The 109,027-nt window shown below is 35.0% G+C and overlaps 1 protein-coding gene across 2 annotated transcripts; it reads left to right on the forward strand.

The window, feature by feature from the left end:
• The first annotated feature begins 1,257 nt into the window (after window positions 1–1,257).
• On the forward strand, window positions 1,258–94,228 carry LOC150102226 (uncharacterized). Of its 2 annotated transcripts, none has more exons than XR_016548943.1 (9): window positions 1,258–1,392; window positions 20,483–20,591; window positions 32,266–32,343; window positions 39,747–40,732; window positions 63,043–63,398; window positions 70,794–70,856; window positions 81,821–81,903; window positions 84,626–84,671; window positions 93,107–93,186. XR_016548943.1 is itself a non-coding variant. In XM_090399393.1 (9 exons), exons 2-9 carry the CDS (start codon window positions 20,489–20,491, stop codon window positions 93,271–93,273), a joined length of 1,878 nt encoding a protein of 625 aa, XP_090255519.1. In that variant the 5' UTR covers window positions 1,258–1,392; window positions 20,483–20,488; the 3' UTR covers window positions 93,274–94,228. The 2 variants fall into 2 exon arrangements, 1 of the variants encoding a protein (XP_090255519.1); XM_090399393.1 differs by having other exon boundaries at window positions 70,794–70,852; window positions 93,107–94,228.
• Window positions 94,229–109,027: the final 14,799 nt, after the last annotated feature.

A 109,027-nucleotide genomic window follows, 5' to 3' on the forward strand; every position in this document is an offset into this window, starting at 1 on the left:
AGTGTTAAAATTCGTTAACGTGTTAAAACTAAGATATACTTTACGTATATGTATATATATATATGTATATATATATGTATGTATATATATAGTGAATTCTGTTATGGCAGTTTCACATATTATTGGAATTCGGTTGAAAAGAGTTAGCATTTCAACTGAATTGTCAGCTTGATTTTCGCGCGATTTCAGAAAAATATATAAATACTGAATTTAACTCACAACACATTTTGTCCAAGTATTACTTAGCACTTCTGAAGATATATTGAGCCTTGGTTGAAGGAAGAAAACCTTCAACAATAAAAATCAATAAACAACAAGCAATTGGTTGAAATATGGTCATGTGGACAACACATGCTCACTTCAAATCTGACAAAACAACAAAGGAAGGTGGAAGCAATAAAACCATATTGTTTTTCACTTCACCCCCCTCTTTTATTACTCATCGTTCTGCCGCTACAATTTAAAATAGTGGCAGAATGTTCATGGAATGAACATTTTGCCGCTATTTTTTTTTTAAATATTAATTTTATTTCAATAATTTTTACTTACTTATTCAATTTTAATTTGTTTTGTTTGGATAATTAAAAGATATAGATTTATTTGGTTAATTTAAGCCTGTGGACCACCTGTCCCATCGTCGCGGATCACAGGTTGAGAAACAGTGTTATAGGGTTCTCTCACCTTATGTGACCCCTAATTCATAAGTAGTATAGAAATAGAAGACATGACACAACATAAATTAAAAAAATGAATTTTAATTAGGAAAAGTATTTTGGAAAATTTTCTAGTGTTTTTTAACTTTTTCTTTTGGGGGGGTTCAGGGCCCCTTGTCCTCCTCCCTGGGTGCGCTACTGCCTATACGTCATTTTGACTTTTTGTAGTACTTTTGGTGTGTATTGAGAGGGGCGGCAAACTCAGGCGACAAAAGCTCTAGCTAAGCGACTGCCTGGAAGTCTCTCTTAATAATATGTTAAACAGAACTGAAGAGAAAGAACGGCTCCTGCGTGATTCCCCAGGTTACTGATACTGTACTGTGGATTATCCCTATTCGTGTGATATATATTTTAATAATATGTTGTTCTTTAGTAATAATGCTGATATTACTACATTTAGACGACGAGTGCAATAATATCATATTAATCCCCTCGGTTTGGAACAATATCTTAGAAACGATAATCCACTAGAGGGAGTCCTTCACTTTTAGACAGGAAAGTTTAAATTGTAAAATGTTATGAAAATTGTAGCGTTTCGAATTTTGTTCACCCAAGTGTTATGTATTGAAATCTTTTACCTGTTCTCTGTACAGTAGTATTATCCAATAACAATTTTATCATTAAGAAAACATGTTATTATTATAGAATTGCGTGAACAGTTGAACCTTATCATCTAAAAGTAGGTTCTTGTTTACAGGTCCTTTGATTATTTTTGCAAGTAGTATTAATAGGAAGCTTCGTGTCCAAAGATTCATGGCATTATATTTGAATTTCTTCTTTTTGTTGTGAGTGGTGCAAGTAAATTGTATTTGAAGAGGATAAAGCAACCTTTATTGTTAATATGTCTTGAACTGATTAATAGTAATCAGTTTTCCAATGACATTAATTCAACCTCAACGGCGTTGGTTTATATGCAGAGGAGGGTATTTTTGACTGGCATTTTTATGGCTAACATTTGATCAGATCAAACATTAGTTGCCATTTGTATTAAAGGGATAAAAATCCTATGTTGTTATATAGCTAGTAAGTGAAACTCAAGATCGATAACTACGATCTATGAGTTTCAATGCCGAAAAACTATAGGCGAAGGCAATTCGAAGCAAAGGTGGAGCAAGATCCCTCACTATTCTTGATATTCTCTCATAATGTAAAACACAGCTCCTAGGAGATGTAATACTGTCATTACATTATGAGGAGAGGTCACTACCCAGACCGGTTTCAACCTTTTTTGAGGTCTAATCAGTGAGTAGGTAGACCTGGAAGATATCAAAGCTTAGTGGCTTTTCATTTTAATTACAAAATATAAGCACACCTTTATGGCATTCTTATAGTGAAGGTATGTAAGTTCTTTTCACTAAGCTTTGATATCTTCCAGGTCTACCTACTCACTGATGAGACCTCAAAAAAGGTTGAAACCGATCTGGGTAGTGACCTCTCCTCATAATGTAATGACAGTATTACATCTCCTAGGAGCTGTGTTTTACGTTATGAGAGAATATCAAGAATAGTGAGGGAGCTTGCTCCACCTTTGCTTCAAATTGCCTTCGCCGATAGTTTTTCGGCATTGAAACTCATAGATCATAGTTATCGATCTTGAGTTTCACTTACTAGCTATATAACAACATAGGATTTTTATCCCTTTAATATCTATTAAGTTGCCAGAAAACTAGCCATTTGGCTTTTTATTTTAATTGCCATTTGTATTATTAACTGGATATCTTCATGGAATCTAAGACTGATTGCAGGAAGCCCTTACTAACCATATTTGTAGTATACATATATCTTTGTGATCAGTCTTCTGATCCCATGGAGATACCTATATAATACTAACAATACCATCTACAATCTGTCAAAAAACTCATTCTCGCCAAAACCCTCATTTTTAACAGAATACCCATTGTATTTCTTCTTAAACTGATTCGCTGAAAAAGCATCAATAACCACCTTAGGCAACCCATTATTCACCCTCATAACAAAAAAAATCTAATCTTTACATCTTTACTAACTATACCTTTACTGAGCTTCCAGTAATGATGACTTCTCCCCTCTTGTCATATACTGAAAAATTTTCCCCACGTCTATTCTATAAAACCCCTTTATAGGGGTATATGCATATCCCTCCTATTATCAGTCAGTTTTTAGTTACTCCCAGACTTTCAGTCTGCCATCATATGAAGTAGACCTGAAACCATTTTGGTGACCCACATTCCCAAGACACCCAGGCATCAAATGCGAGCAGATAGTCTGGACATGGATATATCAAAGCCTTAGTAATTCAACAATTTCTTCTGCTTCTGTCACTTTTCTACCATCAGCACTGAGCAAAGTTATCTTTCCATAATCATTCTTTCACTTACTTACTTGCTATGTAGCAAAAAAAAAAAATCCAAAAAACTTTTGGATTTACTTTGGACTGCTTAGCCAATTTTCTCTCAAAATCTGATTTAGCCTTCCCTACCATAATAGTTACCTTTTCTTGTGCTTTATATTTCTCATGAGCATACCGATCACTTTTTTTTTGTTTATATTCCTTCCACAATTCTTTTTTTTTTTTTTTACACCTCCTGCTTCATATTATTACTCATCTACTTAATCCCTGCTCGGTTTATCCTCCTGAACCTGGGTATGCACTCTGGGTATATACCGCCTCACTCAAACAATCCTTGACTGCTTCCCATGCACTAATGACATTCATTCCATGTAGTTTCTAATGCTATGGCACTACTCCAAGTTGCCTCCAGCTTTGTAGTTCCACATAAACCATTTCTTGAATGAAATTTCCACACCTCAAGCAACCTCCCAGTACAAGATTGCATGGTCATTTTCCCCAATCGGAGGTAAAATTGTTACTGTAGTTATAGATAAATCTTCTGATTCTGTTACCAGATCCAATACTCTCAAACCCCTGGTGCCTCCATAACATACTGTTTCAGGTAATTATCCCTTAGTAACTATAAATTCCATTATGCCACATGCTTTTTCCTTCTTCCAATCTATATCCTCATAGTTGAAGTCTCCTTTGATAATTGCTCAGCCACTCGTTGTGCTAATCTGCTGATGCATGTTGTCCACATCTTCTGGACCTTTGCCTTATTTCCTCTATATTCTCTGAAAATACAATATTCGTTATTCTATCCCAGTAAATACATCATTCCCTGACAACCAGGTCTCGCCGATGCCAATAACTTTTTTTTTTTGGCCAAGTTGAGCCGACCAGTGCCAAAAACTTCTCTCCTTTATGTTTGATACTTCGGGCATTTCACCATCCCCTTGGGTCCACACTTATCATTACACAATGTCATTACCTTCCCATTCAGATTTGAAATCTGGGAAACTGTACCCAACTCTTCATAATCATCTCCGCACATCATATACTCATCTATCCCAGAACTAGTGCTCATCTCCCCCATACAACAAGGTTTATACAGACACTCCCATACAAGAGTAGTTTGGCACTATAACAGTGCCAAGTGGGACAGCCTCCACAACTTCTATGCCGCATTCCCATGGTTGGACTATTGCTTCCGGCCTTCCAACCCAAACATATTCACCGAGCTTATTACCAAAGTAATCCTCATCGGCATGAATATGTGCATTCCACACAACACTCTGAACTGCATTCCCTAACGAAACCCTGGTTCTCCAAAAGATGTGCCAAGGCTGTAGAGATGAAACACCAGACATACCACAACTGGCTGAAATCAAGAATCTCATCCTCCTTCAAAGCTTACACCGAAGCCCGTAATAGATGCAAAAACACAATCAACGCTTCCAAAACAGAGTTCGAAAGAGCAAACAGCAGGAAACTAGCAGCCTGTCCAAACGGCAGCCGAGCCTTTTGGTCTCTTGCCAAAGCAATTGGCCGTAACTTCTGTCCAACACTATTCCTGCTCCTATTACACCTTGATGGCTCTACTGCCTCATCACCCACAGAAAAAGCCAATCTTCTGGCCTCATACTTTGCTTCAAATGCATGCATAACTGACGATGGTAAATGTCCCCCAACCATTCTAGACACCCAACATACAATGCCCCCTATATCCTTTTGCCAGGATGAAATCAGAAAAATACTGTCCCAATTAGACACAAAAAAGTCTCCTAGCCCCGATGACATCCCCCCCCCCAATTATTCTGAAAAATTGTGCTCCAGAACTGATCCCTATCCTATGTCACCTATATATACTCTCCTACTCCACTGGAATCTATCCCACAAACTGGAAATTGGCCTATATTCAGCCCATTCCCAAGAAGGGTGACAAGTCACTGCCATCCAATTACTGCCCTATCTCGCTTATCTTAGTCTTGTCAAAGGTAATGGAAAAAATCATCAATTCCCACCTCCTACACTATCTTGAAGACACTCACCAAATAAATGACTGCCAGCATGGATTCCGCCACTGCCGATCAACAGGAGATCTACTCGCATACGTCACCCATCTCTGGACAAATGCTATGGAGAGGTTTGGCGAATCTCAAGTGGTTGCAGTAGATATCTCCAAAGCCTTTGACCGGGTCTGGCACAAAGGCCTACTAGGCAAACTACCATCATTCGGTCTGACCCAGGACTTTTGTAGGTGGATCGCCAGTTTTCTGTCTGGACGCACGCTGTGTGTGTGATGGTGGATGGCTCCCTATCTTCGCACCACTCAATTAATGCTGGGGTCCCACAAGGTTCTGTCCTCTCACCAACCCTGTTTCTGCTATACATTAACGACCTACTGCAATTGACCTCCAACCCAATACACAGTTTTGCAGATGGCAGCATACTACACTCCTCATTTGCATTTGATAAGCCTTACCCCACACAACTCACCTCATCCTACAGAACATCAACCACCACCACCCTCAACTCTGATCTCCAAGCCATCCTACAATGGGGTTCAGATAACCTCATAAATTTCAATGCCAACAAAACCCAGTTCTGTACTATTTCCCATAAAAAAGAACAACTTTTTCCCAGTATCCTTTTCGACGATACCCAAATTTCCAGACAGCCTGAGATCTCGCTCCTCGGAATTACCCTCACATCAAACCTCTCCTGGCAAACATATCTCAAACATTGCACTCTCAGCCTCAAAAAAACTAGGATTTCTCTTCCGCTCAAGACGTTACTTCACCCCTGAACAGCTACTAACATTATACAAGTCACAAATCCACCCAACTATTGAATACTGCTCCCACATATGGGGTGGGGCCCCTAAAAGCTCTCTCAAAATGCTCGACTCAATACAAAGGAGGGCAGTTAGACTTATCAATGATCCATCCCTTACCAACTCTCTCCCCCACTTTCACACAGACGTTTGGTCTCTGCAGTAAGTATATTCTACAAATATTTCCATGGGAAATGCTCATCCGAAATAACATCAATAATTCCCCCGCTCAGTATTAAGCTCACTGGAACATGTGCAGTTGCTGCACATCATCCCTTCACAGTGCACCTAGAAACAAACAGAACAAATTTTTTTCCTCTTCCTTCATCCCTGCAACTGCTGCACTGCAGAACAGTCTACCACATGCTGTGTTTCCCAATGAATACAATTTAAAGTTATTCAAATCAAATGTAAACAAATTCCTCCTTTCCCAACCCACCACCCATACACAGTACTAATGTACTATAGGTTGACCAATCAACCTCCTGTGTATGGGCCCAACATAGAAAAAAAAAAAAAAATAATAATAAAAACTATTTCCTCACAGTCATTCCTGCACTCACACTCATTTGTCCCAGCGTGGCTAAACATATATGGTACTTCAAACTCTCACTGAACAACACTAAATATCTGCCCTGAATGATAACCTATAACATAGATGACGAACCTATGGCATGCCCCCGAGAAGTTTGCTGGCATGTCAACGATTTACAGGTGATATCCTTTTATATGCTTATAAATTATTCAACTTTTTTTTTTTAATTGTTACAATACATACAAGTTAAATTTTGTTATACACCAGAGAGCAGCTATGAAGATGTGCATATGATTGGTGGTATTAACAAACGGTTGTGCAACCCAAAGACAACCAACAATTTTTGAGTTGAAATGCTAATTCTCTTCAACCGAATTCCATAACATGTGAAACTGTCATAACAACATTCACTATATATTTCTTAGTTTTAACACATTCACGACGGAGTGTTGTTTATCATTCTGACGGAACCTCTCTTTATCAGTGGACTCAACTCACACAAAGTTTCAACCTCGGGTTGAATTTTATTGCTGCTTGTTTGCATTTGAGCTGGCACAGGACCTCACACATTATATGCCATATAATGTCACATGCATTATATGGCATATTTCAATTCGTGCTAGAATTTTATTTGAAGTTAGCCTTTGTGAGCTGTCATAATGACATCGAGTATTTCAAATGCAATAAATCAAACACTTCTTTCATGTAATTGAAAAATTGGACAAGTGTTTTTAGTTAGATACTCTGTTTCCAGTGCAACATATTGTTTTGCTTGAGTCTATGCAGCATAGTTTCTGTGAGAGGGGACATATAATTCATTAGTTAGCGCAGTTTTTATTCCAGCTGTTTCTAATTGCACTATTTGTTGAGAAATATATTGCACAGAAAAAGCCTCTGTACCTTAATCAGGGATACAATAAAACTACTTGTTTTTCTTGCATCTGCAGTACAATGGCTGTTGGGGAAGGCGTGTTGTTAACCACACGGAGCAAGTGAACATGTTTAAAAATTTTTCGTGTGCGAGGCATATGCAACAGTTTTTAATGTCTTTTTTTGTCAAGTAAACTCAGGGGTACCAGTGCTATGAGGGGGAGAGTTATTTTCGAGTGAATATGGTAAGCGTTTCCCCGACAAGTTGACATTCTTCTGCTGCTTCCCTTGCTCAGCTAACTTCGATGATGAGTTTACAATGCATAAATATTTTTCTCACTAGTTTTTTTTTTTTTTTCCAAACCAACATAAAGAAAATCAATTTAATAATACAATAATCTATTTTACACTGAATAACATTATAAATTTATATATAAATAAATATTATAAATAAAATAAAATATAATTTATAAAATAATATTATAAATAAATGTATATGTTATAAATAATAAATTAAGTTAGATTAATTTTCTATTAATTTTTCCCCTATTAAAAACTGTCCGGCATGTCAGCAAATAGATTGGTAAATTTTTGGCACGTGCCGGCACGTCAGCAACTCAATTTGTAAATTTTTGGCACGCACACGTAAAACGGTTCGCCACCGCTGACCTATAACATGCTGTTAAATACACTATTAATATCAGCCTCACACCAAACAGCTTCAAAATCTTAAGATGTTCTACTACTTTTCACTTCCACTTTTAGAGGACAGTTCCTCTGTTATCATTAATACCCCCCCACCTCTTTTTCACCTTCTGTGCTCTTGGAAAATTCTATATCCCATCATATCTGTTCCTCACAGTAGTACGTGATCCTCAGACAACCAGGCTTTATTTATACCAATTATCTTTGGGCATACTGAACTCTATCAGTACCACAAACTTAGCCCCATTATTTCTGATGGTCCTTTAGCCACCGTAGTGCACCTCCTCCACTCAGACCACTCCCATTCTCCTGTCCTTACTCTTGTTTTCATTCATATTGCTCTTATCCTCACCCTTATACATTCCATCAATCTGCACTGAATTGGAACTTTTTTGGAACTCTCCACTTTTGTATAAATCTTCCTGTCCATTCATGCCCTGCTTCTCAATCTCTTTCTGTCTCACTCTGATCCTTAGTCATACTAACTTTATCTAGATTCTGTGCTCCTAGCAAACAACAGTTGGTCTAGATGTCCAACACGAAATCTATTTAAATGTATTCCATCTTCCCTTCACATTCACTCCATACAAAACCTGCATACCCACACACATTGCTTGTCACAACTTTGCCATTTATTATCTCTGCTCTACTTCCCAATTCACCAATATTATACCTCAATAACATGCAAACCACTTTCCCAACAAGCTATTATCACAATAAATGTGATAATAAATTCACTTTCACAATAAATTCCTCTGATCCCTTTTAACATTCCTTTTCTCGCCATTCAAATCATTTCCCCACAACTGTTACTAATTCTGATGACTATGCAGATCATCAGATGTTTACATCAGTGCACTACCTGGAAAGCTTGTGCACCCTGTTATTCACCATACCTCTAATGATTGAATCTCCACATAATACCACCCTGTCATCTGTCGATACTTACCACTTCCTATGTTTCTTTCTCATTCTATAACTTCTTTCTCATTCACATTGGTGTCACTTCTTTGGATGTTCACTTTCATCCTCCATATACACTCAGGTCTCTCTTTATGCATATCTTTTTTATGCGGATTTGAAGTTATGCGGTGCATAACTTCAAGATACGAGACCTTTCGACACTTCTGCTCGTGTCAACAGAAGGAGTATCCATTCCGATATTAGGGTAATCCAGCATTTCCCAAACTTTTTCTACGACGAACACTTTCACAAATCCTGAAAATTTCACGGAACACCTTGGTTATTTAGCAATGTATTAATTAATAATTAATTGTTAATTTAGCTGATTTTTTATTATTCATTAATAATTGATCATTAATTATTAATTAAACATCAATTAAACATAAACATCATTAAATTGATTTGTGCTGATTTTCATTGATATATCCCATTCTGATAACCAGAAATTTATAATATTATTATGAGTACTTACGAGTGAATGCAGACTTTTTCTCCTCTGTGCTGATAGTTTTTACCTCCTTTTGTACATCCTGGAGATCGCTTTGTAGGCTGGAGGTGGATGAATAATAATAAAAATAAGAATAATAAAAATCTGTTGCATCACAAACACCTTCAATAAGAGATTTCTTAACACCAAAATTAAACAAAGTCCCTTGTCTCTTATTCATATCAAAATTTAATTCTGTAGGCCTATTACTTTTAAAAAATCACGGCACTACGGTTTCGAAAAGCACTTTCACCCTACAATACAAACTTGTGAAGAAAATATTCAGAAAAACCTGTCCCCCTCACTGCAAATATAATTCGAGAAGGTCTTGAAGTGTGCAATAAATTGAAAAATCATTTTCTTGTTAATGACACAAATTCTGAACGAGACTTTAAGTTTCAACGTGAGCTGAAGAACTGTATGTTTGGATATCGCGAGCTGTATAAAAAATTAGTGAAATCATCATCGCAAAGTTTAATCACTGATTACATTGTCAGAAGAAAAAAAATCAGCACAGAACGAGGGTGAAGCTGATTCTGTTTGTGAAGAACCATTGCCTTTACCATACAGATCTGATACGCTGACTATCTCTTCTGGTGATGAAAGTGATTTTGCACTAGTTCGCAAACGTTGCCAAATATTGTCTAATAGCGACGATAATTCTGATGACAAAATGTAAAAAAAAAAAAAAAAATTGTCACTTTTCAATAAAATTAAATGAATAAAGCTTTAAAACAAACTTAGGCATTCTTATTTTCCTGAATTTTCGTAAACTTTTTTTATGCGATTTTAGGTTTATTTAAATTCATTGCTTCGGTTTTATGCAGTTTTAGAAAATTATGAAACGTATCCCTAATTTTTCAACGTAAGTTAGGCCTCTTTTGTGTGATTTTTTATGTGCAGTTTTCTGTGCAACGTATCTACCGCATAAAAAGAGACCCGACTGTATTTAGCTTCATGCTTCATTTTCATCATCTCTTTTCTAAGCTCTTCCACTTGGATTCCATTATCATCACCAGCATTTTCATTTTCTGATTATGTCTAGTGACAGTATTCTCATTTTTGGAACTCTCCAGTCTGTTATTGCACTTCTCACATACTCTGATACTTTTTAATTTCATTCTACCTAGTTCATATCACATTTTTTGAAACATACACACTTTCTCTTTTTTTTTTTAAAGCATTGTAACATTTACATGTAAAACATCCATAGGAAGCAACATCAAAATAATGCAGAAAACATAGAAAGAGAGAAAGAAGTAAATGAAACAAATCAAGAGGGTTTTGAAGAAAAATTTCAATCGGAGGCTGTACTTACCAGCAAGCAATCTATCTCTTATCCTACCGATGAAGAAGGGGGCCAATTAGTATTAATGAACATTTCATCAAGTATATTTTAATAAATATGCCTCAGAATGTTGGTAAAATCAAAAATTTAAAAAGAATACATAGAATGCAATAGAATATATGTCAGAAATGTAAATGAATCACATTTTTACTGTAAAAAGGGGAATGGGAGAAAGGAGAGTGGCTAATTTTTTTCAGAAACCAGCAAAGCAATTTACTGCTTTGTTTGTAAATTGTTTTTTACAATTTACAAACAACTTTGTTTTCTAAGTCAAATAATACGTTAAAGAAGGGTTTTAACGACTGGAGAAATATAACACAAACCTTATGTGATCACGAGCATTCTACTGAGCATATATGAGCAATGTGTACATATTGCAAAAGAAAATCAAGTTCTGTAAATAGTCACATTGATGAAACAAATACAATCTGAAGAAAATTACTGGAGAGAGAGGTTTTAAAAATAATAATAGCTACCATTAAGTTACTGAATAAACTAGGGCTATCATTTCGAGGCAATATGAATGATATTTTTTTCTGATTTTTGGGGAAATTATTTATCGTGTTTACATTATATAGGTGAATTTGATGATTTTTTTAAAACATCATATGAAAATGTACACCAGCTGTGGTTCTGCCAGATCAAATGATCTTTATTACCACACTTGTGTTGAATTCATAGCGTTATTAGCTAATAAAACAGAAAGAGAAATATTATTAGCTAATAAAGTAGAAAGAGAAATATTAATAACAGAAATTAAGGAAGCTGCTTATTTTGCAATAATACTCGTTGAATGCCAGACATTGCCCATAATGACCAACTAGTTATTATATTTAGGTACGTTATCACAAATTCTGACATTGGAGAAACATTTATTGGGTTCATCAGTATTACACAACATAATTCCTTATATTTAGAAGAGGAAGTATTAAAAAGTTAGAATAATTATCTTTGGAGATAAAAATGTGCAGAGGGCAAAGCTATGATAACGCTGCCAATATGAAAGGTGTCTATACAGGTTTATTAGCTAGGCTGAAAACAGATAGTTCCTCTGCACATTATATACCATGCTCTAGTCATTCCTTAAATTTAATTGGCAACTATGCCATGGAGTTTTGCCCGGAAGCAGTGCAATATTTTTGTTTTATTCAAAATATATATAATAACTTTTCATCTTCGACAAGATGGGGGTATACTCTTTAAACATCTAGAAAAAAAATCTTTAATAGTTAAATGACTAAGTGAAACGAGGTAGTCTGCAAGAGCTGGCATTGAAACGTGGATATAAACAAATTAAAAAGACATTAACTATCCATTTCTCCTCATGAAAAACCTATTTCTAAATATTAGACATCTCATCATTGGCTGAACATATTGACAATACAGAACCAGCAATTTTAATAGTTGTGTGGGACAAAATTTTACAACAAATAAATGCTACTAGTAAATCTCTACAACAGGGAACTGAAACGCAGCAAAGGGCCAGTCAATTAGATGTGTATCTGACATGGGCCGTATTCAGTATTATTCTGTGAACCAAAACATAAACTAAAAACACACTATCATATTACAATGGTAACCTTTAACTTATTGACGTTGTATCGCGTGACTTAAAATGGCTGTGTGACAAGTAACTTCCATTCAGTGTTACCAACGTTCGATGATAGAAACATGGTACAAAGAATAGTAGTAATAAGTTTTACTTTTGTTTCAAGCTGTCATAAAACATTTAGGAGTTTGAATTTTTTCATTTTAATTCCTGCAGGATGTTAGAAACATTGATTTTTTTGAAAAGAAATCATTAAGGTTGCGTGCCAGATACGAAGCCTCCGTGGGCTGTATACATGTTCTCTGTCAGGTTGGCAGGAAAAAGACCCAGAGGAAGACCAAGATATAGGTGGATTGATATGGCAAAAAGTGCCTTAGAAGATAGAAACATAAGACCTAACGATGTTGGAGCCTTGACAGGAATTTATTAACATATGAGACAAAATTTAAAGATGAGAAGGAAAGAGTGAAAAAAAAAAAAAGAAAAAAAAAGTGTGACGAAGTTTCCCATAACGATAAGATTATATTACATGGGAAAGAAAATTTCATTGTTAATACTTTTAATGTCATTTCGATAAGCTAATTTGGAAATTAATGAATGAACAAAAAGCTGTTTGGACATATTAGATATGTTTGACATTTTTTTTGAAGAAAGATATAGATCAAGACAAGTACGAGACTAGTATTAACAATATTTTACAAACTTATCGGACTGATATTGACTCAGAAAAATTTATTGATGAAAGTAAGCAATTTTTAATAATGATGAAGGAAGAAAATTCTTCAATTAAAAATATGCACAAATTTATAAATGATGGGTTAAGGTCTACTTTTCCGAACATAGAAACAATTTTAAAAATATATTTGTGCCTGAATGCAAGTGCTGAACACTCATTTTCAGTGTTGAAACAAATAAAAAAATTATTTAAGAAGCAACTTGCTTCTTAAATAATTTTTTACAACCAAATTTTTAATTTTATGCAACCAAAATAAAACAAGTGACCTGTCGTTATTATGCATTGAATCAGATGTAATGTACTATTAATTGTGATGACATTATAGATATATTTGCTAAAATCAAAACCAGAATAAAAAAACTTTTAGCTATTATATTTTTAAAAAAATTTAAACTTGAATGATTTATTTTTATACTTTTTTAAAATTCAAATATATGTATACCAATGTTGTGTTATTTTTATTTTATTAAAATGAGTTATTATGGAAATATCGACTTTTATTTTCAATAAACTAAAAAAAAATGCATATGAATTTGATCAATTGAAATAGACTTGTTCTTTTGAGGCCTCATAATGATGTTTTGCTTAGAACCTCCAAAAGTATAAATGCGACCCTGCCGTTCGTAAAATAAATGAATAAAAAATATTACACTCCTCTAAACAGGTCACTTACCAGGAATCAGAAGACGGATTATTAACACAGTCACTTGGAATGTCTGGGAGCTACTAATGGGTAATCTTGCTGTCTATAGAGAGAGATGCAAAATCGACATCCTAGGAATTATAGAGACCAGATGGAATTTCAGAAGGCAGGATGCTGAGGAGAGAGCAGGCAAAATCTCTTCTTGGTTATAAGTCCATAAACGACAGGATATTTTTTTTTTATTAGACTGAAGACTCATCCTACTAGTGTGTCAGTTGTCATGGTCTATGCAAATATATCTAATTAAGTCTAAGAGTTGGGAGTTTATGAAAACCTACAGACTGTTTTGGACTGCTTGCCAAGGAGAAATGTTTTCCATTGTAGGAGATTTTGATGCAAAAGTATAGCAGTATGGTATCAAGAGTATAACAGTCAGGCCTGATTGTAGTTGGTTTGGTCTTGGACAATGTAATGCCCATGTTAAAGACAGTTGGAATTGTCCTTGCTGATTAGTTTTTGCTAATACCTGCTTCCAGGAGCACTATTGACTTCCTATAGTTGGATATCAAACATAGGTCAAGGCATCAGATTGAATATACCCTACTCCAGCATTTGGATGACAAGCATCTTTGATATGCATACTTGTTTGTGCTGGAGCATACTGTGGTACATATACAAACCATCAGCTAGTAAGAGCCGAAGTAAGACTGAGACCTCATCCTTCGAGGTGAGTCCCTTCCTACTACACTAGATATCAGTAATCCCCAAAGAAGTTGGATGTTCTTTTGGAGACTAACAAGTAAGAAACATTTAGGCCTGATTAAAAGACTGAGAGATCCAGAAATCTTAGAATGTCCCTTCCTACTACACTAGATATCAGTAATCCCCAAAGAAGTTGGATGTTCTTTTGGAGACTAACAAGTAAGAAACATTTAGGCCTGATTAAAAGACTGAGAGATCCAGAAATCTTAGAATCATCAAGATAAGGTGGAGAGCAACAATTATAAATAATAAGTTAGCAAAAATATGTGCAGAGAAAGGAGTGCAGTTTTTTAATGTGTGGAATGAGTTGGAAGGAAGAAGTGAACTGTATAAGAGTGATGAACAGCATTTCAATGGTTTTGGTGTGAGTAATTTGGAGAGACAGCTGCTGGAGGGTAGAGAAGTGAATATAGAGAATGAATCTGAGCCAGTAAGAAACAATGTGAGAGAGTAAGGAAGGAAGGAGAGATTGAAGTGGTGCTTATGAATGAAGAAATGGGTAACATGAGTGTAGAGAATGAAAAAACAAGTGTGCAAGACAAACAGGGAAATGGGGAGACTCAGTATGGACAGGGGAATACAGCATGAGGCAGGTTGATGGTCCAAGAGGATGTGAATGGGTGTGTAGACAGAAAAAAAAAAAAAAGGAAGGGGATGATCTGGGATAAAGGAAAAACAGCTGGATTTGAAGAAGGTTCTGAAACGAGTAAGGAGAAATGCTCAAAGAAAGCATGGAGAAGTCGCATCTAATAAGTGTTATCAGTGAAACTTGTTATAGATACAGGAATGAGCTGTTATATTTGTATAAAAATGTCAGAAGAATCAGAAACAAGGGAAGTGAAATGATTACATTGAGTTTATTCACTCAAAAATTGTTGGAATAAGTGAGATATGGTTGGATGAGGATGACATCCTGGCAAGAGTAGAGATGGAAGGGTATGATGTATCGTTATTAGCACTCCACCTCCCTTTTAACCTGTGGGTTAAAAGGGAGGTGGAGTGCTACTGATGATGGAAAAAAGTTATGTCCATACATGGTAGAAGGCTTAAGTGCTGGGAGGACATCATGTTGGAGATTTAATGGAATATTTACAGCACTAAGAAAGGATTAAAATTAATGCTTTCAATATTTCGTTTCAGTCATTGAGACATCTTCAGGGATTACAAATAACTCTTGTAACACACACACACACACACACACACACACACACACACACACACACACACACACACACACACACACACACACACACACACACACACACACACAGAGAGAGAGAGAGAGAGAGAAAAGAATATGTTTGTAGGCAGCCTAGGATGTAAAGTGGGACCTCTGACAATTATTGTTTCCCAAATTTTGGAAACTTTGATGCATCTGTATTTATTTGAATTCAATTGATTTCTGAGTGCCAACACAGATTCTAAAAACAATTTTTCCTTTTTTGAATTTACTATGGTGGAGCATGGTGGTTTTCTTCCAAGAGATCTTGTGGGTTGTATCCAATACATAGTCTGCAAAGCCAGATTGATCATAGTCGTGATTGCAGATGTATGATTTGTGTTCTTCTAAGTGGATGGTCGCTGATCTACTTGTCTGCCCAAAGTAAGCCAGCTTGTAGGAACAGGGTATTTTATATACTCCAGGCACTAAGAGAGGAGGGAGCTGATCTCTGGTAGAATAGATAAGGGTAGAAAGTTTCTGGTGGGCTTAAAAGCTGTGTAGAGGTTGTACTTTTTCAAAGACTTGGCTATTTTTTCTGATGTGCCACTGATGTAGGAAATGGTGATGGCATTTCTGAAATCCTTCTCAAGCGATGGCCGAGGAATAGGGGAGGAACTGATTATTTTTTAAATTCTGTAATCACTGTAGCCATTGGAAAGGGAGGTGTTGTGTATATGGTTGAGTTCGGTTGAAAGAGAAGTTCCACTGGAACAAAGATTATGGGCTCTATCAGAGTTTTAATAATTCCATATTGTTGAAATGGGTGGTGGGGGAAAGTTTGTGAATGTATCTGCCTATGTGATTGGGTTTTCTACAGTGAAGGAAAGCTTACCATTAGGAAGGTGTGTTACTTGAAGTGTCTAGGAAGGGTAAACCGTTATTTTCCTTTTCCATCGTAAACTTGATTCTTGGATGTAGACTATTGAGGTGACTGAGGAAGGAGTCTAATGTATCTGGGCCATGAGACCAAATAGAGAACAAATCATCTCATTTTTCAAAATTTTCCAGGTAAAAATTGGCAAGAGGAGGTGAGAGTGGAGAACCCATAGCGGTTCCCTCTATCTGTTTGTAAATTTTGTTCTTCCAAGAAAAATAACCAGAATTCACGTCAAAGGAAACGAGATCTAAGATATCAGAAGGAAAAACGTTTTTTAAGAATGTTATGGTGTCATTTAAGGGAATATTGGTAAGCAGTGAGGTAATGTCAAAACTTACCAATGTATCTGTATTATTTAAAGATAGATTTTCAGTCAAGGTTTTAAAATAGAGTTTTTTATATAGCATGTGGTAAGCCAGTGAAGGGGGATGGTAAGAGAGTTAGCCAGCTATTTTGACAATTTGTAGCATGGAACGTCAATGGCATCTACTATAGGTCTTAAGGGGAATTATGTTTGTGATTTTAGGTAAACCATATATCTGGGGAGGAAGGGGGATGAGAACCAAAGAGTTTCAGTTTTTTTGTAATGTCTGGTGACCAGGAAGATACTTTTTTTAAGTAATTTTTTTAACTTGCATTTTTGTGGAATTGTGAGCTAGTGGGATGTAGGAAACATGATCTCAGAGAATAATGTCCATTTTTCAATTATATTCCATGGCATTAAGGATGACTGGGGCATTGCCCTTATCTGCTGTGGTGGTGATGACAATACTTTTTTCTTTCCATAACTTTCTGAGAGCAGCAAGTTGACCAGAAGATGAATTACTTTTTGGATGGGATGACTGGGAGAGGATATTGGCAACATCAAGTCTAATGTTGTTGGCTATTTCCTGATCTTAGAGACAGATTCCATGTTCTATGTTATATATTATGTCTAGCAGTGGCACTTATTTTGATGCAATGGCAAAATTGTGGCCAAGGGTTAGGGTGCTGATGGCATCTTTGTTGAGGCTTTTTGGAGATAGATTCACTATTTATGGAGCAGTCGAATTTGCAGTTGTGATTTAGATTTACACAGAATGTTATACTTTTTGATGTGCTTATTTTTAATTTTTTGGAATTCCAAATTTAGAATTATGATTTCTGTCTCCTGAGCTTCTCATAATCATAAGATTATGAGAAGCTCAGGAGATCACTTGCAGCTGTGGCATGGAATGAGAAGTAGGGTGGAAAGGATATCACTGCTGCTTGGGTGATATTCAAGAACTATCTAGTAGAAGCAATGTCTAAATGTATTCCAAAGGTCAGAAGGTTAAATAAGGTAGGTGTGAAATAGATGAATGAAGAGATTAAGCATGCAATACAAAGAAAAAATGCATTATTCAGGCAACATAAGAGGAGTGGTAATAATCAATTCCATGAGGAATACAAACAACAGGAAAGCTGGGTGACTTGGTTGGTAAGAGTAACAAAGGTTCAGTATGAGCAGCAGTTAGTTAATGAAGCCAAAAAAAATCCTAGAGTGCTTTTGATATATAGTCAGCAAAAAAAGAGAAAAGAACGATTATGGTAGAATGGCATTGATTGGAGAAAATGATATTAGGACAACTGCTGTGGAGGATATAGTTGAGATATTTAATGAGCAGTTTGAAAAGGCCTTTCATCCTTGTGAATGTGACATCATGGAGAGTTTGAAAGCAGTGGATGATGATGAGGAGAGACTGAATGAGGAGGAGGTATATAGGAAATTGATCAAACTTGATATTAATAAGGCTATGGGACTTTATGATATATCACTGCATATATTGAAGGAAGTTGACATCCACCATGACATATGTATTTGTCATATTTGATATGAGTTTTATATTGGGTCAAGTTGCAAAGGAGTGGAAGAAAGGTAAGATTGCACCACTTCATAAAGGAGGTGACAGAATAATTCAGATAACAAATTATAGGCCAATCTGTGTGTCAGGTGTTGTTGTTGTTTAAAAGGCTGGTGAGAATCCAGATCCCGAATTTGGTTGACAACAATGGTATTCTCTTTGATGGACAACATAGATTTGCTAAAGGGAGGTCATGTTTTAGTAATCTACTTATTACAATAAGGTGACAGTAGCATTGGACATGGGAGATGGATATACAATAGTATACTTAGATTTTGCAAAGACTTTTGGTAGATTATCACATAAGTTGATAGTCAAACTAGAACAGGGTGGGGGGGGAGCAATATCCCAGAAGTGGAAAGTCACTAGTGGTTTCTCTCAGTGGTCTGTTTTAGGGCCATTGCTGTTTAACCTCTATGTTAATGATATTGGGGAAGATTTGAATGGGGATATACAGCTGATTGCTGATGATGCAAAGTTGGGACGAACTGTGAGGAATAGAGTAGATGCTGTGGCCTTACAAGATGACTTGAATAGACCAAGTGAGTGGGCATGGGAGTAGAGATACCAATTCAGTGTTGCAAAATGTAAGTTTTTTAAAATTTGGAAAACAAAGATGGGATGTAGAATTTACTCTTATTGGGGATATATATTGTTAGAGTTGAAGGAAATAAGAGATGATGGATAAGGATCTAAAATTTAGAGGTGAATTCATTGTGAGGATAACACAATGAATTCTGGCAGTGACACGGGCACTGATTTGTAGAATAAAGGAGATTCTGATTCCATTGTATAAGGCTCTGATTAGGTCACATATGGACCACTTTTTTATACTGGACTACAGATTTGGCTACCTTGTTTTCAAAAGGACGAAGAGATGTTGGAGAGGGTCCAGAGGCGATTGACCAAAATAGTTTTTGATCTCTGGAATGTTGAATATGAGGAAAGGTTGAGACGATGCAGAACAACCCCTATAACAACAATCCATTACCAACAAGAGTTGGTAAGGGGTTGTTATAGAATTAATGTTGAAGAGGTTTTCATAAAAAGGTTGGAGATTGGGAGAGAACAAGAGGTCATCCCTGGAAGCTGTATAAGGAAGGTGTGAGCAATTGAGTGAGAAGCGGGTTTTTTTGCATGGAGAGTTGTGAATGATTGGAATGTATTGCCTAAGAATGATTGCCTGAGCCTGGTGTCTGTAGAGAATTTGAATGTGTGTAAGGCATGGTACGAGCTGTGTGTATGGCAAAAGGGACCTCCTTGATTAGTCTGTTACTCCATGGGTTTTAGGATGATGATAATAATAATCAGGAGCTTAAACTAGCAACAACTGAAAGACTTAATATGTGTTCACATTTTTTAACTTTGTTACTGTTTCTGTCCCTTTTTTTATTTATCATGATTGAAGTTGTAAAAATAGCACATGAATGCCTTACATATATAGGTATTTGTTAGTCATTTGGTTGTGTTGTTATTTAATAATACTAAAATTTAATGTTCATGCTTAAATTAAATCTTAAGTAAATCTGCAACAATCAATGGAAAATCTTTTTAAATCATGACCTAATGGTATGCTTTCTTTATATGTTACTTATATGATAAATTATGAATATTCATTCATAGTGAAGAATTTATGGAGACACAACATATGAATATTCATGATTATTGCTGAGCAGATGTGTGGCATTCTAATTTACAACTCTTACTTGCTGGGAGAATTGTAATGAAAAAAAAATTATCTGGCTTATCATGGTTGAAAGAAACCCCTCACCCCCCCCCAAAAAAGAAATTATTTTAGAAATGGAACCCATGTTAATTTCCACAATTTATAAATTTTTTGGATCTTTGTGGTGTATAGGCAGACTGTCCTTGTGAATTATATATATACACACACACACATATACATACACTTTATTTGATTTATTTATTTTTTATTTCAGTGAAAATGTAAGTAAAATAATTTTTTATATTCAAATATCAATACCAGCAAACATTTCTGGGCTTATGTTTTTTTTTCTTTTTTCCTCATGTTAATAAAGCTAGCAATGGAAAAACAGGAAGCCTTTACTGATGATGAAATATATGAGGAACTGAAAAAAATGGGATGTGAAGGCATTTCAGAAAGTGAATTTAATAAGATAAAAGCAGGTATGCAAAACTTATCAAAATAACAGATTATCTGAATATAAATGTTTCTAAATCCCTTCAAATCAGTTAAACATTTATTTCCCTACACCTTCATAAGCCCAGCCCATGATGGATCAAAAATTTGTATGGGTGACCTTCTTAAAGGAATGTAATAGCATCAGGTTTAATTTTTGTTTCATAGTACATCATCAGGTTTTTCATGTGAAGATGAGACAATCTCACAGGGTTCTCATTCTTCCAAACTATTGGAATAAAGGATAACCATAGTATTCAGTCAGATCTGGCTTTGGGAGCCTGCATTCCCCCCCCTCTCTATATAATACCTGTGTACTTTTATTCTTCCTCTTTTTTTTCCTTATTGCAAATGTAACAAAAAACAGAACATCAGGTTATGTGGTTGTTGAAGAATGCACCAACAAGTTTGAGAAGTTATTGTTTTCCCCTTTATAAGGTCACATCTGGACTACTGCACTTGATGAAGTGGCCACTTTATTAGGAACATCATTTAATAATGAGTGGGGGACCCTCCCTTCTTTTGCATTAAGAACAGTGTATTCTCTGTGGCACTAATTCAACTAAGTGTCTAAAAAAAGGTTCCTCTGGGATCATTGTTCATGCTGTCACAATGGTACCTGGTTTCTACCTTTGTTGCCCATCTCTTATTGTGCACTCTTTCTGTATGATTTTTCCATTATTCTTTCTGTTTTTGGATCTAATCATTTATTGACTGTAATTTACAATTTTATCTGATTTATAAGTTTTTGACATTTTTTGTAAATTGTTACATTAATAATAATATTATGTTGGAGGTTTAATGGATTTTTTACAACACTTAAAAAGAATTAAAATAGAATTTAATACTTCCTATATTTCGTCCTAGTCACTAGGACATCTACGAGGATTACAAAAACAATTAATGTAACATACACACAAAAACTTACAACACTAAGCCCAACCACGTGGGTGACACTAAAGTCCTATCTAGGTGGAGCGCCCTCTAAGGGCGGTAGTAGGTGGCCTGGAATGTAAGGTGGGACCTCTGGTGATGAGTGTTTCCCAAATCTTAGGAAGCTTAATGCAACCGTATTTATTATTACTATTACTATTATTACTATTATTACGGGCAACTCCAGGGAGTCATTGGACTCATCGAGGGAGGCCCCAAATCATATTCATCACAACTATTTGACATTCATACAGTATCTATCATACCTCGCCTTAAACTCATTCACTGTCACAGCATCCACCACAGACTCAGGGAGCGCATTCCACTCATTCACTACTCTAAAAGTAAAGAACCCAGCTCTAACACCTTTACTAACCACACTTTTGCCCAGTTTCCATGGATGTCCCCTAGTCCTCCCACAACCAGCCCTGTTCTCAAAAATATCTTCTGAATTAATTTTATAGAAACCCTTCAGTAATTTGAATGTCTCAATCACATCTCCCCTCCTCCGCCTATCAACCAATTTTTGCAACCCACAAATCCTCAACCTGTTCTCATACGGTTCATTCCACAGACCTGCTATCATCTTGGTCACTCGCCTCTGGATCCTCTCCACCTCCTCCCCATCAAGAAGAAACCTAGGTGACCAAATCTGAGCACAGTAGTCTAGATGGGGTCTTATCAAGGCTCGATACAGAGGAACAATAACCTGCTTGTCTCTGCTTGTCATCGTATTCTTCAGCAACCAAGTGATTTGATGAGCTGTTTTGGTCACTTTTGCAATGTGTCCCCTAAATTTCAATTCCTTATCTACCAACACTCCTAAATCTCGTGCCTCATCAATTTCCTGGAGCACGGTTCCACCAATGCAGTAAACTGCCGCCAATCTTTTCACCCCAAAATGCATAACCTTACATTTTGCCACATTAAACTGACATCCATTCTCCTTAACCCAGACCTCCAATCTATCCAAATCATCCTGCAAAATTTTGACGTCATCTGCATTCACTATTGCCCTACCCAACTTCGCATCATCCGCAAACAAATGAACTGTTCCTCTCAGATCATTTCCTATATCATTTATGAACAAATTAAACAGCAGTGGTCCAAGAACAGATTCTTGTGGCACACCACTAGTCACAGGCCGTCTTGTGGACTCTACTCCCGAGTAAACCACTCTCTGATATCTCTCCGTCAACCACCCTCCTATCCATCTCACCAACCCTATGTCCATTCCCATATGCTGCAATTTACTGATTAGAATTCCATGTGGAATCCTGTCAAAGGCCTTGGCAAGGTCCAGTAGAATCACCGTAAACCCATTACCCTTATCCAGTTCAGCCGTCACTGTGTTATAATACGTGAGCAAGTTACTGAGGCATGACCTACCCTTCACAAAACCATGCTGTCCCCGATACAGTATCCCATTTTCTTCTATCCAATCTTGCATTTTCCTCTTGACTATTTTCTCTAAGACCTTGACAATGATTCCTGATATGCTAATTGGTCGGTAATTTACTACAGCAGTCTTGGAACCACCTTTATGCAGTGGAACTATTTTCCCCTCTTTCCACCCGCTCGGGACTAACCCAGACCCGAGACTCAAATTAAACAAAATGGTCAAGGGTACTGACAATTCTTTAGCTGCTTCTCGTACAACACGAGCTGGTATACGATCCAATCCCACAGATGTATTGACATTGAGGTTATGCAATAGACTACTCACCTCCACTTCATTAGAATTCCATGTGGAATCCTGTCAAAGGCCTTGGCAAGGTCCAATTTATTAAGATTTGGTTGGTTTCTGAGAGCTGCTGCTGCTTCTAAGAAAAGTCTCTCTTTCTTGAATTTGCTGTGGTGGAGCATGGTGGTTTTCTTCCATGATACTCTGTGGGTGGTGTCCAAAACATGGTCAGCCAAGCCTGAATGGCCATAGTTGTGTTTAACGATGTACGATTTGTGTTCCTCCAGGCGGATGGATGCTGATCTGCCTGTCTGTCCAAAGTACGCAAGCTTACAGGAACAGGGTACTTTGTAAACTCCAGGCAGAGAGAGAGGAGGGAGCTGATCTTTCGTAGAACGGATAAGGGTAGCAAGTTTGCAGTAGGGCTTATATGCTGTGTGTAGGTTATACTTTTTTAGTATCTTGGCTATTTTTTCCGAAGTACCACGGATGTAGGGTATGGTGATGGCATTTTTAAAATCTTGTTGACGAGAGGAATGGGGGAGGAATTGATTATTTTTTTTGATACTGTGTTTGCTGTAGCCATTGGAGAGGAAAGTTCTGTGTATGTGGTTAAGCTCAGTAGTGAGGGCGGTTCCACTGGAACAAAGATTGTGGGCTCTCTTGGTAAGAGTTTTAATGATGCCATATTGTTGCGAGGGGTGGTGGTGGGAGAGTTTGTGAATGTATCTGCCTGTGTGTGTGGGTTTTCTGTATACAGTGAAGGCAAGTGTATCATTAGGCAGGCGTGTGACTAAGGTGTCTAGGAAGGGTAAACAATTGTTATTTTCCTTTTCCATAGTAAACTGGATTCTTGGATGTAGGCTATTGAGATGACTGAGGAAGGAGTCTAACGTGTCTGGGCCATGGGGCCAAATAGAGAACACATCATCTACATAACTTAGCCAGATAGAAGGTTTGAGTGGGGCTGAGTCTATGGCTTGTTTTTCAAAATCTTCCATATAGAAATTAGCAAGGGGGGGTGAGAGTTTAATATAATTTAATATAAGACATACTCTTGTATGTCTTATATTAAATGTCAATATAAGACATACAAGAGTGATACCGAACTGCGTTAAAATGAAGATCAATTTCCATTCCAAAAAAGCACTCCGTATATATAAACGTGCCAGCCTGGCATTACTACGCGAGCAAATCACCTCCAAACCTCCAACATAATGTCCTCACAGCACTTAAGCCTCTACACAAGAATTAATAATAATAATAATAAATTTAATGTTTTCATCTCAGTAATTTCATTGCTTTGCCTAATTTTTGTAGTTGCTGCATATGTTTCTGCTCCATATGCAGAAACTATATGAGTACTGGTCTGATTACTCCATTATAGATTCTTATTTTCTTTCTATGCTTATGTTTTTATTCTTCCAGATTTGGCTGTTGAGTTATCCAGATATTCTACTAGCTTTTATTGCTTGTTCTTGTACTTCATTTTGTGGGATGTCATAATTGTTTGGTTCTAAATATTTCATTTTATTTATTCAGTTATTTTCCCTTTAATTTCTAATTTGCATTTTATGAGTTCCCTGGCAGCTGTCATTTTTTTAGTTTTTTCTGTCAGAATCTTCATATTTTCCTTTTCTGCTGCATTATTGAATTTGGCTCTAGCTACCATCTTATTCCTTGAAAGTTTTTTGGTTTTTTTTTTCTTCCAGAAGTTGGAAATATTTATGACAAAACCAGATGTATGCTACTCTAAAAAAATGCTGAAAAATTCATTTTCCTATATCATAATTTATCATGAATTCATTTTGATTATTAAATCCATAATTATTCTCTCTATTTCACAATTTAAAATAAATCTTGTTAATATTTTTGTTATTTGAAGAAATAAGTGCAATATTTTGTTCTGATTTTTATGCTGTACTGTTTTTAAATAGAATGTTTTCTATGAAATTAAATGATAGTTTTATTATATTGAAATGGAGGATATTATGGATCCTTCTATAATATGATTATGAAAAACTTTCAACATCTTTCTCTAAATCCAGAATAATTTAATAAAAGGGTGGCACACCGTTTTGCAACTCTTATAGGTAGAGATGACCTTGCTAATGCTTCTGCCTGGTGTCTCCACTTGGGCCTGGCTCCCACTGAAGAGACCTCAATAAAGGTCGAAACTAGTCTGGGTAGTGGCCCTTCCCTTAATGCATAATATTATACATATCCGCAAGGAGATGTGTTTTGCATTATTATACATATCTGCAAGGAGACATGTTTTGCATTAGGGAGATACTGAGATAGGAGTGATGTTAGCTTACTCCACCTTTGCAACGAGTTGCCCAATGTTGTACCACCTTACCCCAGTCCTGAAGATACTTTCAGGCGCAAACTTTGTTTGCTCACACTTGGATAAAAGATTAAACTAAATTTATTATTACCTTCTATAATTTATAGCCAAATATAGAAAGAAAATGAAGTGTCGAAAATTTACTAGTGAGTAAATTAGACCAGAATCAGAATTACTTTGGCTGCACTATTTAAACACCACAAACTCTACTCACAATCCATATATTTGCTTTTTATTAATACTTTGAGTAAGTTTCACTAGCCTGAAACACCAGGCTTCAAACTAAGTTTTTTAAAAAAAATTACAAGCAGAAGTAAAGACAAAAGCTCATTCAGTGCTGTAACTAAACTATGTCAGAAAGTTAATTTATCGTAAGTGGTGAATGCTCTAGTTGGGTGCATAATAAAATATTAAACTAAAGATCAAATGTTTATATTTATCTTACATAAGGGCATGAGGAGCAGATTTTTTGCATGGAGAGTGGTGAGTGATTGGAATGCATTGCTTGAGTGTGTTGTAATGTGCAGACTGTGAATGTATTTAAGGCATGGTATGATGAACTGTGTATAAAAGTGGGACCCCTCTGGCAATGAGTCACTGTCTCCATGGAAGTATGATGATGATAATAATATATAAATATTCTTAATTTTTCATTTTTAATTTGTAATCTGCATTTTTCCATTTTGTTTATTTTTTTATTTCATCCATCACTAATTTAAATAAGGTGGGACTTAATGAATCACCTTGTCTAATTCCTTTGCTTATTTTAATTTCTTCAGTCTCTATCCTTGTTCTGTATTTATAAAACTGTTTATATATATGTTCTTAATTAGTTCTGAAATTTGCTTTGGTATTTTTCTCATTTTTAATGTGTTATTATGTCTTTTAACTGTATTTTCTCATATGCTTTTGTTAAGTCAATAAACCTCATATATAGAGTCTTTCTTTTAAGGTTACACGGTGATCAGCACTCATATTTGTAAATTTAGGGACACAAAAACACACGTGTTGAACAGATTATTTTATTAATTACTAATAAAATTTTCATTTTATTAGTAATTAATAAAATAATCGTTCAACACGTGTTTTTACATGTGTTTTTGTGTCCCTAAATTTACAAATATGAGACTCATATAAAGAGGTTTATTATATTCTGTTTATTTCCCTGTTATTTGCTTTAATATAAATATTGAATCTATTGAACTATTTTTTTTCTAAATCCTTGTTGCTCATCAGATAATTCAGTTAAATTATTTATTATATTTCCAATTATTTTTGTGCATACTTTTGATGTCATGCAGATCAGATTTATTCCTTTGTAGTTCTCTGGATTTGTCCTGTCTCCAGTTTTTAAAGATCGGTTGTTAAGCTCTTCCACCAGTCATTTGACATAATTCTTTTACTAATTGTTTCCCTCCATATTTTAATAGTTCATTTTGTATTTTATCTATGCCAGCTATTTTCTGTGTTTAAGTTCAAACACAGAAAAATAATTTGTTCATTTATACAACTCAATATTTGTTAGCTTTATACTTTCATTTAGTTCTTTCTTTTGAGTTTGTATTATTCTCCAGATTCTTCTTTGAGTACCAGAGTACCATAAAAATCATGTTCTGATTCTTTGGATTAGTTATTACAGTATTCCTATTTAAATTTTCTTATCTCACTGTTTCCTTTTTTTTTTTTAATTAAATCATTAAATTTTCGTTAAATCGAGGTATTTGATTTGTTTTATAGAAATCTGTGAAATGCAGTTTTATTTTCTTTCTCTAAACTTTATTATTATTATTTTCTTGTCCTCTATGGATTCTCAACATCCACAGAGAGTGGTTCATCATCCTCTCAGGCAATGCATGGAATGCTTTGCCTGAGAGGATGGTGAACCACTCCATGTAAAAAAAAAAATTACTTCTTATCCTTTTACTCATCACCTCCTTTTGCAACTTCCAGTGATGGACTTGTTCCTTTCTCTCATTCTACCATATGAAAAATCTCCTCAGTGTTAATATGATAATAACCCTTCAACAGCTTTAATGTGTCAATCATATCTGCCCCCTCCCCATTTGCCTTCTGTCTGCAGTCTACATGCCCTCAGTCTATTCTTATAATCAATGTTGTACAGCCCTGAGATAATTTTTATCCTTCCCCCCCCCATTTGCCTTCTGTCTACAGTCTACATGCCCTCAGTCTATTCTCATAATCAATGTTGTACAGCCCTGAGATAATTTTTATCCATTTTGTACTCTCTCCTAGGTTACTTTATTCTCTTTAAATCTCACTTACCAGATCTGAGCACAGAAATCCAGATATGGTCTGATCAAAGCTTTATACAATGGAACCAGCACACTTTTGATCAATGTTCTCCTTAATATTGTCACAATTCTCTGAGATATCTTCACAACCTTTGCAATATGTCCCCAGAACTTTCAATCTCTATCCACAGTCATCCCAAGATCCCTTACTTCCTCCACTTCTTTCAGTGTAACTCCACCAAGAGTGAGTATGAAGCATCCCCTCTCTCTATCCCAAATTTTAAGACCTTACATTTAGTTTCATTAAACTGACATCTCCATGCCTTTGCCCACCCTTTCAGCTTATTCAAATCTTCTTGAAGAGCCAAAAAATTGGTACTATTACTAATAATCCTCCCAAGCTTCATGTCATCTGCAAACAACTTAACATGTCCCTGTAGTCCTGTGGTAATATCATTGACATAAAAATTGAACAGCAATGGTCTCAGGATTGAACCCTTTGGAACTCCACTTGTAGCCTTCTTACTCTCTGATACTACTCCTCCATATGCAATTTGCTTATATCTATCAGAGAGCTAATCACCATTACAATCCACTAACCTGATATCCAAACCCATATGATTCAACTTAAAAATCAACTTGTCATATGGCACCCTTTCAAATGCCTTGGGGGAAAAAAAAAAAAAAGATAGTGTATGCCTTATCTTCATCCACTGCTCTTGTTATGCTATTGTAGAAGTAACCAGATTACTAAAACAAGAGCACCCTTTAACAAATCTATGCTGGCCTGCATAAATAATATTACCTTAATTTACCTAATTCTGTGTATGAGTTCTTACCAATTTCTCCAAAATCTTAACTACTACAGAAGAAATACAAAGAAGCCTATAGTTTGATACCTCTGTTCTACCATCACTCTTATGCAATCTTATCCTCCTTTCACTCTCTAGGAACCTGTCCCATTGAAAGATTTTCAAGTTCATTTCAAATTAACAGCAATTCCAGTTCACATTCCCTTAAAACACATGAAATTACATCTAGTCCCCCCCCCCCTGAATTATTGACATTTAGTGTACTCAATATTTGGAATACATCCTCTGTATTCACTTCTCACACTTCACCACTCATATAGGAACAAAGCCTGTAGTACCAAGATGGAACACTAATAAAGTGATCATTAAATAGCTCAACTATGGTCACCCAATTCTTATGTCCATCCTGCAAGATTCACTATCATTATTCCTCCTACTCACCACATACCGAAAAAACTCCTTGGGATTTTCCTTGGATTTGCAGTACTAGTCTCCTCTCATATTCTAATTTTTCTCTCCTTACAATACTACTCGCTTTCCTAGCCTGAGCCTTATATTCCTCATGCAACTGTTCTCCACCTCTCTCTTTATATGCCTTCCATAATCTTTTTTTTTCTGGAGTTCCCTTTTTATTCTTTTTGTCATGCATTTGACTCCAAATTGTTGTATCTTCTTCACTCGAGATTCTCTACCCCGAGAGTGCACAATCTCTTATCATCAGTAACACTTCACCACATTTATCTTCCCTATCCTGCTGAAATATGCTATATCCTCGATTTCTGTTCCTGTTAGAACATCCACTTCAGTTAACCAAGTTTTACTGATACCAACACCCTTTGGAAATGCTAAGTCAATCAATGTCACAAACTCATTCTCTTTATTTCTAATGCTTCTAACATTTGTATACAAAAAAAAAAATAACAATGTATTGCCAGCCTTATTGTAGCCTTTATTACTCCACCTGGCTCTGTAATATAGTGTATGCCCCCTCTTAAGTTACTATCCCCACGAGACCATCCCTGCAACATTTCACCTGTGCAGTTCTAGTTTCTCTGTCCTGACACACTTACTTGCCCAGAAAACAACAGTCTCTCCAAATATCTGTTTCACCCTTCTGCATTCAGATGCAATCTTTCTGTAGCATACATCTCCCTTCTATCCTCAAACATACTCCATGCATCCACATATTCCAGACCCTTTTTCCTGCACATTCTCGCTATCATTTCATTCATCATCACTGCTCTTCTCCTCCACTCCACATCATCATACCAGGGCAACATGTTCACTGTCTTTCCTCTGACACATTTCTGCTACATTATGTCTAACATCAACCTCAAATCTTGTACTACACAATTCACACTACCTCTCAGGTCATTCATCCCAACAATTACTATCATTTCTTCGAATCGTCAAATCTCCATACATGACACTCCGAATAAATTCATTCATCCTCCTCTCACTGGCATCTCTGACTCTTACAGCTTGCAGTCCTTCTCCTACTTTCTTTCTCCCTCTCACTCTTCTGTCCCCTACTTCCACACTCTCTCATCTTTCTGCAATTTCCCCTCTTTCACTATCTCTCCCAATCTCTCACCTTCCTCTCTCCCTTGCTCTCTGATGCTGTTCTATTACATCTTACAACTTTTTCTCTCCTCTTTAAACCGTGGAAACCATCTTGGATTAGTTTTTGTATTAATTTTTTTTCTCCTAATGCTTCCTTTTCTGTTTCATGTACAGTGTCTTTAAAGACTGGACTGTCCATTTTTCTTCTAGTTTTACTGATACTAACAACCTTTGGAAAGGCTAAGTCAGTCAATGTTACAAACTCATTCCCTTTATTCTTAATGCTTCTACCATTTGTATACAAAAAAAAAACCCAATGTATTTGCCAGCCTTATTATCAGTTTATCTGACAATCTTTTCTGCTATAGGTGTCTTATAGAATTACTTCATCCTGGAGTAATTCTACCCTGTAATTTGTTCTTCTCAGTATGTTGTGTTTTGTTTTATTCTTTGATGTTTTTGATAGTTTTATTTCCAAGAACTAGCTTATGGTTGTTTCCTATACCTGCTAATGCTAGAATGCTTACATAATTTTTTCTGGCATGATTTCTCTATCATTTATAATGTAATCAGTTACAATTTTTTTTACCCTCTTGTATTCTCCCATGTTATTTTATGATTAAAATATGTATTATTTATTCTTAATTCATTATTTATACAAAACTAGCAGTTTTTTTTTCCATTTTCATTGATTATTTCTTCATTAAAATTTCATATACCTGGAATAGCCTTGTTTGCCAGTTCTTGCATTCAAATCTCTAATTATTATTATATCTTCCTTTCGATTTATTTTGTCTATTACATTTTGAAGATATTCAAAAAAATTCTTCTGGTTTTGGTTTCTTTCTTCCAGACTGTATACACCAATAACATTTAAGAATTTTTTCCATGTCTTCAGCTTTAAATGTAGTATTCTGATTAATATATAATTGTATTCTTTTACTTGTTCTCTAATATCTTTATGATATTAGAGAACAATGTAGTTCTCTAATGTAAAATATGTAGTTTTCAGTGTACTTTATACCTATGTCTTTTTGCTTTGTCTCTGATACTGCACAAATTTTAATGTTATGATTTTCAAATTTTTCAATTAATTCTTCTTCTTTTCCTGTCAGGGATCATCCATCCAGATGCCAATTCTTGGTTTTTCCTCTTTTAGTTTTGCTTTCCTTATTACATTCCAGGACAGTTCCAGTATAACCATCTGGTCTTTTAAAACTTTGGTTCCTTTGAGCAGTTGGATTTAATGTTCTCTGGAAAGCTGCTGACCCAACCAGAAAACAAACACTATTTTCCTTTATCAATAGGCTTGGTGATAGGAGGTATTAGCTTGAGTATATTGATGTAGCCTTCATACCTAGGGTGACCCTTCTGGAAGTATATACTTGTAGTATGCTTCACCTACATCACCCATCCACATCACGATGAGGTGTAGGTAGGATTTGTGGAGGAGCAGCTATTCAGTTAAATACTCCAGCACACATTTACTGTATTTAGGAGTACATAAAGTAAGGAGCTGAGTTGAACACCTTTAATTTTGATATCAGGTTAATACCACTTGTTTTATAATATGATCCAATCTTATACCTGATTTTACATCCAGTTATTTTCCTTTATCAATGTTAATTCTTCCTGCTGACTTATAACTTAAATGTACTTTCTGTTTTTAAGGTAAGGCTTAAAAACTCACTATACAAACTTGTCAAGAGCAGGCTTTTACAAATGTCTGTTCCTTATGCAAGATCTGAACCTCACATCTTCTGCACTAAATAAGTAGTGCCTACCATCTGAGCTATAGAGGTAGGCTTTGTGTTTGCTCTGTATGATGTCTCAGTTACTTGATACTTCTGTATTGTTTTGAATAGCTTTTCTCATAGAACCTTGGTGTATGCCTTATCCATGTCTGTAAAGCTTAAATCATTTTTATATTCTCATGATTTTAACTAGGTTACAAAACTCTTTTGATAGTTCCTGATTTGTATATGTTGCTGTTAATAATTTTGGTGTTTCCATTAATATAAAGTTGCTTAGGCATATTTACAAAATGTCTGTCTGATTTATATTTTACAGATCTTCAGAAACTTATGGTGCACCATCGTTCCTATGAGGAGTCCAGTAAACACACAGTGGTACCTCACATTATCAGGGGTAGGTTGAGTATAGTTTTTCCTTAGCTACAATTTCTGTATATTAAATAAAGAAATTCTCTAACACTATTCAATCTAGCTTAAGAAAAATGTATTAGAGAAACTAAAAGATAACACAAGTAGAACAATAATATTAGGATACGCAGATGATATCTGCTTAGTTGGAATGAAATGCTGAAGACATTAGAATAACATTACATTCAAAAAACTCAAAACTTCTGTTGAAAATCTAGGATTACAAGTCAGTTAGGATAAAAATGAATATTTAAAAAAGTATGTAGAAACAACAACCAAGGAAAAAATAACAAGTTTATCATTGATAATCTGAAATTTAAAAATGCCTTCTTTCAAATGCCTCGGAACATTGATTACTCAAGATAATAAAATTAGTAGAGAAATGCAAACTATAATGCATGCCTCCAATAGATCTTATCATTCACTACATCATTTATTTTCTTCCACAATTCTCAAGGAAAATTAAAATAGAAATATATAACACAATAATTAGACCTGTTGTTTCATGTAGAGCAGAAATCCAGAGTATAAAGATCAAGATGCAAATGCTTTGCAGATCCTTAAATATAAAAATCTTAAGAAATGCTATCTTAGAAAAGTCTTTCTACCTAGAAGAGATAACACAACAAGTGAATGGAGTAAACATCAAGAACTATACAAACTCTATAGATCCCCACTACTAACTGATGAAATCAGAGCTTGAAAATAGATGGCTTGAACATTTGAAAGAAGGAGAGAGAAGGGAATGGACAAACAATTGTTTAAGGTGAGGCTGGAAAGAGACCTAAAGAAAGACCAAGGTAGCATTAAGAAGATAACATCTAAAAAAGACAGCTGAGATGGGAATGCTGGACTGAACTGGAAAAGAAGTTGATATGTGCAGCAAAGTACCTATGTTCAGTAAGTTAGAGAAGAGGAAGAACACTCTTTTTTATTCTCCAGAGAGAAAAGATACACTCAGCCTCGACCATAGAAGGCAACACTATCAGCAAGAGATTTCTTTTCTAAGTTGGTACATCTCTCATAAGCATCCATGTGAAATTGCAAATCATTCTATCAAGTAGTTTGTTTTATACAGCTGTCTGAAGCAAAAGTGTTGTGTGTATTTACTTGAAATGGATAAAATTGAGTATTGTGTGGTTATAAAATTCTTTGTAAAAGAAAGTTTAATGCCAAAAGAAATTCATTTGAAGTTAAAGTTCATAAAGGTTTATGGGCACTCTGATCCTTCGTTTTTGACAATTAAGAAATGGACTGCCAAGTTTAAACGTGGCCATACCAGCCTTGAAGATGATCCACATGAAGGACATCCAAAAAGTGTAACAACACCAGAAATCATTGATCAAGTGCACGATATGATATTGGATGACCGGCAAGTCAAAGTGTGTGAAATTTGAGACTATAGGCATTTCAATGGACAGCAGATCAAGAATGCACTTGCATGAAAATCTCTGAACAGTGCTTGGAGTGTTTTAACAAGAATAAAACTGATTTTGTGTGTCGATTTATTACTATGGATGAGACTTAGATTCACCATTACACACCAGAATCCAAACAGCAGTCAAAACAGTGGGCAGAAGCCGGTTGTTCAGCGCCAAAGAAGACAAAGTCTATTCCATCAGCAGGAAAGGTCATGACATCGGTGTTTTGGGATGTTAAAGTCGTTTTGTTTATTAATTATCTTGAAAAGAGAAACAATAACCGGGGAATATTATTCCGATCTTTTAACCAGACTAGACGAAAAAATTCGTGAAAAAAAATCATCTTTCATCAGGACAGTACACCTGCCCACAAAAGTGTTTTGGCAATGGAAAAATTAAGGGATGTGCACTATGAATTGTTGGAACATTCACGCTGTTCCCCAGATTTGGCTCCCTCTGACTTCTATCTCTTCCCAAAACAAAAACAAAATAAATTTTCCTTGCTGGTCAGCGTTTTTCTTCTAATGAAGAGGTGATTGCAGCTATTGAGGAGTATTTTCAGATCTTACTGAGAACCATTGCAGGGATGGGATAATGGCACTGGAGCATCACTGGAATAAATGTATTAGTCTTAAGGGCGATTATGTTGAAAAATATAATAATTTTGAAATTATAAATTTGTTTTTTCATTGTTAGGCCGAGAACTTTTCAGACCATCCTCGTATAACTCTTAGTCCTAATTTTTGAAAGTTAACAGCAGCTCATTTCATCCTTTAGTTATCAGCAGTAGTTGAGTTCACGTCTATCATGTATTAGTAAACTTAACAAATGACATGAGTATGGCAGACAACAACAATCTGATGTTCCTAAACATAACACCAAATAAAATTTAAGATGCCAAGAATTTATATTCTTGTTTAATCTCTTATCCAAGCGTAACATTAAAAACATTCTAACATGTAAATCTTTAATGTCACTAAGCTTTAATCTTTAATGTATCTTTTATATTTATCCCATATAATTTATACCATAAACTTACATTACATCTTTAATGTAAATATAGCACATCCTATTTTGGAGTTTTAAGGAACTGTATTTGAACAAAATGCTGATGTATCAACCAAATTGATACATCAGAGGATTTATCCACAACCAAGGTGGCTATGGATAAATGGTTTAATTTGCCTCTACTTTGCCGCTGCTATTTGGCAAAAGTGATTATGCAGCCTTGATCTGGGAGGTGGCTAAATGTGGAGTTTTCAGTTAAGAAGAGGTATAAATGAAATTACTGAGCTGATAATTACAACAAACTGAGACGACTGCATGGAGCAATGTTATGGCATAAGAAACTGCTAGAAAGGATGCTATTAATGCATGGGAAGATTTACTAAATATGCTTAAAAAAAAGGGAAAAAAATTAGTTTACTTTGTTTTCAAAAGGCTGTCTAATCGGAAGGGATGAAAATAACAGAATGGGAACAGTTTTGCATCGTGCCTCCAATAAATCAGGGTGGTAGTCTCATACTGGATGATGAAATTCATCTACCAGCCTAATTCATGTTGCAACATGTTATATGATCAAAAACAGTAACCATTTTTGATTAACATATTCTTTGAACATTGAAGTGGCCAGTTTTTCTTTTCTTTCACTTGACACTCCCTCAGAGTGCTGATGGTGCTAATAATGCTATATTTTTATAGTATTTCCACACTACTACCCAGCATAAAAATACTGGATGGTAGTGTGACCTTTGTATGTAGCTATCTTTTCAGGTTTATTTTGTCTCTGTATGTATGCTGCAAATGCTAAATTAAAAATTCCAAGAAATTATATTCTTGTTTAATTCTTTATTCAAGTGTAAGCAAACAAAGTTTGGGCATAAAGTTCCTCTACAACTAGCCTACTTTTATATAGAGGCTAATGACTACATTAATTGCCTTAGTATGCTAATAATGCTATCTTTTGATACTCAGTGGTAGTGTGACCTTGTATATAGGTATCTTTGTGGGTTTATTTTGTCTCTTTGTATACTGCAAATGCTAAATTAAAGATTGGTCCTTTCCATAATGCATAGCATTATACCAAAAAGGATGTGTGCTATGCATTATGGAATACTAAGGCAATTAATATGAAGTCATTAGTTTCCTATAAACAAGTAGCCTATTTGCAAAGAAACCTCACATGCAAACTTTGTTTGCTTACACTTGGATAAAAGATTAAACAAGAATATAATTTCTTGACTCTTTTAATTAAATTTATAACCAAGTGAAAAAACTTTTTACAAATGCTAGTTTTCTAAGGTTTGAGATGGAAATGAATATATATCCAAATGAAAATGCTCTATTGTGTATTTCAAATGTGGTACAGAATTTTCATATTTTAAATATAATATCAATAATATGGTTTTTGTGTATTATACTTGACAAGAAATTATATTGTTTTAATCCTTTACCAAAGCATAAATAAAAGTTTGCATGTGAAAGTATTTCGCAATTGGTCTGCTCTTATATCCAGGCTGTTAACTTCATATCATTTGCCCTAGTATCCCATAATGCATAAACATTATAGGAAGGGCCACTACCCAGACTGGTAGTGGCCCTTCCCACTACCAGTCTGGGTAGTGGAAAGGGTCAAAACAAGGTCACACTGGTTTTGACCTTTATTGAAGATTTAACATTTGATGCCAGAAGGAAGATACAAATGTTAATATGGTGATTATACCAATTTACTATTGAATATAGAAAATATATGACTTCTGTATTGATTTAATGTCTGTCTGGCTCCCACTGGTGAGACCTCAATAAAAGTCAGACTGGTCTTGGGTGGTGGTCCTTACCATAATGTTTTTGCATTATGAAGTACTGAAGCAGTTGATGAGAAGTAAGCAGCCTCTATACATAAGTGGCCAGTTGTCAGATACATCACACACAAACTTTGTTTGCTTATGTTTAGATAAAGGATTAAAGAAAAATATAATTTATCAAGTATAACATATTTATAAAACATTCTACAATTTGGTTTTGTCTCGAGGTATATTTGTGAATAGGTTAACTTATTTACACAGTTTGTGTGTAAACTTATGATGTACTTTTTGTGAACTTCATCTTAGGGATAAGTATCTAGATAAGTTAAATGTCAGGAAATAACTAGCATCCATGACTGATCATATACTGCTAATTTGTGAAGTGGAATTTTAGGTATCCCATAGGATGTTTCGTGTTAACCATATGTCTTCAAAACACACACAAACTGGGTTTAACTGGTCGGAGGTTTTTTTATTGTAAAGTAATAGCCTACTAGTTTCACCAACTTGACTATTTTCTTCATCTGGGCATACAAGGTGACAAAGCAGCTTAAAAAAAGATCAACAATAAGCTAAGATATCAGGTTAAAACATAAACAGATGTTAAATATTATCTAAATTCAAATGAAACGTTTATGTTTTAACCTGATATCCTTAGCTTGTTGTTGATCTTTTTTTAAGCTGCTTTGTCACCTTGTATGCCCAGATGATGCCAACAGTCAAATTGGCAAAACTAGTAGGCTATTACTTTACAATAAAAAAACCTCTGACCAGTTAAACCCAGTTTATATGTGTTTTGTATATAATCAGTGGTCGAAAAGAACATTACAATGAACAGATGTCTTCAAGTTAGCTAACAATCATATGAAGAGGTCCTTGATAAGATTTTTCGTTTTGTTTTGTGTTTATCAGGTCAACACTATCATTTTTTTTGCAGTAGATCTTCCATTTTGGTCATGTGAGCATTTTTTTTTAAAGTTACCATGATGTATCAGAAACAGTACAGATCTTGAAACAGTATAAAAATTGCTTTTGCTCCTGAAAACAAAGTTTTAGAGATCATGAAGCAACCTCATTCGTTATCAAAGAAAACTGCAATTAACATGGTATATTTCACATGATCTGCATAATAAATTATGCAGATCATGCTTCTTAGGAGACATCTGTGTAATGGGAAAGCAATGTTATTTAGCACTGAATCAAAATGCCTTGAGTATCACATAATGACTATTTATGGAAGTTCTAAGAGGCATCAGAAATTGTTTGTTCACTTATTCATTGCAGTTTGTTTATTTATTCTTATGGCAAAAGGAATACATAACAGCTACAGGTCAATGTCCAATCTGGAAAACCAATCCAAGGCCTCATCTGTCACCTTGTGGATGTCCTGTAGACCACCACCGTGAAATTGGCGCCTTGGGCAATCGTTCACAATATGAGTAATCATCTGAGCTACAGGAGAACAATCACAATAAGGGTGGTCTAACAGCCCCCATTTATGTAGTAGGTAGCCACATCTGCCGTGGTTAGTTCTGATCCTGTTGATCGATGACCAAATCTTCCTAGGAAGAGCAAAACCAGGCTGCAGAACACAGGGATCTTCTACCAGGAAGCCGTTTGTTGGGAGATTGTTGGACCAGTATTCTCTCCACATGTCAGGTGTTGATGGCAGGGCAGCTGAAGAGAGTTCGTCCATGGACCAGAAAGGCTTTCTAGATTTTAGGTGAAGACTAGGTGGATTTATGAGAGTCTGGTGCAGGGGCAGGAGTGGGTTGCTTGTTGCTTTATTAAATTCTTTAATCGAGGCTTGTCTTCTCCGTATGTTTGGAGCAATGTTAGATAGGACAGGCAGCCAGGAGAGAGGTAGGGTGCTTCTCAGTGTCCCGCTAATTGTGTGCATGGTAGAGTTTAGCTCGGTGTCTATAATGTTAGTGTGTGTGCACTTCTTTTCCAGACAGGGGCACAATATTCTGCTGCACAGAATGCAAGGGCTAGTGCAGATGACCTTAAGACTTCTGCACCGCAACCCCAAGTTGTTCCAGCAAGCCTTGAAATGATATTGTTTCTCATTTTAATTTTGTTGGACAGGTTGGTGATGTGTCTTTTGTATGTTAGGCTTCTGTTCAGGCTCACTCCAGGGTATTTCTGGTGAGGCTCGTGTTCTACCATTTTTCCACAGAAAGAAAGGTTGAGATGTCGATTCGCCTCTGCATTGTTCAGGTGAAATACTGTGGACACAGTTTTTGTTTGATTCGGCTTCAAGTACCACTGCTTGAAGTACTCTTCCAGGATGTTCAGGTCTGCATTCAAGGTTGATTCCAGGCTAGCAAAGGAGGTAGATCGATGTAGGAAGGCTAGGTCATCAGCGTCCCTATACTTGCTTGAGCTGGTGTGTGGTAAGTCGTACACGTAGATGTTAAAAAGTAAAGGGATAACACAGAGCCCTGAGGTAGACCGTTGTGAAGGAATTTGGGTCTGCTCTTTTTTCTGCCAATATGACCCGGATCTTTCTGTCGGAGAGAATGGATTCAAAATGCTGGAAAGTTTTTTTTGCACCATGTAATATTTCATAGCTTTAGGAGGCCACCTGATCCAGACTGTGTCATAAGCTGATGTTAGGTCAATGAAAGTGGCTCCAGATTTAAGTTTCTTCTGGAAGCCTGCTTCAATCTGTGTTGTCAGGGCCAGGACCTGGTCACAGCAACTTCTTCCTGGCTTGAAGCCAGCTTGTTCAATCGGGAGTGCTCTTTCGATGAGTGGTGAAATTCTTTTAAGGAGAATTTTTTCAAAGGGCTTGCAGTAAGAACTGGATTTTAATACTCGGCCATCTATGGTTTGCTCTGATAAAGTAGTTTGCTTTTGGAAAGATAGGATTTAAAAGGCAATCAATCTGCTGGATCACTAAGAACACCAACATTTAATATTAATATGAAAACTAATTATTGTTTTACTGGAATTCATTTGCATTGACATTCACACTTCAGTCAGATGTTCATGATATCAAATGAGTCCTGAACACGCACATCTTGTGCATTCAACAAACTGCATTATCTTAATTCTTTCAGTGGTGTTCATGAATAAATATGAATGATTAATTTTTTGTAGCAATCTCCCTCCTAGTTTTTACATTTTTATTTCTTATGTATGATTTGTTTTTCTTTCAGATGCTCATGATATAAGAGGCAATAATAGAGTGCCAAGTCCAACAGAATTTTCTTCTTTTATTCCATGTGCATATTCCTCTGTAAAGTCCACGGAAGAATCTGCTACATATGGAAGTGATGGCAGTAGTGTGGGTCTAACACAGGATGAGTTTAATGTTGCTGCCACCTCTTCTAGAGTTCATTTTACAGCTGCATCTTCTACTTCCCCTCCAGTAAGAGACAAGTCTGCAAGTTTAACTCAGAATGTTATTCCTGATTTATCAGGAATTCGTCTTACTACCATGCCATCACATATTTCTTCTTCAATGAGAAATAAGTCTACTGGAAAATCTCACTATGTTGCTACCACTTCATCTGGAGTTCATTTTGCAGCTTCACCTTCAAATACTTCCTTTACATTAAGAAATAAATTTGTGAATATGATGCAAAATATTACCCCTGATTCATCCAGAATTCATTTTACACCCTTAACTCCACATACTGCTACACCATCATTGGTAGAAGATCGTGTCACTCCTACATCTTCACCAGAACTTAATTTTAAAACTTTAACTCGAGATACTCTCATTTCATCATCATCAGGAATTAATTTTACTGCATTGAGTCCACATACTGCATCTTCACCATCACTTTCAGATTATCCATCCATACCCCAACATGTCATGTCTGGTTCATCAAAAGCTGATTTTACACCCTTAACTCCTCACACTGCCTCTTCATCTGTAGCAGATAATTTTGCATCGTTACCTCAGAACTCACTTTCTTCATCAAAATTGGAGTTTAAAGCTTTGTCTCCTCATACTGCCTCTCCATCATCCTCAATAGCAGAAGATAATTTGACTGCACTGGAGCCAGAAGCATTTTCATCAAAAACAGCCAATTTTACAGCTCTAACACCACACAGTATATCTTCATTATCGTCATCAACACGGTGGAGTCAGATTACTGCAGGACAACCAATTATCATCTGTCGTTCTCCATTAAAAGTGAATATTTTTCTTTATGAATCATATGTATATAATTTAATTATGGATAGTGGCTGGGTAAATGAATGTCAGTTGAATCTGCAGCTTTGATCTTCATGGGAAGAATTTGGTTATAGCTTTTGGAAAAATAAGGCAGAACTCCTTTACTCAGCCATTGTCTATAATTGTTACTATCAAACCTTTTTATCATTCTAAGATGCTTATGCATAAATATTTACTGAAAAAAAAAAAACTCAAAGATTTCACACTTGACAAATAGCTAAATGTTAGGTTGATTTCAAGATTGTATATGTTTTAATGAATGAAAAAGCCCCCATAAAATTCTTTAAGCTGTTTAAAACACTAGATTTCTATGGTATAAATGGAACATTATACAGTGCTGAGAGAAATAGTTTGTACTTAAAGTTTTCATTTAAAGTTAAAGGATGTACAGGAAGATGTAAAATCAGGATGCACGTTTTCCTCATTGTTATTCATATATGTGAATCACAGTAAGAGGATACTTTGCTATCTGGCCTCATTCTGAAAATGAAATAACCACCTTCTTGCAACAGATCAAAGCTTGTATCTGATTTGAAATTTAATTCACTATGAAATTCACAGATGAAGGGATAACTCTGTGCTGTTCATTAAATAATTACATGTTAAGTACAGTTAAATATTTAACTGACTAAGGTTAATTATATTACAAATATTTCAGTGCACATTTTGAACCATCCTCAGTAGTATATTACAGTGGGAAATTCAAAAATCAAATCAACAATGTAAAGTGCATGGAGAATGGAATCTTTCTGTCTGCAGTTGTGAGACACTCAGGTGAAAAATATAAACATCTGTTCAAAAAGGTTCATAAATTTTCAGAATGATTAAATTAAATCAGAATGATTGCCTCTTAATTCTGAGAGCTTGGGGATTCTCACCCTTAGCATATATAAAACATGACTTATCTGTTTAAATAGTACCCTTCTAGTTTAATACCTGCTTTTACTCTTACAAAGTAAATACAACAATCAATTTTCTGTCTCATTTAAAATGCTTATTTGTTTGTGATAGACATGGCAATGTTTCCATGAGTACATTTCATTTTGAATAGTATCAATAGTGAGATGTGGACTACTACTACATGTGCTTTATGCCCTTATGCATGATCTTTTACCAAAAATATAAAATATATATATATTTTTTTTAGTATGGTGCTTGTCCAAAAGTTTAAATGTATAAAAAAAAATAGCAAAGAATGTTATGTGTACATAACATTCGAAATTGTCACTTATTTTATGGATTTTGTGGATTCAAAAGAATATTTGTGGTATAAACTGAATGCTTTCAGATACAGAATACATAGATGTAGGTGGTACCATTGGTGGTACATCTATTTTGATCTGGAGGATGCAATATCATTGAAGCATTATTTCTATTTTAATCATGAACAAATGAAACTATTTTATTTTATATGAAGATAAAAGATGCAGTCCAGAAAGATTTTGGGAATTTTCTGGTGGGTGCTTAGCTACTTATATAAATGTGAGCATTTGGAAAAACTTTAGCACATTGGTGCCATATATTGGCATTTGGAAGAAGAGACACAGTTTGCATGACAGCTAGCAGTCAAACTTGTTGCATTGGCAATAAAAGTCTTGGACTATTTTTAGATTCTTTAGTTAGTCATCACATTCATATGATATGTATCCTCAAGAGGGATGTAAAGGACTATTATAGTGATAATGTAAACTTCTCATCTGTTATTAACTTCCTATTGATAATTTTCATTCAAATTTGTTGTATCTGTTCAGAACGCTGATATTTTTGGATCTGTTAAGCTACTTATAACTGCATCAATCCACCTAGATTGGTTTTGGTCTTCCTCTGGATCTTTTTTTTCGTGCAATCCTAGTATCAGATACCTTGTTTTGCTAATCTTTCCTCTTATTCTGTTTAAGTGACTGAGTAACCTGAGATTAGTTCTGTTCAAACATTCCTGAAATGCTAATAATGTCGGATTCCTTCCTAATATCTTCATTTTTAACATGATTCTACCATTGAGGCCATCTGATTACTCTCCTGATTTTTTAAGAACTCTGTTTGTGATCTCTAGTTGAACTAGATCAATTTCTGAACCCAGCTCTCAGATCCATAAGTTAAAATTGGTTTGGATTGTTATTCCATATATTCTGTTGTCTCCCCAACATACTAGCTTTGTTTATTCTGTTACATTTTATTTGGCATTTTTACTAAAAAATTGTGCCTAAATAGTTGAAATGGTTTTCTTGTTCTTTAGGTTCTCCATTGAGAATACAGTTGAAGTTTTCTGTGTTCCTCCCTATTTTCATAGTCTTTGTCTTCTTTATTGCTAATTTTCATGCCACATTTGTTACAGCAGTTATTCAGTATATCAGTATAAAGTAAAGAGCTAAATTGAATATATAAATGATGTATAATTGTGCAGATAGTATTGCACCTTTGTCTTACACCTGATTTTCATCAACCTATTATCTTGTATTTTCTTCAGTTCTAACTACTAACTTAAAACTTAAATTTACCATTTCATGTCCATTTTTTTAGTCTAAAAACTCATTCCATTTCTGCTCAAGGTAATACTTTATGCTTTTAGCTGCCAACTATATAAATCCAGAATCCTCCCAAACTTATATTGTTCTCATGTACATTGTTTAAGAATTGTTGTAACTTCAATAATTCTTGAGAAGAGAGGATTTTGATTTGGCAATTTATCATATTCATAAACTTCTCTAACTGAGACTAATTGCCAATTTTTTTTAACAGGTGCTCCTTGGATGTTTTCACTGAAAAGGCATCAGTCATTCCTCTACTTTCCACCAATCCCATAATAATACAAGCAGCAGTTGTCTAACAATAGGCCAACTGCTAACTCACAAAACTTTTATTCCATTTACCTGTATTCTCTACAACAACCTTACTCAGCTTACACACATGGCGTGCACACGCACCATGTGTGTGTGTGCACACGCACGCACACCAAGGACTACACCTTCCACCCATCCAAATGTAATAACAGATTCCTTTTCTGCTCATGCAACCAGTGTGTTGGGTTCTACAACCACTGCTGTGTGTGGTTTAATATATATTTATGTACACAACTGTCTTGCTTTAATGTATCTTCCAAGGATGAAACTTTGTTGTAAAGAAGAGGTTTCATGGATAACTGAAACGAACACATGCATTATATAAAGAAATAACAATGGATAGCTCACGTAAGATATTGTATAATATAGAATTTTCACCCACATATGAAGAGCTGTATATTTAGAATCAAGGCACAAGCAAACATATCAAGTGAAGGCAAAATGCTTGATTTGTTCAGCACTATGTGATCTGAACTTAAGTCCTGTGTAAAACTGAAGTTCTCTAAATAATCCTGTTGACTGCTTCATTTTGTTTAAAAGTTTGTGTTGTGTTGGCTGTACCATTTTGTTAAATTAATGTGTGTCTGATTTTCTGCACTTATACCACATAGGTTATTCATAAGGTTAGGTTCATACTAAAGTATGATTTAAAAATTTCTGATTTCTTTCTAATATATTCACCTACCTTAAACAATTCTAGTTTTCTCCAAACTCGTGTGTCATATTCACTTATTGTTATCTCTAAAATAAGACAGGAGAATTGTAATACAAAAGAAACATTGTTTAATTAAATAAGTATACAAATACAATTATTTACATAAAAAATACAATAACAAACAAAGGAAACAAATTCCTTTATTAATCCTCTCTAGGATTAAATAAAGGAATGTAGTGACAAGCTAAAAATTAAACAATTTTTAGCTTGTCACTACACTAAGTAAACAAAAAAAAAAAAAAAAAAGAAACAAATTCCTTTCTAATCCTCTGTAGGATTAACCAACCAAATAAGGAATCTTATTGGAAACGATTGCCTCACTCTGCTCAAAGTTAACACTCTGCAAATAAAGAATCTCATCCTACCTCTGTAGCTTTAGTATAAATAATTCTTACTCTAAGAATACTTAGAGTAAACTTTGTTTTACAGTTCTATAAACAAGACTTCATTACATGAATTCAGTTTCTTGTCTGAATAATAGTTCTCTTCTCTTCTTGTCTTCAGTAATTCTGTAATACACACACTATCAACACTATTTAGAAGAAAAACATAATCTTCTACTTGAAATAAAATGGTCTCTTTGTTTTATCGGTTGACAGCAACAAACACAGAATTATATAGACAAATTTAGTGCTCGTGCTTTTTAGAATTAATGCAAATAATGCAATATCTGATATTGCATTATTTAAGTAATGTTTAATTGCTATTCTGCAATCTTGTACCAACAACGCCTGTGATACTTAGGTGAAAATTTGATGCTAATGAAGTTATTTATGTGACTTTTCTTCCGGTTTTATAATTCTTTTCAGTATTCTCTATTTAGCCATATGGGTCTGACACATTACTCTTTCTTCCTCCATTTCAACAGCCAGTACCCCAGAATCCAGTTCAGTATAGAAAAAGAAAGTAGTAATAGCCTCCTTTTCTAGATACTCTAATCACAGATCTTCCTAATGCACCCTTTTTTTCTCAGTTTACAGAAGACCCATCCACACTTAGTAGATACATAAACTTTCCCAAGCATTTAAACAATACTTAAATGATGCAATATCAGAGTGTGTCCCAAGAGTTTGAAGAATAAATACGGTAGAGGTATATAAGAAAGATTCTGTAATTGGACCACATGGTTATTGCAATAAATAACAATAAAAAACAACCCGACAAGTTTCATAAGTTTAGTGTTGACTGACATCTTCAGGGGTCAAAAGTAACTAAAGTCAAAACACACGAAATGAGAAATTACTCAAAATAGTTCATTCTATGCAGTTGTCTAACTGTTCATTAAATTGAATATCCGAATATAGATTCGGTGCAATGCTAAGTTTGAACAATGCTGGATGCTGTCACGTTGTGTTGTTCATGTTCACATTGTCTGAGGTCTGACTTGGGTATATTTTTTATCCATGCTGACCAAACTTAGTGTAGAATTAGGCCTTTGTTGAATTTAAAGAAGCATGTTTGTAGCTTCTTTAAATTTCCTTATGAAACATTTTTCAATGTAAGACATGTTTGTTTTTTGCCAGAGTACATTATGGCCAGTGGAAGTTGTATGGTATGCTAAGCCTGATTTGTTTTCTCTTCTTTTTTGCACGTCTTTTTGGTGTTCGTTCATGCGAATTTCCCCTGATCTTCCCGTCTGGCCTACATAGCAGATGCCACAGGAACAATGAATATTATATACACTTGGTTTTTTTAAAGGATGATGTGGGGGATGTAGAGATCTTGAAATTTTTTCCAATGGTAGAAAAGCCACTTTGATGTTATGTTTGTTTAGTAATTTGGCCATTTTGTCTGTAACATTCTTGATGTATGGAAGCGTGATTGCGTTCTTGAAATCTTGCTTTTGTGAGATGATTGTAGGAGGTGTGTTCAGGATTTTTTTGATAGTCTTCGGTTCATAACCATTTTTTTGAGGATCTGTGTTAAATGTTGAATTTTTTCATTTCTTTGTTTTTCTGTGCTTGAAATATTATAAGCTCTGTCCCTCAAGGTTTTAATTAAACCTATCTTTTGCAAGGGGTGGTGATGTGAGGCCACATTAAGAAATCTTCCTGTGCTGGTGGGTTTTCTATAGATGGAGAAGGATAATTTATTATCTTTTTCATTGATTTGTATTAGGATATCAAGAAAGGGAAGTTTTTTATGCTCTTCTTGTTCCAAAGTAAATTTTATGTTATTGTGTATATTATTCAGGTAATCTTTGAAAGCAGTTAGTTCCTCTGTTGTTCCTGGCCATATGATGAAAATATTGTCTACATAGCGTAGCCAGATTTTCAGTTTTTTATGATAATTGTTTAAAGTATTATTTTCAAAATGTTCCATATATAGATTAGCTAAAGCCGGGGAGAGGGGTGAGCTCATAGCCAGTCTTTCTTTTTGTTCCCAAAATTTATTTTGATACATGAAAAAAGAGCTCACAATAAAGCCAATGATCTAATTAAAAAGATACCCAATTGGACTGAAGAACTAAAAAGAACTCTACAATCCAAACACCCACTGGTTCCAAGAATATATGGTGTTCCAAAAATACACAAGATAGGTATTCCTTTTAAGACTGATAGTGGATGGAAGAGACTCTCCTACCTCCAGTCTGGCAAAACACCTCACCAGCATGATCTTATCACACATAGGAAAAACAACATCTTTCATTAAGAACAGTACACATTTTATTGAGAAGATAAAGGACATATGCATAGGACCTTCAGACATCTTAGCAAGTTTGGATGTAATCAACCCGTTTACAAAAATTCCTAGAAATGAAACAGTGAATCTCCTTGAAGACCTTTTCCCTCCAGACATCGTAGAACTTTATAAACATTGCATAAAAAACACTTTTTTCATGTATCAAAATAAATTTTGGGAACAAAAAGAAGGACTGGCTATGGGCTCCCCCTCTCCCCGGCTTTAGCTATTTCTGATGACGGAAATAATTTATATTCTCAATACAGAATCAAAATTGCTTTAAAAAGATTACTCAATTTATAAAACCTGCTGCTTCTCTGTGTGAGTTGTAGTAGTGGGAGTGGTAGATTTCTATGCGCTCCAGAGTAATGCATCATCGAGAGTCACTTGCTCTGCTCTGGTTACAGTGATCAGTTTCAGAGACTCAGTTTCACAGAGTCAAACTGAGTTATAGATTTTTGACAGTGATATTGTTGCAGTTTGTGTCCCCTGGTCAGTTACTTCAGCCTTTGTGTACTATGAGTAAGAAATGTAAGATCTGTGAAGAAAACAGGTCATTTCAGGAGACATGGGAAAATGAATTTCTGTTTATAAACAATAATGACAACAAACCACAGTGCCTTGTGTGTTTGCAAGTATTCTGTACACAAGGAATATAACCTCAAACACCAATACACACAGCACCATGCCGCTAAATACCAAGAATACGTTGGAGAAGTATGTACTAAAATTGTACGTAATTTGAAGAGAAAGGTTATTGCTCAGCAATCTATTTTTACTAAACCAACATCAGTACAAAAAAAGCTCACTCTTGGCATCGTTTGTTGTAAGTGCAGAGATAGCAAAAGCAAAAAAATCATTATCTGATGATGAATTTGTAAAACACTGTTCTGTGAAAATGGCACGTGCATTTGAGGAAAATAAAATTGCCAGTGACTTTGAAAGCGTCCCAGCAATATTTAATTAAATTTAATTTAACAACTTGTATTTAAATCAATCAGGTATTTTATATTGTTCTCCTAGGTAGTAAAATGATTTAACAAATATACTAATTCAATACATATAACTATTGCCTTGAAAAAAATGCAGAGTTTATTTTTATTTAAGTTATGTCTAAAAGTGCAGCCCGTGACGCTACCACTTATCAAATATTGGCCCTCGTATTGAATGAAGTTGGCCACGCCTGCTATATGTGGAACATTTTGAAAATAATGCTTTAAACAATTATCATAAAAAACCGAAAATCTGGCTACGCTATGTAGACTATATTTTCATCATATGGCCAGGAACAACAGAGGAACTAACTGCTTTCAAAGATTACCTGAATAATATACACAATAACATAAAATTTACTTTGGAACAAGAAGAGCATAAAAAACTTCCCTTTCTTGATATCCTAATACAAATCAATGAAAAAGATAATAAATTATCCTTCTCCATCTATAGAAAACCCACCAACACAGGAAGATTTCTTAATGCGGCCTCACACCACCACCCCTCGCAAAAGATAGGTTTAATTAAAACCTTGAGGGACAGAGCTTATAATATTTCAAGCACAGAAAAACAAAGAAATGAAAAAATTCAACATTTAACACAGATCCTCAAAAAAATGGTTATGAACCGAAGACTATCAAAAAATCCTGAACACACCTCCTACAATCATCTCACGAAAGCAAGATTTCAAGAGTGCAATCACGCTTCCATACATCAAGAATGTTACAGACAAAATGGCCAAATTACTAAACAAACATAACATCAAAGTGGCTTTTCTACCATTGGAAAAAATTTCAAGATCTCTACATCCCCCACATCATCCTTTAAAAAAAACAGGTGTATATAATATTCATTGTTCCTGTGGCATCTGCTATGTAGGCCAGACGGGAAGATCAGGGGAAATTCGCGTGAACGAACACCAAAAAGATGTGCAAAAAAGAAGAGAAAACAAATCAGGCTTAGCATACCATACAACTTCCACTGGCCATAATGTACTCTGGCAAAAAACAAACATGTCTTACATTGAAAAAAATTGTTCCATAAGGAAATTTAAAAAAGCTACAAACATGCTTAGTCCAATGCAATGCAACAAAAACCAGGGCCTTATTCTACACCAAGTTTGGTCAGCATTGATAAAAAAATATACCCATCCTTTAGTCCAAGTCAGACCTCGGACAATGTGAACGTGAACAACACAACTTGACAAGCATCCAGCATTGTTCAAACTTAGCATTGCACTGAATCTATATTCGGATATTCAATTTAATGAACAGTTAGACAACTGCATAGAATGAACTGTTTTGAGTAATTTCTCATTTCATGTGTTTTAACTTTTAGTTATCTTTGACCCCTGAAGATGTAAGTTATATGACTTACGAAACTTGTCGGGTTGTTTTTTATTGTTATTTATCGTAATAAACATGTGGTCCAATTACTGGAATCTTTCTTATGAACTGATAAAGCACAGAAACTTTCGCATACAAAGGGTAGAAGTAGTCAAATCAATGTGTAATCTTATTAAGTAAGAGATTCATAAGAAAAGGACGATGTGGAAGGAATACCGTGTGCATAAGGATGATGCCTGTTATGAAAATTATAAGCAGCAGGCTAGAATAGTCGCAACTGTTGTACGGAAAGCAAAGTATGAGTATGAAAAGAAACTGGCTCTGTGTGCTAAAGACAACCCACAAGAATTTTATCAATATGCTGCAAGTAAAAGAAAGAATGATTATGAAAGAATAACTCTTCTAAATGCAGATGGCATCAGGGTTACATATGCAGAAGAGGTTTTCAACTAATGAGTGCCCATTTTGTTAAAAGCTATCAACCTGATGTACATGACATTGAGCTCACTGCTACCTTTTCACTGAATGAAGAAATTCAGATGTATGAGGATGTAGTATTAGAGATGTTACAGAAACTAAATAAGAATTCAGCAATAGGGACTGATGGGATATCAGCACGTGTGCTAAATGAGTGTTCAGCTGAACTGGCCATTCCTTTTTTGATATGAGGCTGTTTAATATGAGTCTCAGAACAGGAAACATTCTGTAGGAATGGAAGGAATGTATGGTAATCCATTGCATAAGAGTGGTGCAAAGACTGATCTATCCATCTATTGACCAATTAGTATCTCAGGACTGGTGGTGAAGATTTTGGAAAAGTTGGTCAGGGTTTGCATTCAGAAATGGGTTGATAGTGAATCTCTACTTTGCTATGAGTAACATGGTTTTACTAAGAGAAGATCATGTTTTAGCAACTTGCTCATATAATGGTAACGTTGTCATATTCTATGACAACGTTACCATTAAATTAAACTAGACAACAAGAATGGATACATCATATTCTATGACAACGTTACCATTAAATTAAACTAGACAACAAGAATGGATACATCATGACACTTTTGGATTTTGCTAAGGCTTTTGACAGAATACTGCATGGTAGACTGTTGCATAAATTGTAGAATATGGGTTTGGATTATAGAATATTAGCATTGATAAGAGAATGGCTGACTGACAGATATTAAAAAGTGGTATACGGGGATGTGAGTCTGCAAGATTTAAGGCTGGTCCCATTATCAAGGTACTTTAATCGGGTCAGCACCCGCAGAACACAAGAGATGGACATCACTGTTGCACTGTTCTGTAGATGGTGCTCCTTTAAAAGAGTCATATCTGGTGCCTTCCCAGCATGATTTGGTAAGGGATGACACCAGACTCCTCCCTGGGTTCAAGTATATTGGCCTTATCAGGACGAGGAACAATGTGCTGCCTACTCGAGTCCGCACAGCTCGATGGGGTAGTGATGACTCCAACTGTAGGGCTGGCTGCCACTAGAGTGAGACATTGTCTCATATAGTCCAGTATTGCTTCCACACTACTGAATGCTGTGGTCTCCATTCTGAACAACTGCTTCAAGAACAAAGGTTGGGAGACTGCGGTGGAACCACATTATAGGACCTCCGCGGGTTTGCGTAAGCCAGACTTAGTGATTAAAAGAGATGGTGACGTTTGGGTAGTTGAAGCCCAGGTGGTGGGAACAGGACACCCACTAGCCTATAGCTATAATAATAAAGTAAATTATTATAAAAATAACCAAGATTTAGTTAGTAAGATATGGGAGGAGCATGGGACAACTCCGAGGTTTACCAGAGCACCATCTCTTTACATGGCGCATGGAGTGCAGATAGTTATAAGGACTTAAAACAGCTTGGGCTTACACAAAAGGATATAAAAGTTCTTTCCTTGAGGGCCCTACATACACTGGTGGCATGGTGTTGCCACCAGAGAATGACTACAATGATAACTAGAACAGGCATAGGGTAAAACACTTGTAAAGGCTTAGGCCTATATCAAGTCTGGATGAAATGTCCAGACGTGGTGTAAGAGTAGTACTGCCCATAACCAGTACAAAGATTAATAAAAAAATAAATAAATAACCAGTGGTGTACCACAAGGATCAGTGCTTGGTCCACTGTTATTCAATCTGTACATTAATGATATCAGGAAGGATTTGATAAGTGACATACAGCTATTTGCTGATAATGCAAAGATAGGTAGGCTAACCAGGAATGCTTCTGATATGCAGTGCTTGTAGAATGATTTGAATAGGCTGGAATTGTGGGCATGAGAAAATGGATGTCAGTTCAATGTCAGTAAATGTAAAATCATTCACTTCGGCATGATTAGAAATCCAATGTCATATTATAATGGTGGGATTATGCTTGAAGAAACTGATGAGGTTAGGGATGTTGGAGTGTTAGTAGATAGGATGTTGAAATTCAGGGGCATGTAGCAAAGATTGCAAATACAACTCAAAAGATAATTGCACTGCTGAAGCTAACGTTCATATGTAAAGATAAGGATGTCATTTTGCCTCTTTAGGTGTTGGTAAGACCTCATTTAGACTATTGTGAGCAGGTCTGATCCTTTGGTTTCCATTGTAATTCTGATATTTTGCAGAGAGTGCAAAGGAAAGTGTGTTAAAAATGATATCGGGATTAGTGAATACTGATTATGAAGACAGATTGAGAATTTGTTGACTGTAGACACTAGCAATCAGGAGAAAGAGGAGTGATATGATTGAGACTTACAAACTTCTGAAAGGGTCATACAGGATTTCAGTTGATGGAATTTTTCAATTTATGAAGGCTGGGGAAAGGACAAGAGGGCATCCTTGGAAGCTGAGAGTGAATGCCACTAAGAAGGGTGGGTGAGGGGCTAGATTTTTCTCTCATAGGGTGGTGCGTGATTAGAATGGATTGCTATTGGATGTTGTGTGTGCAAGCAGTATGAATGAATTGTAGAATAAGTATGATAGCTGGTGCCTGTGGTATGTGGCCTCCCTCGATGAGTCCCCGGAGGTCTCTCTTAATAATAATAATAACAACCAGATGAATTAACACCAGAGAGGTCTGAGGTGAACTCTGGGAAATGTAGGGAAGATATATCACCCACCCACTTTCAATCGTTAAACCCAATCAATGTACAATTGCTGATATGCTCAGAGAGATTTTTTCCTCCAAAACATCAGCAATATCTTCTTATTCCCCTGAGTTTCTGGCCCAAAAAACAAAACAGAAAAACACCCAATTCTGTTTCTTCAAATGATATGGAAAATTAGAACAGGCTATTCACAAAAGAACTGAAAGCTGCTTTGCTTAAATGTCATCCAACTGCTATTTGACCAGATAACATCAGATGATTAAACATTTCACTATCCTTTATGAATCAACTACTTTACCCATCATCACCATCATCATTTACCTGATGTGGATCCTCAGTGGGTGTTCAGGCAACTATTACAACACTACATGATTAAGTTTACATTATTATTAATCTCCTATATACAATTTTTCTCCAAATTAGTCTATTACTTTTCACTGCTACAATATGGTCATATCTAACATTTTGTGATTCTAAAGCAGTTCTGACTGAATCAATCAACTTAGACCTTGGTCTTTCTCTGGGTCTCTTTCCTGCCATCTTGGCATCATCAAACACCTGTTTTTGCTAACCTTTCTTCACCGATTCTATTTAAGTGGCCATACCACCTTAGTTTAGCTTTGCTGACACATTTTTGAATGCTAATAATGTCAAGTTCCTTTCTAATATCTTCATTTTTAGTAAGATTCTGCCATTGATGCTGTCTGTTCACTCTTAATTTTTCTCAGAACCCTCATATCTGTGGTCTTCGATCAAGTGCTTTATTTCTAACCCAACTCTCAGATCCTTAACTTAAAATGGCTTAAACTCTGTCTCGTATACTGCTAGTTTAGTGTTTTGACTAATTTCTCTCTTATTCCATATAAATTTATTTATATGGAATAAGAGAGAAATCAGCTTTGCTTATTCTGTTGTCTATTTCCAGATTCAACCCTGGAGACTTGCACTAGATGTCTAGGAGTACATCATCATCATCATTATCTGCTTAAAGCAAAGCCAAATTTGACATCTCCAATTCAAATATCAGGCCTAATGCCACTTACTTTCACAATGTGATCCATATAGATGATGAATAAGAGTGGAGATAATGTGTATATCCTTGTTGTGCCTCTGATTTTACATCAAATCATCTTCCTGTATTTCCTTCCTGTTCTAGTATTTGAAATTTTTGATGGCTTTTACTTCAAGTATTATGCACTCCTCTTTGCATTCCTCTTGAAAATGTTCTAGTATGGTTCTGTCACTTGTTTCGTTTAATAGTTATTCAAAGTAATTACTCCAGACATCTAGGATATCCTTATTTTGAGTTGTCATGTCACCTTTATCATCTTTGATTCCTTTTACAGAACTCTCACCTTCATTTCTAAGCTTTTGCAATAGCCTCCAGAACATTGTGCTATCTTCCTTATATTTATTTTCTGTATTCTTACCAATGTCTTCATATGACTTTTGTTTGGCTACTTTTACACATAGCTTAACTCTCTCTTACAGTTTCTTCTGTATTCTTTTAGACCATCTGCTGACTTATTTGCAAATCTTTTTCAAAACTGTTTCTTTAAATTTTGTGTCCATCATGTGATTATTTTTCTATCCTTGCAAACAGCTTTACCACAAGCTGAATCATTCAGTGTCTTCTTCAGAGTTTGCCACTGAGACCTCAAGGTTTGGTTCTTGTTTTCAAACTGCTTCAGTTTTCTTCAATAATATTTGTATAGTTGAGTCTACAGTTTACCTGTAAAAGTTGCTCAACTTTAATTCCTTTTTAAAACTTTTTTATATACTTTTTTTCTCAATGTAATATATATTTTTATCTTGCTTAGCACTAAGTAATGGTCACTTCCAATTTCAAATCCTCTGCACACTCTTGTATCCTGAACCAGCATGAAGATATCACTATCAGCAATAACAGTCAATGAAATTTTCTTATTTCTCGTGTCTTCTCTCCACCTGAACTTGTGCCCATCTTTATGTTGGTGTCACTAATGTCTAGTTCATATGCTGAGCAGAAGTTCAGCAAATATTTAAGATTATTATTAGCTTTGCCCTTTTCTCCAAATTTTTCCAAAACGTTTCTATATGTCTGTGGGAATTCATTTCCTATTCTGCTGTTAAGATCTAACTAGGGCCACTTTTTCCATTGTCTTTATATCAGCTGCCTGTTCTAATGGCTCAAAATATTCCTCCACTTCTTCCTTAGATAAACCTTCTGTGACTGTAGGCACCTCTGAGTTTCATTGTCCATTTCCCATTTTGAAGTGTACCCAAATCACTCTACTTGAAACTGCCTTCCACAGAATATAACATCCTATACTTATTATTTAGTAAGATCTCACGTCTGTTTTTCTTCTTCGTTTCAGTGATGCCAATTTTGTCTCCATGGTATTTTTACTTTTCTTCTGCAAACTCAATTTCCTTTCCATTAATATTCCTTATATTGATGGTTGCCGTCTTCAGTTCTTCAGATGCTGGGTTTGTTGTTGTTCTTCTAGAAGTTCAGCTTAAGTCTGTTCCAGTAACTGACCTTTCACTGTTTTGCCCTAGTTCCCTGATGAAAACAGCAGGGGCCTTGTTTAACTGGGCAACGTCCCAGCCAGCATGAAATCTCATCATGTTGTACCATCATACGCATTTGTTATTTAAGCCAACAGAGAGTACAATTTGGTCAGCCAAGTCCCAAATTGCCAGCCTTTCCTCATTTCTTCAGTACCCAGTAGCTACCTACTGTTATATCTTCTATTTCTTTATTTTGTCCCTTTTAGCCTTTAAGGTTAGTCTACACTTAACTCGTTGTTCTCTTAAACCTTTCCCCTTTTTAAACAAACAAAATCTTTGGCCGCTCTTAAGTTTAATCACGTGTAGGATACTTAATGATTAGGGCTTTGTCCTAGAATGAGACACGGCCATTAAACATATCTTCTGAGACAGTTCACCTGATAAGCATTGACAAATTTATTTTTTTAACTGCGCCAGCCAATAACGAGGATAGATGAGACTCTTATCCAGGATGGCTCTCTCAGAGTGATACACAGTAACTAAACTACAGTAAATTTCTAACTTCTGTTCACTATAATCTTGCATGCAGTTGTGGTCCACTTTGTTTAAATTATACACGTGGGTTCTTCCCGCTAAGTTCAATAATAATTTTATGACTGGCTGTTTGAATTCATATACTAAACCAGATCAGGCAGGTACTAAGAAACATATTTATTAATTAAAGAAATGATACATGAAAGTCTTATTTCTAGGTAATCTGAATCAAATTTTAGTAAGATCTCTGGTTCATTACTACTAATGAAATACATGAACATATTTGCTTGGACCACCTCTATATGTAACCTAACATTATCTCATCACAAGTTATCACACATTTTACACTCACATGGTCACCAGTTATATCACTTAACACAACACAATTAATTCATACAAATTAAGTAGAGCCCTTCTAGGCAGACAGTTTTCAAACAAAGATGGGTCTATACCAAGTTGGAGGCAGTTCCTAAAGTTCCATATAATGAGTCCACTACATAAAATGTTCTTTGGAAAACACACAATTCCTTAACCGTGAATATATAATACAAGAGTCTACATTACCGTCTTTGAAATGATACTCGTTCCTTTCTTCTGCCTTGTCTGGGCATCAAGGCTTCTTCTCAGTCTGCTGCTCGTCTGGTCACCTTCAACAACTGTACGGCCAGATTCTCAGTGGGAAGGGCGATACGGCTCAGGAGCTTAGCCAGAATGGACAGCATCTACTTGGTTTTTCCGTCGCACGCAAGGAAATAGCTAACTCTATTCCATATGCTGCGGCAGACGACTCATACCTTCCACGGCCAGCCTGGAACTTCTCCGTAGGTGCGGACTGGACCAACGTCCAAGAGGTCAGGAAACAGGAACCAAAAAAGAAGCCTCGAGTGGGGTTTGCTTGACCTTTTTGTTTTCATGCTCTTCCCGGTGTTTGTCGTATCTCGCGATACCCGCCAACGCGGTCACGTGGGTTTTTCGTCATGGTGTCCAGCTCCTTCCACTACATCGCACGTGCTTTTGGCGTGTTTTCTTAGAAAGCGCTCTAGTTTCTCTTTCTCATAATTTCTCTCCCCCCCGGTACACATAACACTGGATGGTCAAAAGGTGACCCTTGGACTCTGGCTTACAGATTTTGCTATCTCATGACACATAAAATGAGGTTCTTAAATTAATTCAATACATTAAATAATTTCTCTATCAGACCCTTATACATAACAGGTTAGGTCTTACAATTTTCTTTCATTTGTTATGTAATTTCTTACTCCTGTCTTAGTGTCATATACATATATATACATTTCCAGTTTATGGCCAACACACCACATTCTCTGCCTATTTTCAAAGAGAGTTGTTCCTGAATAATTAAATGGTAATTCTTTTTTCTTGGTTTATTCAGGACACAACACTACTAACAAGGTGCACCATTTGAAGGTGAAGATTGAACATTAAGTCAGAAGCCACAGTCGGTTCTTCACATTCCTGATAGACAATGTGGAGGTCTCCTCCCAGTTATTTGGCTTTGATCTTTAAGTTAGCCCACTGCATTACCCGATACACATAATTTCTGTGAGAACTTGTTTCTTGATAGCAAAAGGCAGTTTCCATTGCCTTTCCTAAACCAGATAAGGATCCAAAAATTTCAGTTATTGTCCATTTGCTCTGATCAACTGCATCTGCAAGATCCTGGAAAAAATGGTTACTATGATTTATGATTTCTGGAGAGAAATAACCTTTTTTTCCAGAACAATCTGACTCCTGCAATCATCTTTCAGTAATGGATCATCTAGTCCAACTAGAAGCATTCATTAGAGATACCTTCCTAAAATATAAGCACATAGTGTCATATTTTAGGAATATGGCACAGCTTAGAGATTTGAAATACTTGGATGACCTAGATTAGTTTGGTTTCAGAGGGAACCTCCCTGTCTTTATGGAGAACTTTTTATCGAACTGAATCTTCCAAGTGAGAATTACTGTCTCCTGACCCTACATCCTAGGGAATCCTTCAAGGTGCAGTTTAAAGTGTCGTGCATTTTGCAGTCAAGGTTAACTCAGTAATTGACAAACTTCCTCCAGCTGAAGTAATGTCCTCTATATGGATGACTTGACCATTTTCTATCTTATACAATATGAGGGTCATGGAAAGATAGCTGCAGCAAGTCATTGATCATGTTTCAAAATGGACACTTGCAAATGTCCTTAAATTTTCACCACAGAAGACTGCTTGTATGCATTTGATTGTATGGTCTTTGTCCTAACCTAAAACTAAGAAGACTGAAATAAACCTTAATCCCAGTCTCAAGAGAAGCCAAGTTCAACAACAACAAAAAAAAACATACCTTTCTATCTCACATATGTAATTGCATTATTAGTGCTGTAGAGGGTGAACTTCCTTTACACACCCTGGCTTCCAACTCTTAGGGTGCTGATTGATGTTCTTTACTCTGCTTATATTGTGCACTTATCAGATTGAAAGTTGATTATGAGTTCAAAGTGTATTAAAAATAAATAAATAAAAAATAATTAAAATGGGGGGGGAACATTATTGCTTGCCATTTATAAGGATAAGACTCCCAAATCTTGACATTAGAGAGAGAGGGAGAGAGTCATTCCAATTTAAATTTAGGTGGTGTAGAAGTGCTTCAACACTTTCTTTAAATAACTGCTCAAACGTAAACCTGCCTATGTACAACCCCAACCTTCATTTTGGGTTCATTATGTAGATGATGTGCTTGCCATTTGGCTGGACTCAGAAGAATCTCTACTTAGCTTTATTTACCAAAATCAACAGCTTACACCCATGCATCATCTTTACTGTAAAAAGAAAGGGATGGACAATTAGCTTTTCTGGATGTCGTCGTTTCCTGTACCTCTTCTGAAATACTTTCTACTTCTATTCGCCATAACCTTACTTTCATAGGCCACTACATATAATAAGATTCAGTACCTCATCCATCTAAAAAAAAAGGCATCTTCAATGCTCAACAGAGCACATGTTATCTGCTCTAATTCCCAAGCTCTCCAACAAGAATTGAACACCATCCAGTGTATCTTACCACAGAATGGTTTCATCTCAAGGAAGTTCAAATGAATCTTAGACCATTGCAAGCCCATCACCAAAACACCCCAAACCTGTATGGCAAGTCCCTATCCCACATATTGCAGGCATCTTTGAGACATCCCAAAAAGATATAATTTAGTTCCTACCTTTTTCCCTATTAACAAAATCTTTTGGTTACCATCCATGAAAAATAAACAGTCCCCCCCCCCCCCCCCCAGTGTGTGTGTAACCAAGTTTATTGTGAGTGCCTCTTCTCATACTTCGGACAAACAGAATGTGCTATTGAAAAAAAAAGACTACAAGAACACCAGTCTTATATTAATAACAATAAGCCTGCAATAAATTTAGTTTAATCGTTTATCCAAGTGTAAGCAAACAAAGTTTGCACCTGAAGTCCTGAAGATACTTGAAGTATCTTCAGGACTGAGGCAACTCGTGATAAAGGTGGACTTAAGTCCTCATCACTTGTCTTAGTATTTCCCATAATGCAAAGCACATCTCCTTGCGGACATGTATAATGCTATGCATTAAGGGAAGGACCACTACCCAGACTGGTTTCGATCTTTATTGAGGTCTTATCAGTGGGAGCTAGACCCAGAGGTGGTGATACTAATGTGGAAGTAATGGAGGTCATATTTACCTATATGAGTTGCCAAAAGGTGTCTCACCTTATTATTAAATTACTCTGGATTTAGAGAAAGATGTTGGAAGTTTTTTCCAACTTGGTTAGACTATAATAAATTTAGTTTAATCCTTTATTCAAGTGCAAGCAAACAAAGTTTGTGCCTGAAGTATCTTCAGGACTGAGGCAACTCGTGGTAAAGGTGGACTAAGCTCTCATTACTTGTCTTAGTGATGAGAGCTTAGTCCCATAATGCAAAGCACATCTCCTTGCTGACATGTATATGCTATGCATTAAGGGAAGTGCCACTACCACAAGGAGATGTGCTTTTCATTATGGGAGATACTAAGACAAGTGATGAGAGCTTAGTCCACCTTTACCACGAGTTTCCTCAGTCCTGTAGATACTTAGTCCAGTATCTACAGGATACTGGACTAAGTATATAACTGCCCAGTCTTGAAAATACTTCAGGCGCAAACTTTGTTTGCTTATACTTGGATAAAAGATTAAACCAAGAATTTAATTTATAGTATAACCAAGTGGAAAAATTTCCAACAACCACAATATCCTGTGGTACAATATTCATCTTTTACATTAGTGCAGATTTAGGTTTGAGCAGTTATTTAAAGAGAGTGCTAAAAATTTCTGCACTGCCCAAATTTAAATTGGAATGACTGTCTCTCTGTTGCCAAGATTTGAGAGAGTCTCATCCTCATAAATGGCAAGCAGTGTTTCCCCTATTTCAAATCACTTGATTATAATCTTATTTATTGTAACCACCTGCCAGGTGGCATTGGGCATGTGGTTCAGCTTTGTAAATAGGATTAACACTCTTTGTTGTAGCTTCACTTTGTGATTATGCTGATGCAGTAATGATGACCAATTAGTTTCTGGTTGAAATATTTGCAGTAATAAAATTTCTATATTCTTGTGAATGCATGTGTATAATTTTACCAATTTCTAGCTTTTTACATTGAAGCAAATTATTAATCACCTTTGTCACTTCAACATCACAGCAGTCTCTATAATGCAGTTGAAATGACCATCCCACGTAGGCAGTTATTTTTTGTCTGTGATGTGAAAATTTGTAGAATACTCGTCAAACTACCTTTTTTGGCTTGTGAATAAAAGCATCATTAGAAGCTCTAGATATTGGATAGACAACACTGCACAAGATACCACTAAATACACTACTGCTGTGGCATACCTGCACACCAAGCAGGGTTTTTTTTGTGAGTTAGCCTATCATTTCTCCCCCCCCCCCCTTAAGTTATCTGTCCATTTACAAGCTCACTAAACAGAATGCTATGATTTTATGCATGTCTTCACATGTGGATGAAAATCATTTCTTAGTAGGAGTCTGGAGTCTGTCACTGTTCTCCCAGATGGCATAATGTCTAATGAGATTCTGCTGCAATAAGCAACTTTGCTATGCCTCAAAACGTGCACTAAACCAAGTAATGCTACTACAAGTGCATTATCTGTACATCATCTGTTCACAAAGCTGTCTACAAGCAATAAAACGTCTGCTGCACCAACATCCATTGCTCTCTCTTGCATCCAGCAGATGTTGGATTCAGAAGAGAGTGATGGATGTTGTAGATTATAGAGGCTCCATCTGAATGTGCAACTCTGTTGGATTCCAAACAATGTTGGAATTAAGGGAAATGAGGCTATGGATTCTGCAACTAAGTCAGCTCATTCTGAGGTACCTTATATGACTGTTCCTTACACCAATTACAGATAGATTATAAGACAAAAATCTGTTATTCCAGTGGCAAGTATTACAGAATAAGACACTAACAATAAGTTCTACCAGATCAAGCTGAAATTAGTGAGTTCTGTGGTTCTGCTTTATTCATTGTGCATATCCTAATAGACTGTTCTCATTTTGTCAATGAGCACAGTCACTATTTCAGTGCTTTAATAATTTGCTTGTGCCTTATGCACTTGGATTTTATCTGATTTCTCCGGTATTCATTTTGTTTTTAAATTTTTCTACAGAGGATTTATAATTATACATGAATTGTGTATAGATTATACATTTCGATGATTGTATTTATAGACTTCTTTAACTGTTTATTAATTATTATTGCTCAAACCATTGTGATAGTGCATTATGACCTTTGCTGTTGTTGCACTAGGAAACTTTTGTGAAAAAAACAAATCAAACTGTGCCATGTTCAGTGAGTTCAGATTGGTAACTCAGCTGGTCCGTGAAGAAGTGATTTATTCACTACTGTATAATGATGTAAATCCATTTGGTATTACATGCCATCTTGCTAGAAGAAATATCCTAGTCTCATAGTTTGTAGCAAGTCTCATAGCCTTGATTTGCATTGTTGATAATACTGAACAACTCAACATAAACAATTGGCCTGAAAGAATGCATCTAATATAACAGTGTTTACCAGTGGTGTCGCGTGCCCATTTTGGTTAGACGTGCTGTCATGTCTTATGCAAGACGCACTACAAAATTCACGTCAGTTTGACCGCATGATTGCATTTTTATCAATGTATGAAAGTTTTAACATTGTATAGCACATCAGTATTCATCTAAATTGGTCTAATGCAATTAATTGGAGGATAACTTTGAATACTTTATTATTTGTAACCAAATCTGTGTAGAGTTCGGGACAATGTGTTTGTTTTAAAATATATTAGAAATCAATAATAAAGGAAAATGCTCTACTTGGTGTTGGTGTATTTGAATTACTCAAAAGGTGTAAAATTTGGAAGAGGAGGATGAGTCTTACCTCCTTCGACTACAATGCTATTTCCCATTATAAATAAAGGAAAAAAGTTATAAATTTATCAAAAATTATATATTAAAAACTTGCCTGCCATGTCAGTTTACACTTCAAAACAGATGAAACTCAGAAAACAAAAACATCAACTTATAACAAATGACAACCTTCAATTGGATTGGTTCACACAATCTCACCCTGCCTCGCCTTCTGAGCAGTTTAAAACTACTAGGATGCTAAGAATTTGACCCACTGCGCCATCTATACATCTTTTCAAAGGGCTCAAATGTGTGTGTTTCGAATGCACACCTATTAACACAAATGTGAGGCAATGTTTACGCGTTGAAAGTGTTCTCTTCGTGAAGCATTAGTTTATTGTGTTTACTTTTAGAAATCACGCAAAGTCTGGATACAATTAGGGGAGTCTTTAACAGGGATAAATGCAAAAATATAATATCAGTCATGTTGCTGTTCGGTGGATGAGCACCGTACACCTAGCACATCCTGAATATTCGCCCCTGGTGTTTACATTAGAATTTAGTCAGAGGATCAAATATGTTCCAGGGAAGCGCACACCCCAGATCATCTTACATCACTTCAATTTGTCTGGATCATTCTTACTTCATGTGGTGATTTTATGCAGATGTTTTCCAGCAAACATGGTATCTTATGGAACTGAACTCTGAATTCATTAGTATTACATAAATATGAAGAGTACATGTGCTTTGTGTTTGTATACAACTGCAATTCAGAATTGCTTAAATTGCAGTTTTTAGTTATTGTTTTCATTAAAAGTACCTCTTGTACTACTGTGTAAGTAGTTGTGCTACTGCCTTTTAAGTTGTGATAATGTAATATCAAACAGTCTAATGTCTGGTGTTAGAGTGAGGGATTCCTGATAAAGTGGGAACAGTATATAAAAAGGGTTCACTAAAATATTTGCTCAGTTTTTCTTATTAGGAAGCAGTTTTTCACTCTGCTAAACCAACAAACATAGATAGATAGAGATAGACTTATTAGAAAAGTTAAAAAGTTATCTGATATATATATACATTTTTTTAATTCTTAATGATTCTGAAAAATTTTGAATGTTAACCAAAAGTTATCATTTTAAAATTTATATACTTTAATCTAAATAGGATAAAAAGAAACAAACTGTTCCAGAAGTAATAAATGTTGAACATCCAGTAAACCGTAAGGAAGATATAAAGCAACAGTCAGTTCGAGAAGTTATAAATCTTGAACATCCAGTAATAAAGGGTAAAGAAGATAAAAAGCAACAGTCAGTTCGAGAAGTGATAAATCCAGAACATCCAACAAAAATCAGATGGGAGAGACAAACATCCATTATTGAAACAGAGCCATTGAAATCAACTGAACCAGATGAAGATCAGAGTGAATCAAAAGAAAATATTTCTTTATTCAGTGGCTCTCTTCCACCTTCTGAAGATCGTACTTCAGGTTCTAGTAGAATTATGAAGAGAAAAGTCTTAAGGTACGAAGTTATAAATTTTCCATATATGATTTATACAGTTGAAAGTGTGTATACCCCCTCATTATAAGTATTATTCTTATGATATTCTTGTATATAAATGTAAATATTTCTTGTTCTCCATTTCACGAAGCATAAAAATAACTCCCATATTATGAATGTTTCATACTTATTTACCCGGACACACTAAGGAACCAGAAGTTTTTCATGGGAGACCCAGCACAAAACCCACGCTGCATGTCCTTATTCACTAATAAATCCTCCATCGCGAATCATGTGAAAGGCATTACAAATAATTACAAAATTTAAAAAGTAAATTATTAATTACAAAAAAAAAAACCTTTCATATCCACTTCACTAATATTCATGTTCTTAACATAAATGATTTGTACCATTACCACTTTGCTGTGGATAATTCTTATCTCATATAACTACCAGTATTGAAGAAAATATGTTAATTACTTATGTATTTAGTCTGTTTATCAGTCTGCAAAGAAAACATTTATACATTTTATAAGTGATACAAGACCATTTATTATTTTTATGAATAATACAATTTTTTTGCTATGTTTTCATTTCTAACATTTATGATGTCTTCAATTGCTTTTATAGAAAAAAAGCAGACAATTTCTTCTCTGCCATTATAAGTAAACATTCAGTATCATAAAAATTGAATAAAATAAAATCCTACACATATAACTACATTAACACATTTTTTTTTACTTTTGATTGGCTCCAAAACATTGTCGAATGGATAGGGCAATTGATGTCATATGAAACAGTGGCAACTCAGAAACAATCAGAAAAACATTTAGGTTAGATCAGTGTAGAAAATATTTTGGGAAAATAAATACTCCTCAACTTTCCAAGTTTTAACATCTAGTTTTAACTGTTCATATTCTGCATATTCCATAATTGGTAAGCTAATTACCACTGTCTGCTGCATATCTATTTTAGGTTGCCAGGTTGCAATTAACTGGTTACCTTGCAGTATGACTGAGATCTCTAACGATGTATACAAAATTGATACAATAAGTAAGGTAAACATATAAAGAACTGTTTATAACCAAAAAAGTGAAACAGAACTGGTATTACAAAAATAAAATAATAAACCAGTGATTAAATCAAAATTCCTGTTCTGTTTTTTTTTTTTTTTTTTTTTAATCAAAATTCTCTCTCATCACAGACAAGCTCATTTTTCAAGCCCTATTCATCCAGCATATTCACTTATAGAAGCAAGCTTGTATTCAGCCTATTCCAAAGAAAATAGATGAAAAGTTGCCATCAAATTATCGTCTCATTGATCGCACCTACATTGTCTTGAAAACATTAATTAATTCTTCCCTTTTCCTTCTGTCTGCAGGTTATTCTTGACAGAAGCCTAACATTTTTATGCCTGCCTTTTGCAGTTGAGTTGCTAGTTTCTTCTTTGGCTTTGTAGATAGCGTCTCCTCTTTACATTACCCTATCAGTGTCAGAGCACCACAGCCACATACTTTAACCCATGTTTTTTCTCCTATATATAAACAATACTGTGCAAAACTATACGTGCATAGGATCTGATCTCAGATTCTCATAGTTTTCATGATGACAAAGGAATAAAGGAACTGCATGCAGTTTCTTTATTCCTTTGAAAAACCTTTAATTCTAGATGCTCTAAGCTTCAGGATTATTCCTTAGCCAGCATCATAAACCCTAGTAATTTTACTATTTTCCAGTCACACTCCAACTACATGAAGACAGTCTTGACAACTTCACTATTACTAAAATGTAATTCTATTCTTTATCTCATATCTTTTCAAAGGATTAGTTTATTATTAATTAGATGCTGTTAGATCTTGAATGATGGTTCTATCAAGAATAGAACTGCTCCATTCAAGATTTAACAATAACAACCATATCAAGCAAAAGCACACTTGTATTCTTGGCAAAACAGACATAATATGTGAAAATGCAGATGTTAACTTTGCTTAAGAAGGGAATTAAAATATAAAGGAAGAAATTGAATCCTAAATTAAAATGAAATTGAAGAAGGAAATAAGTATTAGATTGTACCATGTTTAAAGTTATTGTTTTAAAATAGATGGAAATCTTAAACTTTCAAAAGCACCAATATTAAACTATGCCATGTATAAAATTGCATATTGTTGTGCGAACGAAAGTTCAAAGGTTGCTGTATGACCACCAAAGATGACGTAACGAATGATGGGTAGGCATTCGTGGAAGGCGCTCAAATTTTGCATTCCCCGAAGAGAGCGATCCTCGGTCAGCGAGGAGGTGACAGCCAATTGGAAAGCGTCATAGACAAGCTTGGAGTACAGAAGAGGGCGCTATAGAAGAGTTTAAAAATGAACTCACGGGGCTGGAGGCTCTCTCTTAGTTCCCTCTACATTTTGGTTTTGGTTCCTGTGGTGTTCCCCGGTCGTGTGTGCCCCCCCCCCCCCCCACGTGGGTTACAGGCTCGTATTTCCGAGGCGGGTCAGTGCACGGCTGATATCTGATGAGATGGCAGGGCAGCAGCGAGTTTATTGTTCGTAGTTCCGAAGCGGGTCAGCACGGCTGATATCTGATAAGATGGCAGGGCGGCAGCAAGCTCATTGCTCGTAGTTCCGAGGCGGGTCAGCATGGCTGATATCCAATAAGATGGCATGGCGGCAACGTGTTTCTAGTTGCTGAGTGGCGCAAATCGAAGAAGTTGAGTATGAGATGACGACATTGTTTCGAGTTTCGGCCATCATTTGGTTCTAACCGATGAGAAGGCAGCAAAGGATTCCCTTTGAAGATAATTTGTGTTAAAAGCAGCGTCGCGAAAAGTTCGTAAGCCGTGAGGAAACAAAGAAATAAAATCGGGACAAGCATGTGACTCCACGTGGCGGCAGATCACCGTACAGAGGGACAATCCATAACAAAGAACAGACCGAAGGATCGAGAAATCGTCTAACAAGGTGGTAATGTACAAAATCTTCATTTTTTATATTATCTATTAGTGATGAGTGTAAAAAAAAAATGGACAGAGATTAGAAAAGAAGATAGTGAGAATTTAGAGACAGTTTCATGTGTTAAGTTGATTGAATTGGACTGGTAGTCTACGTTCTTAGATTGTCTAAACCCTAGTTAATGTATATGGGTCGTTAGTAGCACTAATTTAATTTGATATCGGGAACCATGCTTGTGATTTAGATGAATCATGAGAGTGTATAAATAACTTGCCTGTTTGATTACCACTGCCTTGCTTTACCTGTTTTTAGTATTGATCTTGATTAGCTTTGAATATACGTGTTAGTCATATTGATCTAGTCGGAAAGCATGAGAGCATGCAAGACATAGTTGAATGTGAATTGATCTTTGTTAGCAAGTTTTATTTAGAATTTGAACTAGTGTTTTATGATGAATGTGTACTTATTTAACCTAGAGATGTAAGATTAGAGAATTTTGATAATTAGAATGTTCCTTATTGTTTAGCTAGTAAATTAGAATTTTGATATGACATATCTTTGATGTGTGGAAGCTTAATATATGTAATCTTGATAATTAATAAACATGTTTTTCCTATGTAAGTCTGAGTCTGTCTGAGCACGAGATTGAAATTACCACTCGCTAAAATTCGAACCTGTGAATAAGGGGAAATTAAAGAAAGTTTAAGCCATGATTGCAATGTTGAAGTTTCTATAGGCACTTAATACTTTAATAAGATTAGGTAATATTTAAACTCTGGGAAGGTTTCTTTGTACAAGAACTCTTCTGTACTAGGACTCTGGCTGGTGCAGCTAAAATAAATAAATTTTGTCAGAGTTCCGAATAGAGAAGCAGCCCCAGAGAGATAGGTTAGAGATTTCAGGCTTAGTTGGTACGACAAGGATTTAAGATAGAAAATTTACAAGAAAGTGAAAACAAAGAAAACAAAACAAAGAAAGAAAGAAAGGAGATATAACAATGCTTATTATAGTGATTTTTCTTTGGAATTGCTTAATACTTTGGGCCTTGGCCAATATTTCTTAGTACTGTTGTTAATGAACTTGCTAGAATGTGTTTGTTATAGTTACAATTGATTATATATATGTGTACCCATTAACAATTATAAAGAACATATTATCCCTTAATGTGTTCTTTATACACAAACAACACATTATCTTATTTATTTACAAACAACACATTATCCCTTAATGGCAATGCATTAAGGGATAATGTGTTGCCATCTCTTATTTTATAGCTATTATTTCTCTATGTATACATAAAATAATACATTTTATATGTATCTGGATATCAGCTACAAGCTCCATTGCTGATTTGGTGTATAATCTTTTTCATATTCTATATCTTTCTGATTGTGATGTTTAATTAAAGCAGACAACAAAGTGCTATTCTCAATTTTCTATTGCATAGAGTTTAAGTGCAAGCTTTTTCACAACTTCTTTACATTTTTGTATATACCTGTTTTAAGAAACTGCATGATTCACCTAGGAGATAGTAAAGTTGTTTGTAGAGATGAAAAATCTAAACTTCAGGGAGTCTCAAAATGAGAGAATCATGGAAAAGAAGAAAGCATATTAAAAGTCCATAAGAAGCAAGTCAGCAGATGTCTTGAGAGAAAAATGAAAGAAGCTACATGTAAAAGTAGCCAAAAAAAGTCATAGGAATGCTGTGGTAATGACATTAAAGATAAATATAAATAATATCACGTAGGTGAAAAATGTTCAGCTTATAATGAGAGGACAAAAATACTATCAAAGGAATCAGATGATAGATAAACTTATTTGGAGTAAATACCTTGAAAGATGGTTAAATGAAAGAGAAGCAGTCACAGAATAGTGGTAGAAAATATTCAGAGAATTACAATGAGGAGTATGTATCAAAACTAGAGGTAGAAAAAGTATTCAAAACTTGAAATGTGGAAAGTAACTAGATAACATTCATTCAGGAATGTTCAAATATAGAGGTATAAAATATTTCCGGTGGCTGCACTGCATAATGCAGAAGGCCTGTTCTGAAAGTAGAATTCCAGATGATTGTGTATGTTCTCATGTTACCCATTGCAAAAAAAGGAAAATTGGACGTGCAAGCATCGCAGTAGAAATTTCATACGGAGTGTTCCAGATAAGATTTGTGAAAGCATACTCAATGAGAGGCCAAGAAAACGTGTGGAAGAACAAGCTGGGTTCAGACCATATAAGAATTGTTGTGATCAACTTTTCACTTATTGTAGGCCTGAAGTGACTTGAAAAAGTTCCATGTTTTGTCTCTAGAGCAGGGTTTCTGGACTAGGTAAAAAAAGTGAATATATATATATATATATATATGACAGAATGATCATTAATTCGGTTAACATACATAGTTTTATGAAGAATTGAATGACTAGAACCGAGATTTAAGTAAAAAGGTTTTAATATAAAATCACTACTAGTTTCAGCCTGTAACAGCCTTCTTCAGGTGACATTTAAAAGAAAGAAAAAAACACTAAACATTGAAGATTAAAAGACTATGAACAACATAGACAATCTCTATACATAATTAGCATGAAAACGTTGTAGTTGTATTTGAAGCTGTTCTTTCGTTTGTTGCATTGTTGGGAGAGTGCGTGCTTGCAGCCTCACGTGAATGCCAGTACATGAAGCTGAATGACTATCTGGGAGGTTGTAGCTCAAGTTGTTATTTAGATGAACAGGATTGAAGATGATTTCTCTAGATTCCACGATTTTTCTCTCTAGTTCGTCACTGCAACGGAAGATGTTAGTAGATTTTTCCCAGCAGACTTTGTGACTTTGGTTTTCATCATTAGGATTAGCCGAGAAAAGGATATGACTAGATAAAGCACTGGCTCGCTGTCTCTTGTAAGTAATGTCCCTCATGTGTTTTTCTATATGCAATTCGACAGATTTGTCTGTCTGCCCAAAATAAGGAATATCACAATCACATGAATAGGCTGTTACAGGCCAAAACTAGTAGTGTTTTTATATTAAAACCTTTTTTACTTAAATCTCGGTTCTAGTCATTCAATTCTTCATAAAAAAAAATATATATATATATATATATATATATATATATATATATATATATATATATATATATATTTTTTTTTTTTTAAATGAATAAACCTTTTATTCATTTAAAAGCTTTAAATGTTTATGTGGCTCTAAAATTAATTTAAGAGCCATGTAAACAAAAAAATAATAATAATAAATAAAAGTCAAAAATATAATGTGGGTCTGTATTTTAGCTTATAAATCTGGAAAAGGCATGTGCTATGGTGCAAAGAGAGAAGCATTTCCAAGCAATGTAATTATATCAGATAAATGAGGCATTATTCTGAGCAATACATAATTTTTTAGGTGTAAGTCAGCAGTTAGAATTGAAAGAGGTAGAGAAAGATGGTTTGATCAGATGTATGGCAAGGATTGCACTCTCTTTCCACTCTTATTCATCTTAACTAAGTTGAATAACTACAGTAACAAATTTGGCATTAAAATTAGCATTAAAAAGACAAACTATGAAAATAAGTAGGAATAGTGAAAACATCAACTGCACTTTCAGTGGAGAATGCAGAGATGAACAAGTAAAATATTTCAGCTATTTAGGCACAGCTTTTTTGTGAAGATTGCATATGATGCTGGACTTTGCAAAGGCATTTGATATGAAATCATGTGGAATTCTGTTATACAAATTAGTGCAAATGAGGATAGATATGGTGCTGATGATATGAATATAAGGATTGCTAATGGACAGATACCAAAGATTAGTATATGGAGGAGTAAATCAGAAGGCCGGTGACTAGGAGCACACTCTTCATCGCTGTTTAATTTGTCTGTTGATGATATAGGATATGATTTGAAGAGAAATATCGAGTTATTTACCAATGATGTAAAATAAGTCAGGTAATAGTAAATTATTGTAGCTTAAAGATCCCACAGAATGATTAAGATTGACTGTATGGGCAAAAAAATGAAAGACAAGTATGCAACTTTACAATTTTTTTTTTTTTCCACTAGTTTAATGAGAAAAAATAGTGGGGTTAATGCATTCTTGGATGAAAAGATCAAGCTGTGGACTTGATGGAACTGAACTCCTGATAGGACAGTCATCTGAACACAAAGTTATGGAAGAGTAATTTTTACTTCCCATAATAAATTATATCTTATCATTGAAGAAGACATTAATATAAAATGACTACTAGTAATATCTAACCAAAACTTTATTTCCTACGCTTCAGTAAAATTTGATGACATTTATCAGGGAGGGATATGCAAGAAACAAAGATATTAACTAAAGCATTTAAAAATACAAGTTAAAAGTAAAATAAGTTATTTGGTTATTTGGATAGATTCAAAATAGAACCTGTTTACTTTATAAGGATAGAAAATTATCAAAATATTATAATTAAATGTAATTTTTTTTTTTTTTTAGACATAGAAATGGCCAGACATTCATCAGTGAAGAATTATCAGTTGTTTCCCTTGATGTGTGTATGTATGTATTCTCAAGGCGTTTTTTTTTAGATTTATTAAAGATGAATTTAATGGTTGAAAGAAACTTTAAAAGTATGCATTTTAATGGTAAGAGATCTATAATACTGGGCAACATCTCTTTCCCCCCAGTTGAAAGAAATATGGCATTTTTATGTATATGACATTAAGATTATTATTATTATTACCAACTGCTTTTGAGAAATATGTATATCACTGTTGAGTATTATTTAATTATTACATATTAATATATTTGAATGCTAACATATTTTGAGACACACACATTCTCTCTCTCTCTCTCTCTCTCTTCCTCCCTCAATAAATTTGTATGATGTTATAAATATCTTAGTGGAATCTTTACATTTATTCAACATTCAGGTTTCTCCGAATGGCTGAATAGAATTTTTAGTAACATTTTGCAACTGAAATACTGATATTCCTTTTAGTAAATTTTCAATCAGAATTTTGTAATGAATAAAAATATCCTCTTTAATTTTTAAATATTATATAAGGAACTATGAATATATTTCATATATTTCAATCATCTTCATTTGTTATTCATTGCTTTAATGAAGACTTCCTTTGAGTGTCATTTTAATGTCTTTTGCACTGTTTAATCATGTAATTCAATGTTTGGCTCTGCAATCCATTTGCAGAGGAAACAGCATTTTATAAGAGTAATCCTATAATTCAATGTATTTGCTACACATCTTATAGCGAATTTTTCTGGGGAGGGGGGATATATACATACACTCTCCACCAATAATTTTCTGGACATCCCTTTTATTTGAAGTTATGGAACATTCCAGGTTTGTTAATAACATAAAAACTTGTACAAATAGTAGGAAGCAGTATTTCATCGTAGCAGTTGAATACAGGTGATATGGCAACATGACATGAACTTGGTGATTTTGAGAGAGGTGTCATCATGGGCTGTCACATTGATGGCATGTTCATACGTGCCATTGCCACTCAATTGGATCATCCAAAATCAATGGTTGGTGATGTGATCAACAAATGGAGACATTCTGGCATTACTAGTGCAGGAAAACACCCAAGTGACTGCTGAAAATGAATGACAGGGACAGGAGGGTGTTAAAATAGGTGGTACACAAAAACCAGCTACAATTGGCACAGACCATTCGTGATGAGTTCCAGAGCGCTAGTATAATACAATATATTGTATTATGCGAACCTTGATATAATATAATATATTATATCAAGGTTCACCTGTTTCCACTCTGATGGTAGGACATGGTTGTGAAGGCCTGATGAATACTTGTTAACACAGTGTGTTGTACCTACAATAAAGTTTGGTGTGGGAGAATTCAGCTAGTTTGGAGTGGAACCACTGGTCATTGTCCATGGTTCCATGAAAGCAGCTCAGTACCTTTTTATATTCTGGATAATCAGGTGCTGCTTGCACTGTGGAGTTTTTATGGAATGGATCCATGTTACTATCGAGACAACAGTTCCACAAAGCTTTAGCTGTTGTGGAATCGTATGAAGAAATGGGTGTTAAATGACTGCCCTGGCCTCTGCTGCCAAATCTCAACTCCCATTGAACACCTGTGGGATGAATTGGAGCTCCAGTTGAGGTCCAGGGTAGCACGTCCTCAATCTGTCATTGAACTCAGAATGCTGAATGAACAAGATTGGAATGACAGTTTGGGACTTGGCCAACTAAATTGTACGGTGTATTAACTCAAATATATACAGTATGGTGGTACATCATCATTATCATATACAATATAATTTAGTTGGCCAAGTCCCAAACTGTCATTCCAATCTTGTTCATTCAGCATTCAGAACTATAAGCAGGATACATCATGAGAAGGTGAAGACTGGATGTTGGGTCAGAAGCTGCAGTCAATTCACTATATTCCTTGTGGGCTATCTAGCTGTTTCCTTCCAGTATATTTTACACACAAGAGGTACAAGAACCTATAGCACAACATTTATACTAGTTGGGCATGCCAGACCCATCTATTTCCTTCTGAAAACCAAGGCAAACAGTGAAAACTCAGGTACTGGGACAACCTTATGTACAGCAGAATTGATAAGCTCCATCATCATAAAAAACATCAGTGGAAAAGAGATGGAAAAAAAAAAATACTAGAGAATACAAGCATACCCCAGTCATAATGCACATTAGGTACCAGACCACATCGTATAACGAATCACTGCTTTTTTTTACCACTTGTAGCTTTTTATGTGGTAAAATGCACATAATGGTTTAATAACATTTAATGTAGATGCATGTAATGGTTTAATAATATTTTTAGGCAGTTATATATGTATATAACTTCTTCGTCTTTCACTATGCATTATTCCCGCTTCCTATGCAGGGTCCATGTGTTACTTAGATGCGACCACTTGTTAGTACCACTCCCAACTGACCTGTCACCTAGTCTGCCGCTGGGGGGAAGGATATATTTTTGGGCTGGTTTGCCTGCTTGTGGGATGAAAAACGCCAGGTAAACTGGCGGAAAAGACCCTACTGCCCTCGCCCAAGACTGGCTAAGTTGGCTATGCCTGAGGAAGATTGTCACGTCTTCGACGGGAATTGAACCTGGGACACTCCTTCCCCCAGGCATATGGTTGTGAAGTGCAAAGCCACTGGGCTAACCACGCAGACATTATATATGTATGTAACTGATGTAAATAAAGTATTTATTTATGTCAGATATGCAAACGAAAAAGTTATTCTGAAGGGAACATACCAAACAGTTTGGTCATGAATCTAGAACATTAAAAAAGGTTTTCCATTTGAGCAATGAGATTGTCACATTTATGAATAGCTGTAATATTAACTAGTACTTTTCACTTCACTTAGAACTTTTCTTTGTTTTTAACCACTTTGAGCCTAGCCTGCAGCCTCTCTGTGTTCAGTACACCATCATCACTAAATTTAATAATTTTAACCTTCATCTATTGAATAGATTTATGTGTCTTCTTATTTTCACTGGAGCAACAGCACCCTGACTTTGAATTTATCTGCCATTATTAACAAAAATAAAAGAATAGTTATAAACAGTTTTAATAGTTATAATTCATAGCAAAACAGTAAATCCATAGGTAGAGATAGCAAGCAATGACGTAAATGAACTGAGTCCATGAATACTGCACATCTGCTGATTCACAGTAGTATCATGTGACTAAAATTGTCATATGAACAAATGAAGGGTGTCAAAATAGGCATTAGTCATAATTGAAAAGCATCATATGAGCAGATTGTTGTCAAGCAAACATCATAAGGTGAGATATTACTGTACTGGGCTATTGCTGGCCTGAGTGGCTAGTGTACCCACTCTCCAACCAACAGGTCGTGGGTTCGAATCCCACAATGAGCATGTTTGTGATTATCTTTAGGTGGAAGATGAATTTCGTTGCTCGGTGTGAGACCACCACCCTGCTTATTGGAGGCCTGAAGTGGCTGAAAAAATTGTGTGCTTGGTCTCTAGAGCAGGGTTTCCAGACCATGTAAAAATAAATGAAATAAAAAATTGCAAATAAATATAAAACTGACAAAAATTTAAAAAAAAAAAAAAATACTTATCCACCTACGGTACAAATGTACTATAGGTTTAGTAATAACCTTACTGTGTGCCCACAGATACAAGAAGGAGAATCCATTCCGATAATAGGGGGGATCCATTCCATCTTGTGGGATGAATTGTTTATTATTACACGTTGGAAAATTAAATTTTTCTTTTATGAACATTGTAGTTTTTAAAGTGGCTATTTTGCTTGCATAACAGTTGGAAAATTTTATGTATAAAGCACGTGATTTTGCGTGTTGGTGACCAACAGGTCTCGGATCTGTGGTGAGAAATAAAACAGGTGGGATACTTCTAAAAAATAACTGTAAGGTGATTTAAGGTGTGGTTTTCATAGGAATAGGAGCTAGTTTTCATGTAGTTGAATAGGAGCTAGTTTTGAGTGGATAGATTTAGTGGATGGAAAACTGAGATACTGAAAAAAAAAAAAAAACTTATTATTTGTGCCTGTCCACTGAATATACAAATAGTGGAGAAGCAGATGAATTTTTGAGGCATTAGAAAAGGGCAAGTAACATAAAGAAAAAGGAAAAGCTGGTTCTTGTTGAAGAACTCAACAGCAGAGTAGGAAATGAATCGTAGACATATAAAAATGTTCTGAAAAAGTTTGGAGAAAAAAGTGCAGTCAGAATTTGTTGCTGATTTCCTATAGACACCATCAATATCATTGCAATAAGAAAGAGAGTGGAAGTCCTGACTATGAAAACAGCAGTGTTTGTTTAAAAGAAGTAACTTTCAAACTAGCTTTCTAGAAAAATATTTGGTAACTTAAATCTTGAACAGACTTATTCATTTCAGTTTAACTGATTTAAGTGGGGTTATATTCTCTATTTAAAATAGAAAACTTAAATTCAATTCCTTTCAGACTTACATTTTGTCCCTTTTCATTATCTAGTGGTGAAGTATCTAGTTTATACCAAAAAAACCTCTATACCTAAAGTAGAAGTTTAGGTCTAGAGATTCATCTTAAGTTTAAAATCACTAGAGAAAATATTATTGGCACTTGTGAGGCCATTGATACAGTAGTGAAGAAGCAGAGGAATAAATTTGAGTCATTAGAAAGGACATTTGACAGAAAGCAAAAAGAAAGGCTAGTACTTGTTGGAGACCTAAACAGCAAAGTAAGAAATGAATCACAAAAGTACAGAAATGTTCTGAAAAAAGTTTGGAAAAAAAGGTACAGCTAATAATAATGGGGAGTACTTGTTGGATTTCTTTTTAGGATATGGACTGTTCCTTAATAATGCCACATCCCAACATAAAATGGAAGGATAGACGAGGGGGGGGGGGCATGCTGCTAATATATCAAATGTCTTGAGGCCAGTGACTGCAATACTAGTAACAATTTTTCATGCGGCAATGAGTTTGAAGCCATCTGGTGTAAGGTGTAGTTTATTAAGATTAAATACACATTGGGGGTATTGTTAGAGACCTGGTGGATTGGTTGCTAGTGATGAAGAGATGCATCAACAAATAAATATGATGGGTGTGCGAAAAGAGTAATCATAATGGAGGACTTTAAATTATCCGAACATTTGAATTATTGAGCTGTTGTGAGACAACTTCCTCAAGCAGCATGTGACAGAAGGTGGGTTTCAGTTAAAGATGTAACTATTCTACCCCCACTTGGTGACAGTGATCATGCAGTATTCCCTTGGGAAGTGGCTAAGTTTATTAATGTTCCATTCAGAAAATTACAAAACAGGATATTTTGGCCACTTGAGGAGTATGGGAAGTATATCAGAGAAATGTTAAAAAATACTTAAATGATGCAGTATCAGAATGTGTCCCTAGAGTTAGAAGAATAAATATGGTAGGAGGAAATGGATGTGTAATCTAATTAAGAACTTTGTAAGAAAAAAAAAGACTATGTAGAAGGAATATCGTGTGCATAAGGATGATGTCAGTTATGATAAAGCAGCAGGCCAGAAGAGTCAAAAGTGTTGTATAGAAAGCTAAGTCTGAATATGAAAAGAAACTGGCTCTGCCAGTTAATGACAACCCAGAAGAATTCTGTCATTATGGCACAAGTAAAAGAAAGAAAGAATGAATTTGAAAGAATAACTCTACTGAATGCATATGGTATGCAGGTGACTGTTCAGCTAATGAGCAGCCATTTTGCTAAAAGCCATCAACCTGGTTTTGTGTAACAGCTCTAGTACTTCCTCTTCTTCACCATATGAGGAAACTCGTGTATGAGAGGGAAGTACTAGAGCTGTAACACAAAACTGAATAAGAATTCTGCAATAGGAACTGATGAGATATCAGCACAAATGCTAAGAGTGTTCAGCTGATCTGGCTATTACTTTGACTAGGCTATATAATTTGAGTCTCAGAACAGGGAAGATTTCACAGGAGTGGAAAGAATGTATGGTAATCCCATTACACAAGGGTGGTGTAAAGACTGATGTATCCAACTATCGACCAATCAGTTATGTTTGCCTCAGGAGTGGTGGTGAAGATTTTGGAAAGGTTGATTAGGGCTTGCATTCAGAAATGGATTGACAGAGAATCTCTACTTTGGTTTACTAAAGGAAGGAAGGTTTACATGGGTTTACTAAAGGAATGTCATATTTTAGCAACTTGCTCATCATCATCATCATAACACTAATTACGGGTATTGACCATATCAGTCTATTCCAGTCTCATTATCCATCCAATATCTTTTTTTGAGGTCTACTCTGCCTTCTCTTTCCAATTGGCATATATTTTAGTATTTGTTTAGGATGTCGGGTGTTGGCCATTCAGCCAACTTGCTCACATTCTATAATAATGTTACCGCTGAGTTAGACAAGGGGAATGGATACACCATGATACTCTTGGATTTTGCCAAGGCTTTTGACAGAATACAGAATGATAGACTGTAGCATAAATTGGAGAATATGGGATTGGATTATAAACTGTTAGTATGGATAAGAGGATGGCAGACTGACAGATATCAAAAAGTGCTATATGGGGGATGCGAGTCTGCAAGATTTAAGGTAACCAGTGGTGTGCCTCGAGGAATCAGTCCTTTGTCCATTGTTAATTTGTACATTCATGACATTGGGAGGAATTGACATGTGACATTCAGCTATTTACTGATGATGCAAAGATAGGAGTGCTGCTGATATGCAGTACTTGCAAAATGATTTGAATAAGCTAGAATTGTAGGTATGTGGGAAATGACTCTTTTGAATGGTAATGAATGTAAAATCATGCGCTTTTGTGTGATTAGATATCGAATGTCGTATTATATGGTGGGATAATGTTTGAAGAAACTAATCATGCTAGGGATAGACAGGAAGTTGAATTTCAAGGGTCATGTAGTAAAAATTGTAAATAAAACTCGGAGAATAATGGCAAAGCTGAAACAAGCTTTGCCATGTAAAGATAAGGAAGTCATTTTGCTTCGTTACAAAGCCTTGATGAGACTTCATTTGGACTTTTGCACATAGGTCTGGTCTTCTGGTTTCCATGGTGATTCTGATACAGTGGAGAGTGTGTCAAAAATGATATAAGGATTGTGGAATACAGATTATGAAGGCAGATTGAGAATTTGTAGGCTGCAAACACTAGCAAACAAGAGAAAGAGGGTTATATGATTGAGACAAACTTCTGAAAGGGTTAAACAGAATATCAGTAGATGGAATATTTCATTTTATGGAGGATGGGGAAAGTGATGCGAGAGCATCCGTGGAAGTTGAGAATGAATGACGTCAAGAAGGGGATTAGTGTTAGATTTTTCTCTCATTGAATAGTGTGGCAGACCTGGCAGCTCAGTTGTAGGAGACGAAGAAATGCATCGCCAATTTAGCCTTATGGATACCAAGTGAATGATCATTATGGGTGACTTTAATTTTCCAAACATTGATTGGGTAGAAAGAAATCTCATGATCAGAAAGAACAGGAATTTATTGAATTGTTGCGAGATAACTTTCTCATGCAGTATGTGAAAAAAGGAACTCGAGGTCAAAGAGTGTTGGATTTGCTCATAGCATCAGAAGGGATCTCTTAAGAATATGGCTATTTTACCACCAATTGGTGACAGTGATCATGCTGTTCTTTCTTGGGAAGTATCTACTTGTATTGGAGCTCCGAATAAATCAGGCTACATGCTAAATTACAAAGCTGAAATTATGATCAACTTAGAAGAATACTATCTTTGGTCCCATGGTATCAGTTACTGAATGGAAAAAATGTCAGCAATACATGGGAATCTTTGAAAAAGTGCTTGAATGAAGCAGTATCTGAATGTATCTGTAGTGTTCGAAGAATAAATAAGTTGGGAGTGAAATGGATGTGCAGCCTTATTAAGCTAGAGATCCACAAGAAGAAGTTGATGTGGAAAGAATATCGTGAGAATAAGAGTGAGAGGAGTTTTGAAATATATAAAACTCAGGCCAGAAAAGTAACGAATATTGTGAAAAAAGCTAAAATGGAGTATGAAAAGAAATTGGCCATGCAAGCTAAAGGCAATCCAAAAGAATTTTATCGTTATGTCTTAAGCAAAAGAAAGAATGAATGTGGAAGAATAACTTTATTGAATGCAGATGGTACACAAGTATCGGAAGCTAAGGAGATTGTTCAGTTAATGAGTGCTCACTTTGCTAAGATATATCAACCAGGTGTATGTACCGTGGTGCATGGTGCTACTGCTATGTTAGATGAAGAGTTACGGGTTCATGAAAATGAGGTTAAAGAGCTCTTGCATAACCTGGATAAGAATTTGTCAATAGAAACAGATGGAATATCTGCCCATTTGTTAAAGGAATGTTCAGCTGAATTGGCTAGGCCTTTCACACAGTTATACATTTGGATAACTTGAGTCTCAGCTCAGGAATGATACCACAGGAATGGAAGGAATGTAATATAGTTCCATTGCACAAGGGTGGTGCAAAAACTGATGTGTCTAATTACCGACCTATTAGTATCTCTGGTGTGGTAGTGAAGATTTTAGAGAAGTTGGTAAGAACTCGCATACAGAAATGGGTAGACAAGCATTCTATACTATGCAGGGAACAGCATGGGTTTACTAAAGGAGGGTCATGTTTTAGTAATTTGCTCATATTTTATAACAATGTTACGACCAAGTTGGATAAAGGGAATGGATACACTATGATAATGTTGAATTTTTCTAAGGCATTTGATAGGATACCACACGATAGGCTGTTGTTTAAACTGGAGAATATGGGACTAAAACATAATCTATTAACTTGGATAAGGGGATGGTTGACAGACAGATATCAAAAAGTGGTATACAGTGGGTATAAATCTGCAAGATTTAAGGTAACCAGTGGTGTACCTCAGGGTTCAGTCCTTGGGCCATATCTATATATTCAATCTGTACGTTCAGTCTATACATACATACATACATACATATATCTATTAATGACATCAAGCAGAGTCTATCATCAGATTTGCAATTGTTTGCTGATGATGCAAAGATAGGCAGGGCAATCAGGGATGCTACTGATATTCAGAAATTACAAAATGATTTGAATAGACTGGAAATCTGGGCTAACGAAAATGGATGTCAGTTTAATGTTATTAAGTGTAAAGTTATGCACTTTGGCGTGATTAGAGTTCCAGCGGCATATTATATTAGTGGGGTTATGCTACAAGAAACTGAAGAGGCAAGGGTGTATTGATGGATAAGAATTTAAAGTTCAAAGGTTACATAGCAAAAGTTGCAAATACAACTCAGAGGATAATTGGTATGTTGAAGCAAACCTTGACATGTAAGAAGTAATTTTGCCTCTTTATAAGGCTTTGATAAGACCACACTTGGATTACTGTGCACAGATTTGGTCTCCCTGGTTCCAAAGGGATAAAGAAGCTGTGGAAAGAAGAGTTACAAAGATTATTTCCGGATTATGGGATTTAGATTATGAGGACGGATTGCGAGTATGTGGATTACAGACTCTGGTTAACAGAAGAAAGAGGGGTGGTATGATAGAGGTCTATAAACTTTTGAATGGGTGTTATAGCAGTTCAACTGATGAAATTTTTCGTTATATGGAAGGCGGGGAGAGATCACGGGGGCATCCATGGAAGTTAAGGTTGTTCTCAGTCAAGAAAAGGTTAAGAGCTAGGTTTTTCTCCCAGAGAGCAGTGAGTGAGTGGAATAATTTGCCCTTACGGGTAGTGAGTGCATCTAGTGTGAATGAATTCAAGGGAAGGTATGATAGCTGTGTTGGGTCATTTACAGCCTCCCTCGACGAGTCCTTGACTCCCTGGAGGTCTTAGATAATAATAATATTTTCGCCATGATTTCTTAACTGTTTGTTTAAAGTAAAAATCTACCTAGAAAAATTCTACTTGCCAACTGGAATCGAATGTTATTTCTTATGGTGTCTTTACATAATGGCTGATGGTATTTCCACAGGGCTACGAAATAACTTTCTAAGTGTATATATAAATTAAATTAAGTAGGCACTGTGTCAAAATATCTCTTATTTCTTGTTCCATTTTGTGACCTGATGGAAAAGTAATGAGGAGATTAGTGCCTCTCTCCAACTCTTACACATAATTAGTTATCCATTTGTATTGAAATTGAACCTGTTAGGTAACTTAGACAGAATTCACATTCTATATATTTTGTGAATTTGATCCTGCTCAGCTTCTGGTGGATATTCCCTAAGATAGTTTATTGCTGTGTACTCCTTATTTTCAAAATAAGGATGCTGCTAATACCATCCTAATATATGAATAGCTATAAGCTGTTCACAGGCTCAGTTATAATGAACAGAATTGCAAATAAAATGCTTAAAAACTATGTGTTCACTCAAATTTATGTGTTTGATCAGTTTAGTATGCATTAGTCCTCATCTGCAGGATGAGAACTAATGTAGCATCTCTCAGAAAAGAGATGCTACGGCATAGCTCAGAAGTATAGTTGTATAATCACCATGTTGCAAAATCATGTGATGCAGAGAGGCTTGAGTGGGCTTTTTGAAAGTGCTGAGGGACCTTACAGAAATGAAAAGGATACTGTGCACATGACTTGGACCATGTTATTTTGTTTTCTTCATGATTTCATCATATTTATCATTACACATATCATGTTGTTGTTGTCATTAAATGCAGAGATTCTCTTGGGGGTTTGTATTGTTTTGTAACGTCGCAAAGGTGTGCCTTTCACGTTCTCAGGAATGTGAAAAGTATAATGTATTATATTTTTTACAATGTGAAAAGACATTATCAGTGTTTTAATTTTGGGGGTTTCTTGTACTCTAGGAATAATGTCATTTTTAAAGGATGGGCAATAAAATGTCATGTTTTGTTGTCATGTATATAACCATTTAATAAAAAACACAGGCACTTTATTATTTTACAGTGCATTAATTTGTAAATTATTGCAACGTAAAGCAATCAGTGTGTGAAATCATTAAGGAAAATAATTGTCTGTATATAATTTTCATTGCAGTCGAACCACAAGCTGAGTGCCGTTCCCCACCAGAAAAAGTGACATCACCAATGCCAAGTCTCCATTCATCACTTTCTTCAAAGGTATGTCCCAAATAATTAAATGTAAGTGTAGGTCTTTTCAGTTCATATGTTTTTTATTATTATTATTTTTTTAAAAATTATTTCCTGATGTGTACAGAATACTATGATAGTCCAGCACAATCAAGTTTTCATTATTACTGGCTTCCTGTCAACAATTTTCTTCCAAATTAATCTATTTGTTGGGTTTCCAGTATTGTTCACTCTTAAAGTTTGTTTTTTAGGATCTTAATTTTTGTTTCTGAGGCAATGTTAACTGCACCAGTCCATCTGATCTTTCTTTTCCCATTTAAGAGACTGTGCCACCTCAGCTTACAGAATATCATTCCATAAAATAAATTATTAAACAGAAATGTGCGTGTTCGGTATATTTTTCATGCCCACCAAATTTTTTGCCACTTTTTTGTGTATTTATGTATTCATTAGAGATTTGTTTTTCTTTCCAGTTAGTCAGAGAGAAAGAACAAATCTTGAGTTATGTGGTCTCATGCTTATAAAAAGAAACATATAACTTGTTTTATGTTTCTCTCATGACACTCAGTCAGGAGGTTGTCGAATATCAAATTTTTGCACTGTATAAACAGATGTGTGTAATGGTCACTATAAAGACATTATCATTAGTAAGGATTGGGAGAGCATGCAAAAAGCTCCATAAAAGTGATTAAGCAAAGGGAGGAAATTTTACTGGTGATTGAAAAGCAATTGCTGAAGTGGTTTCAGATGATCGCAAAGATATAGATGTGTCAGCAGAGAAAAGAATAAAACATTCAATAGTCACATATTAAAGTAAAAAGATTGCGCTTATGTAGTACAAATAGTGAATATGTTCTAGTGAAACTAGTGAATTGTCATCATCATCATCAAATTCCTGCCATGTACCCTCAAGGGGTGTACAGGATATGATAGTACTACATGAAAAATTTACATCATTACTAACTTCTTATCTACAGTTTTCCTCTAAATCAGTCTGTTACTTGTCAAGACTCTAACATTATCAGATCTTATATTTCTATCATCTAAGGCACTTTGTACCATATCAATCCACCTATATCCATACTGTTTTCCTGCCTATATCAATCCACCTATATCGTTTTCCTGCCAACCTGGCAGAGAACACTTGTTTTGCTAATCTTTCCTCACCCATTCTATACTAGTGAATTGTTTACTTATTAAAAGTTCATCAATCCAATTTGTATTTCTTATCCACAAAAAAAGGAAAAGCCAACTTTTACTGCTAGTGAACCTTAAAGTTGGCCGATTTGAATACTAAATTTTGTATGCGGGAATAAGCTATAAGAGGTGAGTATGTGAAATGATATTGCATGTGATTTAATATTTATTTGTTGCACATTAACATCATCAGGAGAATAGGAATGTTTCCCAAACTTTCTTCCTCTAAAAATAAGCAGGGTTAAAAAAATTCATCCATTGAAAGTTTATTTTATAGAGTTGTTTTGTTCTAGAACAGGTTGCTAAGCAACATGTTTTTAAATTTGTTTGTTATAATTTCGATTTAAAAAAAAATAAATGTTATAGATAGCTTTGTTTATGCATTAATTATATTTTGTGAAATTTACTTAGCATACTGCAATGCCTAGTAGCAGGCTTGGAGGGAGGCAGAATTTTATCTCAACCATTAAAAAAATACCTTTAAAAAAATACATATTTTCTTGAATTTAGTGATAGCATATGCCTTAACAAGAGCCCTACATCCAAGTCTTATTTTGATAATTTAGCCAGCTTTGCACAGAAGTCTCTCTTTTATCAGCAGTCCATCAGCTTGGCTAGCCATAGTTTGCTTTTGGATGTTGAGACCATCATGAACAAAAACAGTCTTTGACACAGCCTCTGTAGTTAACTCTTATTTTCTCACTTCTTTTTAATTTCTTGAAGGGGAAAAGAGGCAAGCTAGTAATCCTTTTCATTTTTTGGTTCAAGACTTTTTTTTGTATTAATCCTTAATTAGATGAACAGAACATCTGCTAACGATAGATAAAACCTAGTAATATGTTTACTTAACGCATTCCGGAAAGGAAGAAGCAAATTGACTCATGGTGTACTTGGAATTAAGGCAGAACACACAAATTTGTCCAGTTCTTTCTGTTTGGGTATCAGGTATATATTGGTAGTTCAGTTCTAAAATGAAAATGACCCTATATAGTGAAACCCATCTTCTGCACAGATTTAAGCAAAACAAAGTAAATTTTTATTGTAGTACTACTAGAGTATTTAGTGTAATTAGAAACAACTGTAATGAACACCATACTGCCATAGTTGCAAACCAAACAAAGTAAAAGTTTTATTGTAGCACTAAAATAAGTAAAGTCCTGCACTAGGCTTAAATTATGTGAGAAAGCCTGGCATGAAAAACATGAAAGTAATTTAAAATTATAAAAATAGTTATTGCAAATATCTTAAACAGGCTACTAAAAATGCAAATTTCATTAAGTAAGCTTATTTCAATACTAGGTAAACATGTAAAAAGTTACTAAATATTACAAATTTCTAAATGTACTGCATCCATATGTCACTGTTCAATAGAGGTACCAGTATGCTGTACCATTGCATACCCTCCCAAAAAAAGTTGTTGATTGATCTGATTATGTTTGATGTTACAGTATACAACTCCCCCCCCCCCTTTTTTTTTTTCATGAAATAACTACTGATTTTACTTTTAAGTATTGAGATAATTATATTTTTTGTGTTATTTTTTTTTCCTCTGTAGTATTCTGGATCACTGGAAGAAAGTGAAAGACAATTCCAAAGACCTGGTAAGTTTTGAAATGAAAAGGATATCTAAATTTCAATATCCAAAACAAAAGTTTTGCATTTTAGATCTAAACGTGGTTAATAGTCATTACTTCAGACATCTGAGGACAGATCAGAGAATGCCCAAAGCAAGATTAGAAAATGAATATCATGCAGTTTGCCTTTGGACTTTATTATAACTAGACATCTCCAGGGTGTCGGACTCATTGAGGGAGGCTACATACCACTCACACCAGTTATCACCTTTTCTTGAATTCATCATACTGTCTGCACTCACCATCTCCAAAGAAAGTTATCCCAATCACATTAACTACTCTTTGAGAGAAAAATCTAGTGATGTTTTTACAATCTTTCATGGACGGGAACCACAAAAACTAGTATTTTGCATAGTTTGTTATGGTAGATAGGCTATAGTAAATTTTCTTTAGAAATATTATTATTATTATTATTATATCACACCTCCAGGGAGTCCAAAGACTCATCGAGGGAGGACATCTACTCTACAACTCTTCATCTCACTACTCCACCAACCTTCATCTAACACCAGCTCCATCTACCGCCAACTGCCACTGTTAGTACTTTCACAGACAATCACAAGCATCCATGCCCACAGCGGGATTCAAACCTGCAGCCTTTTGGCTGGAGAGCGGATATGGTAACCACTCAGCCAACCAGGCCAGCCATATTGTATCTGTAGGGTTTCTTTTGGTAGTTTGTTATAATAAGAATCAATTGTATTATGGTAGATGGCAGTTACAGAATCCCTTGAGACCAAAGATATGGTTGCTTATAATGCAAGGATCACTATTGTGAATTTAAGATATAAACATTTCTCCATTCCCATGAAACAAAAGAAATCATAGAAATAAAACAACAGAAATCATGAGAAACAGAACAAAAGAAAAGAAACTGAAGGGGGAAAAAAAGGTGAGAAATAACAAAAAAAATCACAGGAAACACAGAGGAAATAGCAAAAAACATACATTGACTCCAGAATGCAGCGGATTGCAGGAATTGTACATAAAACACACAAAATAACATGAAAAAACACAAATTCACACAAGAATGGGAGATAAAGGAAAGAACCAGAAAAACATGAGAGTATGAAAATGAAAAATTCATTTGCACTTTTGAAAATTATGGAGACAACTACCATATAATTTTCAAAAATGCATTCGGATCACCGTGTAAGCTTAAAAGAAAAGAAAAATTCATTATTTTTTATTTTATTTTATTTCAAAATTTATTATTATTATATCATACCTCAGAGAGTCAAAAGACTCATCGAGGCAGGACATCTACTCTACAACTCTTCGTTCCGCTACTACATTGACTCCAGAATGTGGAGGATTGCAGGAATCGTACATAAAACACACAAAATAACAACATGAAAAAGCACAAATTCACACAAGAATGGGAGATAAAGGAAAGAACCAGAAAAATATGAGAGTATGAAAATGAAAAATTCATTATTTTTTATTTTATTTTATTTCAAATTTTATTATTATTATATCACACCTCCAGGGAGGACATCTACTCTACAACTCTTCGTCCCACTACTACATTGACTCCAGAATGCAGAGGATTGCAGGAATCGTACATAAAACATACAAAATAAGAACATGAAAAAGCACAAATTCACACAAGAATGGGAGATAAAGGAAAGAACCCAGAAAAATATGACAGTATGAAAATGAAACCAGAAATGAGAATGAAAAATGAAATTTATGAGAATGAAAATAAGGAATAAATTACAGTTGTGATATGAAAAAAAAAATTAGTTAAGTAAGACAGAAAAGATTAGTCATAAGAAATCGTATGCGAGAGGCTAGTTTTAACACTTGAAATGAGAGATTAAAATAGTAAGTAAATTCTTAGAAAATTTTGGAAGGGGGATTAATTTGAGGCTAGCAAAAGACTATCGCTCAGGATCAATTCCCGGATTGAGACTGCCTTTTTTTTTTTTTTTTTTTTGCAAACTTATAGTACATTTTACTGTGGATGGACTAAGGATATGCTTTCTAGTTTTATCAATTTTATATATATATATATATATATTTGTAGTTTTAATTAATTTTTTACATAGTCTAGAAACTCCACTCTACAGATCAAACACGGAACTTTTTTCAAGCCTCCAGTTAGTGGTGAAGTGGTCTTGCACCAGGTTATGAAATTCATATCCCACTCGAAGACAATCACATATATCCACGCCTGTGGCAGGATTCAAACCTGCAGCCTGTTAGTTGGAGAGTAGGTATACTAACCACTCATCCAACCAGGCTGGCAGCAGAAAGTTCATTGGGTTGCAGCTTATTTTGTGTTTGAAAGACTCTTTATGTATAAGATTTAAGTGTAAATTTCTAAATTAAGTTTTTGGTCTAAATTTTATTGTAAAAACATAAAATTTTACAGTGAACACATACACTAGTTCATTATGAAAATTTCAGGTGAGTGACATTAATAACTATTTTAATAGAGAATCCTTTAAGTTCATGCTCTTTTAGTTCCTTTATGCTTCCTATTAGTGCACGAGGGTGGTGTAAAGACCGATGTATACAACTATTGACCAATTAGTATCTCAGGAGTGGTGGTGGTGAAGATTTTGGAAAAATTGGTTAGGGCTTGCAATCAGAAATGAGTTGACAGTGAATCTCTATTTTGCAATGAGCAACATGGGTTTACTAAGGGAAGGTCATGTTTTAGCAACTTGCTCGCATTCTATAACAACATTGCCATTGAACTAGACAAGGGGAATGGATACACCATGATACTTTTTAGATTTTACTAAGGCTTTTGACAGAATACAGCATAGTAGCCTGTTGCATAAATTGGAGAATATGGGTTTGGGTTATAGAATATTAGCATGGATAAGAGGATGACAGATATCAACAACTGGTATACCGGCCTTTTGTTATTATACAGTGATAGCATTTCTTATGCCAAGGTTATGGAGACAACCACTGCACCGTGTAATAATGTTCATTTAAAATAAAATGATTACTTGACATTCCAACCTTTTATGTTAAGAAGTGGTTAAAAATAGGTCAGATGTATGCTTAGTAGCAAATGCTTAGGTTCTTTTCAGTACAATTGGTGGAGTTAGAGAAGGGAAGCCAGTTTAAGTCATAAAATTAAAGTCTCCAAGGCAGATGAGATGACCTTGCTGTTTGAGAATTCAAATTGCTTCATAGATAATCCTAGAAATTAGAGTGGTTATGAAAATTTGGAGAGCAATAAAGCCAGTAAATGCAGCATTGTATAACAAGGAAATTTGGACCAAAGTTGATCATAAAGAGAGAGAATTTTGGTTTGGCATTCTCTGATAGGGAAAGTCTGATCTGACAAATTTACAGGTACCACTACCTTTTTACTGGTAGGAATAATGGAAAGTGCAGTTTTTCATTGTTAAAAGACAGTTGTTCAGGCTTCCAATTGTGGTTCTGTGAGAAATAACAGTTCCAATGCAGATACTTATAAGTGGTGGTGCATATCATATATATTTATGATCACAAGTGTTCAAATGGATGTGGAAGTGTGTGTTTGTGATTTTTTTTTTTTTCTACAGATGCACTATTACTATATTTTTAAAGGTATCTTTCATTATTGCTGATACCAAACATAGCATAAGTAGAGAAATGCAGTGTGGAGGTGAAAAACTAATGCATGTCTCCAGCAGTGCAAGTGCCTACCTAATCTTCTGTCCATAACAGTGTTTCTTGCATATTGCTCTACATGGACTTTCTTTCTCCAGGTATGATCTCTTGGAAGTGCAATGGAATTAGTTGTCCAGCAGCATATATATGTGCAGTCAATCCTGCTGGCTGAAATGAGTACTATACCCTGTAATTAACTAGTTCCCAGTTAATTACAGTGCATTAAAGGAGAAGAAACCAGACCTTGCTCTGGAAACAAAAAATGAGAATAGCACTTCATGCATTCTGTTCAAGATGGACTGGTCATTACTAATACCATGTTCCAAACATAAAGCTCAGGAGATATACAGATTTCAGATAGGATATTAATCACTATTTCATTTTAATATGGATAAAAAAAAATTTCATATTGAAAAGAAACATACATACAAATTTTTTAGAATGAATCATTCAAGCAGTTTTCAGAGGTGAACCGAAGACTCAAACTCAAATATTTTTCAAGAGAACAAATGAAACTTTGAAAACAAGAATCAAATATTGGAGACTCATTGGCAGGCACTGAACATTGATTTGGTTAGTGAAGTTCTTTCCAAGGATAGAAAAATCAAAACCCCATGGTACTCAGGAAGTTAAAAAGACAATCATGGAAAAGTAGAAAGCATATTGAAAATTTTACAAGTGTCCTGGAGCTAAAGTCATGGGAAAGACTTCAGTAAGAATATCATCTCTACCAATCGACCAACCTTTGCCGGCAAAGGTTGGTCGATTGGTAGAGCCTCTGCTACTAATGGCTCAGTTAAGTAAGTTTGAGCGCGGTTAGTAGTTGGAAGGGGACAATCGTTCGATGCTGTTGGCACACTCTCCCTCGATGAGTCTTTGGACTCCCTGGAGGTGTCAAATAATAATAATAATAAAGGATTAAACCAAGTATATAATTTCTTGGTATCTTTTATTTATAGTATAATGAAGGGAAAAAACTTCCAACAAACAAATGTTGAAGACATTGTCATACCTTGGTCATACAACACATTAGGTTCCAGACCATCGTGTATCGAATCATTCCCTTTTTTTCCCACCTATAGATGCATGTAATGGTTTAATAATATTTTTAAGCTGTCATACACAGTATGTGCATTACTAATGTAAATAGAGCATTTCTTTATATTAGTCATATGAATGAAAAAGTATTGAAGGAAGGAGAACACGCTGACTAGTTTACCTGTCTATACCATTAAGTTTTTCCATTTTTGCAAAAGATGGTCATGTTTATGGATAAGTGGAGTATTAATTGGTGTGAAACTTTTCACTTTCACCAAGAACTTTGTTTTTAACAACTATATGTGGAAAGCTCACACTACAACAGTAGTGTGAGGTAAGTTTAGCCTGTGGCCTATCAGGGTTTGATACACCATTGTTCCTAAATTTAATAATTTTAATCTTAGGATCTGATGTAATAGATTCACGAGAAGCAACAGTACCCTTTCTTTGATTTTTATCTATTATTAACAACTATTAAAAAGAAAAGTGGTAAGTTTACAATTCAGAGTGAAACACAGAGATGCACTGAGCAACGATGTCACGAGCAAACTGAGTTCACAAACACTCCATATCAGTTAATTTACAGCAGTATTATGTCACTAAAACTGTAGTATGAGCAAATCATCATAAATCAAAACAGAATTCAGAAATGTATATTAATGCATTTCTGAATTCTGATTGGCTCTGAAACATTGTCAGATGGACAGGGCCAGTGATGTGATGCAATACAACTGAAAAACATTAGATAAGAATCAGTATGAAGAAATTTTTTGGCAAACAAACACTTCTTTTTCAGCTTTCCACATTTTAACATCCACTATTAATGGTCAATTTCTGCATAGTCCATCACTGGGTAAGAAATAAGATAATTATTACCATCCATTGCATATTTATTTTAGGTTGCCATGTCACGAGTAATTGGTTACCTCAAGATATAACTGAGTGCTCTCTAAAGAATAAATGATGTAAGTATATCATATACTCAAATTAGTCATATTCCATTACAACAAAATTAACGATAATGAACAAACAGGAAGGAGAACACCGTACTAAATGCTAGAAGTAAGGTAAACATACCAAATTTTTTTTACTACATAAAACAGAATTGGCATTGCTAAATAAAACTGACCAAAAATTAAAATGAAACTCCTCTTCTGATTTTTTAATTTGTCAACTAAAAATTCTCACTGATCACTGATGATTGCATTTTTGAAATCCTTGGTATGAACTTTTGTTAAAAATATTGTCAGTAAATTATTACAAAATAAAAGCATACATATGGATATTGTATTAAAACATGTCAGCGAGTTTGTTGTCACCTACAGTTATATTGATTGAAAATGAGATGGTGAAAATTTTTAATTTTTAGGACATAACCAACTTTGTCAAAAAAAAAAAAAAAAAAAGTGGGACTAAGTGAAACCGTTTAACTTAGCTCTTTGCAAGTTGTAACATGTAAAAGATTTAATAAATATATTTTTGCATCTATAAATTATTTTTATTCTTTTCCCAAAATGCAATATGAACATATACACACTGAGAAGAAAATGTGATTTTTTTTTTTTTCCTTTCACAAAATTTCTAGGCATATTTTTTTCCAAGAAATTTCGGCTCTACATTTGTTTCTTGCTCAGTAAATTGTAAAATATGGTACTAAAAAGAGCTCGAATATAATGATATTAAAAATGAAATTGTTTGTGACGAAGATTTGCTGTGCTGAAAAAAGTTCTTTCTTTGAGTTCACGACTTTTCTGTTAACAAAATATTTTCTGTATGACAGCATTTTTTTCTCTTGTTCTTTAAGTTTTGAAATTCAAGATTCTGCAGAATAATGTTAAGAGGATCACAATACTGTTATATTGCTGATTAATGTTAAACATCTATTACCAGTTTGAACTCAAATTTGAAACTCGGAACTCATTTTTAGATTAATTGTCAGCTTCTTTCCTCATGCAGTTTTAACTGGTCATTCATTAAGCAAATACTAAAAGTGCCAAGGAATAAAAATTTTCTAATAATTTAATTGAAAACCTCTATGATTGAAAAACAAAATTAAGCATGATGTTTGCAAAAATGACACAAACAGAAAAATCTTTTGTGAACTTTCTAGTGTTTACATGATTGACTGCAACTATAATACGAGGGTGGTCTAAAAAAGTTCTTAGCCTAACAATGAAAAAAACGAATTTATAATTTCAAAATTATTTTTATTTTTCAACATAATCTCCCTTAAGACTAATACATTTATTTCAGCACCATTATCCCGTTCCCGTAGTGGTTCTCAGTATGATCTGCAAAATACATACCCCTCTACAGCTGCAATCACCTCGAAGATAGCGAGGAAGAGTTTTAGTTTTGAGAAGAGACAGAAGTCAGAAGGAGCCAAATCTGGATAATAGGGTGGATGTTCCAACAATTCATAGTGCAGATCCTTTAATTTTCCCATTGCCAAAACACTTTTGTGGGCAGGTGCATTGTCTTGATGAAAGATAATTTTTTTTCTTCTACAAACTGGGTCTTTTCTCACAAATTTTTTCGTCTAGTCTGGTTAAAAGATCGGAATAATATTCCCTTTTCAAGATAATTAATAAACAAAATGCCTCTAGCATCCCAAATCACCGATGCCATGACCTTTCCTGCTGATGGAACAGACTTTTTCTTCTTTGGCACTGAACAACCAGCTTCCGTTTGGATTGTGGTGTGTACTGGTGAATCCAAGTCTCATCCATAGTAATAAATCAACACACAAAATCAGTTTTAAATTTTTGTTAAAACACTCCAAGCACTGTTCAGATATTTTCATGCAAGTGCGTTTTTGATCTGCTGTGAGCAAGCATGGCACATCTTGCACAAAGCTTTTTGATATGCAATTCTTCATGCAAAGTATATCCTACATATTCTTTTGAAATGCCTATAGTCTCAGCAATTTCATGCACTTTGACTGGTCAGTTATCCAATACCATATCGTGCACTTGATCATCTTCAAGGCTGGTACAGCTATGTTTAAACATAGCTGTACCAGCCTTGAAGATGAAATGGAAGAAAGGTCTGGAAGAAATGGACTGCCAAGTTTAAACTTGGCAGTCCATTTCTTAATCGTTGCAATTGAAGGAGAAAAGTGCCCATAAACTTTTATGAACTTCGAATGAATTCCTTTTGGCGTTAAACCTTCTTTTACAAAGAATTTTATAACTGCACGATACTCAATTTTATCCATTTCAAGGGATACACACAACACTTTTGCTTCAGACAGCTGTATAAAATGAACTACTTGATAGAATGACTTGCAATTTCACATGGATGCTTATGAGAGATGTACCAACTTAGGAAAAAAATCTTGCTGATAGTGCTGCTATCTATGGTCGAGGCTGAGAATTTTTCTGACCACCCTCGTATGTATATAAAACATGTATTATTTGCTACATTCAAAATTATTAAAGAATTACCAAAGTAAGTTCTACACTACCATCCTGGAGGAGGAGAGTGAAATTCTGAAAAACAGTAGTTCAGTTTTGAATCGACTATGGAAGAAAGAAAATGAAAAAAAAAAAAAAGTGTATATAAAATAATATATTAAACTTGCAACATAATGTTCTTATTAACCAAAAAATTAACTTTTTGTCATATTACTTTTGTAACTGCTGCTCATTTTGATTAAAATCTCAAGCAATTACAATGTTAACCAAATAATTTTTTTTTTTTTTTTACTTTCTGACTGAAAAAATAAATTTTTAATTCTTTAACAGTTCTTCATCCACTTCCAGCCATGAGCATAGGTAGGCGCAAATGTGACCCTGTAACTAGATATCATCAATACAGAAAGTACTGGGACCAACATAAACCTCCTAATGAAAAACAGCACAAAGAATTGAGGTGGAGTATAAGAGAAAGGATGTTGGAGTATGATATATAATTTGAAATATGGTAATTAGTTTTTCTTAATTTTTATTTTGGCATTTGCTTTTTCATATTTCACATAACTATCTCTGAAAGGAAATCCTGTCCATTTCTTGTGCCAAAATGGTGCATGTTAGAAATTAAGAGATGTAAATAGATATTTTGTTGTTACTATGTTAAAACTCTGTGTTACTGAAGTATGGAAGTATATGTCAAATATTTGCTTTCTTTAGTCAGTCTGCAAAACATGGACGAGGTCCAATGCAAAAGTTTCAGGAATTTATTTATAAACATTCTAATGATACAGTAGGAACTGTTCATTATTCTTCTTTTTCAAAGCACTCTACATTCTACTGTTGATACAGTAAATGTTCTTTCAGCTCAATTTTCATTTTTGAAAACATTCGGATGAAAAAAAAAAAAGGTGATACATTAATTTTATCACCAGGAGCAAGATGAAAATCCTACTTAACAGAAGTCTTGCATAGAATGAAAATGTTCAATGTTTGTTCTCTAATGTAGGGTTTTTCAGATTATCTAACCCTTAGCCTACTGATGGTACTAAATAGTATGTAGACTAACAACCTTTAATGGGCTGCAGTTCACATTTAAAAAAAAAAAAAAAGCATTTTTGCAAATATATGCCACATTAAAAAAGGCAGATTAATTGGACACTGTCTTAGGAAAGGTTTGTGACAGTAACCAAATCAAGGATAATTATTCTTATATCAAGTCTATCCAAATGAATGATGACTTCTACGACAAGGGAAAGTTATCCATTCAAAGGCAGTGGATGGCCAGAACATTTACATCTGTAGTATTTTCCAAAATATCCTTAAATTTTTTGTGCCATTTGCTTTAAGATAATTTGCATTCTTTAACAATATACAGATTGCGTTGCCCAATTTTTTGCATGCCAATATGAGTGCAGTGATAAGGACGATATAACATTAATTTGTTGGAAAGATTTGAGTTCGAGTCAGCTTTCCCTGTGAAACAAGGAACCTTTATATAAGGACTTTCAACTGGGAACCATTTCATTTCCATTGAAAATTCAAAATTTCAAGATGATATGGCACAGATAAAAATCAGCCAAAGAATACACAATAGGCATAATAAACTGCCCTGTAGCCATAGTAAGCCAAATTTTATGCAAAATTTTGCACATATTTCTGCTCTTGATAACTCATTGCATATGCATGTAAAGAACAGCCTCAAACAATTTACACTAGGGGATAGTGTAAATTTTTGTTCACCTGATGAGGATTACATTCGCTATTCAGTTATTCGATATAATTCACTAGTCATTATATCGTAAAACAGGTACATTCCAGCAGGCTTTTCCTCAAACTTTTGCATTGCACCTTGCATACAGTTTGTATCTGTTTACATTAATTCATTTGAATGCTGAAGTTATATTTTGGAGAAGGAAAAATGTAAATAAGAGGATATTCATCCTATGCAGTGTATATAAGTTTTCTTTTATGTAGTCCTGAGAAACAATAAGGAGTTTGCTGGATTTGAGAATTTGTATGTGTGTGTATTTTGTCAATGAATAGATTATAAATCCAGAATATGGTGCTTCTGCTTTCTGTAACTTTTTTTCTATCAATTGAGTGAAATTCATATCACCCACCTTTTTTTAGTAGTTTACTATAAAACACTCTACCAGAAAAAGTCAGCCATAATCTCATAGCATTACAGTATATTTGATTTTCACTACAGTAAATTCATAGGGAACATAAAAATGATTTTTCTATCAATTGAGTGAAATTCACTTCACTCACCTTTTTTTAGTAGTTTACTATAAAACGGACTACCAGAAAAAGTCAGCCATAATCTCATAGCATTACAATATATTTGATTTTCACTACAGTAAATTCATAGGGAACATAAAAATGATTTCTTCTAGTGGAGAATATGTTATAGTTAAATTATATTAATATCTATTGGGTTTTTATTGGAGTCTGCTAGAACAATGTTTGCCATAATATGAAAGTTGACTGTAGTGCTGTTAATGGGGAAATTTGCAAAAACAGACTTTTCTCTGTAACTATCTATTTTTTTATGTAGATAGTTTTTTGTTTGGTTACAAAGTAAATTATAATAGACAAGAATATATTTCTCCAAGCATTGCATAGCAATAGATATACATTTCCAACCAAAAGGAAGTAAGCTGTGCATAGTGTGATGTTATGGCAATTTGAAATGAAGTCACTCACCTCCAAATGCAGGTAGGCAAGTTATGAAAATGCTACTTATATAAACGTTTGCTTGTTCATGCTTAAATAAAAGATTAAAACAAACAAGAATATAATTTATAAACCTATTCCTGTAGTCCATATGAGTTTGCTGTTGCAAGAGTCAGTAGGAAACTTATGGGGAAAAACTGAAGTCTTGAACCATTTTTAAGAACCAAAAATGCACTACTGGTGGCCTGACAAAGAAGAATGGTACTTAATCTCACACTAGAGATTAAGCAATATTTTGCAGCATATCTAGTGTGATGAAATTATAAACAGCAATTATTTGTTAGTACTGCTCACTCACCCTTTATTTTTGCTCGAAACATACACACACCCACACCCACAAATAATGTCTAGGGTGAGGGGGGGGGGGGCGATTTTGAGGCAAAGGAAGCCATGTCGTGGGATTAGTTTCTTTCTCGATCTGTCTACAGTCATCTTTCACTATAACAAACACCATTATAAAAAAGGTCATTCGTTATAACAAACTACTGAAAAATCCTAACCAGCAGCATACATATAATGCTGTACTGAAAGAAATTCACTGTTGCATATCCACACTCTAACAAACTGTTCCTGTGTTTTCCCTACGAGTTTACTATAGTGAGAATCAACTGCTCATTGAGAAAGCCTTCACTAGGTTGGCATAATATGGTGTGATGTTATGTTGGCAGAGATATCCTTGTAGTAAGCAGCAACTAGAAATTTTATTAATTTTTAAATGTTCAAATTTAGAATATGGTTAAAATGTTGAAAACATTTAACATAAACCAAAATTAAACCCTGTAGCTCTTCCATTTAGGTAAAATTGCAACTTAATCGAGTTGTTATGCTACTTTAAGTTATTGGAAGTTTATTTTGCACTTGGTTAGATTATAATAAATTTAGTTTAATCCTTTATCCACGTTTAAGCAAACAAAGTCGAAACCGGTCAGGGTAGTGGCCCTTCCCTTAATGCATAGCAGCATACATGTCCGCAAGGAGATGTGCTTTGCATTATGGGAGATACTGAGAGAAGGAATGATGAGAGCTTGGTCCACCTTTGCTCCGAGTTGCTAGGGATGTACCACCTTACCTCAGTCCTGAAGATATTTTCAGGCGCAAACTTTGTTTGCTTACACTCGGATAAAGGCTTAAACTAAATTTATTATACTTTAAGTTATGTTAACATAGAGCTTTAACCAATTTTCTGATTCCCCCCCCCCCTTTGGCTTATTTAAAATGTGCATCTTCAACCTTCAAAGAAATCTTGGCTTTCTTTTCCATCCTATATTTCTCTCTTGGACAACTGCTAAGAATATGTGAATATGAAATCTGGTCACCTTTAGAATACTGTTCTCACATTTGGGATGATGCATTAAAAATCTCCCTTAAAAATTCTTGCTGGTGTTCAAAACATAGTCAAACTGATCCCTTCCCTTTCCTCACAGCTGAAGTGAAGCAAGTTAGAAGCATACATTAATGGTAGGTCATCTGCTATAGCATTGCAGATGATGAAAAATCGGCTGGAGATGATGATGTGAAAGACTAAGAGAAAAAGAAAAAAACTAGAAGAAATAATTAAAGAAATAATAATCGAAACCTGGTTTCAATCATTATTATTATTTCAATCACAGAACTTTGCATTGGAAATAAGATAGACTTCCTATAGAAAAACAAACACCGAAGTCAACACTTTCTGAATTGTTACAATGACAGAAGAAAACAGTGTTGGCTTCCTGATAAACAAGAAATGCCTAATGGAATTTAAACCTATTCATATTAAAATAGCACTAGTGAAACTAGAATGAAAACTATATGCTATTTCCATAATACAGGTTTATGCTCCCTATGAAACACACACACAGAGAGAGCATAATGGAAGAATTTATAGATGGCTGGGGGAAAAAAATAATGCTTATTAAAGAAAGTCCATTTCAAAGGCTATCCTATAATGGAAGGAGAGTGAAATGCAAAGATTGGAGATGATTAAAAAGGGATTTGCTGCCACTGAAGAAGATTTTGTAGACTTAGAGGAGAGACAAAAAAGAGAGGAGATTAATATTAATAAATATAATGCAAATAAAAACAGTTTTAACAACTACACTGCTTACCACAAAAAGTCAAGAAATGAACATGGACACCACCATACAGAAAGTAGCAAAATTTAAATCACAAGTAACCCAGATCATTCTCTGGTGCAGACATAGAAAGCATTCAAAATTTAATGATCACAATGACAGCTGAGAAACTGACTATAAAAGCAAAGTAAAATCAATGAAAGAATAATTCCCAAAATATTATTATTATTTATATGGGCACTCCACGGAGTCGAGACTTATTGTGGGAGACCCACATCCATTAACACAACAATACCTATCATACATCTCCTTAAACTTCTTCACTGTTTGGGTGCACCACTTCTGACAATCCATTCCACTCATTCACCACTCTCCAAGAAAAGAACCTAGTTAGACAGCTTCCAAGTGTGACCCCTTGTTTTCCCCTACTCCCCATGTATTGAAAAATTTCTTTTGTGTCAGTCTATAAGTTTATATCATATCCCCTCTCTTCCAGCTGAACTCTGCAACTCACACACCCTCAATCTGTCCTCATAGGGAACATTCCACAGACATGTCACCAGCTTGGTCACTCATCTCTGAATGTTCCCACCACCTCCCAATCCCCAAGAAATGGAAGCGACCAAATCTTGTCAGTGTGCTGTTCAACGTCACAACAAGTAATGCTCTGAGCTATTTTGCCAACTTGCAATCTGTCCTCTGAATTTCAAATCTCTATCCACTATCCTGTAAACAAGTACCATCAGTATGATACAAAATGTGTAATCTTTTCATCCTGAAGTGCATTACCTTACATTTTACAACATTGAATTGACAACCATTGTCCTTTGCCCACACTGCCAATTTATTTAAATCATCTTGTAAGATATCTACATCACCTTTATCAACTATTGCCCTCCCTAGTTTTGCTTCATCGGCAAACAACCGAATGTATTCTTTCAAATCTTCTGCTATATCATTAATGTACAAATTAAAGAGTAGTGGTCCTAGTACAGAACCCTGGGACACTCCATGAGTCATCCTCATCCGCCTTGATTCCACTCCACCATACACGACCCTCTGATGTCTATCAGACACCCTCTATTCATGCCATCAACCTCATATCCATTCCCTCCAACTGATATAATAATTTCCATGCGGTATTCTGTCAGATGCTTCTGCAAATTCCAGCAGATTAATATTAATATTAATATTAATATCATAGTGTAACCGTTTCCTTTCATCCAATTCTGCTGTCACCTTTATAAAATGTGAATAAATTACTGAGACAGGACCTACCTTTTACAAAGCCATGCTGCCTCCCCTATAAATAAGTATAATATTCCAATTCATCCATTACTGAATTTTAATTTTAACCAACTTCTTCAATACTTTAACTACTACTCCAGATACTAATTGGTCTGTAATTTGTTACTTCTGTCTTGGAGCCATCTTTACGTAGCGGAATTATCTTACTCTCTTTCCACTCCCTTGGAACCTTGCCAGAGCTGAGACTTAGATTAAACAATTTCATTAGAGTCACTGCCAGTTCACTTCTTGCACATTCTCATAGCACACATACTATCCAGGCCCACTGCTGTATTCACATCAATATTTTTCAATATATCGAGTACCTCCTGTTCATCTACCTTAATGCTCACATAAGTCTCTGCCACCTCAGTAACTGCAAAGTCACCATATAGATGATATACCCTTGCAAAGTGATCACTTTGTAAATGAGCTTTCTGCTTCTGTCACTTTCTTACCATCAGTACCGAGTAAAGTTATCTTTCCATAATCATTCTTTAGTCTGATTTAGTCTTCCTTACCGTACTTTACCCTTCTTGCTTGTGCTTCATGTTGATTACCTTGTCGTTGATATTCCTTTCTTTTCTTTTTTTTTTTTTTTTTTTTGCAGCTCCTGCTTTATGCAACAGCCTTCCATGCTGTACCCTGTAAAAAGCCTTGGCAAAGTCCAAACATATCATGTATCCATTCCTCTTGTCTAAATCAAATGTAACATTATAAAATGTCAGCAAGTTGGTCGCACGTGACTTTCTCCAAGTACACCTGCTGTTATCGCATAGATTCTGTCAACCCACTTCTAAATGTGAGCTCTTACCAACTTTTCCAAATTCTTCACTACCATTCGAGAGATAGTGATAAGTCAATAGTTAGACATATCAACCTTTAACTAAACATTCACATGTAAATCACGGTAATTAAATTTTTAATAAGAAAATATTTCATCCTAAGTATCTTAGGACATTATCAGTATAGTTATTAAACAACACTAGGAATAACATACAGTTAGAGCACATGCTTACAATGGAATCCCACTATGCGTGCAGTAGCTTGTTATAGAATTAAATTAAAATATATATGATAAAAATGGATATAATTAGAAATAAATTAAAATAACATACAAATTTATTTTATGCAATTGAGGATGACAATTTCCCAGACTTTAGGGGATAGTAAGATTGTCATTACAGTTTAAATTGGGTCTGTGACGTAAGGCTGCAGCACTTTCTTTATATAAACGCTCATGTTTATATAAGAATCTATGTAAAAGTTTGGTGTTTTTCCATTGGATCCTGTGGTTTGGGTTTTCAACTCCATGTTGTGCGAGGCCAGATTTCTGCAGTTTGATGAGATGGACATGGTCTTGATGTTCAGAGATGTGTTTTACTAATAGATCTTCCTGTCTGTCCATAGTATGACATCGGTAGTATGATATTTTATTTTATGCAATTGATGACAATTTCTCAGACTTTAGGGGATAGTAAGAACGTCATTACGGTTTAAATTGGGTCTGTGACGTAAGGCTTCAGCACTTTCTTTATGTAAACGCTCATGTTTATATAAGAATCTATGTAAAAGTTTGGTGTTTTTCCATTGGATCCTGTGGTTTGGGTTTTCAACTCCATGTTGTGCGAGGCCAGATTTCTGTGGTTTGATGAGACGGACATGGTCTTGATGTTCAGAGATGTGTTTTACTAATAGATCTTCCTGTCTGTCTGTAGTATGACATCTTACAGGAACATAGAACTTCGTAAACGCCAGGTAGCATCAAAGGTGAGAGTTTGTCTTTAGGAGAAGGTAGCAAATTGTAGATCTGGTTGATTAGTTTGTAGGTATCAGTAAGTTTGTATTTCTTCATAAATTTTGACAGACATTCGGAGATGCCTTTGACATATGATATGGGAGTCCTACGGGCTTGTTCTTGTCTAGGCTGATGATTTTTTGAGTTGTTTTTGGATTGTATCCATTTAGTATGGCTGTATTTTTGATGGTTTAAAGATTCTTCAGAGGAACAAAATCTGTCACTTTGATTTTGACATCCATCTCAATTGAGATGGATGGTGAGCCGATGAACTGTGAATGTAACAGCCTGAAAACATTCGTTTACAATAGACAGAAGTGGAAATGGAACCATCTTGTTTTTGTTGGATGTGTAAATCAAGAAAGGAGAGATACCCTGTGATGATTCTTTTTCTAGTGTGAATTTGATGCGAGGATGAAGATTGTTGATCTTGTCTAGAAATGAGTATAGTTCTTGTTCAGAATGATTCCAGACTGCAAAGATGTCATCAACTCATAGCCAACTTTTTGGTTTTGGTTCAAGCGTGAAAATTTTTTCTTCAAGGTGTTCTAAAAAAAAAAGGTTGGCTAAGTTTCGTGATGAGGGAGAGCCCATTGCTGTTCCTTCCTCTTGCTTGTAAATTTTTTCTTTCCATGTGAAGTATTGAGATGTAATAACAAATTTGAATAATTCCACATCGGATGGAAATTTTTGAGTTAACAATTCTATTGTCTCCTTGCAGGGAATATTAGTGAAGAGGAAGACAATGTCGAAGCTAATTAGCATGTCCATTTCTGACAGTTGAATGTCTTTTATTTTTGTGTGAAACTGTGGAATTTTTAATTGATGAGGCTGAGTGGCCTATGAGAGAATGGAGAAAGACAGAAATCTTGATAATTTGTAAGTCGGGCTACTTATAGAATCCACAATGGGTCTGGGTGGAACGTTGTTTTTGTGTAGTTTAGGTGAACCATATATTCTTGAAGGCCTAACATGGTATGTTCCGAGTTTTTTTTTTATGGTTTCTTGATCTGAGGAAGTGTTTCATTGAGTAACTTGTGTTTCTTGAGCTGTCTTTTTGTAGGATCATAATCAAGTTGGGTGTATGTATTTCGATCTTGAAGTAATAAATTCATTTAAGACAACAGTGGTATTTCCCTTGTCGGCTCTGGTGATAACTATGTTTTTATTTCGTTTTCAGGAATTAAGAGCTTTCAATTCTGATGGTGGGATATTCAAGTCCAAAGGTTTGGCATCATAGATTACTTTGGCTATTTTGAAACGAAGTCTATTGGCTTCCATATTGGACAGATGGTCAACGTTGTGTATGAAATTTAGATACGAAATATGTTTAGGCGAAATGGCAAACTTACGACCTTGTGCTAATACATTTATTTCATCTTCTGTTAACAGATGGCCAGATAAGTTGACGACCCATTTTTCATTCAGTAATTTGTATTTTTCTTACATCATTCTAACAATGTAAAGATTAGCATTGCTTGTTTCAAATGCTTTGATGCCTACAATTTTTGAAATATTAGTAACCAGTTGTAGCAATTCTTGACATAAAGAAAATGCTGAAGCCTTGCGTCACAGACCAGTTTAAACCATAATGACGTTCTTACTATCCCTAAAGTCTGGGAAATTGTCATCCTCAATTGTATAAAATAAATTTGTCATCATCATCATGCGTATCAAGGATTTAGGCCTAGCATGGCCTGTTCTGGCCTTAGGCGTCATCGTTTAAGAGGACGTCCTGGTTTTCTTTTTCTTAATGGCTTGTACTTTAAGGCTTGTTTTGGTAATCTTTCTGTTTTCATTCTTTGAACGTGTTCCATCCATTTATGTTTATATTTTTTAATATTTTCTATTACTGGTTCTTGGTTTAATTCTTTCATAATTTCTTTTGTGATCAAATAGGGTATACTTTGCAGTTTTTCTCATAAACTTCATTTCTGCTGTTGTTAATCTTTGTTTTATTGTCCAGATTTTGCTTCCATACGTTAAGACTGGTAGGGCTAATGTATTGTATACTTTAAAAAAATAAATTTGTATGTTATTTTATTTTAATTTAATTCTATAACATGCTACTGCACACATAGTGGGATTCCATTGTAAGCGTGCACTCTAACTGTATGTTATTCCTAATATTGTTTGTAATAACTGTACTGATGATGTCCTAAGATACTTAAGACAAAATATTTACTTATTAAAAATTTAATTACTGCGGCTGAGTTATGAATACTTCACAGGTTTCACTATATAATAGAATATCAGTCTTTGCCCCACTCTTGTATAATGGAATCCTCCCTTTGCTGAGACTCACATTATATAGCCAGTTTACTGAACACTCTTTTAGCATGCATGCTAATATTCCATCACTTCCTATTGTCAAATTTATATAATAAACTGAATTCCTGTTCGGTTTATGCAACAGCTCTAGCCAGTTTAGCTGAAAACACTCTTTTAGCATACATGCTGATATTCCATCATTCCCTATTGCCAAATTCCTGTTCAGTTTATGCAACAGCTCTAATACCTCATCATATAAACCTGAGTTTTTTTTATATAGCATAGAAGTAGTACTGAACTCCTTGTTGAAATTGTCAAATTGAGAGCTTTTTAGCAAAATGGGCTCTCACTATTTGGACTTCTACATCTGCTACCTGCAATCAGTACAGTTATTCTTTCGAGTTGTTCAGGAGTTACAAGTTCAGCAATACTTGTAATTCTTCTGGCCTGTGCCTCATAATTATAACTGGTGCAATCCTTATGTGATCAGTATTCCTTTCACCTCATGTTAAGCATTTCTTGCTTAATAAGATTGCACATCCATTTCACCCCCAGCATATTTTTATTCTTCAAATTCTAAGGACACATTGATATTACATCAGTATATATTTTTTTTAATATTTTCTACACACCATCAATATCCTTAAGTTGTAACTGATACCATGGGAAGTCAACCTCAGTATTCTCCTCAGATGTTTAATTTCCTGTTTTCTACTTCAGCATGACCTTTTCTGATGGAACATCCATACACGTAGCCATTTCCAAGGTCAGTATTGTCACCATCTGGAGGCAAAACTATCCTGTCTTTAACTGAAAGCTCCAACACTTTCACGTCAAGTTCCTGCTGTTCACATGCTTCTTAAGGAAGTTGTCTCTCAACAGCTCATGAAATTTCATAACTATGCAATCAACATTTGGATAATTGAAGCCACCCATGATGATTACACATTTAGCACACATCAGGGTGATTTGGCATTGCGCATTTCTTATCACTAGGGACTGATGTTATGTTTGTGCAAACACCTACCATTACCATGCATTGATCTTTATAGACTTCACGTCACACCAGATACCTTCATATTCACTTCTACATTGAAAATTTATTAATACTGGAATCACAGCTTTCTACCCTAAATGGATTCAGATCATCCAACATCATTAACTTAACATCCACACTTTTCCTATCCTGTCTAAAAATGCTGCACCATTTGCACTTGTTACCAGTTTGTATATCCATCTCTGAGATCCTGGTCTTACTAATGCCAACAATCTCAGGCCATGAGGCATTCACCAAGGCAGCTTCTTTTTCCTGCTACTTTTGGCATATGTGTGCAGACAATGTCTGTACCTTAAAAAAAAAAAAAAAAAAAAAAAAAATTAAAAAAAACTTTGTGCATACTTAATAAATCCAAACCAGACAAGCACATCATTATTCTTTCTTCATATTATCTTCATGATTAAGAACATTGGTTGGCATTATTTCTTAACCAAATAAACAAAAAAAGCATTTTGTACTAAAAAAAATTGCAAGTCCTGATTGCAGAAATCAATTATTATTAACCACCTAAATGGATAAAATACCATAGTAAATGGAAAATTCCAGAAATAATTTAGAATTACATTGGCAAAGTGGATATCAGACCCAGCATTATTTCAAAGCCAAATGTTTATAGATATAGAAACTATGAAAGTTTTGTAAGGTGACCTGAGAGCTTACAAGAATGCAGTCTTCAGCATCCCCAAGTTGTCTTAGTTTGCACTACTTGACTTGAGTAGCTAAGGCAACTCGGAGATGCTGAGGATGGTATTCTCATAAGCTCTCAGGTCAACTTACGAAATTTTCATAGTTTCTAAAAACATTTGGTTTTGAGATAATGTTGGCTGTAATATCCACTTTGGATATGTAATTTTACATCACCAAATGAAGTCATATGGCTCTTTTAGTAATAGACAAATCATAAGTTTTAAATTGCATGCCATTGGTTATCAGACTGACAGTCGGGTATCGCAGTGCTTGTGTTCAATAACCCTTATTTTACTTAATAATGGCCCCAAAGCACAAGAATAGTGATCCTGACAATTCAAATATGCCAAAGAGAAGCTGTTAAGTGCTTGCTTCCTTTTAAGTGAAAAATGTGAAAGTTCTTGACTTCATAAAATAATAAATAAATAAATAATAATAAAAGAAAACTTAAGCTGAGGTTGCTTAGATTCCACACATTCAGATAACACAATATGTTTTTATAATTGTTGTATTTTATTATCAGTTGTTGTTAATCTCTTACTGTGCCTAAGAATGTATCCCCCTGGATAAGGGGTGGGGAAACCACTATATCAAAAATATAACCTTCGTATCCATGTTATTACAATAATATATCAACTCCAATGGACATTTTACACCGATGTAATTTTGACATGCATACATGTAAAGGCTGGTTAATTCATTAATTTGTCAATTTTACAACTAATTGAAAGTATATTTAACTAACAGCCATATTTGTGCCTAATCTTTCTGAAGTGAGAAAAATAAAATTGTTTTTTTCAAATATTATGATTGTATTTTGATTCATTTACATATTTTATTTTATTTTTGTAGCAAAGTGAAGATTTTTTTTTTATGCATTATGTTACATTTTTGAATATTACCACTGGTAATAAAAAAAAAAGCTCATTAAGAAATATATATATATATATATATATATACTATACTGCATATATTCTGTAGAATTTCTTAACCAAGTTGAATAACTGTAAAGCATCACCTAGGAAAATTAGCAATAAAAAGACCATGAAAATATTAGCTGCATGGAGAACCCATAAAACAAGTAAAATATTTCAGCTATCTAGGCACAATTTTAGTGAGGATGGAAATAGACAACATAATAAGCAAAGGAAGGCGAACTAATAAATTTGTATAGAATAAGAGAGAAATTAGTCAAAACACTAAAATAACTGTACATAAGATGTTCATTTTAAATTTATTGATCTTAGAGCTGAGTTAGAAATAAAACAGTTGATCAAAAACTGGAGACCACAAATATGAGTTCTGAGAAAAATTAGGAGAGTAAACAGAGAGCATCAATGTTAAAAATTGAGGACGTTAGGAAGGAACTTCATATCGTTAGCATTATCAGGAATGCGTGAACCTAACTAATAACTAATCTAAGGTAGTATGGTCACTTAAACAGAACGAATAAGAGGATAAGTTAGCAAAGGATGTGTTCGATGCTAAAATGGCAGGAAACAGACTTAGAGGGAAAAACCACGATTTAGTTGAATTGAATAAATTCAACTATAAAGCCAATTATAAGAACCGACATATTGTAGTATTGGCAGATAAGAGTAACTTGGAATAAAACTGTTCATCAGAAATCAGTAATAATGTAAACTTTTCTTGATAATCATAGTGTTGTGTGTATATATATATATATATCAGGATATTCAGATAAAACAAACACTGTATATAAATAAAATACCATAAACAGGCCTTGCTACTAATGTATATAATCCTGTAAGTTCTGGATCTAAATGAAATCCATGTCTTCCAAATCACCTGCCATCCTCCCTAGCTGTTTCCATAAAATACACCAATGCTGTAGTATTTTAGGTACACTGGTGTCCAAAACCAAAAGACAAACACCATTTCTGAAGATAACTGCAAATTCAGATGAATCAGCTTATGGCAATTTGTATAACTTATGATTTCAGGAAGAAAGTAGGTACACATTCAAAATTTCGAATTGCACACAAAGGGGGTCACGTGGTAGCACTCAACAGGATAAAAGGCTATGCTAAGCAAATTTTGTGTTTGAAGGAAGCTCTTCATGAAGGAATAAAATTGCAAACTTGGATGTTTTGTCATGTCTCAGAAACTTTATCTAGATGATTTCATGCAGGGAAGAATTATTATATTATAAGCTTGAAGCTGCAGAATTACTGATATTGCCAGAGAATTTGCAATCCCACCTAGCATTCCATGCTCCGGATAGCACTTCAAACCAATGAAATGTGTTCCAGATGTTTGCTTTGAGGTCATCCTAGCTTTACCATGGAGCATGAAGACAGATGTTTGGTCATAACAACAAAATGTAATCAACGCACCATGGCAGGTCAGCTCCATTCAAGCACAGGTACAATGCAAGCGCCTCCATAGTGCATTTGGAAGAACGACAGTACATTGCGCCCTTCGATTGAAATAGGTCTAAGTTCGATTCTCATCGCAACAGGAGGAATCTTTATCTGGACGATTTCAATCGAAGGTGAGTTAGCCTATCTCATACGGAGGTAGCAGGGTTTTTTCTCCTGGAAACTCAGGTTTTTCATCCTGCATACAGACAAATCGGCCCTACAGAACACACGCAATTTACAGGCAAAAATTACTAGTTGTGGTGGTGGGCGGTTGATGGAGATGATTCGTAGTAGAGGTTCGGTGTAGTGGTTGAGACAGTTGTGTCCTCCTGCGATGAGACTTCGGACTCCTTGGAGGTATCAGGAATAATAATAATGATACCTCGACAAACTGTGGCAATGGTTACAGTGTACATTGTAGAGTTTGCATATTTCACTGTTTTATTATAAGCTGATATTTAATTTGAAGATAATGTATAATTGACATCTTTGCAAAGCTATGCGATCATGATTGATGTTACTGCATGTGTAAATTTACAGTCTGGGAATATGTTAAATATAGTCTATTCTTATTTAGCAAAGTCTACAGAGATCACAGAAATAGTTTTATGCTGAAATTCCTTTTGGAACTTTGGTTGGAAGTTTTCAGTTATTTTCTTGTGTGAGTGTATGTTTGTGCACGCACACTTGCTTAGTAAGTTGAGTGTAAATGTAATCCAAGAGGTTGAAGAAACAAAATTATTAGTTTTACCGTTCACCAGTTCTTTAGGACACTAGTACTACTATCTTAATGGAAAACTGTTAAGTGAATGTAAAGGATTATAATGAGAAGATACAAGTGATCTTTCAGCATATGAGGGTGGTCTGAAAAGTTCTTGGGCTCGAATATAGATGGCAATACTATTGGCAAGATTTTTTTTTTCTAAGTTGGTACATCTGTTGTAAGCATCTAGGTGAAATTGCAAGTGATTCTATCACGTAGTTTGTTTTATACAGCTGTCTGAAGCAAAATTGTTGTCTGCATCGTTTGAAATGGATAAAATTGAGTATCGTGCAGTTATAAAATTCTTTGTAAAAGAAGGTTTAATGCCAAAAGAAAGTCATTCGAAGTTCATAAAAGTTTATGGACACTCTTCTCCTTCATTTTCAACAATTAAGAAATGGACTGCCGAGTTTAAATGTGGCCGTACCAGCCTTGAAGGAGATCCAAAAAGTAACAACACCAGAAATCATTGATCAAGTGCAAGATATGGTATTGGATGACCGGCGAGTCAAAGTGTGTGAAATTGCTGAGACTATAGGCATTTCAAAAGAGCATGTAGGATATATTTTGCATGAAGAATTGCAAATGAAAAAGCTTTGCTCCAGATGGGTGCCATGCTTGCTCACGGCAGATCAAAAACACACTCGCATAAAAATCTCTGAGCAGTGCTTGGAGCATTTTGTCGATACACATACTGATTTTGTGTATCGATTTATTACTATGGATGAGACTTGGATTCACCATTACACACCAGAATCCAAACAGTGGACAGGAGCCGGTTGTTCAGCATCAAAGAAGACAAAGTCTGTTATATCAGCAGAAAAGGTCATGGTATCTGTGTTTTGGGATGCTAAAGGCATTTTGTTTGTTAATTATCTTGAAAAGGGTAAAACAATAACCCGGGAATATTATTCTGATTTTTTAACAAGACTAGACGAAAATATTTGTGAGGAAAGACCCAATTTGAAGAAGAAAAATCATCTTTCATCAGGATAATGCAACTGCCCACAAAAGTGTTTTGGCAGTGGGAAAATTAAGGGTTCTGCACTGTGAATTGTTGTTACATCCACCCTATTCTCCAGATTTGGCTCCCTCTGACTTCTATCTCTTCCCAAAACTAAAACTCTTCCTCACTGGTCAGCATTTTTCTTCGAATGAAGAGGTGATTGCAACTTTAGAGGGGTATTTTGCAGATCATACTGAGAACCATTATAGGG

The sequence above is a fragment of the Typopeltis vanoorti genome, chromosome 10 (assembly GCF_054136105.1).
Source record: "Typopeltis vanoorti isolate ZY-2024b chromosome 10, IOZ_Tvanoo_1.0, whole genome shotgun sequence".
Classification (NCBI taxonomy): Eukaryota; Metazoa; Arthropoda; class Arachnida; order Uropygi; family Thelyphonidae; genus Typopeltis; species Typopeltis vanoorti.

Bases quoted from the DNA above. Each gene is read 5' to 3' on its own strand.
- LOC150102226 (XM_090399393.1), top strand. From the start codon at position 20,489: ATGGAAAAACAGGAAGCCTTTACTGATGATGAAATATATGAGGAACTG. The intron at 32,344-39,746 runs GTAGGTTGAGTA...TTTTTCTTTCAG, and splicing joins GGTACCTCACATTATCAGGG to ATGCTCATGATATAAGAGGC. The intron at 84,672-93,106 runs GTAAGTTTTGAA...ATTCTTTAACAG, and splicing joins AAGACAATTCCAAAGACCTG to TTCTTCATCCACTTCCAGCC.